This window comes from Ochlerotatus camptorhynchus, unplaced genomic scaffold (assembly GCF_037179485.1).
Source record: "Ochlerotatus camptorhynchus isolate MF236.1 unplaced genomic scaffold, CSIRO-AGI_Acam_v1.1 ptg000370l, whole genome shotgun sequence".
In the NCBI taxonomy this organism is placed as follows: domain Eukaryota; kingdom Metazoa; phylum Arthropoda; class Insecta; order Diptera; family Culicidae; genus Ochlerotatus; species Ochlerotatus camptorhynchus.
In genome coordinates this window covers 6,555,917-6,696,863 of record NW_027040858.1, presented here as the reverse complement: position 1 = coordinate 6,696,863, position 140,947 = coordinate 6,555,917, and the positions used below count along the sequence as shown (strand labels likewise).

At 39.5% G+C, this 140,947-nt stretch overlaps 3 protein-coding genes and 1 pseudogene across 4 annotated transcripts; 1 reads left to right on the top strand and 3 right to left on the bottom strand.

Moving 5' to 3' along the window:
* Positions 1–3,336: 3,336 nt before the first annotated feature.
* On the bottom strand, positions 3,337–4,501 carry mRpL19 (mitochondrial ribosomal protein L19). 2 transcript variants are annotated; one of them, XM_065232474.1, is made up of 2 exons: positions 4,299–4,501; positions 3,337–4,233 (listed from the first exon to the last, which is right to left on the bottom strand). In XM_065232474.1, exons 1-2 carry the CDS (start codon positions 4,363–4,365, stop codon positions 3,350–3,352), a joined length of 951 nt encoding a protein of 316 aa, XP_065088546.1. In that variant the 5' UTR covers positions 4,366–4,501; the 3' UTR covers positions 3,337–3,349. The 2 variants fall into 2 exon arrangements, with proteins under 2 accessions (XP_065088546.1, XP_065088547.1); XM_065232475.1 differs by having other exon boundaries at positions 3,337–4,212.
* Positions 4,502–23,118: 18,617 nt separating this feature from the next.
* On the bottom strand, positions 23,119–24,511 carry LOC135710036 (uncharacterized). The gene is made up of 4 exons (XM_065232488.1): positions 24,484–24,511; positions 24,339–24,419; positions 23,384–23,850; positions 23,119–23,325 (listed from the first exon to the last, which is right to left on the bottom strand). The coding sequence occupies exons 1-4, from the start codon at positions 24,509–24,511 to the stop codon at positions 23,119–23,121; spliced, it is 783 nt and encodes a 260-aa protein (XP_065088560.1).
* A 41,625-nt stretch (positions 24,512–66,136) lies between these two features.
* On the top strand, positions 66,137–131,355 carry LOC135710145 (uncharacterized). The gene is made up of 3 exons (XM_065232655.1): positions 66,137–66,667; positions 123,241–123,690; positions 130,665–131,355. Exons 1-3 carry the CDS (start codon positions 66,473–66,475, stop codon positions 131,178–131,180), a joined length of 1,161 nt encoding a protein of 386 aa, XP_065088727.1. The 5' UTR covers positions 66,137–66,472; the 3' UTR covers positions 131,181–131,355.
* LOC135710035 (uncharacterized) lies at positions 102,135–115,845 on the bottom strand (annotated as a pseudogene).
* Positions 131,356–140,947: the final 9,592 nt, after the last annotated feature.

The window sequence follows — 140,947 nt, the reverse complement described above, 5'->3', positions numbered from 1 at the left end:
ATGGTCAAGTCTTAATAAGATCATTTTTTCTAATAATTTCCTCAGGCATGATAACATAGAGATCGGACGGTAAGAATTGTGATCAGACGCTGGTTTCCCAGGCTTTTGAATAGCTATTACTTTAACCTGTCTCCATGCTGGTGGAACTATATTGAATTCCATAAATGAATTATATAGGTTAAGTAATCGTCTTTTAGCGATATCGGGGAGGTTTTTTAGAAGGTCGAATTTGATCACATCGCTTCCCGGAGCAGAGTTATTCGATGAAAGAAGTGCCATTGAAAATTCCAGTATTGTGAATGGTTCATCCAGAGAACCGTTACTTCGGACTGTATCCCGTAAAGTTGGTTGTGCTGGAACAGAATCTGGACAAACCTTTTTAGCGAAGTCGAATATCCATTGGGAGGAGTATTCTTCACTCTCATTGGAAGATGAGCGGTTTCGCATATAGCGAGCCTTTTTCCAAAGCGTTGTCATCGAGGTTTCTCTAGAAAGTCCCTCGATAAAAGTACGCCAGTAGTTTCGTTTCTTTGCTTTTAGTAAGTTTTTAAGCTTTTTTTCAAGCTTTAGATATTTTTCAAAAAGCTCAGATCTTTCATGTCTACGATAATCTTTAAAGGCATTGGATTTCTCAAGATACAACTTTGTGCATTCGTCATCCCAGCCAGGGGTGGCGGGTCTTCTTTTGAGGGATGCACTTGGAACACGTCGTTTCTGAGCTTCTAATGCGCTTTTGTAGATTAGCTCGGTAAAGAAACGATACTCTTCCAGTGGTGGTAGAGGATCGGTAGAATCAATACCAAGAGTTACCGCCGATACAAATTGTTGCCAATCAATGTTCCTCGTGAGGTCAAAAGGAACTTGAATTGACTGATCTGTTTTTAGAAGACCACTTTTGATTGAAATAATAATTGGCAAGTGATCACTACCATGGGGATCATTGATAACCTTCCACAGACAATCTAATGATAGTGAGTTAGAGCACAAAGAAATGTCAAGACGGCTCTCTCGAGCAGGAGGGTTTGCTATACGTGTTGCTTCACCAGTGTTCAAGATAGTCAAGTTGAAATCGTCGCACAAATCATAGAAAATACCCGCTCTATTGTCATCGTATGATTCGCCCCAACCAGTACCGTGTGAGTTCATATCGCCCAGTATTAGAACTGGAGATGGAAGGATATTAACTGAACTCCAAAGCTGACGGCGGTTTATGGAAGTCCTTGGAGGGACATATACAGAAGCTATGCAAAGATCTTTGTTCTTCACATTTATTTGGCAAGCGACAATTTCAATGCCTGAAATTATTGGGATTGAGATTTTATAGAATCATCAATTGCGGAGCTCTAGGATCAGTTTCATGAATAAATCACTTTTACGGATGTTTCGGATATTCCAGAGGACGGTCTTATGGCCATACAGGTCCTTGTTTATGTCATGATCCCAAATTATTTCTTATATCACAGTTCCTAATGCTTTCGAAAAACCCTCTAGGATCAGTTTCATGGATTGACAATTTTTAAAAAAAGTTCCAGATCTTCCGGAGGACGGTCCCATGACCTTCTAGATACATTTTTATGTCATGACCCCTAATTAATTTATATATGACAGTCCCAAGTGTTTAAAAAAAAACTTGGACCTCTAGGATCAGTTTCATAGATTGAACACTTTTACGGTTGTTCCGGATCTTCCGGAGGACGGTCCGATGACCATCTGAGTCCATGTTTATGTCATGAACCCAAATTCTTTCTTATATCACAGTTCCTAATGTTTTCGAAAAAGCCGCGGAGTTCTAGGACCAGGTTTATGGATAGACCACTTATACGGATATAAGTTATGGATCTTAAACCACTTGCAAAACCCAAAAACACACCTTTAAAAAAACGTGTAACGCCAGGCACGGCAAATCATTTGCATTCATTTCGTGCATTCATTTACATTCATTTGCCCCTAACTTTTTTCATCAACAGAATTCCTTAAAATGATGTATGGAGCTTTTGTAGGTTTTGTTATTAACTACAACTTTTGTTAAAAACTCAAATCCGTATCTCTTATGCATGACGAACCAGAGCAAACAGAATCCACTACTGTTTTTCAGTGATTGTAACGAGTTCTTCCCGCTCTAATTCATTATGCATAAGAGATACAGATTTGAGTTCTTAACAAAAGTTTTAGCTTATAACAAAACCTACAAAAGTTCCATACATCATTTTGCGGAATGCTGTTGAAAAAAAAGTTAGAGGCAAATGAATGTAAATGAATGCATGAAATAACGGTGCCGGTGGTGTAGTGGTAAGCGTGATTACCTCTCACCCCAGCAGGCCTGGGTTCAATCCCAGTCGGCGCCGCCGGGATGTTCTGAGGCATAACATCTCTGATCACGCCTTCCTTCGGATGGGAAGTAAAGCCGTTGGTCCCCGGTTCATGAGTTGATGGGTCGATAGGTAGGGTCCAGGTGTGGGAGCTGCCTTCCTGGCACGTCGGTAGCATTGGTGCTCAGCACGGAAAACAAGATCGACGGAAAAAACAAACCAAAAGGAATGCATGAAATGAATGTAAATGATTTTCCATGCCTGGTAACGACTCTTTTCGCTTTTGAAAAAATAGACGACCCTATTTTCAATCTTTCTGCAATTAAAATAATCTACAGAGCCTAGAAATTCTAGAGGTACCACAATTTTTGAAATTCATCAAGTAATGGCTAAGTAATATCATTGCAAACTTGCTAATTTGAGAAAGCGTCGCTGCGCTGTAGTCGTCGAGAAGGCTAATAGCTCCTGCGTGAAATGTAGAGCTATCAGGATTTGGATACAGGAATCCGCTATGAGATGGACTCCACGAAACGCCTGGCAGATTGAAGTCACCAAAAATGAATATCTCATCAACTGGAGTGGCAACTTCGGTAACTGTGAAAGCTGACTGACAGTGAGTATCGATGAGTACATTGTCCCGGACTCGATCAGGTGGAATGTACAGAGCGCATAGAAATAGTGTGCAATCACCCAGATTGATGGCTGTCCAAACCTGCTCCACATAGTTCCATGAATCATTCTCGATGGTCTCTTTTGACTCAATCACATTTTTTTTTTATACTTTATTGAAGAGATTTTTAGCTACGGGTTCACCATGCTTCCACTATTCGTCCAACCTCGAAATGTAGGTAGATTCAGAGACGTTCTACGGTTACGGTCGTCTTTCAATGTATTGATTATCCTATCGTTGAATGCCTATTCAATCAACTTTTTAAATTCGCGCAGCAAAAAAAAAACATCAATCTTTCGCATACGTAACATGCATTTTTATTCGTTATTCAACTACACAAAAAACTTTTCAAACACCTTTCCCCCCTTGTTCAAGCTAACTTCGTTGGTTTGATGAACGTACGCTTCCTCTTCATCTTCTTGCGGGTGAGCTCCATCTGATGCAGCTGCGAATACACTTCGGCAAAGATTTCCTTCTGTTCTTCCTCCGGAATACTCTTCCTGTACTCCTTCATCAAATCGTACTTTTCCCAGGGGGTGGCCAATCGTTCCGCCTTGCGACGTTTCTTCTCATTCATGTGCTCATCGATATTGGCCACACCTTGCAGTTCGTGACGTTCCCACCGGGCATACCACGGTCTCGGCTTGAGCGTTACCTTGACATCGTTCACCGGAACAGGAGCACCCTCTGGGAGAATTTCCGGCTCCATGTTCAAATCAAAGGTACTATACTCTTCCAGTGCATCTCGCAGATAAAGCAGATGATCATCCAATCGCTTCTCCAGTCGCAACACCTCGACCTTCAACAGAGTTGGATCATACATGTCGTACATGACCTCCATTCCCTGGTTATCCACCACGTTCCGCAGTATGAACCTTGTCCTCAAACCACACTTTTCCTTCAGGATACAAATCCCAACGAAACGAGAAGTTTTCCCCACCGCGTGAACATCCGAACTGGTAACAGCTAGCACTGACCCGACGTAAAATTCCGGAATGTCGATGTTCGCTCGACGGTCCAACATGTCCAGCCGTTCGAGCTTTTCCCGAATCGGATTACGCCATTCTATCTTTGGATCGGGCAGAAATTCCTGATACATGAACCGGTACTCCGGAGGAACGATGCTCTTCCTTTCGCTGCCGGTGGTAGCAGGGTTGGCCTGACGGGATTGTTGCTGCGACGACGGAGCTGCGCTGCCAGTAGGTAAGGGTTCTGCCTTGGTGGACAACGAAGCTGCAACTGGGGATAGTAGTTCTGAAAAATGTTGGTGTGAAAATGTGTAGTTACCGGTTTCGACGATGAAAACAAGACACTCTTACCTAATCGACGGACGATGTTGAGCAGCGGAAAACTCCCCGAAAATAACTTTCTTTGGATGATACTCATTGTGTATTCTTAAATGTTGATTTACTGGATGAGAATCAGTTGAAAAGATCTAGCGAAACGTACTAAACCATCAAAATTTCGCTAAAAATTATTCGTTATTCGCGAAACACATTTTCCGTTGTTTTGATTGCGAAGCGACGATATTGAATTATTTTTGACAGATGCGTAGAATGAGAGAGAGAAAAAGTTCTTCGTTCTCTCACGTGCTCACGTCTCACTTAGCTTTTTCCTCATCGGCCAAATTTGAGCATCTTATACACGCTAACTTCTGCTTACTCACCAGATGAGTCGATCGTACTCACTTTCGTCCGATGTATCGAGTTGTCAAAAATTGAGTAAACGAGAAATGTCAAACTGAGTAAAAGCCACTCAGTCAGCAAAATCTTGGACTTAGAAAAAATGCCAGTCATGTCGGAGGAAAGCTCATAGAAAATGTTACTCAAAACCGGCTGGAATGCCTTCAGGTAAGTACGAATTGCTTAGGGAAACGGTGTTGAACCGTTTTTTGCTCCGGTAGAAGGAATCCGAAGCAGGCAATTTCCATTTCCTTGAATGAAAACCAAAATAAAAACCCTCCCTGCAACTGAAAATACCGGCGAGTGGATTTCACTCAATTTACGTGCGAACGTAGTTTACTCAAAAGTGAGTCAACATAAGGTTACTCAATTTTGAGTAGCCATACTTGCCGCTGAGATGAGTACATTCGACTCAATTTTGAGTTGACCAGAATAAGTGTGTATACCAAATAACACCTACACGGTGTTTCATGAAAACCCATTAATGGGTTAAAAAATACCCATTTTCAAACTACGACACCCAGACAGTAACCGGCCCATTCGTCTTCGAGTTGCTAGAACAATTTTAGAATCACGTCTCCTTTATAGAATCGAAGCTATCTGTCTCGCTCACGAACAACTTATTACGAAACTAGCCTCTACATACCACCAAGCTATCCGTATCTCATCCGGCCTACTACCAACAATCAATACGAAACTAACGATTTCAAATTGGCTCACTACTTGACTAGCCTATTGGTCCCAAGCAAATCGACTAACGTACCCCATTCTAGTCAAAATTCTAGTACTACGCAATGTTTGTTTTGATTTGCTATGAAAGTTTGACAGGAAAAATGAGGGGTTATTGGTTTTTCCTATGTTTCGAGGGGTGAATCGATCAGCTTGGGACCGAAGATAGTACCAGAGCTGAGCCAAAAAGTTGAGCTCGTTTCTTCGGGACCTTCTGGTCTTAGAGTTACCTCTATGCTACTACGATAGAGGTCCCGAAATAACGTGCTCAACTTTTTGGCTCAGCTCTGGTATTCTCTACGGTCCCAAGCTAATCGATTCACCCCTCGAAACATAGGAAAAACCAATAACCCCTTATTTTATCTGTCAAACTTTCATAGCGAATCAAAACAAACAGTGTGTAGTACTAGAATTTCGACTAGAATGGGATACGTTAATCGTTTGCTTGGGACCAATAGGCTAGTCAAGTCGTGAGCCAATTTAAAATCGTTAGTTTCGTATTGATTGTTGCTGGAACCCCTTATCCAGCTCGTCCCAGGAGGTTGATAAGCCCTGCACAAACCCTCGTTGGGCAAAGGCAGGAGTGACACCGGGTTCTTAGAGTGCTTAGCACACGCAGCTGGTAAGCGGTCACATCTGTCCTGTTTGGCCCTGGACAGTTGCCTGGCTATCACGTCTGCTCTAGAACTCAGGCGAACAACTTACAGCGATCAACAAGAGGAAGGCCCTACACAGCTGCTCACTGTGCAGTAGTGAGTGTCACATCTGACACAACACTTAGTGATGCGCCATAGCGCAACCGGCCCCCTCCCATGACGTAATGCCTTCGGGCGGTTCCGGGAGGGCAAGGGCCTAGAGCACAGGGTAAGGTCTAGTGGGTCGGGAGCGCTACATCTCCCATCCCCACACCCTGAGTTATCTTCTCAGGTGTCTGGGAGCAGATTCCCCCTTGTATAAAAAAAAAAGAGATTGGAACCTGCCCGGGCCCATTATCGACTTGGCGATAAAGAAGAAGTTCAAGGCAGGATCCAACTCTACGGCACTTGTGAGATCCGTCGCAGAACTCCAGAGAATCAGATACTGCAACCACACTATCCGTTACTCCGATGGATCGGTTTCCCGTAAAGGGGTTGGCATCGGCATCACGGGCCCCCAAATGTCCGTACTTCATCGACTTCCAGACCAGTACACTATATTCTCGGCAGAAGCGGTCTCTGCTTTTATTGCTGCTACGAGCTACCACTCCCTCAAACAAGCCGATTGCCGTATTTACGGACTCCGCAAGTGTAGTTTTAGCCCTCAACTCAGACTCTATTAAGCACTCATGGATCCAAGCCATTCAGCGATATGCCCCCCGAAACACTACATTTGTATGAATTCCGGGCCACTGCGGCATTCGTGGTAATACGGAGGTGGATCATCTAGCGGCTTCTGTTCACCAAGGAGGTTCCATCGGGGGACCTGAAAAAATGGGTTGCCAACAAAATCTGGGACTTCTGGTCAAATACATGGTCCCAATCAACTAGCATTTTCCTTAGAAAAGTGAAGGCTGACACACGAAGATGGCAAGACCCCCCTGACCACCGAACTCAGGTTGTCCTGGCAAGACTCAGAACAGGCCATACCAGAGTCTCGCATAACTTTTCTGGGAGCGGCTCGTTCCGGAAATGTTGCGAGCTCTGCCGCTCCAACTATTCAGTGGAACACATAATCTGCCACTGTACTCAATACGAAGGCTCACGAGAGCTGTATGGCATACCGGGCAGCATTAAGGACGCACTGAGTAACGACCCGACTAAAATCACAGCATTAATGGGCTTCCTCCGCGAGGCCGGCCTCTTCGACCAAATATGAAACCTGCCAAAATCCCGACCACCGCAATACAAATGGACTTTCTCTTATCACCCAATACGCCTTTTTAATGGACCATCAACGTAGAGTGCGCCCGCGAGTTCGAGAAGAAACGTCATCAAACCGTTTGTTCACATCAGAATAACTATTTTTCACAACGCAAATTAAAGCATTTTTCATTCAACATCTTGCCAATTTCCTTCGGTAATTGTCTTATTGTACGATTTTCCACAAATCTGAACTGATTTGCACCTTAACTATTCACAAGAAATCCGGAAGATCATAACCACTAGGCACTTTTCTAACTTTCCATTTTTCTCAACAAAAATATTCCTGAACACCAGCAGGATCTTTTCAAAAACGTTACAGAATTAAATTTTTCAACTGTAGATTAAGTTTTGCAGCATCTCAGATGAATCAATTTATCAGAAAAAAGTAAAAAAGTGTTCCGGTTCCTATGTCTCAAGGCAAAAATGTATGCTCACAACACTCTTTTTGACGTTCTCCTATTCACCACCTGAAGTTGAATCGATCGTTTAGTTTCTATTAAAAAGCCCTATATCTCAAACCAAAGCAAGATCCTCAGCAACTTAACAACCAAAACCATAGACAATTTTATTAGGGGAACCATTTGAGAACGTTACCACTTTCAATGTGAACTGAAAAACGACTACGGGTGCCATCGTGTTTGATATTCTCATTTCTGATCATTTTAGTATACACTGATCGAATTCCACTTCGATAATCAAACCAACAAACTTAGTATAGTTTTGAAAAATATTAATCGGACCAATGTATAAATTTTGATTAATCATAAAATGCATAAAATTTAATCAATATTGATGAATTTACGTTACGGTCGTCCAGCAGATGGAAATGATGTTAAAATGATAATCACGTTTTGCTACCTGTCAAATCGTATGGAATATTTTTTAGTACATCATCACTTTTGTGGTTTTGGATTTCAAACCTAGGTGTCGCATGTACTGGTGCGGTTTCGCGTAGATTCATCAATTGGTTTTGTAATATTTTTGAGTGCGCAAATGCTTTAACTTCACTTTAATAAATATATAAAGTGTAAGTGTATAGATAGTGTATTCAGGTTTCCACGCTCGTTAATGGCGGCTTGCACGGGTCTTAAAATGCAGTTGTTCGTTGTTGTTTTTGACAGTAACTCTGTTCCTAGAAGGGGGAAAGAGAGGAGGGAAACGTCGAACCTTCAATAAGTGTCAGAAATTACTGTAAACCCGGGACGGCACTTGACAATCCAGCTTCTCACTCTTCTTAATGTTTTTGATGAATGCCCGTCGAAAATTAGTGCATGGTGTTTGACGGAGTTGACCAATGATGCCAGGATTGCAGAATGATTTTTCTAGGGTAGCACTGAAATAACCGATTCATCGCCATCAGTTCACTGAAAACAGACCCATGGTAACCCGTACCACAGACAAACAGATATAACACATTGAATATTTCTCACTGTAAAACATCGTCGCTAAAACATTACCGTCATCTGTTGAGTACACTCTGGTGGGCACTCACTGAACAGATGGCGGCAGTGTGTAAACGACAAACGCAAGGGAATTGACTATGCGCGCCACAGGTGGCGGTACTACCAACTACGACACTTTTAAATTGTCCGTTAAATGCTTGTTCGACGAACAACTTGCAAGTGTTATGTCTGTTTGTCTGTGCCCGTACTATTTCGTAGGTTAAAAATGAAAACAAAATACCACTAAATTTCGGTAGAACGAATATTGTATTTGAAATAAATACTGCTGTTATTGATTTTACCATGCTGCATCGAAAACGTCAACATAGTACGGTGAACAATTTTTTTTTGGTAAAAACAAATACAAAAGCGATTAAACCAACAATATTATAAATTACTTTTGTTTTAAACGAAATTGTAGTTAATTCTACTGTAATTATCGAAAATGGTTTTTTTAACCATATTTATGCGGTAAGTTCTACTGTAGGACTTTCATGGCATGGATGTTGGGCTTTGACTCTTTTTTTGTGGATTCCAATCAAATCAATCATTCATACAAACATATATGAACAATTCTATTCAATTGTAATCCAGCATATAGTTTCTATAGAAACATCATAGAATATCGGTGCGATTTATTCAATACAAATGACTTATAGGTACCGTGCCGATTCAAATTTCGGACACTTAAACTCGAATTTCGGACACTTTTAAAAGTTGATTATCTCGGTCGAATATGATCCACATGTCTTGTAAATTTTAATTTTTTTTGACTAGTGCCCTCCACGATCATCTAACATTATTACTTTGTTTCTAACTGGATGTAATATTTAATTAAAAATGAAAGTGTCCGAAATTTGAATCGTCCGAAATTTGAATCGGAACGGTATACAACACTTGCTATGGTTCTAAGTTACACAAAAAACTTCTTTAATCTTACATAATTATTGTTTGCTGAGTTGTAAAGATGAACAGGGGGTCCATCAAATTGATTGACATTCATTATGACGAACCTAGATTGAGACAATGACACTTCAAATGATGCAAAATGGTTAACATATCCTTTAACATCCCATTGTTGGCATGCTACAAATAAAAGCTCATCTTTTACTAACAGATCCTTGATTTCAAATACCTTTACAGTTCGCATATTTAGTTTGGAAATGGTAAGAAAATAACCAACTTTATAATCAGTTCCTCTATATGAAACAAAATTTGAAGCATAAAAGCTCGATGTTAATAGTTCGCTATTCAGCTCAAGTTCTGAAAAATATGGTAAACTTATTAGCTTCAATTTAACCGCTTTTTTTTAATGCTGAATGCTCTTGAAAGTGAGAACTATTGTTGATGTTGTTTATAAAGATGAGATTCGCTTTTTTGCATAATGTCAAACAAATATTTCGCCTACTTGTTATAGATCTGCAATATTTCTTAAATGTTTGATGGGTGGCTTCAAATCGAAAACTCCACGTATGCCTTGGCGGGCCTATTTTTTCGATTGTTTGAACGTAATGCAGTAATAAATGATGTTTAGGTTTTAAAGTCTGGTCGAATACCTGCATATAGAGAGAATGATGGTATATAATCTGATCTTCTAACACCTTTATCATTTCGTTGTCAAAACTAGGTAGTAGTATCAGATCAGCTAACTCAACTAATGAAAGAACAAAATTCCAAACTTCATTATCTAATGGAATAAGTTCTCCAAATATCAAAGGCAAGTAATGCACAAACATCATCATTTCCCTGGCAGTCATTTTGAAATTCGTGGATTTTATTTGTTCTCTAGTAATCTTTTTAAACATATTTCGTTTTTCCGTCTCTCCATAGTTAAACATTTGTATTTTATAGTTGATGGTTTGTAATGAAATGTGAAGTTTTTGGATCATATAATCTAAGACTAGGGAGATTTCGTAATTGCATATTCCATGCGAGTACAAATTGTGCATTGCATCGACTATTGCAAAATCGGCAACGTGATAATATTTCAGTGTATTGAATTTAGAATTCTCTTTAATCCCTGACTCTTTGAAACTTTTAATTAAATCTTCTTCGTAATTTTCTTTTGCCCGTTTGAGTTTGGGATCTAGAGTTAAAAGATTTTGAGCATCGTACTTGTTCATCTTGCAAAATCTACAATAAAATAGGGCACGATGCTGCAAAGCCCATAAGAGTATTAATTCCCAAATTGTCACCTAATATTCCTAATAAAACAAATTGGACCTCTTTTGCAGTGCCTTCGATCATTAGATTTAGTCCATTACTCTCGAGGTCTACTAATATGTCAATTAAATCTTGTAGCACATTTGACGGTCCGTATTCTGACATGTCACTAGCTTTTATAAATCCAGCAACAAAGATGTTGTCGAGTCTAGGTAACAAATGTGACGGTATGGTGGGGAAGCTATAATATATTGAGCAAACTTTATGTGTCCCTGAGTGTGCACCAATAGCATCATTCATCTCGGCTTCATCTGAGTAAAGGAAATATGGTACTATAATTTTATCGCCAACCTTTGCTTTGATTGATTTCCACAGAGATCCATTGACAACATTTTTTAAAGAATCTTCTTGTTCCAAATGATTAATGTTTTCAAGAGTTTTACTAAGAACATTAGGGCTCTCGAAAAACAATCTTATTTGGTGTTTGATGGGCATTAAACAACCTTTTGATAGTATTTGTCCTTCACTGTTTTCAAAATTAATTGTATGAAGAGAATCTCTCAATCCTAGATTTTGAGTAGCTGAATTGAACTTTTGTTCTGTCGCAATGAAATTGAATGGTTCTCTTAGGTCATTAAGCAAATTTTTAACGGCCTTATTATCGGAAATGGAAGCTATGCTGGTAAATATGTTGTATATTGGTTTGATAATTTCCTCTGTGACATTCTTCTGTATTTCTACTACATCTTTTCTTGTTAAGTTAGGTTTGCTATACAAACTTAGCGTAAATTTATAAACATTTTCTCTTAGCTTGGTTCTTAATTGTAGAATATCATTTTCATTCAAATGCATGTTCTCTATAACTTTTTCTTCACATTTCATAGTTTCAGGTTCCTCGTTTAATAGATCATCCCCGTGGTCAGTCTCGATGGTTGTCGGGTTCATGCTTTCTTCCAGGTTTTCATACACGTTCCGCTGGTTTTTATGGTGTGATGTTTGAGATGAGGAGTCGAAGAGATGCAAATGTTGTCCAGCAACATGTCGTTTGAATCGATGAATATCTTGAAATAACGTAGACGGTATGCAAGCAGTACATGTATACTTGAAAACGGGCGGTGTTCCGTGGTGGATAGTTAAGTGATGCATGTAGCTTGTGAAGGAACTTTGTATCTCGTGGCACAAATAACAATTCATGATTGGTGTTGTTCCAGGAACGAAAGAAGTTGAAGCAACTGTCCGTTCTTGGATTTGCGGGCGTAGTTGATATTATAGAAATACCTGGCTACAAAGCACCAAAATAGTTCACAGCTCTCCGGAAAATTGTATTTGAGGACGAATTTCAATTTCACGACGACATCCAAACAGCGCAAGAATGATGGCAGTTTATATTCCAACGTTTGGGTTACGACATAGAATGCAACCAGTTTATCAGGTTTGTCAATCACGAAAATGCGTGGGGAAAACTCTACATCACTGTTTTCCTTCGCGACTTGTTCACGCAATGAATGTCTCTCTGCTGTATAAAGGGTGATAAGGTAAAAATTTGGTCAAGGGAAAACGCGTGTAAATCGGTGAAATCGTTTATTTAAAAAATCAAATTAAATTTATTTTTCAAGTTCAATTAGTATAAAATTCAGGAAAAAAATTCAGTTAGGCTTCCGCTTTTCCAAATCCGAATTGCCGGGCCTTACGCTTGACCCCTGCCATCAGATTTTGTACAGCCACCTTGTCCACCTTCTTCGCCGCAGAAAGCCAGTTTGCCTTGAACTGCTGCTCGCCCTTAGCAGTTTTTTTGGTCTTCTTTAGGTTCCACTTGACAATAGCCCAGTATTTCTCAATTGGGCGGAGCTCTGGCTTGTTGGGAGGGTTCTTGTCCTTGGGAACCACCTGCACGTTGTTGGCGGCGTACCACTCCATGGCCTTTTTACCGTAATGGCAAGATGCCAAATCCGGCCAAAACAGTACGGAACAACCGTGTTTCTTCAGGAAAGGCAGCAGACGTTTATTCAAACACTCTTTCACGTAAATTTCTTGGTTGACAGTCCCGGAAGCTATGAAAATGCTGCTTTTCAAGCCACAGGTACAGATGGCTTGCCAAACCAGATATTTCTTTGCGAACTTTGACAGTTTCATGTGCTTGAAAACATCTGCTACCTTTCCCCTTCCTTTTGCCGTATAAAACTCCTGTCCCGGAAGCTGCTTGTAGTCGGCTTTGACGTAGGTTTCGTCGTCCATTACCACGCAGTCAAACTTCGTCAGCATCGTCGTGTACAGCCTCCGGGATCGCGCTTTGGCCGTCGTATTTTGTTTATCTTCGCGATTTGGAGTCACTACCTTCTTGTAAGTCGATAGTCCGGCTCGTTTTTGGCTCGATGCACGGTTGTAGACGATACACCCAGCTTATTTGCGGCATCTCGGCGAGAGAGGTTAGGGTTTCGCTTGAAACTACCGGCAACTCTCTTTGTCTTCTCAGCAGCTTCCGGTTTTCGATTTCCCCCCGATCCAGACTTCCTGGCTGTCGACAAACGTTCCCCAAACACTTTAATTACATTTGTAACGGTTGATTTGGCAACTTTTAGCGATTTTGCCAACTTTGCGTGCGAGTAGCTCGGATTTTCGCGATGCGCGAGCAAAATTGGACGGCATTTTGACAACTGAAGAGTGAATTCCAAAATCAAAATAGGAGCAACATTCTACACACACACACCCCTTCAAAATGAGGGGTGTTCATGTTTTTTAAATGCAAAATTGAAAGAAATAAGTCAAGTTGATATTGACCAAATTTTGACCGTATCACCCTTTATTCCTCCTCGGTATCACATACATGACAAGTCTCAACTTGAGCTTGCAGGATAGATGGTAGCTTTCGGGATGATGTTCGTGTCGGCTTTGCCACAGCATGAAATATACTACAGTAGATGAAGTTCCGGGTATCTGAAAAAAGGAGCATAACAATACTCTTAAATAAAGCACATGAAACTGATTTAGGGTGGCCACTTATTTGCTTAGAGTGATATTTTTTTCGACGAACGAAAATAAAATCGATGTATAGGGGAAACCTCGAGGGAAACAGCGTTAGAAGCCTATTGTTGTGTATGGAGACCTTTATACACAACAGTAGGCTTCTAACGCTGCTAACGTACAGCAACAATAGGGCTGTTTCCCCTATATGTATATTGCAAGTTTCTATAGTTGAGCTTCCAAAAAATAGCAACAATGAAATAAAAAAAAAAAAAAAACTGTACATCAGTACGTTTATTTTGGGGTAAATTTTGGGCCGGATATTGAGGAATTGCGCGTTACTCTCTGTCATATGTTTCAAATAACATGAAGTTAATTTTGTTAACAAATAAGATAGAGTCCTCTTACCGTCAGCAAGAGAATCCCTAGCCAGGTACTCCAGCAGCTGAAGAGAATAATGATCTCTTAGATTGCATATGTTAATATACTTTCGAAACACTACAAGAAAGAGATCCCAGGTATCGTAAAGCTTGTTGGAGTTGCTCGTCTTTCCATAAATGTATTCAAAATCAGTATCAATCTGAAAACCAAAATAAAGAAGTTTTAAACATTTTGTTAAACTTTTTGTTATTAAAATTTCCAATTAAATTTGCTTCTAAATTTACTAGTAAATAACCGTTTCGGTCTGCAATCCGTGGCCACTCATTAAGAATATTTGACTTGTTAACGTCCGTTTCATGCAGTATGCTTTTCAAGCGAATCAAAGTAGACTGTTTCCACCGTTGTTGAATTTCGTCAAACGGATCAAGATTATTTCTTACCCAGTTTTTGTCTGATGGTAGTCGCTCAATTTCTGTATAAATAAAACAATGTTTCACTGATTACATTACACTCTGCTTTCAAACGTCAATGTTGATAGTATCTCGATGAACATTTCAAATGGTTCTATCTGCTTTGATCGATTCTCTTCATCAACTTTCTCTTTTCATAACCACTGTTATGCAAACAGATTTTGCGCTAATTCTACCACATAGTTTGATAAAGGAGGTTCTTATCTAGCGTCCAAAACGTCAAATACAACAGGGAAAGGTTTTGCAGCTGAGTTATTGACGAAAGAGAAAGTCGATGAAGAGAATTAATCAATGCAGATAGGACCTTTTGAAATGTTTATCTGTTTGTTTTTAATGAACATCCCAGATATAAAAAATACCCTCAATTAGGGTGCAGCTAGAGTGGACGTCACGCGCGATGCGTGATAATTATAGCAAATTGGAATTAATCAATTTGGGAATTGTTTTAATAAAACGATATTTCAAATCTAGCTTAGCAACTCACCGTCTGATGAAAGATTGGATACCTTTGCCTTAGGCCGATGACATAGTAACGCGTTTAGTGAAGCGTGCGCGTGTGCGTGTGCGTCTGAGCTACTTTGATGAGCGTCCATGCAAAATGCTTGGTGAAACGCTTACACCTGTCATAGTAAACGCGTTGCGATGCGTCTGCAGTAGCGTCAAAGCACTCCTTCACGCAGAGAAATGGATTGCACGTTTAACAAAATGTTGGGTCAAAATCAACAAACATGTTTGTTATCTGAGGGCTAACAAACAATTTTGTTGATTTCAACCCGGTATGTTTATTGATTCTACAATCGTGATAGTTATCACCAGCACTAGATATGATTGTCGTTACAACAATCGTTTTTGGTTGGGTCCACAATCATTTTTGTTAAATCAATTATAATGTTTAGTTGAACTGACAATGGCAGGTTAGTTGTATTAACAAACATTTTGTTAACTTAATAACGTTCGGTAAGGATTTTTTTGCTCACAAAGAAAAGTTCATGTGTGTTGTTTTTTATTGAATTTTTATTGTTATTCTATATTTACATGCAAATTACAATATCTGTAGTACCATTTACCGTTTAATGCATGCAAATTAATCGCATTAAAATTTAATGTATTTATGTTTTCGATTACTTCCGTTATGTTGGTTTTTAACATCTCGAAGGATTGTAAATGTTCGTTATAGCAATTATATTGAATTTTGGAACCAATCAATGTTATTTTATCATCTCTATCAACTATAATATTGTTTATCTCGTACATTTTAATAAAATTGCTATGGCTTACGTACAGTATAGTACCTTTTGTGTACACTTTACCATATTTAGTGAATCTATTGATGCAATGGATTGAATTGTTTTGAATAAATTGTTCCACATTGATGAGAAGTTGCTCGTAGACTATTGTTGATTCAGTTAATACTCTTTTTGATTCAGTCAAATCAACCGTCGGTGGAATGAATGCATTGTTTATGATATTATACGCAAATTTATAGCAAAGCTTAATACTAAGTGATTTGCAAAGATTTAACTTATCATTATTAATTCTACAGTACTGTTTAGCATCTTTGTGCTTAGCTTCACCGCGCATCGCCCATTGGTGACGAGGTGTACCAGAACATACTAAAAATGAGGGATAATGCACCAAATTATGATGCTTGGGCTTAAGGCAATCGTTAAATAGCTTTTGATATTGTGTATGGTGATCGCTGATTAAATTTTTCAATATATCTATCAGACTCGGACAAACTTCACGAAGCATTAGGATGTGGCATATTTTCAGAAGATTGCTGAAATATATCCAAACATCATCGTTTAGTGGGATCTTATCTCCTATGATAAGCGGTAAAAACGTTACAAAAGTTTTGACTTCATTGGCCGTCATTTTTAGTTTGCTTTTTGATAAGTTTGTCAGTTTTATGTCGTTTGGTACATTAGAAGAATTTAGGTTACCAAATATGAACATATTTTTTCTTCTGTTTAGTTCATCTAATCTGAAATACTTTTTAATATGCACGAAATAGTTTAGACAATGCCCTAACCCGTATAAGCAAACGCCCTCCCATAGGTCATGCATCAAATCGAAATACACATTGTGCACAATGTGGTACGATGGAATTTTGTTAAAAATGCTGTTATTTTTAATACCAGTCTGGGAAACGTCTTGTAACTGAATGTCATGTTCATAGTTCTGTATTGTTCTTAAGCTATCGCTGTACTCTAGCGTATCTTTTTCCCGCTGTCCACGGTTTCTTTTACACCTTCGACAATAATAGTGAGCGCGGACGGATTCTGTTAAGTCTAAGATGCCTGATAATCCTAGATTATCGCCTGTTACAAATGCTAACATAAAATGAACGCGGATTTGATGCCTTTCGTGAGCAATTTCAAGTCCTTCAATCTCCAAGTCTATAAATATATCAATCAATGTTGTAAAAAGATCTTCATTACTAAAAAGTTTCCTGTCCTCTGATAAAACATATCCTGCTACAAGGATATTTACTAATTTCGAAAGTACGTAGCCTGGTAAGGACGGGATATAATAATAAATGCCGCAAATAGACGATGTTGATGCATGTGGCGAGACAGTATCGGTGGTGGTGAAATCGTCGAAGAATAGATTTAACGGTATTACAATTTTCGTACCCATTTTAGCAGCTCTCATTTTCCAAATGCTGCCATCTATAACAGTACGAATGCATCCGTCTCTTGATGGCGTTAGAGAATGTAAAACTGTTTTTAAAACGTTTGTGGACTCCAAGTACTTCCGTAATTGGAATTTGATTGGCATTAAAATTCCTGAAAAAAAAATGCATTAAAAAATGTAATAAAATAATTTGTAATTCTTCAAACGCACCAGTTATTGGGTCATTTTCCATTTTCGGTTCGTTATTAACTACAGCACAATGCAGTTGATTGCTGATGACGAATTCTCTCGCATCAACATATAAATCGAGTGCTTCCAATCTTTGCTTAAATTTGTATTCCGTTTCGTTTTTACTAAAAGAATCTATCATATTATCAAGAACTTTCTTCCCTTCGTGAGTGAGAAGTCCTGTGGTCTCTAGCGTGTTAAATATTTGATGAAACGGAGTAAAGATTTTATCTTGCAAATCTTTTTGTAGCTCGAAAACTGTTTTTCTAGGCATAGAGTTTATATTAAGCCATTTCAAATTTAACTCGAGATTTAACTTGCTCATTTTTTCAGTTATATTATTTTGGATGTCGTCAGGTTTTGTCGTGTTGCTATTGATATTTGCATTGCTTACCGCTTCGAAAGATGGAAAGTTGCATTGTGGCATGCCAGAAGGTATTCGATCGTCTGCGTCTGCAATCGAAATAATGCTTCTGTCAGTTGGACCTGAACTACCCGAGTTATCGCTGTTAATGAAATGACTTTTGAAGTGTCTTATAAAAGATGATCGTATGCCGTAGGTCCTCGTACACTTTTCAATATTACACGCGTATCTAGTAAGCTCTCCGTGATAGTTCTTCAAATGGTCAAATAAGCGGTCGTAAGTGGAAGACTTCCACGTGCATTCGGCAATAATACATCGGATCATTTCTTCAAAGACAGTCTTTTTAAGGCGGCGCACAAGGCAGAGATATTCGGTTGTTCGATGTGAAACTCGTATAGATATCCAGCCAAAAGGGTCCAAATATCAGCTGATTGAGGTGGATAGTCTACATCATAGGCTCTGAATAGTTTCAAACAAATGTCCAATGTTTTCAGGAAGCAGGAAAATTTATATGAGAAGGTATTATGCCAAAGTGTGAATCCACTGATGCCAAAAACAATGATAATTGGAGTGAACGGTAAACCTCTCTCGAAGAACCTGTTTGTCAGTCGTGCCAGCTCCCCTTCCAGTTGAGCAAAATCCGAAACACTTAGAACAACGGTTTCCTTCGTCTCGACTATTGATGGTTTCCAGGGTTTTGACTTGGCAGTTTTTGCTACAGGATGTTTACACGATAATAGATGAGCCAAAAGAGAGATAATGGCAATGTTCCGTACATCTGAAACGAAAACATTATAGAAACATATTTCTTTTGATGTTCAATTTATCGAGTTTTACCGTCAGAACATTCTTTATTTTCAATTGTTTCGAGCAGTGATTTTCCTTCGGTATCCAATATTTCTTGGTTGAATATCCTACAAACACCTTGAGCAAAACTATCCCAGCGTTCGAACAGACCTCTTGATTTACCAGGAAATCTTTGTTCGAAATCAATTTGTATTAACTGATAGCCTTGGTGGTTCTTGAGTGTAGGGTAGTGGGCAACAATCGATTCACAGGTTCGGTTCTCTATTTTTGTAAGTTCCAGAAGGCGAATGTGGCTAGTGGATTTCCATTTTGCACGCAGGTCTTCCCATTCATCTTGATTGTGAATGAACCATTGCTTCAATTTCCGGTACTCTTCACCTAAAAAAGAAAACAATTGTAAATAAAACGAATCCAACCAAAAAAGCAAAAAGTCGAATATGTTTAAACCTCAAGTGGCCACAAGGGAATCCGTTAATTTATATTAATTTCTATTTACAATAAGTTTTTAGCGCTACTACAATATGTTTTAGTGAAATGGTTTGAAAACAAAACAAAGCTCTCACTAAAAAAAATATTTAGTAGACAAAAATGTAGACATATCAAGCTGAACATTGCATTAGGTCCTAAGTAACATTGATCGATTCTCTTCGTCGATTTTCTCTTTCGTTAATAACTTGAGCACAGACACGTTTATTTTTGTGTTTTTCTGCTAGATAAAAGCTTCTTTTATCGATCTGTGTGCAGACCTGATGGGAATGTCTTCGCATGGCCGTGGGGATGCCAAGAGAAAGTCGACGAAGAGAATTTGTCAATGTTACTTAGGACCTAACGCAATGCTCAGCTTGAAGTATGTATACATATCACGATTGATTTTAGAATAGGTCCTATCTTCATTTGTCGATCAAATAATCGATCAACTTAATTCGCTTTCTACCATGATCCGGGCGATGGATTTGCAATATTGATACATGCAATCAGCAGTTCAAGGTTTGAGCTTTTGATTGCATGTGTCGATATTGCAAATCTATCGCTCAGGTTGCGGTAGAAACCGAATAAAGTTAATCGATTCTTTGATGTTAAAATGGAGACATGACCTATTCTAAAATCAATCTATATATATATGCAATAGTACACGGCGATCTTATAATTAATGTTTGAAGAACATTGTGTGTTGTTGAATACTTTACCTTCGTTTTCGGTGATTGTTATGATTTGCGTTGAACTTGGTCCAGCCTCGTCAGTCGGTGTCGTAGTAGGTGAATTCTTTCCGATTCTTTTTCCTATATTGATGTTGCGATCGTAGAGACATCCCCGTGCATACCTTCTTTTGATCGTCTCCCCGGAAGTGTTCTTGTAGCTGCTTGGCTCGAACCACGTGTGCTGTAAAAAAAGTATAAATAAAGAATTATATTTTTGTGGGATCAATCCAGCGAAGCATAACCAAAAACATTATTTTCGAGATTTTTTCCATAATAATACCTCTGGTATGGTGGGGAATAGCAGGAAAAGCTCCGATGCTCTGCACTTTAGTTCTGATGGTGTTAGTTTGGAGAACCTGTCATGAAACTCATCCACAACAATCCAAGTAATTGCTGCCTTGTCCTTACGTGACAGAAGCTTGAGGTCAGATGAGTTGTACTTTTCGATGATCGATCTTCCTTTTGCAGAGTGAGTGAGTAGATAGGTTGCCGTACACTCTTCTCGAGATACTGGTTTTTTTTCAACGTGTGTGACAGGAGCTGACGTGTGTGACAGGGTTGGAAGACCCTGAAACATGAGAAATAGTACCTGTTACTACGGTGAATATGAATTGAGGGGGGATAGCAATAACAGTTTTCAAGCGATGTAAATAACGGGCTTAAGTTGATGAGTTGGAGTACATATTTGGTAATACATGTTTAAATTATAATAAGACTTTTGAAGAATTCAGTGCCAACATTTCAAAGGGGCGTAATTGCATTTGTAAACAATGGCTTTAGCCGTCAATTTCTCGCAACTAAAAGATCGCTCATAAAAATTAATTTTACCAACAGGTAGAGGAATGTTTCCTTTACCAGCTAGCATTGTTAATTTGGAGAAGTGAGCCTTTATTTGCGAGAAATCGACGGCTAAAGCCATTGTTTACAAAAGTAATTACGCTCCTTTGAAATGTTGGCACTGAATTCATGATTATTACACATAAATATTGCCAAAATCGGTTGATCCTATTCCATCCACTTTATGTTACGTTATAAGTGGTTAAAAACCTTAAGTCATCTGTTAACACATACCTGATTATATCGCCACTGGTTCAGTCCGTGGATTACCTTAGTGCGTTCAGCTAGGAATGGCGCCTGAACTAACTCTTCGACCTCCTTCCTCTCTATAAGCCGGAGCGTAGGCAACGAGTACTTATTTGCTGATAAAAAAAAGCGTCGCCCATTTTTTTTAATTTGTTTTTGTTTTTTGTGTGTTTTTTTTAATTGATACTTACTGATGAATGCAGTAATAACCTCCAAACACACGTCGAATTGCTTCAACAGCTTAACCACCTCCAGCTCTTCAGGGTCTAGTTGATCAAACTCTACTTCCTCGAGGAATTCCTCGACGAGCGATTCCGCATCCGCTTCCACAATTTCTGGATTCTCGTTCATTTTGCGACAAAATGGCGCCAATATTTACACTCTGCATTTTTTGTACACGCTTCCAAAAACATACTCACTATCAACAAAATAATTTGTAGATTCGAATAACATCATTGTCGGTTCTACAAAATACGTTTGTTGAAACGCTAAAATGGGATTGTTGATTTAACAAACCAGAGGGGTTGAATTCAACAAATAATTTTGTAGATCCAACTTAGCAAAATTTCTGTGCGTGTTGAAGTGTTTTCACGCGCGTGCACGCAAAAGACTGTTGTAGTGCCATTGAAATTAAATGGTGATCGACTCGATAACTGCGATTTCGGTCGAATTCTATAAACTGAATATGAATAATTACGTTAGAAATAGCATCGGTAGTTCGGACGTCCGGAAGTTTAAGTACATTTTAAATTTAGCCGGCATTTTTGTTTTGTTATGATGAATGCCAAATGCTGAATGTTACATGTTACATGTTAAATGTTACATGTTAAATGTTACATGTTAAATGTTACATGTTAAATGTTACATGTTAAATGTTACATGTTAAATGTTACATCTTAAATGATATGTGTTACATTTAAATGTTTATTGTTAAATGTTATATTTTTATTGTTAAATGGTAAATGTTAAATTTTAAATTTTATATGATAAATTTAAGTGTTAAATATTAAATTGATTAATTTCAAATGCAAAATGTTAAATGTTATATGTGAAATGCTGAATGTTAAATGTTAAATGCCAAATGTTGGATGGTAATTGTAAAAATGTTAGATGTTAATTGTTAAATGTTAAATGTGCATGTTAAATGTTAATTGCTAATGTTAAATGTTTAATGCTTGATGTTAAATGCTGAATGTGTATGTCAAATGCTAAATGCTGAATATTAAATGTTAAATATTAAATGATAATAAATGCTAGATTTGAATTGTAAAATATAAAACCCTTAATGTTTAATGCTAAAAGATTTATGCTAAATGTTTAATGTAACATGTTACCTGTAAAATGTTAAATGTTAATTGGTAAATGTTAAATGAGAATGTTATATGAGAATGTTATATGAGAATGTTATATGAGAATGTTATATGAGAATGTTAAATTAGAATGTTAAATGAGAATGTTAAATGAGAATGTTAAATGAGAATTTTAAATGAGAATGTTAAATGAGAATGTTAAATGAGAATTTTAAATGAGAATGTTAAATGAGAATGTTAAATGAGAATTTTAAATGAAAATTTTTAATGTTAGATGTTAAAAGCTGAATGTGAATGTTGAATGCTAAATGCTTAATATTAATTGTTAAATGTAACATGTTAAATGTAAAATGTATCATGCGAAATGTAAAATGTTTATTGTTACAGGTTACCTTTAACATGTAAAATGATAAACGTTAAATGTTAAAAGCTACATGTTAAATGTTAAATTTTATATGTTAAATGTTAAATATTAAATGTAAGATGGTAAATGATAAATGCTAAATGTTAAATGCTAAATAATAAATGTTATATATAAAATGGATTAGCAAATGGACAACATCGACCCTTATCTGACTGATGTTGTTCATTTGTCATCAATTGTCACCAACTGTTAGCACTCAATTTTGAGTAGCCCTAGTTTACACGGAATTTTAGTAGATCCTACTTAAAATTGGGTAATTTAGAATTAGCGTGAAAACCAGCGATTTTTGACTGACAACAATGCGAGCTGCGCTTTCAAAAACGCGTTGAGTATGTCATAGCACGCATCACGCGACGCTTTATTGAAATTCAGCAAACGCGAACAACACGCGCTGCTCGACGCTCCGCGTTACTATGTCATCGGCCTTACACTCTTTCCAGTGATCAATAATTGTTGCTCGCCGGCTTATGAGTGATTTTTTGTTTCTGTTGTGGAATCTGTCGTATAATAGTCCTGAAGGGTGCATCTTATTGGCTGTGAAGTCACGCGGGTTGTAGTAGGTTTCCTGAAATAACCGAAATATTAGAATATGTACAACCGTGCTGTTTATGTTGAAAAATTACAGCTATTTCAGGCGGGAATCGCGCAGCAATCAATTGTGCGAAACGTTCCATGTCAGCAAGGTTGAAGTAATTATCGTTGGCAATATAGTAGTCGACTACAGTATGGGCCAAAAAGCGCTTGTGCTCAACATCTAGCCTGTGATTAGCTATGTAGTGTTGGGTGACTATTTTTCCCTTTTCGTTTCTCTGCAATATGTCGAGAAACAAATTGTTTGTCACAGCTGTAGGGAGCAATTTGCGTTTGAAAGGTCCTGGCTGAGTATTGTATACGTTTTCCTGTTGAGAACTCGACGGAGTTGGTTCGTTCAGCTGGTTGATGGAAGGTGGTCGAAATAAGACGCTTTCATCCCAATGTTCCAGCTTAGAACGTAGCGAATGTTTGTGTCCGGTCCATTTTATTACCAAAAACACATCGTTCAATGCCTTTTCGTCAAGGTCTTTCAAATACGACAAGGTTATTCCGTGGTCTGCAATTGTGCATGTTATAAATAGTCAATCGAATAATTGTTTCAACTAGAGTCGGTGTATAATGAGTCACGCCAAGAGTGAAGCCAAGTCTACCTATTGAACTGTCAAATCGGCTACCTATCGTGCAAAGTAAATAAACATTACGATGCTATGAAAGGTCTACGAAAGGTATTGCATGAAATATAAAATAAAATTGAAGAAATCATCATAAACACGCAGCGAGCATTAAATGGTCATGGGATACGTTTGGTTTTGATCAGTAATGAGAATTTCTACTATTTTTTGATAAGATAATTTGACAAAATCACTGATATTATGATTCACTACAGCCGTTATTTTTGGTTCTCGCTAGAAGTCATTTAAAGTTGATGTAGAAGTCCTCTGTTGCCAAGTGAAAAGAAAGGGAATCCTTCGGAAACCGTGATGCGAGTTCAACTGTTTTTCTCTTGGCGTGACTCATTATACACCGACTCTAGTTTCAACTTACTAATTAGGATGGCATAAACAGTGGGATCCAGATCCCAATCCTCTACCAAAAGATTCCGGAGCTCCGGTATTTCATCTGCCTCTAAGCCCAAAATAAACATCCATTGAATTTATAATACGCTATGTTTATATTTATGTATTCTTACCGTTGATGAGCTCCACATCAGCAATCATATCGTCGGTCCCTTAAAGTTGATATATTGATACAGAGAAGTATGCAGCATACTCCATAAAATCCAATAATCTGGCTTACACAATGAAGATATTATCCTATCTTTAGACATCCCTTCCATTGGTAATTGATTTGTAATAATCCCACTTAATTGAATGAATCGATTTCTAAAGACACGTTTTTTTGTTACCCAATATGAATAGACCAAACCCGTATCCCACATGACGTGGATGTCCCTCATTACAGAGTTGAAGATTTCCTTTTGAATTATATTCGAATGACACAGATAGATGCAAACTGAATCATCAAACAGAAGAACCACAACTAATCCATCACCGACAGCAAAATAGAAGCAAACAACAACCAGCAGCGTCAACGATTTTCTCCGTTCATGGATCCCAAATTCCAAAAATCCAATATGACTTCCAATGCAGGCAGGTAATTGAAACAACTCATACCTCCGAGTTAGTCTCACCGCTACGGTATGTGTCACTTCAAAGTCTCCACTGCATGACGCTGCCGCTCGCAAGCATACACTATTGACGACCCCTACGTTCATTTCCAAGAGGAGAGTTGCCCTATGCAACGCCGGTGGTTTATTTGTCCGTTCATTAGACCGTTCTCTTTCTACGGTTTCAAGTACAATTATATGTATAAAGAGGGTTCTGTCCTGTAAAAAAAAAGAAAAAAAGTTCTCGTTATTCAATCCTAATAAAGTCACAGTAGGAGCTTTTCGAGCTAAATAGACGCAAATTCCTCTCATTTTATCCAGGGATGGATGAGTCTATTCCCCTCAACATCAAACTCAACATAGCGAAGCGAAAGGTCGAAACCATTCGAAGTTTGTATCCAAACAAAGAGAAAGAGATACCCAGTAGGTACCTAGACGCAGCGGGGAGAACAAAGTGTGCCATGCCGAAATAATCTTTCTAATAACAAGCAACCGCACACGGTTTAATCCTTGTTTCAAAACACTCCAAGCCTACGAGGTACATAGAATGTAACAACACGGGTGCGACCGGTAAGTCCTGGCTCGGTGAAGTTACTCGTAAAAGTGAACCGACCGCTTATGGAGAGACAGAAAGTAACTGTGTTTGCCGAAAAAGATAATCGTCGAAGGACCGACAGCTCTCCTTACCATCGCCTGTGACAGTGAAGCGAAGCGATGACATGTGCTCCGGCTTAAGCAGAATTTAAAGCTTAAATTATAGCTTATTTCCACCAGGAAGAAGGTTAGCATAATGCAAATGAAGCAGGTAGGTATATGTGAATAGGTATCTCTCCTCTTCAGAGGTGTTAGCATTTTCGAACCTACCTAGAAGGACGGAAATGAAAACTTTGACACTACGGCGGCGGCCATCCTCACTACCAACGCGCGACGATGATGGTTTTACCCCGGAAGCCTCACATATAACCGCACCGCGATGAGACTCAGAGGGCGGTAAAAGTAGGTGAAATATTTTACCACCCCATTGAGTGCGCGAGCAGATAGGGAGCGAGGGATGGGTGGTTGGTAGTGGCAGCATAAAAACGGAAGCGTGAGCCAACAAAGCAACATGTGATTTTGCAACCGTGGCACGGCACGCGACGTAATCACAGTAGGCCGAATTGCACACAGCGAAGCCAATAATGATGGAGTCGTCGTCGTTCTTGGCTTGCTTCTTTCTCACTATAATAAGGTGAAGGATCCTAAATTCGACTTATTTAACATGTTTCAGCAATTTATTGTTCAATAAAAAAATTTTAATCCACGTTTAGACCACCGCGTAGTTAGGCGATTCCAAGCAAAACCTGGACAAAATTCTGAAATACCTTGAAAATGACGAATAAGTGTTTCCTTCGATCAATTTCAAGACTAAGAACCAATTTTAACCAAATTGGCGAAATTCGGAAATGGTATGGACATTTGTATTGTCATAATTTATTTAAAAACTTTATTACAGATATTCAAAGCCTCCGAATCCTGATGAATGTGGGCGTCTTAGTGGAATACCTGTATAAAGAGAGAGAGAGATAGAAGGATTAGTAATTTCCATTTAATTCCACTACCTTATTTGCTTATCCTTGACAGATACGCGTATGTTGTCTACAATGTGCAGACTTCTTCAGTGTCTTGTACTTCTTATTCAAAGCCTGTTTTGATCATAGCGTTCTTTGATGCCACGCTTGTTTTGGCGTCGAATCGGTTTGTGCTTGATATAAAAAAAAACATAATTTTTCGCTAACTTTCGAAAGTTTCCAAAACACAAGGATGTGATTTTTGAAAAGCTGATAAAATTTCCTTTCAGATAGTGCCTAATTGCTAGAGACTAAATTGGGTACTTTTTTTTGTTATTATCAATAAAACTTTTTCTATTCAATTGTATAGATCGAAAATAAGGGGGAAAATGAAGAAGATCAAAGCAACTCTATGGTTGCAGTATTAATCCTTCTTATGCCCTTTTCTCGTAACCCTTTCTTATTGGAGTAACTTTCCCCTTCCCGATTATGTTGTTGGTTTGCGTGGGAGACGCTGGGTTGGCGAGAAAAGGCCTACAAAGGATTGTTTACAAAAAGCTTGTATGCCCTTTTCACATGTGGCTCTTGATACAACACAAGGGGTAAGACAGCTCCTAATCATGAGTAATTTTAGAGTTGCTTTTGAGGCACCTCGAATAACTCCCATTGCTTAGTGAGCCAGATCACTGTCATTTGCATTCTCACTTTTCACATCACAGCAACATATGAAGATGCGAAGTCGAAAGCTGCTGTCAAGCAAAATAACAACAAAAAACCGGCTTGATGTGGTAGAAGAACTCGATGATCCGCCTGACCAAATACTCCAGATCCGGCCAATTATACCTACCCCGCCGTCCTCCGATATTCGTCGAAGTGATCCCGTTCACATCGCTCAACAACCTATTTGCGCATCAATGAAACTCGCACTTGCGGCCCATATTTTGATCGGTTGTAAACAAACAATGTTTTGCTCACAACAATTTTGACATTTATGTTAAGATGACGTCGGTCATCGACGTCGATGAGCAGCGACACTAGCGCCACCACGATAATGCTAGTTTCAAATGTCTATTCAAAATAGCAGTTAAATTTCTTACACACTATAGGAATTTGACTTGGATGTCTGTTCTCTGTGGTTGAACATAACTTCTTTAAAGAAAATATTTCATCCACAAGGAAAAAAAGTTGTTTTTTTAACTATTATTTATTATATTCGGAGCATGTTTCGTTCTCGTTCTTCGATTTCTCGTCAGCAAAGTCTATAGCGATGACCTTGTACCTGGTTGGATCGGATTTACACTTGAGAATCTTCAGATCGCCAAGAACCCTTTCCTTTCACTCTTTCTGCACCATCTGCAGTAGCTTGGAGCGAACGCAGAACATTTGTTCTTCGTCTTCCTCACCGTTTTTCACTTCGATTTCGTCGGGTAGATCGATGATGGGTTTGAAGTCCGGATGAGGATCGTACTCACCGGAAATATTGAGACCTGTGTCTTCATCGTCCTCCTCCTCTTCGGTTTCAGCAGTGTCGACTGTGTTGATGCTCTGGCTGAACATTCTGGGGTAATGGTTGCAGCGTTTCCTTCGGAGCTGGAATTGGGAATCGGATGTTATTCGGTTTTTATCCAACAGGGAAGATATTTCCAACGCATGCCAGTGATTTCCCACAACGATTTCACGTTCTTCGCGGTGGACATCTGAAAACGATTCCTGTGGCTATTTTACTAGAACAAATAGCATATGTCCACCTACCTACAGTTAATTCACATTCAACGTTTTGAAACGGAGGAATACGATAAAAAAGCACTTCCAAAACAATAACAACAGCAACAACAGGCAATCGGCACAGAGAAGCAGATGAAAATTCACGCCAATGCGCCCCTTTCGAAGCTTTTTCAGCATCGTTCAAGCCATTTTCTGAACAAAATCTGGAATTCACATCGTTTCAATAGCCGAACAATTCAATTTTGTTTACAACTCAGAGTAAAGCTGTCTCACCCCTTGATACAGCATACACAGCACGCAACAACTGCCCTACTGATTTCTCTCTGAAATAACTACGCTGTTCAGTCACGACATTCATGACGAGAGGAGCAACACAATAGTTGAGTAAATAAGAATTGCATTGTAACACACCATCGACTGGAAATGATTTCGGTAACATGGGGCGTTAGGTAGTGATGAAACGTCGCTAGAACTATTCCACAGCTCTGTAGGCAGTATATGAGCAAGTCAAACGCGCACTCTTTCGCCTGTGGATTTGAAGAAATACTTAAAGTCAAGCTGACCATTGCATTAGGTCCTAAGTAACATTGACAGATTATCTTCGTCGACTTTCTCTTTGTATCCCCACGGCCATGTAAAGACATTCCCAAGTCTAGATAAACATTTCATAATGTCCTATCTGCATTGATCGATTCTCTTCATCTATTTTCTCTTTCGTTAATAGCGCTGCAAAACCTTTCTCTGTAGTATTTGACGTTTTAGACGCTAGATAAGAACCTCCTTTATCAAATATGTGGTTGAATTAGCGCGAATCTGTTTGCATAGCAGTGATTATGAAAAGAGAAAGTCGATGAAGAGAATCGATCAAAACAGATAAGAAGCTTTGGAAAGTCGACTAAAAGAATCGATCAATACGTAGGACCTAATGCAATGTTCAGCTTGAAGTCTCATCATCCATTCATGTATGAGTTAGATAAAGGAGTGTGCGTTTGACTAGTACTGTCGCATTAATAACCCTTCGCTCATTTTCCACTTCTATTCAATTTTTATACTGCCGTACTCTAGCGGAACAGTCCTTTCTCTAGCTAATAAATGATCACACTTATGGTGTAATCAGATCTGAGCGTGCATTTGCGGAGCGGAGCAAAATTTGCGTTGGTATGAGAGAGAGAGAGAGAGAATTCCAAAACTCAACGGAGGAAGCTACAGCGTTTGGAAAACCAAGGTAGAGTTCCTCCTAATCCGAGAAGAATTCGACAGTGAGCATTCATAAGGGGCGAATACGCGATGATCGATTCTCTTCATCGATTTTCTCTTTGCATTGCTACAGCTAAGCGAAACAATTTTCTATAATTTGTTCAATGCAGAGTAGTAACAGGTTGTATTGGCTATCAAAAGCAACAGCAAACGCACCGAGAAACTTTATATCTAGCGAGTTATTAACAAAAGAGAAAATCGACGAAGAGAATCGATCATCGCGTATTCGCCCTAATGCATGCTAACTGTCGAATTGTGTCGGTATAGCACGTGGACAAGACCCTTGGCTACCGACGAAAATTCGGTTAGCGAGGCTGCAACGTGGAACAGTGGGGACCAGAAGGCGCGGGCAACGATAGGCCTTTTGCTAGAGGACAACCAGCTGAACCTAATCAAGGAATGAGGAACGGCGAAGAAAACCTGGGAGAAACTGCGGAACCATTATGAGAAGGCCACATTAAGGTATCGATTCTCAAACAAATCTGCGACAAGCGGTATTCCGATGGCGAGGACATCGAGCGGCACATATTCGAAATGGAAGGACTATTCGAGAGGCTGACGGTGGCTGGAGAGGAATTAGGCAAAACACTGCAGGTAGCTTTTCTATTTACTCCGGAGCCTTCCGGGATCATTTTCGACCCTAACCACGGCATTGGAGAGCAGGTCAGACGAAGAGCTAACGCTGAATCTGGTCAAGTCAAAGGTGATCCATGAAGTAGCGAAACGCTGTGTAAGTGGTTCTACGGAATCGATGCTTAAGTCAAACGTGAGGTAGAACAAACTATTGTGCCAAACCGGGGCACAAGCAGAAGGATTGTCCGTTATAGTTTGAAAAGCAAGCCTGCAAACGAGGGCTTTTGGGAGATCATCGTGAAAAGAGAAATCAACCAGGGGTGCGAGCAGCTCGTCAAAAAACCAGGAGAAGCAAAATCCGAAGTATTCGTTCATGGGGTGAAACCGACTACCATGACGTGTGACTCATGGATTGTGGATTCTGGCGGAACATCGCATATGTGTGCGGATCTGGCAAGTTTTGTGGAGCTTGATGAGAACAAAAGGCAAGAAGTGATTTTGGCTGATAGTACTATTGCAGCAAATGTGGAAGGAATCGGTTCGTGTCTGGTTATATCCGGAGGGTGAGCCATCAAGAATGAAGTGCTGTTGGTGCCAAACTTCGAATCGAACCTGGTTTCTTTAAAGAAACTTGCGTCTAAAGGAGCCACGGTCATATTTGACGTCAACGGATGCCGGATTCTGAAGGATGAGACAGTAATTGCAGGAGCAACGGTTTCGGGTGGGATGTACTATCTGAAGGTAGCCCAGGAAGCACTGAGCAAACACGCATCGGGTTGTCAGCACACGTTGCATCGTATCCTGAGGCATTCGAGAGCTCGCGACGAAGGAAATAGTAACTGGTATCAAGATGGAAGTTGGCAAATATTGTCTAGAAGGAAAGCTGACGCACCGTTTCCTAAGAAGTCTGTTCGCAAATCTGCACAACCGTTGGACCTCATTCCACATCGATGTTTGTGGATCAATGACAAATGTGACCCCTGGAGGTCGTCTTTATGTCCTTACCGTGATTGATTACTTCACCGTCGTGTACTTTATGAAGAAGAAGTCAGAAGTTCCTGAGCGTGTTCAAGAAGTGTGTCAGAACGCAGTTTGGCAGACATCCGAAGGCTATACGATCTGATCAAGGCGGCGAATATCACAGTCACATACTAAATTCATTTTGTCGAGCGGAAGGAATTATCCAGCAATTTACCACAGCATACACTCCGCAGCAGAACGGAGTAGCGGAAGAATCGTTTTTTTTTCGTAGAAATGGTGCGCTGCATGATACTGGAATTCCGAATGCCGTTGAAGTACTGGGCTTAAGCGGTTAACACGGCTTCTCTTCCCAGCATAAGGCGTACAGATTCATGGACCCAAGCAACAACAATTTGACCGTCAGCCGTGATTGCAAGTTCCTGTCGATGGACAAGTTTCGGACTACTAAACATGTGCAGGAAAGTATGCTGGACTATCCTTTCAAACTCCTAGAGCCAAAGAAAACTGATGCTTTTGTTATTTAAACAACGTAATAGAGAGCGAGGAAGAATCGGTTGAGTCCGATCTATACGGTTTCGAAACAAGCCACGACGACGCCAATAAAAAAATTCGTGGAAGAAGAAATCCTAGAGGAGCTTGATACATCCCAGAATTTTAAGTCACCGATGTTGATGTGTCGGTAGTTCGACGATCAGAACGTATAACTATAAGCATCCCTCCAGAACGATATCGTGATACCGTACGTATAACAAAGCAGCAGGATATTGTACCACGTACGTTCGAAGAAGCTATGTCCTGTCCCAAGTGCGAGAAGTGGAAGCATCCCATGAAAGAAGAGTAGGAATCACTAAAGGAAAATGCAACATGGGACGTCATCTGTTTACCGCCAAACAGGAAGCCTATTTAAGAACAACATGTGAAAAGGACATACAAGCTTTTTGTAAACAAACTTTCCCCTTCCCTATGATGTTGTTGGTTTGCGTGGGCGACCCTCGGTTGGTGAGAAAAGGGCCTATGAAGGATTGTTTACAAAAAGCTTGTATGCCCTTTTCACATGTTACTCTTGTATTGGTTGCAAATGTATTTATAAGAAGTTTGACGAAATTGGCAACGTCATCCACTATAAAGCTAGACTTGTAGCACAAGGATTTAATCAAAAGTACGGGACCGAATACGATGAGGTGTTTGCACCTGTCGCTAAGCAAACCACCTTTCGCACCCTACTGAGTATCGCCGCCCGACGTAGGCTGCTGATTAAACACGTCGAGTAGTAGTAAAATTTACGTTTATTTTCTGGGTTTTATGTTTCAACATTTGATTTAACATTTCAATTGGTAAGCCTTTGGCTCTTCATCTTTGTTCTAGTTAATTGGTTATTCTAATGTGATGATTGCGTTTAGCGCTAATTTACAGGATACCCTTTGTGGGATTGTTTTGGTTTGAATTTAAAAATTTGATAACCTACCTACTTGAGCACCTAACTACTTAAACTAGGTTGCCAAATCACGAATGATCTGGTGGTTTGATCGCAGACAGGCGACTCTGAACCTTTCCAGCGTGGAAGTCTTTCGCTCCTCGAGTGTTTGAAGACCGGCCAGGTGGTGAATCTCAGAATTACGAGTTCGCGGTGGACTGTTAAGGATCATTCTGAGGATCTTGTTTTGGATCCTCTGAAGCTTTAAGTGGTGGCACTTTGCACAACTCTCCCAGATTGGCATACCATACTCAATAGCCGGCAGTATGATTTGCTTGTGGACAGCAAGCTTGTTTTTGAGGGACAGGGTGGACTTCCTGTTTATCAGAGGGTAGAGCGACCTGATCAAGATGTTACACTTGGTGGATGTCTTGTCCACATGGGATCGGAATAGCAATTTGCTATCGAGGGTGAGACCAAGGTAGACTACTTCACTCGACCATTCAATGGGAGTGCTATCAAGATGGATCTTGACGTTAGCAGGCGGAACAAGCCGAGGTGAATACGAATGTGGAAACAGAATGGTTTGTGTTTTAGCTGCATTGATACAAATCTTCCAGCTCTTAAAATAGTCGGACAAAACATCCAGGCCTGATTGTAGTTTACTCGCCAGAGCACGGATCACTCGACCCTTATAGATGATGGAGGTGACATCTGCGAACATTGACAGGATACCACCACCCGGCAGGGGAGGAACGTCTGACGTGAAAATGTTGAATAGGATAGGCCCAAGCAGGCTACCTTGAGGGACCCCTGCATCAACGTTGAACGTATCAGAGGAGACATTGTTCAAGTAGACCTGGAATGATCTGCCCGACAAGTAGTTTTTGATGATCTTCACGAGGTAGTTCGGAAAGTTGTATCGATGCAGCTTGTACACTAGACCATCATGCCAGACATTGTCGAACGCCTTCTCGACGTCCAACAATGCCATGGCAGATGTATTGGAAACGGACTTGTTCCGCTTGATGATGTTAGTAACCCGTGCGAGTTGGTGGATGGTAGAGTGGCCTTTCCTAAACCCGAATTGCTCTTTGAGAAAGATGTTATTATCATTTGAAAACACCAGCAGACGGCTGAGTATCAATTTTTCGAATAGCTTCGAGATGGAGGACAAGAGGCTGATGGGGCGATAGCTTTTGGCACTGGTAGGGTCTTTGCCAGGTTTGTGAATTGGAATAACTTTGGCTAACTTCCAGCATGCAGGGAAGTAGCCAAGCATTAAACACTTGTTGAAGACCACTGCAAGGTGCTTGAAGAAGTCAACACTCAAGTTTTTCAGCTCGAGGTTGACCACTCCATCGACACCAGCGGCCTTCATGTTCTTTGTTGATTTAATCGCTGCTATCACCTCATCAGCCGATATTCTACTTTCGTCAGGGACAACTACGGGGGTGGCAGCGACACTAGCCATTGCCTGTGATACTGCAGGCTCGTGGGGACTCACCATGGCGTGGCCAAGGTTATGTGAATTTACAAAGTGTTGTCCAAGAGCATTGGCCTCTTCAAATGGGGTTATTAGTAAAGATGGGTCCGAATTTTGGTTAGGAGGGGAAAGGGGAGGAATGGGCCTCGGCTTATTTTTCAAAATCTTTGCCATTTTCCAGAATGGCTTAGCACAATCTGGGAGAGAGCGAATCTTGTTTGCAAAATCGATATTTCTGAGATCCACCATCCTGGCTTGGATGATTTTGTTCAAACGGTTGCAATTGGTCTTCAGGTTAGGCAGCCCAGTACGCTGGTACTGCCTACGAATCGTGTTGCGGAGTCTAATGAGGTCTTTAGTAGTCCTGTCAAGGTTCAGAGTATTACTCACCTGTCTGGATACTGGCACATGTAGCTCCCTGGCCCGGGAAATCGCTTGATCGATGGAGCGCAGACACCGGTCAACATCTTCAGACGATTCCGGTTGGATATCGTAGTCTACAGCGGTGTCGACGCAATGTTGGAACTGACCCCAGTCAACACGATGATAGTTGCGCCGGAAAGCTTCAAATCGATTTACGGAGGATCCAACCTCAGTCACCACCGGGTAGTGGTCCGAGCTGAGTTCCTGATAGGTGATAGGTTGAGCGATGTTGTTGCCCATGTTGCTGATGAAGATATCGATGGTAGCGTGAACACCGGACCGACTCAACCGGGTGGGAGTTTCCGGACTCAAGATGTTGTACTGCGCTTCCTGCAGGTCGTTGTTCAGGATGGTGCCGTTTTGATTGCGCCGATTGTTGCCCCAAGCTTGATGTTTGGCGTTCAGGTCACCAGCGATGATAAAGTTTTCCCGTCGTCGTGTTAGCTTGATAATATCTCGTAGCAGATCTGCTGCCGATCCGTCCCTGATGTTGACTTGTTTGGGGCAGTAAGCCGCGACGATGGTGATGGGGCCGATAGGAGTAGAAACTTCCACCCCTACGGCTTCGATGATCTTCAGCTGAAAGCTGGGCATCAGTCGACAGCAGATGTTTCTCCTTATTGCAATAGCCACTCCTCCTCCTCCAGAGTTGGTTCGATCTAGCCTCACGAGCCGGAAATCGGGAAGGTAGACGTTTGTTTCAGGCTTCAGGTGGGTTTCAGTTATGATGGCAATGTCGATGTTTCGTTCATTGAGAAACTCAACAAACTCGATGTTTTTGCTCTTCAAGGAGCAAGCGTTCCAATTTACGATCTTGATGGCTTCACGGTCCATACTTAGTGACAAGGGACAGGGCAGCATGAAGCTGTTCAGATCGAGTCTTGCAGGTGCGCAAGATGATGATGACCTCGGCCACGAGCGTCACAAGTTCCTCCGAGGAGAACGGAGAATCGTCGACAGGCTCACCTGAGACAACACCAGCGTATGATAAACCAGGGGCGGTGGAGGGACCTGGCATTGGCTGGGCAGCAGCAGCAGCGAGACGATGTTGGACTGTTCGATTGTTAGGAATACTCACATGCTTGACTTGTTGGTTGTTGAGCGGAAGTGGTTCTAAGTTCGGAACATGTCGACGGGGCTGGAGAGCTGGGTACTGGACTTCCGTGCGTGCAGGAGGCGAACGATGATTACGGAGGCGACCGGGCTGATTATTGATCGTAGCCTTCCGACGGATATTGATGAACTCCACTCGCTTGGGACATCCGCGATTGGAGGCTTGGTGGTTACCACCGCAGTTGACACACGTTGGCTCGATGTCATCATCTTGCTCACAGGACGCAGTCGAGTGAGTTCCAGCACACTTGCCGCAGATAGTCTTCATATGGCAGTTTTTGGTGCCATGGCCGTAGGAGAGGCAGTTCATACACTGCGTAACATCACGATGTTGGGATTTGTAATGTTCCCAACTGATGATGACCTGAAACAGGTCCCGGATTTTGGATCTCAGAACCGCTAGACTGGTGGATCCCTTCGTGAAGTGCACCAGGAACAACTGGTCACGGAAGCTGGTGTTGTGGTTGGAACGCCGGTTTATTGGGAACACCGCCTCAGGTTTGAGCCCAAGCCGCTCCAGCTCGGATTTAACCACAGCCGCCTCGAACGACGGTAATCCACGCAATACCAGCTTCAGTGGCTTGCTCGATGGCAGATCGTGAAGAAGTCAACGTTGTTTTCCTTTAGGAAACATCCTGTTTGATTGTACTCCTCCAGGCTGGAGCACATGATTTTGGTGCCGATGCTGCAAAGCTTGAAGCGAGGCAGCAGCTTGTGTTTTGCCAGTTCGGCACGCAGCTTGGCAACATCCTTCTCCGGCGTGAAAAGCGGGGGAATCCGCTCTCTTGCAGCGATGGGAACGACGTCACCATCGCCATTTTCTTCGGGGAGCACCGCAAACTGGTTGGCTTGCAGTACCCGTTTTCCGGCATCATCCTGCGACGCGCTGTGCTGGATTACCACCTTCTTTGAAGGGCCCGCTGCTGAATCATTGGTACGTTTACGCACCATTTGTTTCGTGTTGGCAAGTTGCAGTAAACTTGCCAGAACGCGCGAAGGTGGCGACGCTTCCACGGCGCAACGCGACAGCACAAACCGAATCGAAGCGAGAACTCGAGCGAAAAAGAAAACGAACTGAACAGCTCAACAGTCGAGCAAAGAGTCATTAAACACGTCGATGTGAAAACGGCGTACTTATATGAAGAACTGGAAGAAACCATTTACATGAAACAAGCGATAGGATTCAACAGTGGGGCCAAAGGTGAAGTATGCATTCTTCGAAAAAGCCTCTATGGTCTCAAGCAGGCTGGAAGAGTATGGAACGCCAGAATAAACGAAGTATTGTAGCAAATGGGTTACGTGCCATCCGTTGCAGCTCCATGTCTCAAACCTGCAATAAGAAAAGTCTTTCATTTTGCTGTATGTGGGCGATATTTTGATATTCACCAACACGGAGATCGAATATGAACCAGTACGGAAACATCTAGCTGATCAGTTCATCATCACGTGCCTTGGAGACGTGAAGCATTATCTAGGAATCTAAGTGAAGCGATCTGGTGAACATTTTTCTTGAACCAACAAGCATACATCAAGTAAGTTTCAGAACGGTTTGGGCAAGCGGATGCAAAGCACTCTGTGATACCGATGGATCCTGGGTACCCGAAAGAACAGCAGAAGGAGGAGGAGCCCATGTCTAAAAGCGACGAGTTCCAGGGCCTGTACTAATTGCGGTAAACACGAGGCCGGATATCGCCCTGAGTGCCTCGATACTAGGTCGCAAGGTGAGTCTCGACCAATGGAAGCAGACTGGATTGAAGCAAAACGGACGTAACGGACGTACTTAAGATCAACAGCAAATTTGAACTTGCAACTATGTTCACCGGGATCGCTGGAAGCTTACGTTGATGCAGACTGGACTGGTGATAAAGCAGTGATCGGGAATCCAATACAGGTGTCGTTTTCCGTCTTGGAGGATCGGTTAGCTGGGCAATTCGTAAACAACCATGCGTCACCCTTTCGTCTACCGAAACGGAATATGCAGCACTTTCTGAAGCAAGTCGCGAGCTGAGGTGGTTGCTGAAACTACTGAAGGACGTGGGAGAACAAATGCATGCTCCGGTAATCACCAATGAAGATAACCAAAGCTGTTATAGCGATGCTGAAACTTGCTGGCGGTAGCAAGCGGACGAAGCATATTGACACACGTTACAATTATGTCAAGGAGTCAACGACGGTGTGATGGACGATCACTACTGCCACAGTGAGAAAATCATGGCCGATGGTCTACCAAAGCCGTTGGCACGCATCAAGATGGAAAATGTGCGTCTCGGGATCGGCCTACAACCAACAGAGGTTGAGGAGGAGTAAAGGAGATCAAAGCAACTCTGTGGTTGAAGTATCAATCATAGTAGTCGATAAGCATTTGATTAATGAATAAATTTAGTTTACTTTGCGCTTTGAATCAAATCAGTTGAGTTGTTCCCACCTCTAAGAAAAAAATCCTACAAACATTTTTAATTTTGTTTTTGGATATGATGTATAGGGTAGAGCGCTACTTCGTCGTAATCGCCCCATTTCCGTTCTATCGATCATAAAAGATCAATAATATCAAAGATTTCACCGTACACAAATCAATAATAGGTTTGTTCCGATGCGTTAGTTCATTAGCTACAGCATAAATCTTATTAGAGCGCATTGTATGAATATTTACGCTCATTGTTCTCAAAACAAAAGAAGCGGTGCTAGCGAATTCCGTTTTTCTACGTTTATCCGTAGGACGAAGAAAATCTAATGGCGTTTCAATGCATTAGGACGTTATTGGAACTCGAAGGACGAATTTAGAATCAAGAAGCAGTAATAGATTTTAAACAATATCTCAACAATTCGTGGCTCTTTATCAAATCCAACGGTATGGAAATGTGAATAAATTTAGTAGTCATCTTTGACTTAAATATTCCATTTTTTTGATCAAACCTGTTCAAATAATAGAGGTAAAGCGCGGGTCGTTGTTAGTAGGACGGAAATTAGATAAAACCCTACCAACTTGAAAAAAAAAAACAAAAGTTATAATCAAATGTATTAACATGAGATAAAACACGTCTATGGAAAATATAATTTGACTACTTAGCACTTTTCACATTTTTGTTGAAAATGTATCAACATTCAATAACTTCTGAAGAAATTAGAACAAATTAGTAGTTCCTACAAGAAAAAGTCTGCAATCTAGATAAAACCTGCAGGAGTGCTAGTTGGGTTTTATGTGCATTTCCAAATATTTCGTAAATTTTCTATACGTAGCCTTAGCCCTGAGTCCAGTAATTAAAAGTTGTATCGCCAGTTCAGAGGAAAATTACCATGCCTGGTCGGAAGCTTTGAAAATCTGCAATAATATTAACTCACATTCTACAAACATCCATGACTAATACAATTACTTTAGAAGCATACATAAATTACATTACCTGCTCGGTCTATCAAGCTGACGAAAGTAAACCCATGTCCTGATGCACTCACTGAACAAAACTCGATAATTTAACATAAAAACGATAACCCCACGCTATCCAAAGACCATGTTGCACCATCACCATCCATCACACGCGATCATTCTCACTGGAGCGTCACCAGCCTAATCCGAATTGTACACCTCCCGATCCAACACCCATCCCCATTGTAGATATGGAAAACACGACAACACTCTTTTCGTGTAGCAGCTCATTTGTTGATGGATACAATAGAAATCGAATAAAAGTACTCTCCGTTGGCAGCCCGCACCGGCTCGGTAAAAGCATCCCTCGACGCTCGGCCCATGGGATGTGCTTAGCTTATACCGATACACGTCACGAACAGCGATTACAGCATGAAGTCGGCGAAGCATAAGGTGTAATAAAATTTATCTATCAAACATAAAACACCAAAAAGCAACAACTCTGCTTGGAGAGAACAACGAAAACGAATCAACCGTAATGCGATGCATAGCTGTAGGTACCTTTATTCTGTTTCATAATGCCGTGAAGGACTTGGCCATGTTTGTTGGGTGCAATGGCATTATCAGCACGTGCTTTTGTTTGTAATATCTTCAACCCACATCGTTCCAATTACCAACCAGGTTCGCTTTTAACTCGGTGTCGCATGGGAGTTTTTTATGAGCTCCTTATCACTAGAACATGAACATTAACTGACTCGATATGCCTTTCTTTAAGTTTCGATGTTAGTTTTTTTTTGTAAGAATAAGCATGTCAGAAGTTAGTTGGTTTAAAGTAGATTTTTATTAGGTTGAAGAGGTTGAAGATCAAAATTTGTCACTAGCTATCGAAATCTCTGAAAGTGGTAAAGTAAGTGAAACCTCTTTTTAGAGCCGCTTTGAGGGTTTTATCTTTGCTGGCGAGCATTCATTTTTGCGAATCTTCTTCTTTCGTTTATTTAACGTCGGTCTCTGTTCCGCAATCTAGTGCCAATCACAGACGGACATCGATTGCTATTCATTGACGGCAACCGAATGTGCAAGAAGGCAGCTTCCACACCTGCGTAGGATATCGCACCCATTCACAACACACATGGGCCGAGACCAACGTTTTTTTTTTCCTTTATTAGAGAGATTTTTAGCCATAGGCTAGTTCATCTCTTAAACCGGGACCAACGACTTTACTTCCCTTCCGAAGGAAGACGTGACCAGAAATTTTTATGCCTCAGAAAAATCCCACCGACCTCGGCTGGGATTGAACCCAGACCCATTGGGGTGTTAGAAAGCAGTCACGCATACCACTACACCACCGGCGCCGGCATTTTTTTTTTGCGAATCTTCACAATGAGAAGGTACAGTATAAAACAGGTTTTATCAGTATACTATATCTCTCCCTAACTCAATGATTTTCGGGTCTTGTGTCGTCCATATCTCCGGAACTAGTTATTCGGTTCTTTAAATTATTACTTGACATTCTATACAATCATGGTACATTTCATTTGGTGGTTGTTGCGTTCAATTCGGTAACTATGGTTGCCGAGAAATACGTTCGAGAACATTGTGTTACGCGCTGTTACACACACATACACAAACAGAAATCTTACGATCCCGTCAAGCTAAAAGCGTTAAGCTAAAAGTTAAAAAAAAAACTCAAAAACGTGAAAAAAGGGTTGATCAAGAATAAGACCAATTGTAAATTTACCCCACCATTATTTGATTTGACAGAATCAGAGTACCAGAATTTGCGGGGTACATTGCAATGAGATATGCATTCAGGAGTGGCACATGATAGTGTTTGTTTGTTTTTGAGAGCAATACTACGAAACATTTTCGGAGATGAAAAGTGGTGACGACACAAGAACCAACTCTCCGAACAAAAATCGTGATTGTGACGTCGCAACTTTATTGTCTCCGGTGCCTGAAGCTTCGGGTACACGGGACCACGCTACCATCCATAAAGTTTGCCCCGCTTACTAATACATTCGTAAGAGGCACTGCCCCACCTACACGGAAAAACGAGTTAATGCATTGATGAATATTTTTTAACCACTTTTGGGAGCTTGTTCGAGCTGTCATAGAGTGGTTGAAATTTATAGCAAAAAAGTGTATACAATTTAGACATTTCCAGAGAAAACCATTTTGCAACATAAGTGTCTAAATTATATTCACTAGTGGCTGAAAAAAAACTTGGCAACAATTATTTTCCGAAACCGCAGCGGCCATCATTCATCAACTTTTCGCAGGTAGATAGATTGTTTATAGTATTATTATAATATACATACCTACAATTTAAAAATAACTTATAATTTTGTTTTCATTTCCAGAGTGCGGTGAGAACTCCAAGAAAAAGTCATCATCGTCGAGTGAGAATCAGGAAGTGCGGCTTCCTTCGCAATCAAGTGCCGGAACGAAAATAAAGTTTTCTTCCGATTCTGTTTCCGACTTTGGAAACAGGACATAATGTGCGGGATCAGGCCAAAGAGATGGCCGATGATAATAGTAAGTATATCTAACACGGTACATTGTTTTGTTATTTTAAAACTTTTGATTCCCATTACAGAGGGCTTCAAAGGCAGCACAACGATCCGGATCGAGTTCGCCGGGCAACGGAACGGGAAGGTCGACGAAAGGATCGCGAAAAGAAAGAAACATCCGATTCCGGATTGTGCGAAGGTTTCCGTGATCGGACTACACTGCTTTGTAAACAACACCACCACACCAGAGTATCCTCCTGACCATTGGCGACATGAACAGCCTCGCGAATCACATGATGGATTCTGTGTTGAAACCAAGGGGACCAGCCGGCAGCAGAAGTACGGAGTATTCCCCGGTCCCCGTGTACAAGGTCACTAAGGCGGTGGACCAAACAGCAACACGAACCAGAATCAAGAAATAAACGTTACTTTTTATTGGATTTTATTCGATTGTTATTTACAATAATATATGTTTCAAATAAACGAAATCAGCCATTTAAATTCCTTCCAGGGTATACAATTTAACCACTTTTGAGAAAAACGTCTTTATTCATTAATGATTAAAATTTAATCACTTTCGAGAAAAACGTGTTTATTCATCCGATGAGTAAACAGCGTTTATTCATTTTATGAATATGTGCGGGTTTTCTCGAAACTGGTTAAAGTTTAAACATTAATGCATACTTTTTTCTTAGCGTGTATTGATCAGTTCACGAAGATTTGCCGCACTCTTCTCTCACCCGTAAGTTTTGACAGTTTTGGGTGGTTTGTTTTGGCTCCCATTCGTTGCTATCTCTTTTACTCAGAAGCAAAATGATAGGGAGCAAAAAGTGAGGTTAGGGACCGTGCACTGATCTATAGGTAAAGCACATTAGGGTACATTGGACATTACACTGGAGCTGTCAAATAGCTCCCGCGGGCAGCGTTGCCAGATATACCGATTTATCGGTATTTATACCGATTTGCAAACTTGATACCGATATACAGATAAGGTTTCTCAGAATACCGATTTCTGATTTTTTTTATGCCGATTTATACCGATATTTTTAAATAATCATGTGTATTGCCTTGCCATGCTTAAGGTGATACTCTAAGGAAGCCTTAGCGTGAAACTTCAAAGGCACAAGTGTCAGCTTCCACAAAACATACAAATTTGAAATTGCTACTCTCTGTTTGTAGTAGCACAAGGAATAGCAATTTCAAATTTGTATGTTTTGTGGAAGCTGACATTTGTGCTTTTAAAGTTTCACGCTAAGGCTTCCTTAGAGTATCACCTTAACTGTCAGGAGAAACTATTGTGAGAGATAATTTTTCTTTTGAATATCGCCCGTCTTCTCTGTCAGTTTTTTTTTCAACTTCCCCGGAACATCCGGGATGCTTCCAGAGCTTTATTTCAATTTAGCTTTCGGAAATCTACAGGAACTTTTAATAAGTTCTGAAACTTCAGAAATGTCTAAATTTTTGAGTAAGTTTAAAAATCTGTAAGGGAAAGTTTCTATAAATTAAAGACAGTTACATTAGGTTCTGTTAAAATTCAAGAAATCGGAAATTTAAAAAATGTCTAGAGAGCTCCAGTTAACTTGAGGAAACATCATACATATTTTGGAAACTTCACATGTCCAAAGAACTTCAAGGAAATTGAACGGTTTTCAGGACAGTTCCATTCGTTTCAGGTGAATTGAGATAAATTTAGGAAAGCTCAGAGAACATCAGTACAGATCAATTAAGTTCAAAACTATTACTGAAACTTTAAAGGACTTCCAAGAAACTCAAGGAATTTCCGAAAACTTCAGCAAAGTTCCAAAAGGTTCATGAAAATTTTGGAAACGTAAGGTAAGTAACATTTATAACTCATGTAATGGAGAAAACAATTTAAGGAAGATCCGTGCTTGTAATGGCAGTTTGAAGAACTTTTCTAAATTAAAAATAATCGGGAAGATCAGAGATTTTCAATGCTGTTGTTCCAATAATGTCATGAAAATTGTGAGTGCACTTAAGAACTCAAGCAGCACAAAGCTGTGGCAGAAACTCACATAAAAGTTCCTTGAAGTGTGCTGCTAGGGCAGTTCCGAAATCATCAAGAAAGACCAAAGACCTTCAAAGAAGATTTTATATTTCACCGTAGTTTTATTGAAGCTCCGAATACTTCGAGAATGATTAGAGAACTTCTAAACAACCCCATTAACCCATTAACAAATTGCAAGAACTTTTAAGGAGTTGCAAGGAATTATGGAAGTGCATTTCAGGAATCTTTCGAAAACTTCAGAGACATTGCGAGGTCTTCAGGGATATTTTATGGCTATCAGAAGAACTGCTGGATCATTAGAACATCTAAGATACTTCAGGGAGTGTTGTGCTAGTAGCCCCCAGAAATCTCTATCTTCCGGAATGTTTCCCCAACTTCTCCTTTAAGTTTCTTACGATTGTTCCGTAGGCCCTCTGGCATCCGACTTACTCCACAAGTTTCTTCCAATCTACCGTCCAGCGTCTGCAAAAAGTTTCTTCCGTCTTCTCAATTGAATGCTCCTAGAAATTTCTGTCGTCTTCCTCTGGAAGTTTCTCCATAAGCGATTCGCTGTTGGTTTTTCCAACTCCTATTGGAAGGTTTATCCGAGAGTCTTCTCTCATCCCCTGGAAATAACAACTCCTGGAATTTACTTTGGATTTCCGAAGCATTTCTAGCTTCCTCTAGATTTTTTTTCCGAATGGTTTGTTAAATTTTCACCAAAAGTTCTTCAATAATCGTCTTGGAAGTTCCTTGTATGTGTTTCCGACTTTTCAAAGAACTTTCTTCAAACTTCCTCCAGAAAAGCTACTTTATTTTTTCTTTGGAAGTTTTATTGGCGAATCAAATCAAAGCTAAAACTGGTCATGCGACACCTAGTTTTAAGATACGCAATTACAAAAATGATGATGTACTAAAAAAAATCATGCCATTTGACATAAATCAAAACGTCATTACCATTTTCACCCACTGGCCATCTGTGAGTCAATCGTCACTTTGATTCTTCAATCGACTTCCTTCAGAAGATAATTAAAAAAAATCTCCGGTAATTTGTTTGGACATCTTATGGAGAGTAAATTTTCCGTTATTAGTCCAAAAGTTTGAATTTTTGAAGGCTGAACATAAAATCAATTAAAACAGTATGTAAATACCGATAAATACCGATTTTTTTTAAACATTTGATACCGAGAAGCATGAAAACAATCCGGCAACGCTGCCCGGGGGTGCTTCCAGCTAAAGCCCTACAGTAAAAGCAACAATCAATACGAAACTAACGATTTTAAATTGGCTCACCACTTTAGTAGCCTATTGGTCCCAAGCAAACGATTAACGTACCCTATTCTAGTTGAAATTCTAGTACTACGCAATGTTTGTTTTGATTCGCTATGAAAGTTTGACAGATAAAATGAGGGGTTATTGGTTTTTCCTATGTTTCGAGGGGTGAATCGATTAGCTTGGGACCGAAGAGAGTACCAGAGCTGAGCCAAAAAGTTGAGCACGTTTCTGCGGGACCTTCTAGTCTTAGAGTTACCTCTACACGCTTATTCTGGTCAACTCAAAATTGAGTCGAATGTACTCATCTCAGTGGCAAGTATGGCTACTCAAAATTGAGTAGCCTTATGTTGACTCACTTTTGAGTAAACTACGTTCTCACGTAGACTGAGTCAAATCCACTCGCCGGTATTTTCAGTTGCGGGGAGGGTTTTTGTTTTGATTTTCATTCAAGGAAATGGAAATTGCCTGCTCCGGATTCATTCTACCGGAGCAAAAAACGGTTCAACACCGTTTCCCTAAGCAATTCGTACTTACCTGAAGGCATTTCAGCCGGTTTTGAGTAACATTTTCTATAGGGTTCCCTCCGACATGACTGGCATGACTGGAATTTTTTTCCAAGTTCAGGATTTTTCTGACTGAGTGGCTTTTACTCAGTTTGACATTTCTCGTTTACTCAATTTTTGACAACTCGATACATCGGACGAAAGTGAGTACGATCGACTCACCTGGTGAGTAAGCAGAAGTTAGCGTGTATGGTAAAAGTATGGACGTCTGTCAAAAGTTGTTTCAATCGAACCGTCAAAATGCACCGCTTTGCTCGATTGGAACAGTTTTTTTTTTCAGTTTTGTGGTGACAGTGGACCATACTCTAGAGGGCTTTACTTTCAGCAGATTTCCATCCAACCGCGTAGCACCTATAGACGAGTGCACGGATGGATTTGAGTTCACTCACTCGACAAAAAGTAACACAACAGCGGGGCCCTGTTTACTAAAAATGAACACATGAATAATACTCGCGTAACATTTGAAACGGGCCTATCTACTTTTGTACACAAAACTTGTAAAGCCCTTTTCGCGCGAACCGAATACGCCCACGCAAACTAACAACACCATCCGGTAGGAGAAATTCTCCCCTTCCCGATAGTGCTCTTGGTTTACGTAAGCATACTTCGGTTCTCGTGAAAAGGACCTTGCAATTTGTTTAGAAAAATTGATAATCCATTTTCAAATGTTATGCGAGCATTATTCATGTGTTCATTTTTAGTAAACAGGGCCCCGCTGTTGTGTCACTTTTTGTCGAGTGAGTGAACTCAAATCCATCCGTGCACTCGTCTATAGTCGCTATATTAGCGAATATAGCGACTATAGGTAGCACCGTATTTGCAGCGTAAGATTGTTGGGTATGGTGATGGATCCTTTTTTTTTATTTAACTCAATTAATTTATTGCTGAATATCACCCTAAGAGGCGCTGCGAAAATGACGTGTTTTTGTTTTGCTGCGTCGTTTTTGTTCTAGTGAAAATGTTATAAATTTACAATTTCAATTTTAAAAAGTGATGATTTGAAAGTACAGAAGTGATGTTGAAAAGTGCATTAAGTGAACATTTTCAAATTCCTATCCGTTACATGTGTGTCGTGACGCTTTCCGGCCATTTTCAAAATTGCTGCTTGCAGTGAATGCGTGACCAATCGCGGTAACTATCGCCAACAGAATGACGAACACCCAGGCGAGTAAGAGAGGTGCCACAGTCGGAAGAAGTATTAGTTTGTTTACTTAAATGAACCATGCCCATTTTGTTATGGCAAGTTTGCTATAAGAAATGCTCCTCGTGTTTATTGGCGAAATTCACATCAAAGATTGATTTATTGCGTAGGAAATCAGTTTTGCACGGCATTTGTGACCAGCATACACCTTCCGGTCGTACGAAACAGGTCAAAAACAGTCCAAATCCGCAGATAAAAATTTTAGTTTTGAATTTCTGTATGGCAAAATAGTGAACTTTTCGTGAACATTAACGGCAAAGAACTCACCAACATTGGGAGACCGTGAGTTCCTGCCCACCTGTCTTAAAAACATCTCGGCACGGGTGAACTTTTGTTCATCTACTGAAATAAAATTGACACAACAGCGGGGCCCTGTTTACTAAAAATGAACACATGAATAATGCTCGCGTAACATTTGAAAAGGGCCCACTACTACTTGATTGAAAGTGTCAGTACATTATCAATGGTGTATATTTGCAGCGGGGCTTATCATGTGTGAACATAGCTTCGGAATGCTTGCGTTTTTGAAATGGGCTATTGTAGCTGTGGTAGAGCTGTCACCTTCTAACTCCCGGGTTCAAGCTTCTTTGCATTCATAAGAAATGATTGCAGGCAGATTTTATCCATAATACCACTGCAAGACAGTGGGAGTCAGGCCAAGGGCGAATCTTCATTCTAATCTACGATTCCACATACTATGAATAACCTCTTACACATCAGAATGAATTGTGGATATGTTTAGGATCAACAAACATTTTCAGGTGCAAAGGAGCAACAGGATCGTGCTGATAACGTTTCTTAATTCCAAAATCTAAAGACTGTTTTGAATAATATGATTAGGTAGTGGGCAGCAACAATGGACAGATAAACTACTTACAGCTTATATTTATTAAATGCTTGATATAACGATTGTCAGCAACGCCGGCTGGGCGTATCCTATGGATTACCCTTCCTACTAACAAAAATCCACCCTTCCCGTGACACTTATGAGGGGTCGTAGAGTTCTCTGTATCTCTCTTAAGTAAGTGTCGGACTAACATTCCTCCCCTTTCCCCACCAGATGCATGAACGTGGCCAGCACAGCTCTGGTCTGTTGGAGGGAGACACATCCTTTATCTAAGAGGTAGTAATGAATCACAAATTACTATCTAACAGCAACGGATGAAGGTGGGTCTCCCTCTTAACAACAGTTTGGAGCTCGTACCACCTACGACATTGTGCAACCTGGTTTATGCTATGCTATGCTAACTCAATTAATTTATTGCTCAAGATAAACATTATAATGAAATGAAAATAATTCATAATATTGCTCATAATATTATAATACTTACTGACGGTTTGTTTTGCTACATTCAACTGTGCCTCCACTTATCTATGGAACATATAGTATCTATAATTTCCACGTACATATGATTTTTCATCACTGCACAACAAATACATACATTATTTGCTAATTAAGCGCAACCCATTATTTGTAGCAAGAGCGACATTATCGCACGGCAACGGATTAAACAGAATACAACAATTACTTACAGTATTTAGATGTAAAATTATTTGTCTAATGAAATAATTATACTAAAGACATTTCATTTGTGAAAAGGACGCAATTTCCCACCTCTCTCTGAAGCTTTTGGTTGACTAGTACCAACCCTGCCACCAGCTGAGTACGATACTGATAATAATACATGATACCAAACCTTAAGATTTTGCCTCACTGGACCATACGGCTCAAACCCAGATTTGTTCCGATGCCAATGGGAAAGCGGCTACAATCTTAAAAGAACCAGTTTCTATGTAACAAAATTGGTCGCACTTGTAATTTGTAATTTGTTAAATGAGGGAGATGTGACTAGTATTTATACATGGAATCTAAAATACCTCAGAAAACCGTGATGTCCTAATCCCGGAAAATTAGTTGCCTCTTAGTTTCAGATCGGAAGAAAGTAGAAAGTATTATATACTAACGAGTGGGACCGAAATCCGTACTCCTCATACAAAAAGTAGGCGTTATGTATGAGGTGTGCGGATTTCGATTCATTTCTTAGGGGTAAGGATTTTGGTGCCGCACGGTACCTATAATCAGGAGACTTGGATAGGTTTCACCTGTTTCACCTCACGATGACTGATGCAGCACTGTTATGCTTGGAAGCATTGCTCTGTCGTTAAACACAAAAATGTCCTATTCTGCTACTAAAAATAGAACATTAGATAGAGTAGAAAAAACATCCTGTGTGTAAAGTCTATCTACTAAAAGCAAACCAACAAACAATGGAGCATGAGCCAGTTAGGCAAACTGTAACAATTGGAAAGGAAAACCACAACGGAGGAGGGCAAATGTCGAGGCAAACTTTTTGCCCTTGTTTTCCTCTTTTTACTCTGCACGTAGGACAGGACGAAGGGTTAGAAAAATGTGCATCAATGAAGTAGAAGTTTTCTATGTAGTAATGCAAACACGTGTGTGCGGCTTGGGGTTTGATGGTGAGTGAAGTGAAGGTGAAAAACTTTCCCTTTACATACATACCTACTCTGGTTAACATCGGTCCGAAACATGGTAGGGTAACGAAAGTGAAAAGATCGATGTAGGAACATCGCCCACAAATGCAGACTGATACGTTCGGGGGAGGAAAAAGGGCAAAATCCGGCATGTCCCACCCGGAGCTTACGTAGGCCAGCATGTGTTGCTGGGGGAGAGCTAAAACAAGAAAAATGAATTCAATTCGGGTCGGTATTCCATAAGGTATTCATTACTTTCCTAATTTGAAATTAGTTGTTGTTGCTGTGTAGGGTCGTCCAGGTTTGGGGAAATTTGGCCCATTCGGCTTTGGACGGTACAGTCGGCGTGGGCCGATTCGAATGTTTTGGGATTGCGCCTCGGCGCTCCGGCACTTTCGGTGGTATTCTCTTTCAGTAGATTAATTACCAATTTGTGTGGTTTGGAAATTTGGGTGTGAAGGTTACACACATAATAGCAGTGCCGGGAGGGGAGTTGTAGATTTATAGAGTGTTTACGTGTCTATCAGTTCAGACTTCATCAAAATGTGCTGGGGGAGATAGTTTTTAACGAACACGTGTTTAGCAGCTTTTGGTTGCCCTGATGAGCGTGCTGATAGTTTCAAGCACTTAATTAGGAATAATTCAACATGAAGTCGATAGCAATCCAGGCGATGCGTTAGAGCGCGCTTTTGCTTGACAACGAAGCACATTATTATTTCCATTCCACAGAATTGCGTCAATCATTAAAGATGAAAATGAATGCAAGGGAGAATATATCAAATGTTGGCCAATGCCATGTATTCGAATAAAAGGCCCATCGTCTAGAATCTCTGTTTTTCAATGTTTCTTATAATAGAGCTCGGAGTAGGCTCTGCTCAGGAACGGTTGAGTTCCTTCCACTGCCACTAAATTTCGTTTGCTTTTCTGCAGGTTTTTCGGTTGAGCGAATGTGTAAAAATAAAAGTTTTTCGCGATGGGGCTAATTAAATGATGAAAATTGTGAATAATCTTGAAACTGCTGGTGCGATCAGTTTTCTATTATTTTGTCACGTTTTGCAAACGGGTTTTTTACAAAGTCAATGGCTGAGGGGAATCCGTGAGTAGATCTGTGGAGGCGAACCAGCCCAAGGCTGAAAGCCTCATTAATAAAGTTAAATAATAATAATAATAGTAGGTCTGGCAGTCGTAAATGTGGTGGTCCTACAGATAGAAATTATATGTCCCGGTGGAGTAAAGCTTATGGAAAGCAGACGATCAGAAAAGAACGACAAGTACTTGGAATAGTTTGGATAAATCTTTCCATTCTTCGTAGGATTTGCATAGGATTTGTCGTTTTGACGATGGTTCAGCGTGAAGACGACAAGTTTAGCTATTCACTGCTTACTAGAGATGGGCAACCCAACTAACATTTTCAGCTTTATAAGCCAACTTTTCCTGCGTTGTGCTGTAAGGTAGCTGAAACAAAGCTGCAGATACAGCTACAAGCAGAAGCTAGCCAAATAGTTTTGGAGAGCGTTTACTCAACTTTTTCACAACCATTATTCAATTTGTCAGTCGCACTGAATAACATAACCCAATAAACGCTAATGTCGCTTCCATGCAAATATTAATCAACTTTCAACTATAAGCTTCAAACAAAGCTAATAAAGCGAATATATTACTCATTTGATGGCTTCTACACAACCAACAACTTTTGCTGAATAACATAAACAACAAAAGTGCTTTTTCAACTACTAAACAACCTCTACTCAACTAATAAACTGTGTTAGCGCTACTTTGGAAGCTATTCTACAGTCAACTAGGCTTATTTTTAGACTTGTGCAGTTTTGCAGCTTTAACTCTGCTTCTTTACAAAGCTGAATAAACTAGTCGAGAAAAGTGATTCATGTGCACTATTATAAAGCCGCTACTCAGCGATCTTGTTGTAACAGGGCATGTAAATTTGTTTACGTCAGTTTAAAGTGTTGGCATAGCGAAGTTGGTAGTATCAAGGTTCGCCAATGCGGTCGTCTCGAGTTCGATTCCAGGTTCCGGTACAGTGTAAATCATTTGGTGGTGTTGCTTATAACTAATTTCGATGAATTTAATTCGCAGTAAAATAAACTTGATAAATTAATTCAACAAAAAAAAAAACGTAAATAATATTTAACCTGGCGTTAAGAGAAAGCTGTGTAGTGATTATTGGATAATCGGATATAGGTTGAGTAAGCGCCTTTCAAGTTCACACACAACTAAACAGCAGGATAACAGTTGTATAGAAGCGTTAATGGATATGGAATAAAAGCTAGTCCCAACCGTCACAACAGCCATAAGTAGCTGACTAAGTTCGCCAGATTTGCTTGTATAGAGGTTGAGTAAAGGTTGCCTCATATCGTATAACATTTAAATACAGCTTGAGGCTGTATAAATGAAATGAGTAAAGCGTTTACATTGCGAAAATTGTTAGTTGGGAATCCGCTCCCGAGCTGTTCTATAGACCCGATTCTCTAAAGTGAGCTGATGACCCGCGGTTCATTTTTTAGGAACCGCAGCTCATCAGCTCACTGATATCACAAGTCTAAACCATTCAATCCATCACTCATAGCGGAACTTTTGAAAAAGGACCGCGTAGACCAAGAGCGCGCGCAATACAACATGTGTCTACTGATTGTCAGCACCAACGGTAAAAGCAAACTTCCAAGTGGCTGTTTGGGAGAGAGAGACATATGTACATGTTCTACACGATGTTATTTTTCTACTGGTATTATCCAATCTATTTATGCATCCGGCTCTTGTTGTTGATGTTTTTCCTCCAGCATATGTGCTCTCACCTCTCCTCCCATCATTCTCTGGAGGAACGAAAGATCCGCACAAAAGTAAATAACCGAAAATCGAAATGCAGCTCTCCAGCTTCAGCTCAGCTCCGGATCCGAATCATCAACTTGAATGATTCACTGGGAGCTGTTTAGGATTACAACTCTCGGACCCGTCCAAATCTTCGGATCTTTTTTTCTTTCGATTCTTCACGATTCAGCTTAATGTGAGCTGAAGAGCTGTTCAAAATAATCGACTCCCTTTAGTGAGCTGGATAGGTTTGATCCACTCATTCAGATGAGCCCAACTGACTTCTTGCCTTAGTAAAGGCAAGAAGTCAGTTGGGCTTAACATTAAAACATTCGAAAGAGGGAGCTTTTACACTACACTGGAGTCGCTTTTTACGCGGGTGATACGTCCCGGGTAAACAAAAACCGCGGAAATTCCGGAATAAGCGTAAAAAAACCGCGTAAATTCCGAAATCCGCCTAATAAAAACCGCGTAAAAAAGACCATGTAAAAAAACCGCGTAAAAAGCGACTCTAGTGTATAACGATAAACCGCGTAAATTCTGAAATCCGCGTAAAAAAAATCTGAAATCCGCGTAAAAAGCTGCGTAAATTCCGAAATCCGCGTAAAAAAAACCGTGTAAATTCCGAAATCCGCGTAAAAAAAACCGTGTAAAAAAACCGCGTAAAAAGCGACTCCAGTGTATTACATACATTTTTGGTCGGGGGCACTTTTTCATACAAAATATGGGTCAATTTTAGCTTTTATTTCTATGGGTCATTTTTTTCTGAATCAGATCGAAGTGTGCTCTGCTTCTGTAGGGACGGGAAAAATTTCCGATTGTCAAATTTTTAAATTTATTAATTTTGCAATCGCGTTTTTGCTCGAAACAAAGCCACTCGATAACATAGTTCTAAAATAGAACTTTAGTGCAAATCAATTGTAAGTGATCAAGTGAAATGCATCCTAAAGTGATTGGAGGCGGACTGAGCAAGAGATTTCTTTGAAGATCCGATGGAATGTTGTGAAGTGTTAAACTAGAATTAAGAGATGCAAAAGTCTTTCAAATTTTCCTTCACGGGCACCATAGTTGTCACTGAGTTCGTTCCTATTAATTTATTCACCTTTTTCAGTACCTTTATCAGTTTTTTACGCTGTCTTGCAATGAGCACTTATACATCTAGTTTTCACTGGAAATCCTATGTATGAGTGCTCATTGCAAGACAGCCTTTATTACGTGATATAGGGTGTAATGTGAACAGGGTATTATACCCCGTTCACATTACAGCGTATATCACGTGATATACGCTGTCTTGCAATGAGCACTCATACATCTAGTTTTCACTGGAAATCCTATGTATAAGTGCTCATTGCAAGACAGCCTATATTACGTGATATAGGCTGTAATGTGAACGGGGTATTACAATAGTGTCAAATGGACGTGGATGGCCTTTTATAATATAAGTAGCAGTTCTGGCTTTTCATATTTTGTTAACAGGATAAATTAATTGCAGGGATACTTTTAAAGCAACATTTTCAAAAAATCTGGAAATATTTTTAAAAATCCGGAAATAATCGTGATCTGCATATGTAGCTGGCAAGACGACTGAAAATCTGGAAAATTCAACTTAAATCTGGAATACCGGTAACGCTGTATGGGTGCATGACGTTAGGCATAAAAACGATAGGCATAATATACGATAGGCATACTGGATTGTTGGCATAATGGCCAATAGACATAATTCATTTTGTTTTTATTTTTATTTATTTTTTCAGTAACATTCTAAGTTTCTTGTAAACTCTTATAAATCACTCTTCGATTCCACAATTCTCTCAAGCTGGTAATAGTTTCCAAGAATTATCATAATGTTGTTTTCATATTTCTCCACGAAATTCCCTTATACCCTGGACAGACTATGGCTTATATCATGTAATATAGGCTGTCTTGCAATGAGCACTCATACATCTAGTTTTCACTGGAAATCCTATGTATGAGTGCTCATTACAAGACAGCCTATATTACATGATATAAGCCATAGTCTGTCCAGGGTATTAGAATATTCTTAATAATTTACTTGGTACACTCTTCAGAATGACCGTCACTTTATTCTCAGACTTATCCAATAATTCCCTTTTAGCTGTTTTGTAGGTAAGGTCAGAATTGATTCAGTATTTGCTAAGTACTCAAATACTTTGCCAAAATGGCATTGAAAGTCTCTCAGAAATTGCCAGATGTTCTTTTGCCATAATTCTGATTAAATTTCTTAAATGTTAAAAAAATAGTCTCTTTAAAACATTGGACAGAATTCCATTGAAATTATTCTCACCATTCGTACAGCATACTACTTGATTTCTCTTCCGAATTCCATTTCAATTTTTCACAAAATTTCCAAGCAATTGTCATCCGAGTTTTTAAAAGACAACTGACACTGTCTTCAACCAGAGGTTGCACAGACTGAAAACTTAACACTAGAAAACTGACAACACACCACACCCAGTAGACTAGTAGGGAAATATTCAGGTTACGAAAAGTTCAACTGGCTGGAGTGGAAATCGAACCCTCACTTCGTGGCACTCACAGTACACCTGAACGACGGGTGACACCGCACGACCACGAAGCTTACAAAGATGGATGGAACTCTACTCATAATTAACTTGAAATTCTCCTTTAGTTTCGCAAAGAATTCGCCTCACACTTCACTGTAAACTATTTTCAGAATTACTTTAAACTTCTGAAATTCTAGGACAATTTAGAATTCTAAAAATTTTCAGACTGCTGTAACTCAATATTTACAGGGATTAAAAAAAATGCCTTTAAAATTTTCCTTATGAATTATGCTCAAAAATCGCTCCTGGTGGTTGTCTAGATTCAAAAGCCTTGCTAATTTTCAAAGGCTCAATTTATTGTTTTCAATACTGAATAAATAAAAACTCTAACTACACAAACATTCATGCCCAAATTTTTTAAAAGTTTGATGATTTTTTTCAGCAAATATTCTTTAGAAAATGTGATGATTCTGCAGCCCATTAACATGCAAACATGTTGTAACAATTCCATGTACGATATTGCAATAATTTCCAAAGTTGATGACCTTTAATAATTGAAGTAGCTTGGATTTTAATTTTTTGATTAGAGTGAAAATCAATTGCAATGATATTTTTAAAGCAACATGTTCCAAAAATCCGGGATAAATCTAGATCATATTTTAAAAATCTGGATATATACGTGATCCGTCTGTTGATTTATCTGGCCAGATGACAGAAAATCTGGAAAATCCAGATAAATCTGGAATACTGGCACCGCTGCTTTTCCAACTAATCTGTGAGAAAACGATCCACACACTCCGTGCGGCGCAGGGAGCGAATATAATACAACAAGTGCTAATGTCTGCTTTGAATTCTTTGCAGGCTTTGCTTACCGCGACTGCATGCATAGGAGATGAAGAAGGGCATAACGAAGAAGAATTTTGTCTTTTTGCTGGGTTTCCCATGTGCAACCTTACACTGAGTGGCGCTCTTTGCGTCGGAGCCGTCAGAGCGATGACTACACATTGAGCTTTCGTTATTTATGTGTGTGTGTGTGTGTCTGCTCTCTCTTCTCCGCTGCTTTACACTTGTGCAAGGTGAAAGCAAGCAAACTTTGTGTTTGCTTGATTCTCACTTTGTTTATTTCAGAAAATCAGTACATTGTGCGCATTGAGGGATCAGATGACAGCCCTGCGAACAGCATGAGTTTTTAAGCCTAACGTATATTAAGGTGTATTCAGATCTGAGCGACATTTCACGCGTGGAGATAGATTTTGCGAAGGTACGAGAGGGAGAAAAGTACTAGGTATCTCTCTCATTCCAACGCAAATTTTGCTCCGCTCCGCTAATGTACGCTTAGATCTGAATACACCTTTATACTTATCGTATATTATGCCTAACGTACGTATGCCTATCGTCTGTATGGCTACTTATGCCTAATGGGGTACACTCGCCTGAGACCGACATATGCGAGTGGCTTTTACGATATAAAGCCTGTTCCAGTTAGTATTTGGTCGCTTCTTTTTAATTACTGTAGCGCCTCTAGTTGTCGTAGCAAGAAATTATTGACAGCGTTTTGATCCGGATTGTTTATTTAGTAGTAAAAATTTCATTAGGATTCATATACTTGTTCAAAAGTTACCGAAGATGGAGCGTGACCGACGTGAAAAAATCTGCACACTCACGTGCAAAATCCAACGTGGTCAGGAAAAATAATTGCAAAAGCTCCCAAATATCCAAAATCGACTGTAAATTCCGTGCTTAAACGTTTCCGGGAAACACTATAGTCGCCATATTCATAGTCTGGCGGATAGAATCTCGGGAACCAATTGAGCTGTCAAATAGTGGTACCAATCGAGCAAATCATGACCAACATCAGAAAAGAGCACATCAGCTATTGTGAACAAAACTTCGGAAACCCTTTTTTCGTGACTCAAGGCTCGCCTACGCAAACTAACACCATTTTTGGGTAATGATAATGATAGTAATTTGCGTTCGATTGGCAAGGAAAGAATAATCAACGTTTTGTTTATAAAAGTTGATAGCACCTTTTCAATTGTTGGTCTACAGTATATTGAATTGGTTCCGCTTTTTGATAGATCGAAATTCTATCCGCCAGACTATAAATATAGCGACTATAGGAAACACTAACGTTGGATCGTGCAAAACAAAACAAACGTAGAAGTGGAAAATATGACCGAAAACTACGAGCGAAGGTCATGAGGGCAGTCCAAAAGAATCCTGGGATCTCCGGTCGTGGTTTGGCGAAAAGGTTCAGTGCGGCACAGCTGTGTTCGGCGAATCTGTATGCAAGAAAATTTCCGGTCGTACCATGCCAGCAAACATCCCAACAAAACCTGGTTGCCAAAAACCGTGCAAGGAAGCTGTACGAGCAACTTCTGACCAAGTATAACGGATGTATTTTGATGGACGATGAAACTTACGTAAAAATGGACTTTGGAAAAATCCCGGGCCAAACATTTTACTTTGCTAAACGTAAGGGGGATGCTCCGGATAGATTCAAATTTGTCTTTGCAGATAAATTCGCTCGCAAGTTGATGATTTGGCAAGGCATCTGCAGTTGCGGAAAGAAAACAAAGGTTTTCATCACTGAAGCGACTACAAGGAGGAGTATCTCCAGAACATAATTTTGCCGTTCATTCAATCACACGAAGGTCCCGTAAAGTTCTGGCCTGACTAAGCCAGCTGCCATTATAGCCGCGATGTCATAGAATGGTATAAGCAGAATAATGTCGATTTTATTGAGAAAAGTATCAATTCACCAAATTGTCCAGATTTTCGTCCCATTGCAAAATTTTGGGCAATTATCAAGCGAAAATTGAAGAAATGTGGCAAAACAATCAAAACACCATCTGATTTGGAGAAGTGGTGGAAAAGGATGGTAGATGAGGTTGGCAGTACTACCATAGAGGTAAATCTAAGACTAGAAGGTCCCGAAATAACGTGCTCAACTTTTTGGCTCAGCTCTGGTACTCTCTTCGGTCCCAAGCTAATCGATTCACCCCTCGAAACATAGGAAAGATCACTAACCCCTCATTTTATCTGTCAAACTTTCATAGCGAATCAAAACAAACATTGCGTAGTATTAGAATTTCGACTAGAATGGGGTACGTTAATCGTTTGCTTGGGACCAATAGGCTAGTCAAGTAGTGAACCAATTTAAAATCGTTAGTTTCTTATTGATTGTTGGTACTACCATAGAGGTAACTCTAAGACCACTGGGTCCCGAAGAAAATCATTATTATTTTTGGCTCACTCAGTACCAGAACAACGGTCCCAAGCAGTCCCAAGCTATTTCACTCACCCCTGCATGTTCTGCATGAATCCACACACCCCTGATGTTATCTGTCAAACTTTCATAGCGAATCAAAACAAACATAGTATAGTAATAGAATTTCAACTAGAATGGGGTACGCCATAGAAGTACTTGGGACCAATAGGCTACTCAAGCAGTGAATCAATTTAAAATCGTTAGTTTCGTATTGATTGTTGGTACTACTGTGCAAGACATGATGAGAAGTATTCCGCGAAAAGTTCGAAAATTCTTCCGAAAAGCTGACGAATAACTTAGCGTTTTTGTACTTTATTTCCCCTTGGAGAAATGAGCTATTTTGTGTGGCCAAATTCTAAATGGAACAGACTTTAAGAATTAGTTGAATGAAACGAGAAATTTGTTAAACCCTACTCGCGCACCCTGCGCATTCGATATAATTGACGTAGAACGTCAACCAAATGTCAATCTTCGAGAACACTCGGCACGACGATGGTTGTGAGTGATCGGCAACATGAAATATAAATTATTCAGTTTTGTGACTCGAAACCATCAAGTTGTGTTTCTTTATTTTCCCCGCTTAACCTATCACCAACAATCAATACGAAACTAACGATTTTAAATTGGCTCACTACTTGACTAGCCTATTGGTCCCAAGCAAATCGATTAACGTACCCCATTCTAGTCAAAATTCTAGTACTACACAATGTTTGTTTTGATTCGCTATGAAAGTTTGACAGATAAAATGAGGGGTTATTCGATTTTCCTATGTTTCGAGGGGTGAATCGATTAGCTTGGGACCGAAGATAGTACCAGAGCTGAGCCAAAAAGTTGAGCACATTTCTTCGGGACCTACTAGTCTTAGAGTTACCTCTATGCTATCACTGTAACTTAAATCTAGTACTTAAAAGTGGCGAACGAGGTAAAAAAGTGTTTTCGCGTAGCAGAAAAAGTGGTTACATCCGTTTGTAGCGGTGCGCCATCGCAGGAGCTGACATAATTATTTTCGAAGCTTAAGCGTCGCTGAAATAAAAGTGCAGTGATTCTATCACAGCCTGGCCGAAAAACTGGAGTAGTGCTGATAAATCCTGACTGCTTAAGTCGGTAGTGCTGGTCGACGTTACTGGAACGTTACAGCACGGCTCGGAAGTGAGCCTGTTTCAATATTCTACCAGCAACAGTGCGTTTTTGGAGGCAAACTACGTGTTTCATCCGGTAGGATTTCAGCAGACTTACTGTGCGGCAAAGGTCGTTGTTTGACAAAGGTCAAAAGGACATTTTCGCGCAATTTTGTTCTTGTTTTTTTAAACTGAAATTTTAAAAGTGAGCCGTCATGAGTTCTTCAAGCGTTGCATGCACCATTGTAGGGGCGCTAGCTTCAACGATTGGTACGCAAGACTGAAATTTTTCTTTAAGGTGAATAAAATTAGCGAAGACGACAAAATGGCGTACTTTATCACACTCAGTGGGCCAGTCATATTTGACGAAATCAAACTACTGTACCCTGCTGGTAATTTCGAAGAGGCAGCTTTCGATGATTTGATCTCGAAGCTTAAGAACCGTTTGGACAAAATAGACCCAGACTTAGTCCAACGTTATAAGTTTAGTACCAGGGTACAAAATCCTGATGAATCTACTGAGGACTTTGTCTTGGCTTTGAAATTACAAGCAGAATTCTGCGGATTTGCAACGTTCAAAGATACTGCCATTCTTGACCGCATTATAGCGGTAATAAAGGATAAAAATTTGAGACAGCGACTTTTGGGAGAAGAAAAACAGTATAGCAAATGCAGAGAAAATTATTGTTACGTGGGAAGTTGCAAAAGCAAACGCAGGTGCAGCTGAAGAACGACGAAATACGGTTCCTGGACAAATAGCTGCTATACAAAGCAATTCAAGGGGGCAATACAGAATAGCCTACGGGAAGTTGAAACAAACTTTGGATTGGGCAAAAAAAAACCAGGATGGTGACTTCAATAGAGGGGCTGGAAACAGTAGAGGTCCAGTCAAGAACCGTCTGGGAGCACGACCATACGATTACGGACAACAAGGGCGAAGCCTACGGCATTACGGATCAAAACCGACGAATTACAGACAAGAAGGAGGAGAAATGGCGAGGTCTAAGCCAGATTATTCACAAATGATCTGCAACTTTTGTGGAATAAAGGGCCACATAAAAAGAAAATGTTTCAAATTGAAGAATCTTTATAGGGATACAGTTAACCTGGTAGACTCCTACAGACCGGGGCCATCTGCGGATCGACACATAGTTGAACTACTGGAGGGGATGCGAACAAATGACTCGGATGGAGAAGAGAGCGATTCAGGTGAATTGGAATGCATGTTGGTGTCGTCTATTAATAAGATAAGTGATCCGTGTTTAGTTGTCGTTGACATAGAAGGAAATGCTATCCAAATGGAAGTTGATTGCGGTTCGTCCGTTTCAGTTATTAGTAAAGGTAGATATTTGTCCAAATTTTCCAGCCCTTTGCGGCAATACAGCGAAAAATTAATAGTGGTCAATGGATCGAAACTCAAAATTGAGGGAGAGGCAAGGGTCATGGTTAAATTCAATAATAAGGAAGAGTTGATGCAATTACTGGTGCTTGATTGCGAAAATGACTTTTTTCCTTTAATGGGCCGAACTTGGCTAGATGTTTTCTACTCCAATTGGAGATCATTTTTCGCAAATGCAATGATAATTAATAACGTGGCTACAGAATCGGGTGAAACTGAGGTTGATGAGATAAAAATGAGGTATAACCATGTGTTTGAGAAAAACTTTTCGGCACCCATTAAGGGATTCAAAGCACAATTAGTTATGAAGGACGAGTCTCCTATTTTCAAGAAAGCTTATGATGTTCCATATAGATTAAAAGAAAAAGTTGCAGAGTATCTGGACAAATTAGAAAAAGAAAAAGTTATCACGCCAATAGATACAAGCGAATGGGCTTCGCCGATAATTATAGTTATGAAGAAGAATAACGATATTCGGTTAGTAATTGATTGTAAAGTGTCTATCAACAAGTCAATAATACCAAATACTTATCCATTACCTACAGCGCAAGATATTTTTGCAAATTTATCTGGATGTAAGGTTTTTTGTGCCCTTGATTTGGAAGGAGCTTACACACAACTTGAGTTATCGGAAAGATCGAAGAAATTTGTGGTTATTAACACTATGAAAGGATTGTACATTTACAACAGGCTTCCTCAAGGAGCATCTTCAAGTGCTTTTATTTTTCAGCAAGTAATGGACAAGGTTTTAGAAGGTTTAAAATTTGTATCATGCTATTTGGACGATGTGCTGATCGCTGGGAGAAACATGCAGGAATCCAGGAAAAATATTTTAATGGTTTTAGAGAGGTTAGCCAATGCTAACATTAAAGTAAATTTCGAAAAGTGTAACTTTTTTGTATCAGAGCTGACCTATTTAGGGCACATTATTAGTGAGAAAGGTTTAATGCCTTGCCCAGATAAAATTTCAACTATTGAAAAAGCAAAGCCTCCAAAAAATGAATCTGAGTTGAAAGCATATCTCGGTTTGTTGAATTACTATCATAAGTTCATACCACATTTATCCAGTGAACTATATCATTTGTATAATTTACTCAGGAATAACGTGAAGTACATTTGGGATGACAATTGTCAGAAAGCTTTTGAAGATAGCAAGCATCTTTTACTGAAAACAAATTTTCTTGAATTTTATGATCCTAAGAAGCCGATTGTGGTTATATCAGATGCATCTAGTTATGGCCTCGGCGGCCTAATAGCACATGTAGTAGATAACGAAGAAAAACCGATTAGCTTTACCTCATTTTCATTGAATCAAGCCCAGAAAAAGTATCCAATTCTACACTTGGAAGCGTTAGCACTAGTTTGTACGATAAAAAAATTTCACAAGTATTTATATGGTCAACATTTTACAGTTTACACAGATCATAAGCCACTCGTAGGAATTTTTGGGAAAACGGGTAACAATTCGATTTATGTAACTAGACTCCAAAGATTTATCTTGGACTTATCGATTTACGACTTTGATATAATTTATAGACCTTCACACAAGTTGGGAAATGCGGACTTTTGTTCCAGATTCCCTTTGACGCAGGATGTTCCTGAAGAACTAGACGCTAATGTTATTAAAAGTATAAATTTTAGTAAACATATCCCAATTGATTACAAAATGATTGCTGAAGGGACCAATAAGGATGAGTTTTTGCAGGAAATAAAAGGATTTATGCACAATGGTTGGCCAGAAAAAGTGAGCAAACGTTTCAGTGAAGTTTTCGCAAACCAACAAGATTTGGAGTCAGTCGACGATTGTCTACTTTACAAAGACAGAGTAATTGTACCAAAAACATATCAAAGAGAAGTTTTGAAGCTGTTACATAATAATCATGCAGGTGAAGTAAAAATGAAGCAATTGGCAAGAAGCATGGTTTATTGGTTCGGAATAAATGCTGACATTGAGAGATTTGTAACACTTTGTGATGCCTGTAATAGCATGGCAATTCCTCATAAGCCAGAGAATTCATCCAAATGGATACCGACAATTGAGCCCTTCAGCAGAATACACGTGGATTTCTTCTATTTTGAACATCGTACTTATTTACTTATCGTTGATAGTTTCTCCAAATGGATTGAAGTAGAATGGATGAGACAAGGCACTGATTGTAATAAGGTTTTAAACAAGTTGGTAGCGTTTTTTGCACGTTTTGGCCTGCCAGACGTTTTAGTTTCAGACAATGGTCCTCCTTTTAACTCCCATGATTTTAATGCCTTTCTTGAGAGGCAAGGTATTAATGTGATGAAGAGCCCTCCTTACAACCCTTCAAGTAACGGGCAAGCCGAGAGATTAGTTAGAACAGTGAAAGAGGTTTTGAAGCGATTCTTACTGGAACCAGAGATCATGGAGTTAGATTTGGAAGACCAAATAAACCTGTTTCTCTTTAACTTTAGAAACAACAACATGACGAGAGACGGACATTTTCCGTCTGAGAGGATATTTTCCTATACACCAAAAACTATTTTAGATCTTATTAACCCAAAGAAACAATATAAACACCAATTAGAAGTACCACAACCAAATGATGAGATCATCGCAGAATCCTTAGTCGGGAAAATCCCTAAGCAATCAAATGATGCAATTGATGATCTGATGGCGGGGGATGAACTGTGGTACAAAAATCACAGTCTCCACCATCATGCTAGATGGATAAAAGCAATATTTATTAAAAAAGTACTCTCCCAACACTTTCCAGATACGTATTGGAAACGTAGAGGCAATGGCGCACAGAAATCAAATCAGGATTCGTAAGAAAGAGTTAGCATGGCGAAGGCCAAACGTTCTCATCACACGGAACGGCCTAGACGAAACAACGAACGATGCACAAATGGAATCGAAGGAGATACCAGAGGTTTGCGAAGGCAAAGCCGATGAGCTTCCGAAGGAGAGTGCTCGGAGCAGAAAACGAAAACGCACATTCACCCAAGTTGAACTACAAGAACCTAGGAAATCGAAACGAAACAAAAAGTCAAACCGAAGTGATGATTACCGTTACGATTAAGTTGTGATTCCCCGTCATATCGAATAAGTTTTTTATTGAATTTGTATGTATAATGAAATGAAACTATGTTGACAAATGTCAATTCTGAATGATCTATAATCTATTCTAAAAGGGGGTTAATTGTTATACCCTACTCGCGCACCCTGCGCATTCGATATAATTGACGTAGAACGTCAACCAAATGTCAATCTTCGAGAACACTCGGCACGACGATGGTTGTGAGTGATCGGCAACATGAAATATAAATTATTCAGTTTTGTGACTCGAAACCATCAAGTTGTGTTTCTTTATTTTCCCCGCTTAACTTATCACTGTAACTTAAATCTAGTACTTAAAAAAAATCAATTCAATCAAACGCACTATTAAATTTACATGCCATGTTTGTTTACGTTCCGTGATTTACGTCTTAGATGGAATACGTCTCGGGTAAAAATAGTTGTTTGTAAGTGTGTGTTATTAGCATTAATCATCCAGATCTGCTCCACTGTGCGCAGCATACACTTATCTCTGCCAATATAAAGTCCATCACATCGAGGCTGTATTCTATTTCAAGAGCCACATGTGAAAAGGACATACAAACTTTTTGTAAACAAACCTTTGTAGGCCCTCTTCTCGCCAACCGAGGGTCGCCCACGCAAACTAACAACATCATTGGGAAAGGGAAACCTTCCCCTATCCGGCGATGTTCATGGTTTGCGTTGATGTTATATGGGTGGCGAGAAAAGGGCATAAGAATGTTTGTTTACCAAAAGCTTGTATGCCCTTTTCACATGTTGTTCTTGATTTGGTGAATTTGCATTTACATTTCTTCCATCAGGTAGGGGAAAATTTCTCCTATCTGATGGTGGTGTTGGCATGCGTGGGCGGGATGCTGGTTGCGCCGGATTGACGATGGGATGCATTGTTTGCGGGAGTGGATGCGTCCCTTCGGGGGAGTATTCGAGATTTATGTATGTTCATCGTTCATCGTTTCATTTGTCAGAGTGATGACCACGGTCGCATGATGCATGTTCCTCGGCTTTTTACGGTTAGGTGTATACGAATAATTCACTATGATTTTATTTCCATCTTGATATAGTTTGAGTTTGAATACATCCTAGGTCCTATTATATTATTATTAAATATTCATTGATAAATATTTATAACAGGGTCAAAACACAACTGGAAGAAGCAACGTAACATCATTTGATTTTCTCTAATGTATGTTTAACGTTTATATGACAGTGAAATTAACCATTTAAGTTTTCCTTTCCAGGATAGAAAGTTACATAACTTATTGATATATTTATTTGTATATTTGTAAATACTTATTTAATCAAATTATGAATATGAGTGATGAGGAAGCTTATTGTGTTCGCGAGCCCTCCGTTTAGGCTGGACGCATTGATTTAAATCTTTAAGTTTATTTTCAGCTCTTCGAGATTTTTAGATTAATATTATAATGATTCACTATTTTCAGCCTTCGTTCAGGAAAATACAAAAAAAAAACATTGGAATGCATGATTACAATTGCATAAAAACTGTTAACTGTCCAAATAACCTCGATTTTTCTGACTAATGATGCATTATGAAAGTTTACCAATATTAAAAAAAGCATTCCATATTGCGTTAAGAAATTCCATGGTGCATAATAAAGTGTTTGTTTCAATTCCAATAAAATATCAGAAGTTGAAATCAGTTGAATGTATTGAGGTTAACTGAAATCGAGCTTATTTGTATTTTGTAATACTTGTTTATTTAACATTATTTTATATATTGCATGACTAGTAAATTAGTTTTATTTCACATTTTTAAAATCTCATTATATCACTATATAACTATCATTATATAACTATAATTTTCATTTCTAGAAAAAAGTTGTCCTGTAGATCCTGAAGGACCAGAAGGTGTATCAAATAGCTTATCATTGTTATTTACTTTTTATTTTATTATAATATAATATGAATTTGGTCGGTTGCTTTTGGTGCAGCTCCACTTGGTTATTTGGCTGAGATCATTCCTTTTTATTTATTTATACAGTAACCCCTCCCTATCGTTTAAACATCAATTCAGCTTATCGTTTACCAAAACGAACCTTGCTGCAAACCCTACCCTCTTACCCAACATTCCAGTGACTCCTCGTGGAAGTGCAGAGGATTTCTCGGCTTCCATCAAAGCGAGTGTCACGTCAACACATTCCTACCCATTCCTTTCTTGACCTGCGTTCAGGCGCGGCTGGCGCTGGTATTGCCTAATTTGAGATCACCAGTTTTTACACATTGAGGATGATTGCTAGTCCCAAGCATCGTCTATTGGTTCTCTGTGTAATTACAGCTGATCTGGCAATAACAGAGTAGCAACCGTGGGCGGTCAATCATGCTCATGCTCATGCTCATGAATTTGCATTTACATTTTAATCACCCTTCCAAAGTTCAGTTCTGCTATTTCCGATTTAAATATAATAGGTTTCCACACTTCAACCATGTTTTCTTCGCGGTGCATTCTGCTCATCATAAACATTCACCCATACAAACATAGGCCAGTCACCGACGAGAGAGCCAAACATACCGAGAACCAGAGAGAGCATAGAGCATAAGTAGCATTATTTTCCTTGTCATATTTCACCTTCTTCGCATCATCCTGTTGCATCAACCCTCTTCAGTGTGTTGTGTGTACCTGGCTGGTGGGCGGGCGGTCGGCTGTGTGACGGCAATAACAAGCAAGCAGTCAGTGTATCAACAAAACAACAGTCGAGCGAACGTGAAAATCAGTCTTTCACAGTCTTTCGCCGTGAGCGGTCGTCTTAGTCTGGCAAACATACCGCATCGCCCTACTGGCCACACTTGGTTTGTCACGTGCAGGATCTCTTGCTGGGGTGAAAAGCGCGCGCTCGCATAAGTGGAAACCAACCAAAGTTTACCGAGTTATAATTGCGAAACTTATCCTGAACCACGTTGTGCGTGTAATTCGGTGCGAATTTATGATGTTAATTAAGATCGCGCATATTCAGCGTCGGCAAAGTTGATGATAACGACCGTTGTTGGGGGGAGAGTGAGACAAGTGCAAAACAAAAAAGAAAAACCAAGAAGGCGGAAAATCTCGTTAAAATTATCCCAAAACGAACATAAAGCGTGGAGATTGAGGAAAGTACGTGGAAAAACGAAGAACCGAAAGTTGTGAATCACAAGGGTAGCAAGTATCAAACTGAGATTTTTATCGCCCGGTATTACCTGTGCCGTGTTTTCTGTCGAGCCTCGTTTCCGTTTGAACCGGGCCGTGGTAGTTCTGGGAGCTCGCGCAAATTTATTGAAATCGTGCTCCCATCGAGCAAGTAAAAGAAAACCATCAATTATTAACCTTCATCCCGGTGGTTAAAGACCGGTGAGGCACGTGTCACGCCTTCACATCCCCCCTGTCAGGATGCTTCGTTTTGGATTATTAAAGTACAAGAAATTGAACAGCAGCAGCAGCAGTGGCCTCGGTGTGATGCCCTGCGAGGGAGCTACTTTGGGTCCTTGTGCCGATAATGGCAATCAGCAGCAGCAGACGTCGACACCTGTGCGGCAGCATCACCAGCAGATACACAATCAGCTGAATGGGAGCCCGATGAAAAATGTAAGCATTTTGTGCCTTTTTTTATCCTTGTCCTTGGTGCCCGGATTGTTCGCGGGGTTTCTTGAATTCGCGCAAACTGTTGCAGAGGCAGCCAGCACATGTGGGGTAAGGTTGGGATGGGGATAAGATATACGTATAGTAAGAAGCAAGAATAGGCCAATGTCGCGACGGTGAGATGTGATTGGGGAATGGAAGGCAATGGGACAGCGTTTGTAAAAGGGCCTACCAAAGCAGTTAGGAAGATTTATGAAGGGATTTTAAGAAACTGCAGGGTTCTTGTGTTAAATTTTAAATGTGTCCTAATGGAATTTTGGGATTCATTAATGGCGAAATTTATTCTGATGGGGGACGATTTCTATGGGCCAGCAGGGAGAATGCCCAAGTAGCCAATTATCCTTTGTGTACGGAGATACAGTCATCATTCGCTCATTAGGAGTTTTCTTAGTTGTGAGTTGGCGCTTTTTAGTTGTGAGTTCTCTAATTGGATGAAGTCCCAATTAGAAAGTAGTTATCCGTCAGAAAATTAAGTCAAACTAATATTGACAATTTCATTGATGATATTGGAAATGATCTAACGCAGCGTTTCTCAATCTGTGAGTCGTGACTCGTCCTTAGATGGGTCGCATAAATTCAGGCAATTTGGTCAACCGTTTTAAAGTTTGGGTAAACATTTTATGAATTCAAACTGAAACAAAACAAAACAACTTAGAAACATTTTCAAAAACATTGAAATCGTCGACATTTTTGGTACGTATGCGTACTGCCGTTCTAGTCATATCTGTCCTATGTTACTTTAAGACGGTTTTCCCCTTTGGTAATAAAACAGTACTTTTTGAGGTAAACTTTCGAATGAAAATAGAAAGTCATGTACTTTGTATTGGGCTTATTTAAAAACAACATCCAAGTCTAATTGTCCCATGTTGAAATTCTACGCATAACTGTCCCACAAAATGTTGTTACTAATTCTATCATTAACGAATCGATTTGAGCACACGAATTATTGAAACCGGATTAATATGATCAAAAGAAACGGTATGACCCATTTCAGGAAGTAGACACTTTATTTATGATGGAAATATTAGGAGAAACGGGAATTCATATTGAAACACCACATTACAGTTCAAATGTCAAACAGTGCATTATTAGAGTAATAATAATCCAATAATAAGAATCAATGTATTGATCTTGAAATAAGCCAAAGTCAAAATAACATGATTTTTAATTCAAAAGTATGTAGCAACGATGCACAAACATCTTCCAATAATTCAGGGCTGGTAGCAGGTCACTTTTTAGTGACTTGGTCACTTTTTTGAAGCCAGTCACTAAAAAGTCACTTTTTACACCTAAAAGTCACTAAAGTTACTACTTCCCTAAAAATAGTCACTAAAGTCACTTTTTCGCAAAATGTTTAAATTAAGTACTTGGCACTAAGAAAGTCTACAGTAGTTTTAACAAAATATGCATATCTATTAAAAAATTGAAAATTTTAACCAGGGTGACCAGTGAACCGCAAAACGTTAGAACACCAGAAAAACTATTGGGAAATGCCTTAAATTTCGATTTAAAAGAAAATTTTAATGGATTCCAGAGCATACACCAAGATATATAAGAGAAGAACACCAAAGTACAGACTACGAAAGTCTCATGTAAAATAAACTGTTCTGAGGACCGATTTCTTTATATCCGCTTAAATCTTAAGCCAGGTTTACCTATACAGTAAAATTTGGCTTAACACATACGGGCGTCGCTTTGATGATGATGATGATGATGATGATGATGATGATGATGGTCCCACCTCTTACCCCTACAAAGGTTTGAGCTGGACGATTTATCTTTAAGATAATTGAATATGACATTTTAACCAGGTTGGCAAACAAAATCGAACTGGTTTCAGTTACAGATATAGATTCCCTCTAAAGTTTACAGTTGCTTCACAGCGATGTAAATGTGGAAAAGCTCAGGCGTCCACCTCTTAGTTCGCCTTTTTGTCCACCTAAAATATTCATAAGTATTACAAGCAATCAAGAGTTAATGAACAATCAACAAAGCATCCTATTACACTAGTAACCCCGCAATCTGATGCTATCATAATTTTCAGCAATGTCAGGAATGCTCACGAACCCCCAACATTTGCCAGAAAACTTACTACTAACTCAAAGTATCTTCCAAATAAGCTTCAAAATTGCATTTTTTTTTTATCAAATGTTTAATTCAGTCCTCTATATCCGTAATACGCGCGCGAGGCTCAAACCTTTGTAGACTACTTTTTTTTTTAATTAATCTACTACAAAATCATATATTAAAAATCCATCATCACCCTCGTGGCGAACAGAAATAGTGTTTGCAGTGCTACAATAATTATTAAAAAGTCGTTATGACAGCTATCCATATAAAATAATCCGTTAGAGATAACTTCGTCAAGATAAATAATTTGTCAATTCATAAAAAAATCACTGGATAACTATTCAAAAGACAGTTTTAACGTGTGAAATGCAGTGTCTTTTAAATTCTGTAAGTGTTGCTGAACGTTTGATATGTCTAGGCATCGAATTGAAAACATTTATTCCTTTATAATATAATGAATTTTGTGAAGCACAAGTCAAGAAATGTGGTGTTCTTATTTCAACCGCGTTTCTAGTATTATATCTATGAAAGTCACTTCCTCTTTCAATTCGATCACACAGATATCGAGGCAGCAAACCGTTAACTACTTTAAAAATGAACACCATAGTCAAATATACAATTCTTTGCTTCACCGACAACCATTGTAAGGCGTCTAACATCAAAGTTGAGGAAGTGAATCTATTACATCTAAAAATCAAACGCATTATTTTATTCTGCCAGCGCTGTAATCTCGATATTTGTGTTGCATTGGCCAGAAATAAAATGGAAGGGCAAAAGTCAAGATGAGGAGAGATGATTGATTTGTATAGCTGTATTTTACTGGCAATAGTTAAATCGTTTTTCAGTCGACATAGAATTCCATACTTCTTGGCAATTTTCTTGATGACATTGTCAATGTGAGAGTTGAACTTAAGTGTGTCATCAATAATCACGCCAAGATATTTAATCTCCCGAACGCGATCAATAGTCTCATCATCAATTACAACAGAGACGTTCTAATTTACTCGATTCCGCGAAATTACCATAAATTTAGTTTTACTTGCATTCAATTTTAACTGCTTATACTTCAACCATCTACTTATAGAACGCAAATCTTCATTCAAGTGTAAAACGGCATCATCTAAATCCTTAGCTGCAATGAATAACACAGTATTATCTGCAAAAAGATTAATGTCGCAAAATCGTAAAACACGTCGCAAGTCATTAATATACATAATAAATAACAGGGGCCCTAATACACTTCCCTGGGGCACTCCAAGGGTATTCTCCACGGGACTGGAAACAGAATCATTAAAAACAGTCCGTTGAGTTCTGTCAGACAAATAGCTTTCAAACCATTTATATGCAGTACTCGTAATTCCAAAGCGCTTGATTGATCTTAACAATAAGGGCCTAGAAATTGTTTCAAAAGCGCGTTTAAGATCCAAAAAACAGCAACAATCGTATCTTTACACTCCAAGTTATTTTTCCACTTCGCTAATACCAAATTCAACGCGGTTTCACCAGAATGACCTTCCCGATATCCCGATTGTTCTGGTATCAACAAACTATTACTATTTAAATACTCCAACAGCTGGCCTTTAACAACAAGTTCTAAAATTTTCTCGCCGAAACTCTTCGGCTTGAATCGTTCCAGCAACTTTTTGAATAGGAACCACTAAGGATTCCTTCCAAATTTGTGGCACATGTCCAGTTTGTAATGATTCATTAATAAGGTCCAGCAAGATGTGACCAATGACATGAAAGCAATCTTGAATAACTCTAGCATTAACATTATCTACTCCAGCCGATTTTCCTAATGAAAAACAAATAACTCTAAGTTCATCTAATGTGATTGGGTGAAAAACTTCAAATCTACAACTACTATTAACTGGCTGTTTTATTTCGTCAGGTTCATCGACCAATTCAATAGATTGATTAATCAATGAAACACTGTCTACGAAATAATCATTAAACTTAGCTGCAATTACTTGTTCTGACTGTTCTAATGTGCCATTAAAAGTTATGGACAGCGGTTTGCAATTACTAGGTTTTAATAAAGATTTCAAAATTTTCCATAACTCTTTGCTGTTGTTTTGATGCTGATCAATCTTCCTTTGAACATATTCACAACGAGTTTTCTTTATCGATTGTGAATACTTATTGCGCGCGATTGTGTACCTAGTCCAATGATTGTCATTATTAGATCTACAAAACTTTTTGTACAATTTGTCCCTTTTCCGTTTAAGACGCAAAAGATCCAAATTGTACCAGCTGTTCGAGTTTTTCAAAGAAACAAACTTTTGCTCAACTAGTTGATTGGTACACGTTTTCAAAGCGTTATTAAGAACAGCTGTAGATTCATCTAAGTTACCGGCCGCGAATGGAAAATCCAGGCTTCTCTCAACAAGATTCGAAACAGCTTGCTTCGAATATTTCCTCCAGCACTTCAATTTTACAAAATTATCGTTATCGTTAACATGGTCTAAGACATTAATCACTAAAGTCTCATGATCGGTTATTTTCAAATCAGTATCCGTAACTGAACAAATGGAATCAAAATTGGAATAAACGTGGTCAATTAAAGTTCTACTGTGCCTGGAAACACGCGTATACTCATTTACCGTTTGCTTTAAATTAAAAAACTCAGCTAAACGCTTCAAATGATTCGAATTATGGTTATGACGCCAATTAATATTAAAATCACCAGCCAATATATTTAATTTACTAGAATCAAGGAATGTCTCAAACCAGTTCTCTAAAACTTCAACAAAACGCTGGTCACTAGAACTGGGAGAATGATACAAAACACCATAATTACCCATCTTCATGCCACGTACAACTGTAATGCCCAAGAACCAGTTGCCATCAATAACTTCGTTGGTACGAAGGTTGAATTGAACTGATTCTTTGACATAAATAGCAACACCGCCAGTGTGTCAAGAATGTGATAAACAAGCAGCAACAATATATCCCGGAATACTATACTGATCAAAAGCTTCAGTTTCTACAATATGAGTTTCAGATAAGAAAACTAAAAGAGGACGTTTTTCCTCAACAATCTGACGTAATGCTACGTAGTTTGTTGACAACCCCGCAATATTCAAGTATAAAAAATCGAATTGATTCACATTCCTGGAACTTGCCTGCTATTTATTGAAACGCAAGCTGCTTTCTTTCTGCTGTCTTTTATAAAGCAAACATTCCGAGCTAAATGCGGCATGGTTGACGTCCAAGTTCATTTTTCGTTCTTTATTCGTTTTCAAACAATTAATACATTTCAATACAGTTGACGTACACTCCGACGTTTTGTGTTGTTGGCTGCACCTAGAGCATCTATCACAATTTTTGCAATCCATGCTCTTGTGCCCAAATTCTCCACATTTGAAGCATCTCAACACATTAATCGCGGGAACTATCGAGCACCGATCAAACCCTACATTTACTTTTTTCGCACATAACAAACATTTATAAGTATCGACATCGACTTCAATTACAACACTAAACTTGTTATAAGTGAAGCGTGGATTTTCAAACATGTTCACTACTTTAACATCATTTATAGCGATGTCTTCATTTTGACTTTTTAAGTAGTCAATGAAGACATCGGAGGAAAACTGATCGCTCATGCCCACTATTTTCAATCTTGGCACCGAAGTGGGAACAACAGCACTATATTGTTCACCCAGATTGCTTTCAATACCAGTTTTTACATCATTTAGATTAGCTCCTGTTGCACACTCAACAATAATAGAGCCATCTTTACCATTCCTAAAATTACTGATTTTGTGTGTTTTTGGATCCAACTGAGTTTTCAAAAACTTACGAGTATCTTCGCAAGCTTGTTTGGACTCTTTTGGTTTGATCACAATGACCGGACGAGTCTTACGATTACTCTGTTTGTTACTGTTACTGTTAATGTTACTGTTACTGTTACTGTTAATGTTACTATTACTGTTACTAATATCTTTACTTTTACTTGCATGACTAGATCTTTTTACAACATCCGCAAAACTCGCATTTTCTTGAAAAACATCATCAGTCGAATCGTTGTCACTATTTTGAAATTTACGTTTTTTGCGTCTGGGATTTCGGTCCGATTCAGAATGAACCGTCCTAGATGCACCATTCGTTGCAGCTAAATTTTTTTCCGTACTAATTTCAAAACATGAACTAGTCATCGTATTCCATTTCTCACTAATTAATTTTTCAAAGCAACTTAAAGAATCGTTCATATTTTGTTGCATTTTTTCCATGCCAATTCTCGACGCGTTGTCTATCTGAGCAGCAACGTTGTTTCGTATACCAGTGATAGAGTCAGCAACAGAAGACAATTGCTTCATTGTTTCCCCCAGCATTTTGGTATCCGAAACCGATACATTCTGCTCGTCACAACTCTGATCTGACAGACAATTACTACACTTGAATAGAACATTTGCATTATCTGTGATAAGCTTTGCCTGAGTCCGCGTGAGTGTAGTGCACTTGCAATGAAATACACGAGCACACTTACCCACACAGATAACCGGCAAATCACTTACCAAAATCCCCAAATTACATATTGCACACTCAGCCATATATATCACCTATACACATAAACTTTACATGCAACACTACAGAGACACAAGTAAAAACGAACGAAAGCAAAAATTTACAATGCCGTAGCTTACTAAAAGCAACCGGTGAACACTCGTGTTTATTTCAGTTACCGTGGGGACGTTATGTGTGATTAGCCCCGGTCCCTTTCAAATTGTATCATTATTTATGTACGGTCCTTATATTTGCACTGACGTTTCACATTCATCTAGTGATGGCCGATTTTCATTCGAATAATTGATTAATCGATTATCGAACCGAAAAGTAAAATATTTGTAATCGGTTATATCGTGCCGATATAAGCATTAACATCTCCAGAGCATCATCACCGATCGTTTCAAACATGTGCTGTGCTCTCATTGGTGGAAAAATGACAGCACAGCGAACAAAATATAATCGATTAGTTGTTAATCAAGTAATTACAAAATGGGACATCTCTGATTTTGGTGTGTTTGTTTTGATAAAAATCTGGGACGGGACTTGACAATCGGGTAGCGATTTCGAGCCAATTTACTGTCAAATCCGAGCCAGTTTCTGATTGGTCGATTTGACAGTAGCAATCGTGGAATAAAAATAACAGAGGGATCGCATCAATCTGGCTGGCAGTGATGCCGGAATCAATGTTGACGTCGATGGCGTTGTTAATTGTTTATATTTGCGAAAGGAAAGTTGTAAAGTTGAGTGCACTGCGTGTTTTAAGCGATGGATATTTTTGTTTGTGTATCGTTGTTTTTATTGTGTTGAACAAACATTATGTACAAGCTGTTAAACTGCGGTAGTAACTCTAAATAAAATCCAAATTAAAATAGAAAAATAAAATTACATTCCTGGCATCATTGGTCAACTCCGTCAAACACCACGCGCAACTATCCGAAGGGCATTCTTCAAAAACACTAAGAATAGGGAGAAGCTCGATTGTCAAGTCCCGTCCCAGATAAAAATGAGCGCAAAATTTCATCTCTACCGAGGGGGCAGCAAAACCACAAAATTACCTTGAATACGGGGGGTATTCATTGGATGAAAGGGACCGTGAAAGAGGACACTAAAATAGAAAGTTTTTCTTCCGACAGTTTCATCTTAGTATTCCCGCATAAGCGCGAACCATAAATTGACCTTACCAAAAATGGTTATAAATTGTTTATAATCCCTGCTAAACTTCAACTGAAATGGTTATGGAACTTTACATGAACGTTTAATGATAAAGTTTTAACCTTAAGTATTATAGTTTTTATGAAGTGGACCTTACAAATAATGGGTTGTTAAGAACCATTACCATTCAAAATTCTTGTTTTCTCCATACATTTTCGGAAAGAAAACTATACTAAAACCTTTTAACTTATGGTTTGAGAACATTAATGGTAATGGTTATGGTAACCAGTAAGGTCCATGAATGGTTTTGTAACATCGATCAACTTTATGTGGAATATATCGCGAATTGGTTGCCGGTAACCCTAATAAAAAATAACCATAAACAAACGATAACCCTAATCATTGAACTATTCCACAAATGGTTTGGATGATACCCAGAACACGTCGTTAAGCAAATTAACCATACAATTTTTATTAGGGAAATTACTGATTACCAATTCACGATATATTTCACGTAAAGTTGAGCGATAATACAAAACCATTAATGGACCTTACTGACTACCATAACCATAACCATTAATGTTCTTAAACCATAAGTAAAAACGTTCTAATATAGTTCTCTTTCCGATAATGTATGGAGAAAACAAGAATTTGGAATGGTAATGGTTCTTAACAACCCATTATTTGTAAGGTCCGCTTCCAAAAAACCATAATACATAAGGTTAAAACTTTATCATTAAACGTTCATGTAAAGTTCCATAACCATTTCAGTTGAAGTTTAGCAGGGATTATAAACAATTTATAACCATTATCGGTAAGGTGATGTGATGGTTCGCGTTTATGCGGGTTCATCTTTGCTAAAAGGGTACCAATTAGCTTGCCGGGCGAAGGAAAATACAAAAAATGAACGAGAACCAGCGGCAACAGCAACCGTTCTCCTACTTATCCAATAAATTATCACTACGGGGCACGCGTAGGATCAATTCTACCGCGGCACAAGCACAATTTCACACTTAATTAATTGAATATTTATCACAGCACTGCGAAATAAACTATAACGTTCGCCATTACCAATACTATATGTTTAAATTAATAGAGACTCAAAATTCAGCTCCGAAACAATTTTGGAAATAATTCTAATGTAATTAAGAGTGCATTTTAACGAGAGTTCTGAAATGGCTCTGATGAAAATTCCATGAAAATACCGTGAACTCCAAATATGGTCTCTGCGGATAGTTCTAAAAGAATTCTGGGGTGATTTCTGCCGATACTTTCAAGAGAATTCTAAAGAGTTCGAAATAAATTCCGAGAAGAATTCAAACGGAATCGAATTTTGAGGAAGGAATTCTGAGAAGAGTTTCAAAGTTTGTGGTGAATTTTTGTTTTGAGAATTCTGAGGAAATACTATGGGGATTCTAAGGAGAATACAAATGAATGCAAGGTAGAATTCCAAGATTATTCTAAGCAGAAATTTATGAAACTTCTGAGTTTAATTGTATGGAAATTCTAAGGATGGATTTATGGAAGGAGCCTTCAGGGAGTTTCTAAAAGAATCTATAAAAAATCGAAAATAATCTGCTTTAACTAATCATGTGTTATTACTTCATGCGTGAATTTAACGATTTACATAGTCGGAGATGCTTAACGTCAAATATCAGACTTCAAATGGAGATTTTATACGACCGAGGAGGAGATTCAATTATAGAGTTGATAGTTCCGTTATAGTACAGCAGTGTGAATATTGTTTATCAAAGTAGAAAGCGAGCAAAGGACAATTTTGGGGAAGGTACGAGTCGGGTAGTTGTTTACGTCAGATGGCGACTTGAGTGTGAAACAATCAATAGAACTGTTTCCGCACATCAGAGGTACATGAGCAAATCGGTGATCATCCCTTTTGCCAGTGGTGGCAGGGGGAAACACCCCTCACGATCCCTCATTAACGGATGAGCTTGGTAAAGGAGATGCTCTACCCTATTCGTACCTTCCTCAAAATTATCCTTTGTTCACTTTCTACTTTCTTTATACAAATTTTACACTGCCACACTATAACGGAACTATCAACTCTTTACTTTCATCTCCTCATCTATCGTATAAAATGTCCACTTTAGTTCTGATATTTGATGTTAAGCGTTTCTAACTACGAGAATGATCTATTTCCAAGAATTTTGTTGATTGTTCTGCAAAGAATTTCAAGAATGCAATATTATGTTTGTAAAAGCTTATTTGCTTCTAAGTTTAAGAGAAGGGGAATTATTCTAAAAAAGTTCTTGAGATCATTCTGAAGAAATTCTGTGAAAATTTCATAGCAAATTATCAAAGTTATCTACCTAGATATATCAAATATTTAGATATTTTTAGATAATCACTATTTGCTAGTCATTATGTATAACGTAAGCAAAAGTAAATTATTCAAATCACTTTAAATGCTCTTCACAGGGGTTTCCGTTGTGAGATTCGATTAAGTTAGAGGAATTTATGAAATTTGATACTGAGTTCCATGACATAACAAGTTTATTTCGATATCAAACCGTATTTGAATTTCTATGTTACCATATAAATGGTTACTTATTTAGTATTTACAAGTCACTATTTGGTCACTATTTCCGTAATTTTAGTCACTAAAGTCACTACTATTATATCGCATCAGCGCTACCAGCCCTGCAATATTGGCATTTTTAAACAAGTACGACTTATTTTCTAAAAACTTCGAAGCAATGCAGATAACAATGATGGCACTTTCTGTCACTTCAGGAGTTCATTCATCAAGGATAAGGATCCTGTTGACTGAATTAGAATATCCGTTGTCACATCGTCCTTTCGTAAATGTAATCGTTAGAATTCATTACTTTGATTCTAATCAATTTCGTTGATATTTTGCATTGCATTCTTTGAAACGTAGTGTTTTGAGCATTTTTACTACCGTCACATATAAACGCAAAAATACTCCAACATAAATGATTTCCGAAACTATTTTCCATGCTAGATTAACATGAAAGGACATCTAAAAGCGTTTGTAAATTACTTACATTTTTAAGAATTATTTAACCCTCCGTTACTCGCGCTGTTGTACTTTGTACAACACACATGAGTTTTCCATTTTGTTGCTGAGTTACCAATCGATCTGAAACCAACGATTGTTCCTCAAAAAACTTGTTTTGATCTAAACAAGCCATACTTTGATTATAGTAAACACCTGAAAATGCGGATAATAGGGAAAATGTGAATGGAAACCGCGTAAACTGTGACCATAGTACGTGGGATTTGACTTAATTGGTTACATGGAATATATCGAGATCCTGACCAGATAGAAAGTTACTGCCTCCGACAAAGTTGTTCAGGAGATTATAGCCTTGTCGCTGGTGGACAGTAGTTCAGAATTTTCTCACTACGTAGCGCTAGTATAGTAAAGTTTTTCAGGAGGTCAAAGTCTATTGCTTGGTGCTCACTAGTTCAGAATTTGCTCACTACGCGGCGCTAGTATACACGTGAAATTCTCATATAAAATATTTCGAGTTTTCGACCAGATAGAAAGGTACTGTCTTCAGCATAGTTGTTCAGGAGGTCAAGGCCTTTTCGTAGGTGGACAGTAGTTCAGAGTTTTCTCACTACGCGGTGCTACTAGACATGTGAAATTCTTGCATATAAAATATCTCTAGATCCTGACCAGATAGAAAGTAAATGTATTCGGCAAAGTTTTTCAGGAAGTTAAGCTCTTTTTGTTGGGTGGCAATAATTCAGAATTTTCTCACTATGCGGTGCTAGTATATTCGTGCCTTTTTCGCATATTCAATAGCTCGCGATCTTGATCAGCTAGAAAGTTGCTGTCTTCGGCAAAGTTGTTTAGGGGGTCAAGACTTTTTGGCTGGTAGACATTAGTTAAGAATTTTCTCACCATGTGGCGTTATTATACATGTACACTTCTCGCATATGCTATATCTCGAGATCCTGACCAGATAGAAAGTTACTGTCTAGGACAAAGTTGTTCAGGAGGGCAAGGTCTTTTGGCTGGAGGACAGTAGTTCAGAATTGTCTCACTTCATGGTGCTAGTATACATGTGAAATTCTCGCATATAAAATATCTCAAGTTCTTGACCAGATAGAAAATTACTGTCGTCGGCAAAGTTGTTCAGGATATCACAAAATTTTTGCTCGTGGACAGTGAAATTGACGCTATCACGCTAGTGACATGTGAAATTCTCGCCTGTGATATATCTCGAGATCCTGACCAGATAGAAAGTTACTGTCTTGAACAAAGTTGTTCAGGAGGCTAAAGTCTAGAATTTGTGAGAAAATTCTGAACTACTGTTCACCAGCCAAAATACCATGACCTCCTGAACAACTTTCTCGTAGACAGTAACTTTCATCAGGATCTCAAGATGTAGCATATGCGAGAAGTGCACATGTATACTAACGCCACGTGGTGAGAAAATTCTTAACTACTGTTTACCAGCCAAAAGGCTTTGGCCTCCTGAACAACTTTGTCGCAGACAGTAACTTTCTATCTGGTCAGGATCTCGAAACAAGCCACATGCGAGAATTTTACTTGTATTCCTGCGCTACGTAGTGAGCCAAATCATATGTAGTACGGATACCGTTTACGCGGTTTCTTTTCAAATTTTCTCTATTATCCGCATTTTTTGGGGGTTAACTGTGATAAAAGTTTAACTTGTTTAGTTAAAAACAAGTTTATTCAGGAGTACCCGTTGGTTTCATATCGTTTGGTAGCTCGGCTGAAAAATGGCAATAGAAAACTCACACTGTTGTACAAAGTATCTGTGTGTGTGTGTGTGTGTGTGTGTGTGTGTGTGTGTGTGTGTGTGTGTGTGTGTGTGTGTGTGTGTGTGTGTGTGTGTGTGTGTGTGTGTGTGTGTGTGTGTGTGTGTGTGTGTGTGTGTGTGTGTGTGTGTGTGTGTGTGTGTGTGTGTGTGTGTGTGTGTGTGTGTGTGTGTGTGTGTGTGTGTGTGTGTGTGTGTGTGTGTGTGTGTGTGTGTGTGTGTGTGTGTGTGTGTGTGTGTGTGTGTGTGTGTGTGTGTGTGTGTGTGTGTGTGTGTGTGTGTGTGTGTGTGTGTGTTTGTGTGTGGAAACAATCCATCAGCCACCGACCGGCGGTTCTTTTATGGAAGAAACCTGCCTGCACCAATTTGTTGATAAAACATTTTTAACCGATAGATGCAAACATGTTTAGCCCTGGAGATAAAAAGGTGATAGCTCTACTGTAAATCCAATGACCCATTTCAACGTACATTCTGAGGTCATCTTCATATACAATAAGCCCCGCAGGAACACATTCACACATCAAATGGATATCTGAAGTGTAGTCACATATAATAAATAAAAAATCAAATTTGATACTGGCACGTACTAAGTTATTAAGTTATATAAGAGATGAACCAGCCTCTGACTGAAAGTCTCGCTAATAAAGATAACCTAACCTATAAAGTTATAGTTGGATAAACAGAAATAATTATATGGATGGTAAATAAACTTAGCTGAGCGTTCCAAAGCGTTAGTTGGAACAAACGGCACTTCATACCACGGAACAAGAAGGATTTGATTCTACATTCAGCTCATATCACTCATCACTGCGACAAACACTAGGGACATGTGGGACTTGATAATTATCACTTGAAATATTTTTTAATGCCACTTGTGTGCATTAAATTTACATTTTCCAGATGAACATTTTAATTATTTTAATTATTGCAAGAGCGAAAACGACGCAGCAAAACAAAAACACGTCATTTTCGCAGCACGGCTTACTTCGTTGAATCTGTTGCATTACTGATAAAACTGTGAGAGAATCTTGAATTTCCCGGAGGGTGCGCGGATGAATTTTTTGTTCGTGTTTTGGAAAACAGTGCCTACTGCTATTCGAAATCAAGTTCAGATGTACACGCCTACTGCTGCTGATAATCTCTTGTGACCTATTGTTTTTCTCACGAATAACATCAATGTGCACAGTACCAACTAGAAAAGTAAATCCATTTCAAGTTCTGTTCAAGAAAATTTTATTGTGGTGCTACACCCATCGTAATCTAGATATTGACACAGAATGTATCACTCCACTCAACCGTTGATAATAAACTCATAACAACTCAACAAGCTAAACCAAATTAACTTACGCCATTTACAAATAAAACTCATTCCAATACCTTGTACTCAGCAAACTCCCCGTACAACATTGGGCGTCGTTTCCACTTTACCCGTGTTCTACCAAACAATTCCTTTCATATTTTATGCATGGAAATGAGCTACGGTGGTGATGGAACCGTTAAGAAAGTGCACCCCGGGACCACGACGGCGATTACCTGTCGTAACGGGCTCCCTCGCCGTCTGCGATGCCGCCAAGATGCTATCGTATGGGTCACAGCGACAACGCTCAAGCCGAAAAAACCACCGAAGCAATGGCATCATCAAAAATTCATAATTCCATGGCATATATCGGCGTCGCCATGTATGTACCGAAACCAAAATATTGCTTTGCTTGTACTTGCGGACGTCCATATGGAGGAAAAAGTTTCGTCCTTTGGTGAAGCTGCTGCACGCACTTTTTTATCATGAAGTCAACCTTACCGACATACCTCCTCCCTCCCTCACACCAATCGCTTAATCACCCGAGTTTGAAAAGAAGGACAAAAACCGACTTGAAAACGAAAAAGTAGAAGGGTCTGTGCCTAGGGGCACGAACGGAGGCTTGACGTAGGACCGCTAGAGCATTAAGTTCTTTTAATTGATCAAATATCTATTATCTCAACTCTTTCCGTTTTTGAATTGTAGGCGTACCAAATTTGTAGTGATCTTTTTCAAAAAGAAAGTTGATTACGAGAATCAATCAAAATCTCTTGCACCCCTGCTTCCAAGTTTGTGTGGTCGTTGGGGGCTTGCGGTTCTGAATATGGACAAACAAGCACAGATAAATTCTATGCCAACTCTTTACTGATGTAAGCTTGATGGCTTATTGAAGATGACATCCATTGCCACTTACGCTTGGCGTGTTTAGTGTAGGTGACAGCATCACGGACCTTATTTTCCACGAACACCTTCAGCACACCTCGTAGATCAGACCGGAGATACGTCAGACACTGCCACGGCGAGCCAGACGATGGATGGTGGTTATCACGAAGAATTTGCGTTAGGTTCTGAATATGGCGATGAGTGTGCAAAATATTACGCAATTCCATCCTCCCTATTCGCACGCGCCTGAGGATCGAAGGCGAATGCCACTTCGACTTGTTTCGTCTACTTACTACTCTCTGACGACTGTGCTGGGGAAGCAGCATATGCATGTAGGTAATTGGTGGATTTGTTAGTTAATTCGACGCTTTTGGACAATGCGGGACATTTACCAGTTTTTCAATAGTTTCTTGTTGAAAATCAACATTCAAGAGCATTGTTATCGATACGTAGCCATATTTCTGATCGATTGGTGATAAAATTATTGAAATTGGACCAGAGGCAGCTAAGTTATTAACGTTCAAAATCTTTCTTAGTTTGTTACATGTTCCATTTTCGGTTTTCACAAAGTGTACCCCCATATAGAAATCAAAGACGTAGTCCTACGTCAAAACACCCGCACATTTTAGCGAGTCCATTTTTTTTTCGCGGTGGGAAGTGCTTCCTTCGTCATACTTATAGGCTATACCTACTCATCGGAAAATTATCTCGCAGCAGTGGTGCAAATCGAGGCAATTGGCATGGGCGTTTGCAGAGCTATGCAAAGGGGGCAAGGATGGAAATGTCAAGCATTTAAATTTGATAAACATTTTCTTTAGATGAACGATGAGAGGTAATGTCTGCTGATTATCAACTTATCAATTTTGAGTAGTATTTAAACATTTTTTTTTAATTCACTTAGAAAAATTGATATAAATTTAGGTGCTCTGAGACTGGCATATACGAGCGTAAATTTTGACATAAAATTGAGTAATAATAGACGCAAATTTCAGCTCAATCAAACGTACTTTCGAACTTTTCAGTCTCGGAGCACTTTATTTTACATGACATGTTTGTTTACGTCTCATCTTTTATGTCAAAGATGGATTCCGTCACTTGTAAAATTAGTTATTTCCAAGTGTGCGGTTTTCAGCATTTTATTGAAAATATTTTAAATAACATTTTCCCAAATTTTGGTATTTGAAATGTGCAGCGAGGTGGCGCTGCAGTCGTCTAAGTGATAGCATTCCCGGTGTGAAGCAGTTTGCAGGTGGAAACGATTTGCAGCCGGAGGTGTCCTAGAACAAAATCGATAAAATCGACAATCCTTTGACATAAAGGATGAGACGTAGACAAACATGCCATGTAAAATTAAGTGCTCCGAGACTGAAAAGTGCGTTACTCGACGAAAAGTACGTTTGATTGAGCTGGATTTCTTGTCTATTATGACTCAATTTTTTGTCAAAATTGACGCTCGTATATGTCAGTCTCAGAGCACCTAAATTTACATGAATTTTTCTAAGTGTGTAGTGAAGTTTCTAACCGAATGTAAAAATATTTATTTTTATCAAAATGGCGCGGGTTTTGAAAAAAAGTGGTCTGATTTTCAGGTAAAAATATGAATTATAATCGTTAATTACAAAAAAAAACTTTTAAAGGAAAAGATAAAAACTCAGGTGCTTCACTAGAAAAAAAAGTATGTAGAACAAGCTACAAAAAAATCAAGTCGATTAATTAGTTCGAAAGCGGTGCCGGTGGTGTAGTGGTAAGCGTGATTGCTTCTCACCCTCTACCCAAGTAACATTTTACGTTTTATGAAATACTACAAGGCTACTATAAAACAACATTCATAAAACCCTGGTCAAGACAGCTTTGCCTTTATTACATCCACCATAGCCTCATTAAGACTAGAATCTGTCTAGTTGGCCCACCGCAAAGAAGGTTTTGAAGGGCATATTTTCGAGGCACTTCAAGATTGATTTGCTGCAAAAAGGTTATACGGCGAAAGCATTGAAAACCATTTGAAATCCTTATTATAACTACAATAAAAACCATTTGGCAGCAATACCAAGTAATCAAAAGTTCTGATAAAAGACTATTTGTGGCTTAAGCAGCTTGGTTCAAGGGGGTCTATAGAATTCTAAGCAGCCTCATTTTTAAGTCGTTTTAAGAACTTGAAAGTTCCGGTATCATAATTGAAGAGCATTCTAAGCAGCTTCTGGCGGAACTTGAACCGAACTTTTAGAAAATAAATTGAAAAAGGTTTTTGTCCTCTGCACCAATTCTATATTAAAGTTCGCACTTTTATGAAAAGTTATTTCTAAAGACAGGTATTAATGTGTATTGATTTATCAGCATTAGGTAGTAGAATTGGAGCTGTTTGAAGAATTAAACCCAGTTCTTCTGCGTGAGAACTTCAGCACGAACCGCTGCGTCATCTGAGATATAATAAAGTGAGCTGTTGTCCCGCCTACTGTTGGAGTTTTCAGTGCCAGCTGACTGACTTGAATACGAAACACAACACCTTGATGAATTTTAAATTGGTGTTTGCCCGCAGGGTATTCAAACACATTTTTGGCGCAGTGGTTAGCGTTCGTAAATCGCATGCCGAATACACGGGTTCGAATTCAGGAATTACTTTTTAATTATTTTTTTTATGTTTGTTTTAATAAAGACTTGTGCGGATTGCTTCATGTGGCTTGAACTTTATGGTACTTCGAAGTGATTTTAATCGTTGAATGCGGAACTTTTGGCTACTTGGGAATACCTGTGCCATTTTCTTTTGACGCTTGCTAACCGCACTGAAAATAAAGCATGAATCAAGATAAAAAGGGATACATAAATATCATCAGATCTTGCCAAATTCATTGTTCAAAAATTAATCTTTCAAAAATCATCTTAAATTTCCTCATCTAATGTGAATGAATTACTAAAATTATCAAAGCAGTCCTCATTTTGTGGTCTATTTTTAGGTGACCGATTAAATTTAATGTAAAATATGCTTCGAAAGATCAAAAAAAAAAATAGGTCCGCCTTCGGAAATCGTTGATTTTACTTATCATTTTTAATTAAGGAAACAACGTATAGTTATGTGTTATATTAACCATTGCGTCCAGCCGAGATAATTTAATGATTTTCGGAATCTCTATTACTGCTCATTGATGAATTTATGAGATTAAAGTTAATTTCATGGAAAAACATCTTGAAAAACGAAGAAAGTAAAAAAAAGCAAATGTAATAATAGCAATATGTCGATGACATAAAAATTGATTTTCCATAGGCTAGTTGTGAAAAAGCTTTTCTGCTTTCATGAAATCCCTAACAAATACAAAACGTTTTAATTTGGCTTTAATGAAGAAAATTTGCAGACTGAATTGTATTTATCTAAGACCATTTTGCTTGATCCTATTGCGTTTAGTTTTATGACGGCTTTAATGGTGCCTGGAAAAAGGAAAACGATAGTTTTGTTGCGCGATCATTGCACCGCGCTTCTACTCCTGCGTTGGATCAACAAGTTGCGTGGCATCCTCGAAAAGGGTGATTATCATCCATTGGAAGCAGTTAACCAGGAAGTGTATCTGCATAACTTGGAACAGGTGGAAGCTCCATCTTTCCCAAAAAGTTTCCCATCTCCCTGATGATGCGAGGAAGTTAATGTGCGCTTGCTTGGCTTTTTTGTAACAGTTGACCCTTTTGCCGAATAAAACCGCTGCTATGGTTCGGAAGGCAGTCAATTTACAGCTGACTTACAGCTTCTGAAGTTACCTGTCGGCAGTTTTCCGCAGTCCCAGTTTGGCACTGATGCATGTTATTCGAATCATCATCGAAACGATATTTCTGGACAAGGTTGGTCTTTGCCTATCCAGATCGTGACGCAAACGCCATTGACAATATTTTGCGTATTTCCATCAATTTTAAGCGTCTAATTTAATGGCTTCCAGTGCTTCGTGAACCACATTCACTCACTCTTCTCAGTTGGCTGTTTTGTTATTGTTGACCGGTTCAGTCGGAGCTGCTGGGCCTTCAAGGAAGTTCTGGAATTGGATTCATTTTCCTTTCAGTCGACAGTATCGGGGGACATACCCCTCACCATCCCTCTCCAAGGGGGAAGTTTTGTAAAGAGAGATGATCAACCCGATTTGTACCTTCATAAAAGTTGTCCTTGCTCACTTTCTACTTTCTATATACAATTTTCACACTGCCGTACTCTAACGGAGCTATCCACTCTATACTTTCCTCTCCTCATCTATCGTATATAAATTACCACTTTAGTCTGTTATTTTAAATTAGCATTTTCTACTATGTAAAACTTCAGAATTTGTTGAATTTGTCGAATTTTGAGTAACCTTTACACATTTAGGAATTTAGGATTGAACTTTTCTTTTGCCATGAATTTTATTAGTGTTGTAAATTACAAATTTCTGAATTTTTCTCCTGTTCTTCCGCTATATTCAACGTTGACAAGGTTAAATCTTTTGACGTAGGATTTCTATATGAGGGTACACTTTGTGAAAACCGAAAATGGAACATGTAACAAAATTATGAAAGATTTTGAACGTTAATAACTCAGCTACTCCTGGACCAAATTCAATAATTTTATCACCAATCGATCAGAAATATTCCTACGCATATGTCTAATTTAAGACTTTATCATTTTAAAAAATTTCACTATTGAAAAATTCTAGGATGTGCAACCCCGCTCAAATTCCTATTCCTACACAAAACACAAGCTCCTGCTGCAGATTTATTATATAAGACCACGTAGTCCTACATCACCAATGCGTACAACCCCATAGGGCTATCCCTTGTAGTTTTTTTATAACGAATATCTAGCTATTTATCAAAATTAAACTAACTGTTTATAATATATATTTGATATCTATATGTGATGTGAATGTATAATACTTATGACTTGACCAATAAGTTGCAACTCCGTTCATAGTAACTATGTGACTACTACTAGGTGTCAGAAAGGAAGCTCTAGGCTTATGTGGAAATATTATAAGTAGAGTTTTGAAAGCCTTGGGAGAAATCTTCCATTGATGATTTGTTTGAGCTTGAGCTTGAGCTTGATTGACCGCCCACGGTTGCTACTCTGTTATTGCCAGATCAGCTGTAATTACACAGAGAACCAATAGACGATGCTTGGGACTAAAGGGTGATACGGTCAAAATTTGGTCAAGGGAAAACGCGTGTAAATCGGTGAAATCGTTTATTTAAAAAATCAAATTAAATTTCTTTTTCAAGTTCAATTAGTATAAAATTCAGGAAAAATATTCAGTTAGGCTTCCGCTTTTCCAAATCCGAATTGCCGGGCCTTACGCTTGACCCCTGCCATCAGATTGTGTACAGCCACCTTGTCCACCTTCTTCGCCGCAGAAAGCCAGTTTGCCTTGAACTGCTGCTCGCCCTTAGCAGTTTTTTTGGTCTTCTTTAGGTTCCGCTTGACAATAGCCCAGTATTTCTCAATTGGGCGGAGCTCTGGCGTGTTGGGAGGGTTCTTGTCCTTGGGAACCACCTGCACGTTGTTGGCGGCGTACCACTCCATGGCCTTTTTACCGTAATGGCAAGATGCCAAATCCGGCCAAAACAGTACGGAACAACCGTGTTTCTTCAGGAAAGGCAGCAGACGTTTATTCAAACACTCTTTCACGTAAATTTCTTGGTTGACAGTCCCGGAAGCTATGAAAATGCTGCTTTTCAAGCCACAGGCACAGATGGCTTGCCAAACCAGATATTTCTTTGCGAACTTTGACAGTTTCATGTGCTTGAAAACATCTGCTACCTTTCCCCTTCCTTTTGCCGTATAAAACTCCTGTCCCGGAAGCTGCTTGTAGTCGGCTTTGACGTAGGTTTCGTCGTCCATTACCACGCAGTCAAACTTCGTCAGCATCGTCGTGTACAGCCTCCGGGATCGCGCTTTGGCCGTCGTATTTTGTTTATCATCGCGATTTGGAGTCACTACCTTCTTGTAAGTCGATAGTCCGGCTCGTTTTTTGGCTCGATGCACGGTTGTAGACGATACACCCAGCTTATTTGCGGCATCTCGGAGAGAGAGGTTAGGGTTTCGCTTGAAACTACCGGCAACTCTCTTTGTCGTCTCAGCGGCTTCCGGTTTTCGATTTCCCCCCGATCCAGACTTCCTGGCTGTCGACAAACGTTCCCCAAACACTTTAATTACATTTGTAACGGTTGATTTGGCAACTTTTAGCGATTTTGCCAACTTTGCGTGCGAGTAGCTCGGATTTTCGCGATGCGCGAGCAAAATTTTGATACGCTGCTCTTCTTGCTTGGACGGCATTTTGACAACTGAAGAGTGAATTCCAAAATCCAAATAGGAGCAACATTCTACACACACACACCTTCAAAATAAGGGGTGTTCAGGTTTTTTAAAAGCAAAATTGAAAGAAATACGTCAAGTTGATATTGACCAAATTTTGACCGTATCACCCTTTAGCAATCATCCTCAATGTGTAAAAACTGGTGATCTTAAATTAGGCAATACCAGCGCCGGCCGCGCCCGAACACAGGTCAAGAAAGGAATGGGAAGGATTGTGTTGACATGACAATCGCTTTGATGGTAGCCGAGAACACCTCTGCACTTCCACGAGGAATCACTGGGATGTTGGATAAGAGGGTAGGGTTTGCAGCAGGGTTCGTTTTGGTAAACGATAAGCTGAATTGATGTCCTAACGATCATATAACGCGAAGGAGCTTGGGACTAAACCCACGGTCTTTTGCTCAGTAAGCAAAAACGTTTGCCACTAGGCAGACGAGCACCTTTTTAATCACCGAGTTGCTGTTATTACCATGTAGTCATATTAACAAATAAAACGATTGACGAATCTTGAATGTGGATGGGCCTGAGATTAGACTCATGATGTTCTGCTCAGTAAGCAAAAACGGTTGCTCTAAGGCCACCGAGCCCCTCATATCACATAATACCGTTGCTCAAATTTTTGTATCCATTCAAACCCGGAACCAACGACAACAACGAGTTTCGCTAAATCTCTTTGATATGTAAGGATCTGGGGCCGCGTTTTTCTGCTCAGTAAGCAGGCCACTGTAACCGACGATCTTTCATATCCGAAAACTAAAAACTACGAAAAAATACTTAGGCCTTCATTAAGTTCCACTTTCACGCGACGTTCAATGTTTCAATTTGCTCTTTACGTATTGTTCAGGCTATAAATAAGCCCTTTTAAAAAGTTACGTGAGAAATACGCACAATCGTCGCCTACCTCGCAAAACTGGTTCCAAACGACAACAAAGGCATAAGTAACGATGGATTGTTGAACTTTGCTGGCTGGTGTAGTGCACAGCAAAAAAAAATGTAATATCGAACGTAATTCAAGCTGATGTATGAAATAATGATGTAATTGTAATTTTGTAATTTATCAGCACACACCCTGGTCGACCACTGAAAACCAATCTGCCGTTAAGCGAGTGTGTACCTACTGAAACCTGGCCGTAGACCTATGCTAGACCGTATAGCATAACGACCTTCTTCCACTAGCAGGCCTGTTTCTGTTTGCACAGACAGTCCCACTAGTTTCCAATACATTTATAGGGGATAGTAGGAGATTAAAAGAATGGAGAAGAGTTATAGAGGTTTTTTTGTAGTTGTTTTGCTGAAAAGAGAGAAACAGAACTAAACGAAATTACACCTGCTGAAAAAAGATAAGTCTATTATTTTGGTTAGTGATCGTTTGGATTTGGGTCACCCCACGTTGTGTTTAGGTTAGTATAAATAAATAATACTATATAGTCATATAAATCACCACAGCTCATTATCTTCAGCGTTATCGGTTTTCGTTTCTGGATCTTTAGTTGCCTCTGTGATATACTTACTTGCGGCATACTATTTTGGGAGTGTATATGAGCGTGTACCATGTACGGTAGCTCATCTCTCATCGTGATGGTGGAACATAGTAGACAAATTAGAGAGAAAACAAGGAGGTATTAGTATTAGTTATATGTAAACAAACAAAACAAAAGAAGAGAAGAGGAAAGAAGAGCAGACAAATAAAAAAGGGATGAAGTAGATAACAAATAAAAGAAACGTAGGCAGATTATTAGAAAAGGCATTATCCGAGACTCGGCAATCAAATGTCTCTCCCGCCGAGATCTCAGCGAAACCCCCTCCCCGCCGAGACCCGCACAGCCGAGCTCGGTAGAAAAAACTAAGTATGTAGATAGATTAGTAGGAAAATAAATAAAACTACTTTATGACTCAAAGTGCAATGAATGAGCGTTAGTTTCGGGATCATTTCAGTGTTAGAGTTATGTTAGTTTTGATCCGTAATCAGCCCTGCCGACCCCTCCAACATTAGTTGCAGGCAGTGGTTGTTAGATAATGCGGCACTGTAACTACTACTATTTTAGAGGTATGATTCGTCAATTTTATAAAACTCAATGTTTCAATTGAGGCAAACTATCTATCGTACAAACCTAAACTTACAATTATATGCAAATGCAAAATGAAACTTGACAAATCATCGTCAATCCCCTTATTCCAGGCAGGGCCTGACGATTTGAATCTAATTTTGATCAGTGAACGGGCACCATATGGTACATTTTCTCACCATGAACCTATCATTTCCAGCCTATCTGAACTATTTAATAAATGGAAGCCATAACATGGGTTACGCTCCCCCTAAGTGGGCCTTCCGCATCCTGTCTCTGTCTTATCTTAAATACAAAATGCCAATGGTATGAATGTATCTAGGGGAATTTACGTATTCTCGGCAACCTAAGCAGCGACCTTCTTTCTATAGCCTTTTTCTCTATGGAACGCACACATATGCAGTATTGGTTTGTTTACAATCTTTTGCTGCCAGCTGCTCTAACAATTTCAGTCGAAAGAATTGTCTAAAACTGTTTTGAAACGCTTTTACAAAGCTCCAATCTTCTCTAGTGAGAGCGAGTATTGTCGGCAACCCGTTTTTCTTCGGCAACCGTTCCATTTGAACTGCATGTAAATCTGCTGTTCTATTATCGGCAACTCGAAATCAGCTACAATTTGTAGTGCGTGTGTTTCATTTCAAGAAAACCCTGCTAGATTGCTTTTTCTCAGTGGTAAAAATATAGTCAAATTGAAGCTGAAAGCATAAAGAATCGTTTGCATGCATTCAGCGAAGTGTTTTCGTAAGAAAATCCAGTGAAAATAGTGTTTCAATTTGGGTTGCCGAAAATAGTCTGTCATGCCGAAGCCGTCATTTCCCCTATATATAACTTGGAAATGACGTACAATCAAATAAACCCGTAACCCACTCACTTGGTCAGGCTTCAGAATCGTCCAGTGGGCAGTGCGCTCTACACTCCAAGTTACCTTTTTTTCAAATTTACCGCAAATTTGATATTTTACCCATTGAGTGTTGATTAGTCACAATGAAACATTGTGACAGAAGTTGAGGTTACTAGTGTTATTTAATATCTAGGTCCTATTTAGGATTATATCTGAAAAATCCAAAGCTGGCCAACGCCCACCCTAAACCTAAACTTGTTCTAATCCACCTGAAATGACTAACGAATGGAAGACTTTGACTACCCAGCCATGCAATAGTATCATTCCGTGTTTATGGCAACTTGATGATTCTATTGCGCTCATCTTCTGGCATCACCCAGGGGAGACTTGGTCCTGTACCCAATGCTTAACTTATCTCCATTCCACTCAGCTACTCGCAATTTCTTGTGATATAGTGGGCGGAATATTATTATATGAGACAATTCAATGCAGACGTCTTTCCAAATTTGGCAGATCGACAGGTAATCGGTGAGTTACCACGATAGTTGCTATTCAACAGCTCGACAACGTCCCATCGTCAACGCCTGCTATGAGAATTTCCCATTGCAGACGCCAATGAAATGACGTCATCGAGCTATCGATCAACTACCCTGGTTATCGCCTGGTACCTTATAGCACGATGCTAAGGAGGCGAACCGGAATAATCGATGAGCTACCTCCCCCATAAAAGGGTTGAGGCTGGGACTGAACTCGCGACCTTCTACTTGGAAAGCGGAAACGGTAACCACTATGCTACCAATTTTGTTTTTTTACTTCCATTGATGATTTGTTTGTACGAATTAACTCTTAAGAGTTGATGAGTAGTTGAATGCCCATGGCGAAATACATCTCATCTGCAAAAATTGAGTTCCTATTGATGTGAAGCATCATTCTATTCAAAATTATCGTTGCAAAAGTTTACTTATTGATGAAATCAAACGTTTTGGACGGTAGCCAGAAGCTTCAACTGGATTTTTATCCGGCATTTTTCCATTTATCAGGAAAGTATGCTAAATGATACATCTGTTAAATAGTTTTACCAACAAAGACAAGGTACTCTCTGGGAGTTTTTTTAAGGGGGTTTAGAAAAATCCATCATCACCTGGAGCTTTCATATTATGTAGCTTTTTAGTTATAGATCTTACTTCGTCCAAATCAGTCCCCCAGGAATCATCAAACATATTTTCCCGAGAGAAAATATGCAGATAAACCCGAGCAACCTGATTCTCAATAGGACTAGTAAGACCCAAACTGAAATTGTGGGAACTCTCGAATTGCTTTGCAAGTTTCTGAGTTTTTTTTTCGAATTTTTGATCAAAATTTTACCATCTTCTTTTAGCGCTGGAGTAGGCTTTAGGACTCGGGTCTATTTTCGAAACATTATTTACAAAAGTTTCAGGGCAGAGAATCTATTTTAAATTTGTTTTTGCAAATCCCGCCAGGTAATTTTCACGGCATGATTTTAGATATTGCCTCCTACGGACATTTTTCAGACGGATCAAGAGCCGTATATTATAATTTTCCACAGTCATTAATTGAGAGCTTTCGATGCCTGTACCATTTTTTATATAATAGTGTGGCAACTACAATCATACACTATGCCCAGGGAAGTCGAGAAATTTTCCAACCCGCAAAATTTCTAGACCGGACTGGGAATCGAATTCAGCCACCTTCAGCATGGTCTTGATTTGTAGCTGTGCCTTTACCGACTGAGCAAACGGAGGACAAATGCAGCATAACTAGCGTTATGTAATTTGAAATGCTTAGTTTTCTGTTAACTTCCATCGCTCCTCCGTCACGTAACCGTTTGAAACGCAACATTTAACCGTTTTTTGACTGATTTTCAGGTCGACACACGCAAAATTCGCGAATGTTCGAACATCATCAGAGCTGTATTAATTCAAGGCATATTTTTACCCATTTTAATTGCAGAGAATATTTTTAAAAATTGAAAAAAAGTACCCGATTTCCGTTTTTTGAAAATACCCATTATTTAACAGTATTGAATAACTTCAAAAAATGAGTTCTCTTATACTAGACCCTCTCTAGTCCGGACATGATTTGGCCGGATGAGTTAGGGGATACTAATTTACTCAATTTTTAAATGAAATGAACCGCACGAGATTCCTTCAATCCATTTGGTTTCGCGGAGACGCCTGGTGTGAGGTGTGACTTCAAACCGAAAACCTTTTAGTGATTGGTTCAAATAAGACATCCATAATAAAAAAAATTCCATAAACGAATGATAACCCAAATGATAGAACTATTTCACAAATGGTTTGGATGATACCCGGAACACGTCGTTAAGCTAAATAACAACTTTATTAGGTAGTGTCTCTGTTCGCCCTGTACCTGTGCACGCGAGTGACAAATCGCGAACAAGCCGAGGATTTGCGGCGAGTTGGCACAAAGTGGGTAGTCGAGTGAAGTTTATCTTTGTTTACTCGAATCTAATTTAGCCTGTACCTAATGCGTTTTAAATTATGTAATCCAATTTGAAATGCCTGGCGAGGGTAGTCGTTTGGACCGGAAACCACGTCGCGAAATATGTCACTTCAGGTGGCGCTTTTTCGAGCCAGTAACAGTAGATTGCTGTAAAAGTGCTTATTGAGGCTAGATTATTCAGTGTGCAAACCATAAATTATGAACGATTCCGCTATGCAGATGCGCTGTCATAAATGTCAGGCTTGAATCGTTAAATTAATTAAAAAAAAACAGTGCCATAAACCACAACCAATCTGTTTGCTCGGTCTTTCAGCTTTAATGACCCCGTCGGGAGTCATCTTCATTAGTCGCGCGCATTAATTCTACCTCATTTAACCAGCCGCTTACCGACATAGCATCGCGCTGAATAATTTCCAGTTCATTGACCAATCGACCCATCAAGCGATCACGAAAAACCCAACTCAATCGGTTCGAAGTAGATCACAAACGCATCAATCATTATAGACACAATTGTCCAAGAGGCAAAAACAGTGCCAACAAAACGTCGAGTTTAATTACACCTTGTTTCCTGCTTCCAATGCACCCGTACGACCCCAAAATAGGTGTCGGCGGCATGTTTTATGTGTCCCATCAGCGCATAATTAGTGGCTGGAGCGAAACGGAGACACATGGTGATGTGTATGTGTGTGCCGGTGTGTAAACCTAGTGGGTTGTTGTCACTTGGTTCAATTACGAAACGATACGGCGCGGCATGGAGGTTCGTCACGGCTAAAATGGAAAAGAGTGACAAAAGCCGCTCACCGTCGTCATGGCATATTTAGGTAAAGCACACAAACGTACACACTTCCGCACAGGTATCCCATTACTCAACGGTAGACTAAGAGGGCTCTGACATGTACCGCCGCTGCCACATGGGATCACATTTCAATTACGATTAATTCTTGCCGCGCCAACTTTGATGCGGTGCCGTGTGTTTGCCAGGCCCCACTTGGAACATGTCAATCCATGATTGCTCCTATCATCAGCATCACCCATCTCTCGGATTGCTATCCCGTTTGATTTATTCTCATGTTTCTGGCGGAGAATCCGATTCCGTTGAGGCGATAGAATCTAGTTTGGTTGTTTGTTTTCCTATGCAAATTACGAGCACGATAGGAACCGTATAATTTATGGGATTTATATGCAACAACTTCGTTAACATTGGCTTCTACCTTTGTACAGCCAAGTCATCGTAAATAAATCATATTTTCAAATCAACCCCCACCCCTCGTTATGTCACTCGGTCTTCGCCTCGATCCGATCGATGATTATTTTTTTCCGATTTCAACCCACATTTGTGTTGTGAGCGCATCACGCTATGTCTGAAAAGTTCCTATCGCTTCATAAGGAATCTCCAAGCTTAAAAATACTGTGGCCTTTCAATGATGCTGGTTGACTATGGATGGTGGAAAATTGTATACTCATCGCGGGGATCTAGAACAGTCACGGTATGATGGTGGTTAATTTGAAAATCATTATAGGTATAGAATACATACCCTTTCAAAAGCGAGGAAACCGAAGGACCTCCTCTGGCGCGCACGCTAAACAGCTGCACTTTGGGATGATCGAAGCTTGAAGTGGGGTTTGAAATCTATTCCATCAACAACCACACCGACCGGTGTAGCGGTGGAGGTCTCGAGATTCATTGGGAAGTGGTTTTTCGGTTCATTATTATTTAGAGCGCTGGACGGGTTGCTTCCGTGGAGAATGGCAAAATAGAACTTAAGTGGAACGAAATCAATCCTTTCATACAATGTAATTGATAGAATGAGGTAAAGCTGCAATGTTGGCGTTAAATCGCTTTAGTTTGAGCAAAGTTTGTAGCTCAGAGATTTAACAGTATCGTAGCGATAGTACCTAACTGATACGAGTTTAAATCGAAACTTGCCATTCATTACGCTATAGCTTATAAGCGAGCTGCGTGAGGAAAATTTTAATGAAAACTCAAAACACAATCCTTTTAAATGTTATATTTGATTTGTATGAAAAAAAAAATATTTAAAAAATACAGACTCTATTTGTTTTTTTTTTTACCAATTCTAATTGATGTTGCTCAAGCCTTTATAGAACGTTGTTGTTTTACGCATAATAAACAATTTTTATAACTGAACAGATTCAATGCAATGCAATGAATCACCCCTTTCTGACACATGACGATTATCATTATGGCAAAGACCAAGATGGCTATGACTGAAGAACATTTTCTGCACTTTGACAGGCGCAACCAAAATAAATCTGTTTCCAATTTTGGTTGAGTCGATGATTTCAATTTAATGATTAATTCTTAGATACAGAAAATGTCTGTAAAGTGATGCATGAATGGGTGCCAAGCAAAATATGACCTACAAAAAGTGAGATTTTTGCAAGGGGTTAGTCACTCAGCACAGTGTGCCGGAAGTATATTCGGCTCAGCTTGGGCACATCATCGGCACACCTTTGTCACAATCTCGTAGGCATTGGATTGTTCATTAGATCAAATGGAAGCACTGCTAGACAACTGTCATTGAAGTTGTTCACAACATTACGTGCTGTTTGACTGTATATTTCAGGAACATCTTCTAATTGAATATACCAGAGGAACGTAGACCAGCAGTTTATTGCTCGGTTCCCTTATAGATTAAAATCCGAAATTTAGGTTCTATCTAGGGCTCGAGAGTAAGAGCACAAACGAAGTGACAGACGACTAACTGGCGAAGAACTCCATTAAAATAATGTGGTTCACTGTAATAGAATTTTCTTGGAAGCTTGTGCCATCATCCACCAGATGGGTTAGTTTTTTTGTTTTGATTTGAACAAAGTTGATTTTGTGTACAATGATTCTTTGTCAGTGTGCAAAGAGCGCGTATCATTTTGTCATTTTTTATGCATTTCAGTTTTGAGTAGATTGAAAGAGATAGAACCAAAACATTCTAATACATTTGGTGAAAATGCTAGTACAATCCAATAGTAGTATCATAGAGGTAACTCTAAGACCACTGGGTCCCGAAGAAAATCATTATTATTTTTGGCTCACTCAGTACCAGAACAACGGTCCCAAGCAGTCCCAAGCTATTTCACTCACCCCTGCATGTTCTGCATGAATCCACACACCCCTGATGTTATCTGTCAAACTTTCATAGCGAATCAAAACAAACATAGTGTAGTAATAGAATTTCAACTAGAATAGGGTACGTTAATCGTTTGCTTGGGACCAATAGGCTACTAAAGTGGTGAGCCAATTTAAAATCGTTAGTTTCGTATTGATTGTTGGTAGTATTGCCATGTGGTACAATCAACAATCAATACGAAACTAACGATTTTAAATTGGCTCACCACTTTAGTAGCCTATTGGTCCCAAGCAAACGATTAACGTACCCTATTCTAGTTGAAATTCTATTACTACACTATGTTTGTTTTGATTCGCTATGAAAGTTTGACAGATAACATCAGGGGTGTGTGGATTCATGCAGAACATGCAGGGGTGAGTGAAATAGCTTGGGACTGCTTGGGACTGTTGTTCTGGTACTGAGTGAGACAAAAATAATAATGATTTTCTTCGGGACCCAGTGGTCTTAGAGTTACCTCTATGGTAGTGGTGTTGCCATGTGGTACACTGAAAAATTGAAATAGCAGGTTAGTCACCAAAGTTTTCGAGCCGCTCCGTCTGTCACTTTGTTTGTGGTAAGAGCATAGAGGTAACTCTAAGACCAGAAGGTCCAGAAGAAACGTGCTCAACTTTTTGGCTTAGCTCTGGTACTCTTTTCGGTTCCAAGCTAATCGATGCACCCCTCGAAACATAGGAAAATCCACGAACCCCTAATTTTATCTGTCAAACTTCGATAGCGAATCAAAACAAACATAGTGAAGTACTAGAATTTCGACTAAAATTGATCAATAGGCTAGTCAAGTAGTGAGCCAAATTAAAATCGTTAGTTTCCACCGGTTGGGAGTACGCTTATAGATGTACTTGGGACCAATAGGCTAATCAAGTAGTGAGCTAAATTAAAATCGCTAATTTCCACCGGTTGGTAAGAGGCAGTTGATCAGACCCAAATAGTACCGTTAATTTAAATAACGCTGCAACTCGCACAAAACAAACTACAGAAGTCATACTCATCATCCTCTATATTCAGTCTCCAACAATGCTCCCCACAGGTTCCAACTCTTTCCGGCCGCTGATGACCGTTGCGTTTCACATCACAAAAGTCTAGGTATCAAAGGTCAGCCTTTGAGAGCAGGCTTGCTTCCACTCACTTGCTATAAAAAAATGTTTTTCGGAATTATGAAATCATTAGATTATATAATGATAGTTAGTAGTTGTAAGTCACAAGATAAGGTTGTAAACTAGGTGTTTGACACATAAAACTTGTCATTATTGCTTTCAGTGCGTCACAATCAGCGATTTTACAATTCGTGAGCGCTCACTCTGAGTGAACGCCCACGAGTCATAAATTCGCTGCTTGTGACGCACTGAAAGCGAAATTGACAGGTTTTATGAGTCAAATACATACCTTCCAACCTCTTCTTGTTTCTGACAAGTACAAACTTTCATAATAGCATCCAATGATTCCATAATTCCGAAAAACATTTTTTATAGCGAAGTGAGTGGAAGTAACCCTGTTTGAGAGCATTACCTAAGTGGAAGAGGAGACAATAGGGGGCCTTTTTTTAACTAATTTTCTGTCAAACGCGAACCAGCGTCTGATTGGTCGGGTGAACGTATAGAAACGTGTGAATTTTTACAACAGGAAATCTATTTTCTTGTATTTTGACAGCCAACTGCGTCGCCTATAATGAAGTAAGTTTCCACGAGGTAGGCATTTTTTCTGCTCATACGTCAGACGGCGGTGTCTCCTTCCTACTTAGGCTGTGAACCATTTCGTGGATGTTTTAACTTTTGGTTAAATTTTGACAGATGGAAAATTATCCATTAACCCTGCTATCCGAGCGTGGTTATTTCTGACAGACAAGAAGTTAAATTTTGACAACCGTGGCTAAGTTCTTCTCGAAATCCGGTCGATCGACAGCATAGGGATTTTCGAACATAAGAAATAACTTTCGAAATGTCACTTTTAACCACGAGTTAAATTTAACTCGGCAAATGGTTCACAGCCTTAGTATTCTTCGATGTTAAATTTCTCCTTGGTTGCCGCTAGACCGATGTTATCCTTGCGATTTCAAACTATAACATTCAAGATGTCAGAAATACCGGGTTGCCAAATTTACCAAAATTTTACCAACAATCGTAGCTTGCACGCTATTTCAAAACTACCCAAATTTGGGTAGAATCCACCTAGATCGGTCAAAACAGAACCTACCCAAAAATGGGTAAACTGTGTTCGGAGTGATAAGTTGACAAATGAACAACGTCGATCGGATTCATGCCAATGTTGTTCTTTTGCCAACTTGTCACTTCGAACACAGTTTACCCATTTTGGGTAGGTTCTGTTTTGACCGATATGGGAGGATTCTACCCAAATTTAGGTAGTTTTGAAAGAGCGTGTGCTCTATGACCGGCACTGTCGGCACTGAGAAAAAATTGAACCCTAGATTGGTGTGCGGAGTGACCTACCCCTTGACTTTTTTTCATGTCCGTAAGTTTAAACGGTGCGTGATAATATTCGAAGAGAACTGAGGATTGATTGAATAAGCGTGAAATCACCTCATCCAGCTTCGTGTTGAGTATCCGCAGCTGTTCGTAAGTCGCCGAGGGGGACGACTCTATCTACACACTTAGATTTTTTTGCCGAGATGGGCACCACCGAGCAGCTCGGCATTTTATTTTACTGGAAATTCAGCAAAAAATATGTTTGTTAGCTGAGATCTCGGCAAAATTCCCGTTTGTTAGCTGAATCTCGGCAAGTTTTTTACTGAGATCCAACAAAATAAAATGCCGAGCTGCTCGGTGGTGCCCATTTCGGCGAAAAAATCTAAGTGTGTACGATGCGGAAACGATTTTGTTTTAGTGTGGTTAGCTGCGCGCACGCTGAGTAGATAGAAAGAAGATTTATGACGATTTTGAAAAAAAGATGATGCGCGATGCAAGTAGATGCGAGAAGTGTAAGAAGATTTTTAGTAGATTGGTTTGCTAGTGTGAGATTTTTCGAGCATCTATAATTGAGATTTAGATGTGACGCCCCCCTCGGTCTCAACTCCCGTTGCGTTGTAATCTTCGAACCAATTCTCCAAATCGTCCTTCTGCAACTCGAGACCCGCATAAACGCGAATCATAAATTGACCTTACCTAAAATGGTTAAAAATTGTTTATAATCCCTGCTAAACTTTAACTGAAATGGTTATAGAACTTTACATGAACGTTTAATGATAAAGTTTCAACCTTATGTATTATGGTTTTTTGGAACTGGACCTTACAAATAATGGGTTGTTAAGAACCATTACCATTCCAAATTCTTGTTTTCTCCATACATTTTCAGAAAGAGAACTATATAAGAGCGTTTTTACTTATGATTTGAGAACATTAATGGTTATGGTTATGGTAGTCAGTAAGGTCCATTAATGGTTTTGTATTATCGCTCAACTTTACGTGGAATATATCGTGAATTGGTAATCAGTAAATTACAGGCAACCAATTCGCGATATATTCCACATAAAGTTGATCGATGTTACAAAACCATTCGTGGACCTTACTGACTACCATAACCATTACCATTAAAGTTCTCAAACCATAAGTTAAAAGTTTCTAATATAGTTCTCTTTCCGAAAATGTATGGAGAAAACAAGAATTTGGAACGGTAATGGTTCTTAACAACCCATTATTTGTAAGGTCCAGTTCCAAAAAACCATAATACATAAGGTTGAAACTTTATCATTAAACGTTCATGTAAAGTTCCATAACCATTTCAGTTTAAGTTTAGCAGGGATTATAAACAATTTTTAACCATTTTAGGTAAGGTCAATTTATGGTTCGCGTTTATGCGGGGATGTTCCTTTTGGTACTCTTCACGCAGAAAAAATTACCGTCGAAACAAAAATATTTGAGGTAAATTTAAACGTAAATTCAGTTTGTTCTGGCCACAAACATAAACTAGGTTGATTTCAAACGTATTCTACGTTTGAATCCATTGATAATAATGTTTAAAACAAAAATAATGTTACGTTTATTTTAAAAATATTCGTGTTGAAAATAAACGTGAATATTTTTGATTTATTTGAAAACTATATGCAATCAAAAATTAATATGTTTATTTTAAACATGCTTTTCATGTTTAAAATAAACAAACATATTTTGAAATTATTTTAGCATTTGAATGCTGAATAAATCAAAATAAAATGGATAGCAAATTAATGGAAATTCCTGCGATTATGGTAAGTCTGTGGATGTTTGGATCCGGGGGGCCGTCGGGGTGGGTGTCCGATCCGATCCAGTTCAGTAAAACTGGTGAAACTTTGTGATATTAGCGTCATTTTGTCGTTTATGACGCTGGTCCTCATACCGGCCTCTTTCTACGTTTAGTGTTCGGGGATGATCTGTTTTTCTTTCGACGTCGGGTGGGGGGTGAGGATGATATGGGGATCGGTATCAGAAACGACGGATTGCCGTTAATATTGTGATGTTCCACCGGTTTTGTCGAGCTTGGAACATTGCGTGGGTTTCCGGACCCTCTACTTCGGTTTCGCCGCTTGCAGGCCGTTTTCGGTTAAGTTTGCCGAATGTAAAAAAGGACACGCTAAAAATTGATTACCCAGGTTATGTATTGTTGAAATAAACATGCTTTTGAATTTATTCTAAACATACATATTTTTGTTGAGAACATGTTTGTAATTTACTTTGAACTATTCATATTTTTATTTAATAAACATATATATTTTTAACTTAAATGAACAAAATTTGGTTCCGTGTTCCTTTTGCAGTTTGAGCTTCTTCTGTTAGTCCTGATATTCCTGGCACAGCTTAACCTGGTCTCCTGGACTTCCTCCTCAGTCTAACCGCTGATATGCAGCCATGTGGTAGGAATGTTGAATGGTTAATCTTTCACCAGTCACTTTTTAAATCAATTCAATAAATCATAGCCTTCTTTAACTGTGCCACAAGCGGTAGGTCACTCGGCACAGCGTGTCAAAAACACAGTAGGGCACACCATAGCACACTCATGGGCACTGTTTGGCACCCATGGTACATAATTTTTATGATCTCTAAAGTAACTGGCATCACTGCACTATTTCAGCGCCGCCTGCGCAGTGCGGATGTGTCATAATTTGATTGTTGACACAAACAATTTTTGGTAGGCCGATAATTTTGCCGGAGCTTCCAACTCACCATTACCATAGAGGTAACTCTAAGACCAGCGGTCCCGATGAAACGTGCTCAACTTTTTGGCTCAGCTCTGGTACTCTCTTCGGTCCCAAGCTAATCGATGCACCCCTCGCAATATAGGAAAATCCACGAGCCCCCCATTTTATCTGTCAAACTTTCATAGCAAATCAAAACAAACATAATGTAGTACTAGAATTTCGTCTAGAATGGGGTACGTTAAACGATTTGCTTGGGACCAACAGGTTAGTCAAGTAGTGAGCCAATTTAAAATCGTTAGTTTCCACCGGTTGCTAATAGGCTAGTCAAGTAGTGAGACAATTTTAAATCGTTAGTTTCCACCGGTTGCCATTACTGCCGCAACCAGGGCAACAGAAGATGCCGACATCACGACGACGACTTATTCGTCTTGACACCAGTCCCGAAGTGACGTTTCTTCACACACATTCTGACAGTTCCTTATGGGGTTTTGCGTTGGAGTGAGAGAATAAGAAAAAGTCCGCCATGTTTCACACATAGTCTGACAGTTACATATGAGATTTCTCCATAGAAGTAAAGAGTTACAGAGCTCTCGTCAATGCCAATTGGTACGTTTCCCAAGCAGACTTTTGTCGCTGTTGTTGCTGCTGTCACCTGACAGTTACTTTTGCTCGGCCACCAACGGAACTGCTGCTACTGGACAGATCGTCCGAAATGTTCCTTCCGTTCGTTCCATACCTCGGTCGTCAACAGCTATCTTCAGAATCGCCATCCAACACAACCAGCAGTATTTGACTATCTTCTGTATCACAATTGTCTTCTAGTAGTAAAAAAGCTCCTGTTGTTGATTGTTGGCCAATCCGATCGCCATCGATTAGACTGATGCACGTTCCGATCGATTTCCTCAGATACAGACTGGTGAGACCGGTGAAAAGAATATTCATCTCTCTGCCGGAAATATCGTCAGACTAATCTCATCATCAAGCGACAGAGGACAAATAGCATTGTTCAGCATCTCGTCGGGATCCATGAACGAATCATCCATGATCGTCATCTTCACCATCGAAATCATCAACCATCAAAAGGCAGTGCGGTGGCGTGGACAGCCACGTCTGGCTTCCGCATCTACGTAGCACTTCTACGGATTGGTTTCGTTCGGTTAACAGGGGACGATTTTGGCAAAATTGAACTGTAACGAATTGATGTCCTGCGTCATCCATTCCATTTCCAGTAGCTCCTGGATGATGATCCGAGTTTTAAGATTCTTGTCCAACAGCGAAAGCAACACGTACTCCAATTCTTCAAAGAATTTCTTCAGGGTTCCACGAATGGGTTCTCAACGTTCCCGAGAGCCACATTTCCATTTTCAGGCTGGAGTAGCGGTTGCCTGCCAACACTTCCGGACTGCAGTACTCGGTCATGCCGTATAAGGTAGAAAAAAGTTGCCTTCCTGTACGAATGTCGCCGATCCTAAATCAATCAGCTTGATATGTAACTTGTGATCGATTATAACATTCTCGTTTTTGACGTCCCGGTGCAGAATGTCCAACGAGTGCGTCTCGGAGCCGTGGATTTCCATCACAACCTGGAAGAATTTATCGTTCCCAAACCAATCGAACATGTTGACAATGTTCGGATGCTTCACAGGTCAACAGGTACACTTCCATCGGAATTTCCCGCACTGCGACATCCGGGAGATGTAACTAGGACGATCCGAGTATTCTTGATGGCCTGCCCAAGCGAATTGTCATCCGTACTGCTCACGCTGTTGAACGTCAACGTCAGATTCTGATGCTTATCCTCATCCTCCAGGCTGTTGTACGATAAATCCGGATACTGGCTTACCCAGATGCATTACCGAAATGGTGTACAGTATGTCGATCACGTTGCCATCACAGGGAATCACTTCCCCGAGGTACTTCCCATCCGAATAGATCGACCTGTGCGTGGTCCACACGGAATCGGAAGCGTTCCAACGGCCGAATGTCTTCGACAGCTCGTTCGGTTTGACATACCAAAACAAAACATTTGAACTGTCGAAATACCGGGTTGCCAAACATACAATTCTAGATAGAGCTGGAATTAGGGCCTAACAGGTTTTGTAAACAATGACTTCTATCGATGATTTCTAGAAATTCAAGGCTCGCCCACGGAAAACAACATCCTCATCGGGTAGGGAAAGACTTTCCCTATCCGATACTTATGCTGGTCTGCGTCAAGGCACCTTGAGTTCCTAGAAATCATCGATAGAAGTCATTGTTTACAAAAACTGTTACGCCCTAATTCCAGCTCTATCTAGAATTATTCACAAACAAAGTCAATCCGAATACTGGCACTCTGGCACTCTTGAGGCACACTGAGAAAAATGCTGGCGCAAAATAAGTGTGTAGAGTGACCACCCCTTGATCTGTGCAGTATAATCCAATATTTGACGAAGTTGAACTTGTTATTTTAACTACAAATAAGCAAAATTACAAAGAATTCGATACATTGCACTTTAGGGAGTATTGTTTTGAAAGCCTTTTATCAGTCGTGGCCATTTGAAAGTTGCCATAATGATGCAGATTTCAAAATTTAGCATGCGGAGATATGGAAGTGAAATCTAAAACTGCTTCTATTTCACAAACAAAGTTTTAATTGTTTTTTACTTTGATTCTAAGCGCAAGAAATACTCATGCGGTATGGAAATACATTCTGTATTAAATTTCATAAATTTATCTTTTTAGAAATAGGTATTCACTGAAAGTGTATGATAGGTAGATTTTGACATCATATCACCCATGTTCAGTAACTATCAAATTCATTTAAAATATTTTTTTCTTTATTCGAAAAACAGAAGCGTTTTAAAACAAGCTACCCACTAAGATTATTTTACCGAAATCTGTGAAATTTTACCGAAATCTCAACAGTTCAACGTTCGGTAAACAGTTCGGTGATTTTTCACAGATATTCGTTGAAAAATTACAGGAAACCTGTGAAAAATCACCGAACTGTTTACCGAACGTTCAGCTGTTGAGATTTCAGTCAAATTTCGGGATTTCGGTAAAATAATCTTAGTGTGTAAACTGCCATAATAAACGTATCAGAAAATGTCTCCATGAATGTCATTGGTTATGTCAATCACCCAATTCCCTTTCGATCTTTTGAGAAATCCAGACAAATGCCAACAGTTGATCAGAGTCACATGACTTCCGGCTAAGGCAAACTGTGTTTATAATTAGTTGTACAAATTGAAAAACTTTTCGAGCTACAATTGGAACAACTAATAGTTCCAATCTTATTACCCGTCTGATCAACAAACAGACACCCGAAAAGGCATCGAACCATAAATGAAATACAAACACGATTATCATCGGCAGCCACTTCCAGCATCCGCTGCTGCATCGCAATCGACCTGGTCGTGTTCTCTAATCATCATCCCAACACGAACATCAACAACACCAACAGCAACAAATCGAATCTTGGGATTGTCTGCTTCCCCGTATCCTCGGTACAAACTGTCAAAATAAACTCAACCCAAAGCCAATCAAATCAAGCTGAAAAGTTTTTCTCCCCCTTTTTTTCCCGATCGTAGTAGACCTACATAGACGTATGTATTTTCGTGTTGATTTTTTTGTTCGGTGTGGAAATTTCGGTGGTAAACGAATTTGCCCTAGCCAATGCCAAGTGATGTTCAACGGGCTTACTGACACAGAGTAGTGCGCGACGAGAAGTAGCAAACCAAGAAAAGAATCGTGCATTTTTCGCTTCCCTGGCAAGACGTTTTTAGCAGAGGGATAAACAGGGAAAGTTGATTGACTTCCAGAACAATGCCGCCGAAGAAAGCGAAGGGAACGGCAGAAGTGTAAAGGAATTTCTCCCGAAGGGAATCATCATTGGCACCACGTGCATCTTTTGGGATGTTCTTGTTTTCTCTATACCTGCATATACCTACTTTGTTCCAAGAATGAAAAAAAAAAATCAGTCTTATAATCGCAGCATCCCGGGAATAGGGGAAATTGGTCTAATGTTGGGCCCATCGTTAAAAATGTCCTGTTATTATTTTTATTTTATTTTTTCTTAGTACAATGCATCATCTGGACAAAAGAAATTGACAGTTTTGATTGCTAGTATTTCTTAGGCCGACATTAGGGACATTAACCCTATTCGAAGTGCGCCTCGGTGCAAGAAGCGCCGGGTATTTCTGTAGCGGGCAAAGGTAAAGAGAACGGCATTATACGAAGATGTTAGAATTCAAATAATGTTGCGGTCTTCGTATTTACATCAGCCTTACTACCAGACCAATAAACGAGACGCGTACGTGGTGGCGGCAAGTTCAATTCCCCCGTGTAACTTGTCCCATAGACTAACAAAACACATCAGCAGTAGGCATAGGTATTTCAGGAGAAAATTGACAGAATCGAACTCGAAAAGCATAGCCGTAGCGACGAAAACGTGCACTGCATGCATGGTGAGCAAAAATGTTCAAGGAGGTGCTTCCTTGCACGGGTGGATTTTGTCGGTACTTTCCTCGTCAAACCCACCGTTTGTGGTTAGCAAATAAAAACGTCCCATCGGCCTACTAGGCTGCTTGACGATGCTTGTGTTGTGACACGATCGGTGGCTTTGCTCTCTATTTGGATATCTCGTTTCGATGGGAAGTGCAGCAGCTGAGTTTGTTCCCGTCCCGCGAGGTTCCTTCAAGAAGACGAAGAAGGAGGCAGTCAAAATAAATTGTTGAAATTTGAATCGATTCGATTCGAATCGAATCTATTTATCTACAACAATTGGCAATTCAATAGAGAGGTCTCGGCTAGGCGGCAGCTGTGGTGGTCCTTGGTATCCCATATCACACCGAAAGGAAAGGCAATGCTCAAAATTGCAGCAAAAGAAAACAAAGCAAGCCCCGGGAGAGGGTAAAAACGTTTCAAGTGGGTCAGGCCGCCTGGCCCGAGAGTGAAGAGGGTTCGTTCAAAAAGGGAGCAGAGCAGGGAAGGAATCGATTGTTATTGGAACAATTTTTCTGCACTTAAATTTTGTATAGTAAATGAACGGTATGGGACGAGGGTCCTTGTTGCGAAAAAAAAAGCAGTCCATTAGGTTCAAGTGGCTGTCGGAGTGAGCGACGAGAAGCAAATAAATAAATAATGATAGGATCAGATGTTATTTTTAAATTAAATGGTTTTTACGTCTCGGCTCGGTTCGAAAGAGAAAACGCCAAACAGATTCCGGCTGGTGTTGCGTTGCAGTGGCTTGCCGCAAAAATACAAAGGGCCTCGTTGTGTCTCGCTTCGGAGCAAAATATTTGCATTCAACAGGGCCCAATGAAAGAGCTTGTGGTGGAACATGATTAATTAATTGATAACTTGATTACACTTCAGCAGAGCACAACTGTTTGCAATCAGCAGCAGTCGTGCTGTGGCACGTGCATGTGCGCTCGTCGGTTCAATACCAGTAGGCCGCGGTCTGCAGATCTGCACTTGACAGTTTCTTCCATCAGTGCTGTGCTGGCTGCCTACTGTGATTTTCATGTGAAATAAGTCACGCCCAGTATGCTTGCTTGAATAGATCCTAAAATTGCTCATCTCCCACCAACAGCACCTTTCTGGACGGGAAATGCCAGTTCAGCGAACTTCTCATGTTATATGAAATGCGATGGTTGTGACATACCATGGGGATATGTGATATATATTAGGGTACGCTCCGGTGGACTCCTCTATTGAATGTTGCAACTTTCTACACAGAGAGCAGCAGATCGTGGGGTTATAAATACTGTCAGTATTTTCATTTTTTTTTCAGGAAGAGGCGTTCCCAGGAGGAAAAGGATTGAAAATTAGTTTCCATGCTACGGACGGCTGTCCTTCGATGGGCGCTCTAGAAGCCGCTTCACTGGAATAACACAGTTTGATTTGAGTAGAACAAAATTGAAAGGTTACGAATTGGGATTTTCACATTTATAATTAAAATTCATAAAAGGGCAAGTTATGATCAGAGTCAATGTTATTAAAGAGCCTGAATTTATAAAGAGACGACATCTTATCCATTTGACAGGTCTTTTGCTCGATTGGAATGACTTTTCCTATGACTTTGACAGACAATCGATTGTTCCAATTTTGACATATCGCCTCTTTATAAATTTAGGCTCTTTAGATGTTATAATAAGAGTCCCGCCAAATGAAAATGTTGCGAACAAGCAGCACTGTTTGTGATTTATTTTTCGTCAGAGTAAACGGCAACCAGATTTTTTGCGTTAGCATCGGATGACTTTCATTCAGAAGTGAAAAATTTCATGTCGATAACGAAGCTTCTGGGAGAAAAAAATAATAATAGAATCTGAAAAATGTTCAAACAAGTGCTTGGTATAATCTAAAATTACAACAATATTGTCGGTAATGAATGCAATACTGGCTGTGAGAGCAATAATGTTTATTTACTTTGCTTGTTTGGTACCCCGGGCAACAGTTTGATTGGTACTTCTGGTTATGATATGTTCAGGCCAGCGAGTTGTAAACATGTTACAAGACTATCTTGATGACATTTTCTTGAAGTTAATTATTATCACATGTTACAAGGGCCGAAGCATTGACAAAGTGTGGTTGGACATGCCATCTTTTTTCACCAATGTTTGTACGTCCTTTTGTATGTATGTATGTATGTAAAGGATACCACTCATTGTTGCAAGGCACAGCCATTAGACAGTGGATCATCCTCCAAGTATGACTTGATCAAGTACGATACCTGGTTGTATTCAATTTACCATTGTAAGAAGGGCCAAAAACGGAGGGGCGGACCCGTAAGCAGATACACTTACGCGTAATCCGCGGGATCAGGAGAGTCGCCTTCCAATGATAAAATCCTACAACCCGATGTAGAACAAGCCATCATACGAGGGAACGTCCCAATGAGTGGGGAGAAGAGCCCGCCGTCAATTCACGGAATGTTAATGACAAGGAGTTGGCAATTCCACTCTCCCCATCCAAATCGTTTCAATCCGGTGCCCTGGTGGTCCCATCCCTCCCCTTTGCATTTAATGTGTTTATATTTATATATATATATATATATATATATTTATATCGGCATTACCCGTTAGATTTTGTCAACACCATTTTGACTTCTTAGCTTTTCAAAATCTTTAATAAATGCAAATCTTTCTATCTAACCTATTCCGCGAGTCGTGCGAATCTCCACCACCAATGAGTCAACAAAAGTCACGCACTAGTGGGGTGACTCTCCGTGCAATCAATGAAGAGTCACCTCACCCGAGGCGACCACCGTCACCCTACTAGCGACAGAGAGTCATACTACTCGCAGAACAGGCCTGCACCACAATTTTACTGAAAATCTAAGAAAATTATTAAACAGAATTTAATAATATAACTGCAGAGCACAAGCAGTTTAAATATACTGAGGATGTGTTGCCAAAATCGAACGGATACTTTATATGTTTATTAATTTATCTTACCTTTGATGGACCAAATACTTACCTGTCCTTAATGGTCATAAGCTCCAATCGGTATTTCCCGGTAAATCCAATCACGATCCTTTACAACCAATGTTTGTACGTCCTTCTTTTGCCCCAAAATGTCTTCCTTTTTAATCCATGCATATTATTCATAAAATTGTCTTCAGTGTAATTGTTTGCTGTCAGCCCAAGTGACAAATGCCCTTCGATATAGAGATATCCAAGCGCAATCTCACAAACACTAAAATCCGACATCGATATATAAAAAATTAAGAAGAAAAAGAACCAAAAAGTATTCGCGATATCACAACTATTTAAAAAGGTAGCGCTCGGTCTCACGCACACTTTTGTGTATCTGGAGAACTCTATTGCAGCGCCAACATTTCAATTTCAAGCGAATAAAAGCTCACTCATGAAAAATAATGACACCAACAGGTAGATGAATGTTTTCTCTACCAGCTAGCATTGTTATTTTGGCAGGGTGAGCTTTTATTTGCAAGAAATTGACGGCTAAAGCCATTGTTTACAAAAGTAATTACGCCCCTTTGAAATGTTGGCACTGATTGGAGCAAACGGTGTACTATAGCAGTCTAACCCCCCACATTTAGATTGAATCTAACATGTCTTCTATTTTGACAGTCTGGTTCTATAGGATTTGACGTTTTGGTTTAAAGTTAATCAATGGGAACATTTACAGGTTGCTTAGATATTACATTTTCATGTTGGTTTTAATCGCGTGTCCAGTAATGTCCCCCTGATTGAGACGGGTTTTAAGCTGTCAAACTGTAGTTTTCATGTAACACAGTTCACTAGATTACACACTTAAAAATAACTATTTTTACACGACACGTCATCCAACTTTGACGTAAACCATGGAACTAAAACAAACATGTTATGTGAAATTAAGTGTTTCGAAACCAGATCATTCGAAACGAAAATAGCGTTTTATGGAATTTAATTTCTTGTATCTTTAAACTGATTCCTATACAATAAGGGCCGCTTGTGCTCTCAGGCAGTGCTGAAATTTGTCTTTGTCATTGACAGACTTTCGCTCGATATTGATCAACTCGAGGGGGAAGACGGCTTTCATTTGAGTAACTCTTTGACTCAGAGTTGCTCAGAGCTACTCTGATTTGCTCGAGGGGGGCGACTCTATCTAAGATGCAGGAAATTTTTTGCTTTGCTGTTGTGAGATGCACTCGCGCTTAATAGATAGAAACACGATTGATTATGATTTTGAAGATTTCCTGCAAAAAGGTGGAGAGCGATGCAAGTAGATGGGTTTAGATGCAAGAGATGAAAAAAGATTTTTCGTAGATTGATTCGCTAGTGTGAGATTTTTCGATCATTCAAAATCGAGATTTAGATGTGTCGCACCCTCGGGTTTGCTCTGGGATCTGATCTAATTTGTGACAAAAACAGAATTAGTAGGGCATATAGTTTTGGAATCTGACCATGCAAATGTCAGTTCGAAAACATCATGAATGAAGAAAATAAATGGATGCAATATTTAAATAAGGAAATGATCTCGTTTTCTACCAGTTCATTGAAGTTTTGGCTATTTTCTTAAATCACTCTAATGATGGCTTTCTGCAGGGCACTTTTGTCTTTGCAATTGTAATGAAATTTACCAGGAACCTGCTACCGTAGGACTGGGTATCCAGATGCTTAGAGCAAGTGAATGGATATTCCCTTCTGGCTACCAGCTCCGGTGTGGACATGTAGTTGAGGATGAATCTTGTAAGGGTCTCGGTTGCTAGAATAGGAAAGACGCCCCCTAGCCCCTTTAATTTTGTATCAAAAAGCAACGTTATTGCGTGATGTTTGTTTTGCTAGCTGGTTCTCCGATGAATTGACTGTATTTTACGGCATAGATCACCGGCTGAAAATAAAAACTAACGTTCCTTTAAAGCTTGCGTACAATGCATAAGTTTCCGGGTTTTTGGACAGATAATGCATGGGCTAACTGTCAAATAACCAGAAAACTTATCCATTGTGGGCCGGCCTTTACACCGAAAACATTAATTGATTGTGCTGCGCTGTCAAAACAATCGAGATAATAAAATCGTTCATCAGAGAGCAAAAGAGTTCCTCAGAGCTACTCAGGATTGTTCTTAATTCCTCACTGTCTTTCCCCTCGGATCAAATTGTTATTCACATAGTCACTGATAGATTTGCTCCTGAAAAAAAAACTTGTGTCAAAATCTCATTAATTTTTTAGTCAGTGACAAAAATTCACCTGGTAATAAAAAGTTAATTTAATTTCGTTTAAAATTTAGCTATTGTCAATTCAGAGCAACATTAGCATTTGGCGTCAGATTATGAGCTACAATAGCATGCTGCAGCTCCCACTTGCGTCGTAATGTTTTCCCTGAAATGACATTAATAAAAAAAAATCTGCACACGTTCGTCACTGACAGCATTGTCACTGACAATTGACATGGTTTGCCTTGACGATGACTGTTAGCTGAAATGAGTGACCAAAACCGAATATTGTTCGAAATTTTGCAGCACTGGTCTCAGGGGACCGAAAATTAGATTACTTTTTCGTTGTGAGCTTTTTAATTGAAATAAACCCAACAGGCGACCTTCCAATTCAAAGGCATCTTGTTAGGAGCGAATTATGACTGTATTCGAACTGATGACGAATACACGTTATGAGCAATCTCAATTAAGGTGAATGGGGACTTCATTAATTAAAAAAAAGGGGGACAGCTCTATTGGGTTTGTACGCAATGGTGACTTATATAATAAATTTTATTTGTTAACTGCAGCAGGAGCTTGTGTTTTGTGTACGAATAGGAATTTGAGCCTTTATACTCTTTAGTATGATGCGCATGACATAGATGGCCCACAGGGACTCACGAAGAGCTACTGATTCCGATCAATAGCGGTGCAGCTTCTTCCTCCTTCTATGGATGCTCATGTGGGCTGCAACTCGCTGCTTGTAGACACCTTTTGTTACGTACTGGAGAACACCTCCACTAACCACGCGGTGATAGAATAAACACAGTTTGGTGAGACCGGATGAAATTCAACTTTGAAATCTGTGCTAGGGAAATCGCTTTTCGCAGGCAATCGGTGATAGTTTTAATTATCATAACAACAGTCGCAAATTCGTGCAATTTTCAATAGTGACATTTTAAAAAATGATTAAGTCTTACATTTGTTTCTAAAGCGTAGAAATATTTCTGATCGATTGTTGATAAAATTATTGAAATTGGTCCAGGGGCAGCTGAGTTATTAACGTTCAAAATCTTTCATAATTTTGTTACATGTTCCATTTCCGGTTTTCACAACGTGTACCCTTATATAGAAATCACAGACGTAGTCCTACGTCAACATCAAAATCTGTTTTTGTTCAAAACCAAAATTACGTTCATGAAAATGTGTTCATTGCATTCTACTTGCCAACCGGAACACAGTGAATACATTGTCTTTGGCAGAATTTTGGTTTGAAACGTAAAAACTGCTTTTGAAATTCCAAAAATTAATGACGTGTACTTTGACTTGCCCCTTAAACCTATTTTTTAATGCTGAATTTTGTGATAGCACCATATTTTCAAAACGTTTGATAAAAATTCATTGCAGGGATGTAATAAGGGGCAGGTGATAAGTCAAAGTGCGAAATCAATGAACAAATTACTCAACGTAGTTATTTTTCTGGAAATAGAAAACTTTTGTAAGTTCAATGAACTTGGAAAAAAAATATGTGCCGGGAAATCTCCTACCGAAATAATTAAAGGGTGTCCACAGTTAAATTGCACTACCTAGAAGTACTCGCCAAAAATAAGTCTCTCAATCGATTGTCATGACATTTTCATGGAATGTAACGTATCTTTCACTCTATTTCTTCACCAAATAAAAATTCCCGAACTTTCTTAATTCCACCTATAAGGTTTTGTACTACGGTTGAATCGCCATTTTTTTCTGCTTTCAATCGTGGTTTCAACAATTTTCTGCTACGTACTGACAACTTTAGGATGCTTACGGGGTTCGTACTTCATTATAGCCCAGTATCTTTCGATCGGCCGCAACTCTGGTGAGATCCTTCGGCACGAAATTGACCCCATTCATTCGTCTTGTACCACTCCAGAACGTCCTTGGAGTAGTGACAATTGGCTAGATCCGGCCAAAACATTGTAGGAACGTTGTGTGATTTGAGAAACGGAAGCAGTCGTTTCTTCAGGCACTCATTCATGTAGGATTGGTCATTGCCTTCGGATTGGCGACGTTCGTACAGGAAGGGCAACTTTTTTCTACGTTCTACGGCACGACCGAGCACTGCAGTCTGGAAGTGTTGGCAGGCAACCGCTACTCCGGCCCGGAACCGGAAATGTCTCGGTGTGCCACTGTACGTGTTGATGTTCTTCGAGAACCCATTCGTGGACGTTGAGGAAATCCTGCGAAGAATTGGAGTACGTGTTGCTTTCGCTGTTGGACAAGAATCCCAAAATTGGGATCATCATCCAGGAGCTACTGGAGACGGAATGGATGGCGCAGGAAATCAATTCAATGTTGCCAAAATCGTCCCCTGTTAACCGTACAAGTCCAATCCGTAGAAGTGCTACATAGATGCGAATATCTGCTCCAGTCAGACGGGACTGTCAACGTCGTCGCACAGCCTTTCGATGGTGAAGATGATGTCGATGGTGAAGATGATAATGAGCATGTCCACATGGGTGATTTGTTCTTGGATCCCGACGAGATGCTGGACGATGATATTTGTCCTGACGATATCTCCGACAGAGAGATGAATATTCTTTCCACCGGTCTCACCAGTCTGTATCTGAGGGTACCGGACGGAACGTGCATTAGTCTGGTCGATGGCGATCGGATTGGCCAACAATCAACAACAAGAGGATTCCCAAGTAACATTGCAAGCTTTATGGAGGTTATATAGCATTCTACAAGTCTAAATCGTGATCAACAAGAGCGACCACCCGGTCCTCGTCGTGATGTCGGTATCTTCCGTTGCTCCGGTTGTGGCAGTAAGGGTGTGTTGGAGGCTCCGGCGAAATGATCTGTTGCGGATAGCAAAAATTGTTTGTGCCAACAATCAAATTTTGACACATCCGCACTGCGCATGCGCAGAAATAGTGCAGTGGTGCCAGTTACTTTAGAGATCATGAAAATTATGTACCATGGATGCCAAACTGTGCCAATGAGTGTGTCATGGTGTGCCCTACTGTGTTTTTGGCACACTGTGGTGAGTGATCTACCCCTTGATAACTTCGTAACGTAGATCACCTTTTCGTGGTACGTTACGGGATGTAAGATCTACCACCGATTCCTAGTCCTGACTACTTCAAACTAGGGGAACAGGATTTTTCAGTAATCCAAGGAACACATCTTAGTCCTTGTTACTTTTTATGCCTTGTTGATAGTGACAAGACTCGGCTTTGTCTACCGATGATGATCTTGAAACAAGGAAAAAAAATTGAGTTAGTTGTCTTCATCTATGTGATTCCTAATCTTCTATTCGTTGTTCCCTAGTTTGAAGTGGTTAAGACTAGGGTTCTGATGCATGGTCATTATCGATGTCATACCTTAATTTTTTTGCTAAGGAATCCAGTTTTGACTGACAAAGGGGCGCGCCTTTGGAGGGTGTTTCAACACTCCGAAGGGTATAAATAGCGGGACCTTTCAATTAGAGTCGGATCCTTGCGATAAATGCAAGAGTGGCAACTGTAAAAAAAATCGAATGCTTCATCATTTCTCAATAGTGATGGAGTAATACCAACAATCAATACGAAACTAACGATTTTAAATTGGCTCACCACTTTAGTAGCCTATTGGTCCCAAGCAAACGATTAACGTACCCTATTCTAGTCGAAATTCTAGTACTACGCAATGTTTGTTTTGATTCGCTATGAAAGTTTGACAGATAAAATGAGGGGTTATTGGTTTTTCCTATGTTTCGAGGGGTGAATCGATTAGCTTGGGACCGAAGAGAGTACCAGAGCTGAGCCAAAAAGTTCAGCACGTTATTTCGGGACCTTCTAGTCTTAGAGTTACCTCTATGGTAATACCAACAATCAATACGAAACTAACGATTTTAAATTGGCTCACCATTTTAGTAGCCTATTGGTCCCAAGCAAACGATTAACGTACCCTATTCTAGTTGAAATGCTATTACTACACTATGTTTGTTTTGATTCGCTATGAAAGTTTGACAGATAACATCAGGGTTGTGTGGATTCATGCAGAACATGCAGGGGTGAGTGAAATAGCTTGGAACTGCTTGGGACCGTTGTTCTGGTACTGAGTGAGCCAAAAATAATAATGATTTTCTTCGGGACCCAGTGGTCTTAGAGTTACCTCTATGGTAATACGACATGCACTAAACTAAGGACACGGGATATACTACAATAGATCAATTTACTGGTCCCGAACAGAGGAAAAAAAAAACCTCGATTCTTCTTAACATGTCACTGTAGGAAGGGCCAAACATGGGTTGGGTGAATCGATAGGCAAAGTCACCTATACGCCTACGGGAAGTAAAGAATCTCCTGCCAATATCATGACCATACAATTGGTTAAAACACCCTATCAAACAGAAGGATGCCCCAATGAGTGTGGAGAAGAGCCCGTCCTTTATCCACAAAATGTTAACTTCAGGGAGTTGAAAATTTCACTCTCCCCATCCAAATCACTTCAATTGGATGCCCTGATGATCCCTCCCCATCCCCAACACAGGTATAGAAGTTATTTCTTTAGGCCTTCGGGGGGCGTTTTAATAAAATTAAAATTACGGACTTACTCGACTGAAGGTCTGAGAATGATTTATTATTCGAATGCTAGAATTTACAAACGTGAAATCTACTAGAAGGTTTTATGAAAGACGCTCAGTAAAGGCCCAAACGCAATGTGGGCGGAAGCGGGACGGAAACGGAAAGTTTGACAGTTGCCTCAAATCACATCAAGATGCCTAGCCAAAGTCAATTTGATTCTAACTAATTTTCAATCCGACAAGTAGGCTTACTCAGACCGGGCTTTTCCGCTGCCGCTGACATTGCGCTTGGGCCTTAAGCGAATTATTACTTGTTGTCCATGTGTTGTCGTCTGCTGCTACCCGTCTCGTTATCGCTGATGGATGGTTGTTTCGGGGTTGGATGGGGGATGCTTATATACAGAAACATGATTAGGCTATTGGGATGCAGAGAGGCAACTCTAAGACCAAAGGTCCCGAAGAAACATGCACAACTTTTTGGCTCAGCTCTGGTACTCTCTTCGGTCCCAAGCTAATCGATGCACCCCTCGAAGAAACATAGGACCCCTCATTTTATCTGTCAAACTTTCATAGCGAATCGAAGCAAACATAGCGTAGTACTAGAATTTCGACAAGAATGGGGTATGATTATAGATGTACTTGGGACCAATAAGCTAGTCAAGTAGTGATCCAATTTAAAATCGTTAGTTTCCACCGGTTGGTTCTGCTGTTTTTGTTGTTGTTGTTGGTGTTTCTCGTGAATCTACCAACGGATGTGCTGAATTGACAATGATTTTAAGTTCTATGGTTGAAAGATATGATTCCAAGAAAGTGCTGCACTTAACTTATATAATACATTGCTATTTGTACTGCAAATAACAATAAGTAGAACTTTGTAGAACGTTGATAGAAATAATCAAAATGTGTAGGGATTTTCTGTAAAAAAAAACCAGTTTAATCTCCACACTTGAGTTGCACTTTATTGCCAGTCGTATTAATACGCAATAGATTATTCCGTCTGATGTTACATCGAAAAAAAGCAACATATTTCTCGAAGCCAATCACTCGGAAAAACGACAACGTTTTCGGTTTGAGTTGGGTCAAATCGAACACTACTCAGACCTTGTAAACCATATATTCCGTAGAATATAACCTATCTTCCTTCGACAAATCAGAGAGCATCCCATCGAAGCATTCCGAGAAGCTGTGTCAACCACTGCTCTTCCCTCCAGCTCCCTCGCACGAGTCAGCATTTTCAGTTTTCACTTCCCATTTAATACCTTAAAGCTTGTTTACCTCCATCCTAAGCTTCTAGTGCAGATGCTTCAACAGCGTTCAAATTAAATTTAGTTAAAATCCCGATTCAATATACAAAATTTCGGAGCAAATGAAATGGAATAAACTTGACGCTATTCCCCACGACTCGTAATCACACAGCTTAAGCGGAGGGAGAGTCATGCGATTCTTGTACTACGAATGCCTGCTGCCCGCAGCAACCCTCCGTCGTCGTCAGATGTTGAGCATTTTCCAATAATTTAATTTTCCCAGGAACAATCTTACGCCTCACCGACGACACTCGGAAAGAACGGTGATGAAAACATCATTAGCAAATCGACAGGATGCGGCTTGTTGCGATACGCACTCGATTTCCATGCGGAAATCAAGCAAGCCATGCTGATCGGAATCCTGAGATACTCAAAAGAATAATTTTATCACCCGGATCGGGTGGTTTCCAACAACTCTTTCCACGACCAAAAGAGCCAATCAATTTTCCTAAATCATCAAAAGCCGTAAATGTTACAACAGAAATAAAATGCCCAGCCTGCTTGATTTCTAACGGGCATGTGCTTTTCGTGGAAGAGCTCCGCTCTGACACGCAATGAATCGGAAAGTACACCACAGCAAGCTATATCGAATGACGATTAGCGTAACGAATTGAAGCATAATTTATTGGGTAACATTAAAGTAGGCACCTTCTATGTCTTTCAGGGATAGGAAAAAGGGTGTGTTGAGCTACGCACGATTTTTCAAGAAATGTGTTTGCAACCAGTATGATGAGTACCCCCCAACGGACAGGCCACTTACAGGCTAATATGTGTACGGAATGATAGAGACCGAAAAAGCGAACCATCAAAAATAACGATCATCCTTCGACCGTTTCGTTATCCTTTTTCCCATTCGGGTTTGTTTTTTTTTTCTGAGGAGATTTCAATCGTTTTAACACGCACTGTTGGGAATATTCGTTTCCTACAACCTCAAGCAGACCTTTGTTATCACCGAATTCAATCTTGAAATTTATTTCTCCCTCTGGTTGATAGGTCGGTTTAGAACATTCCTTGCCGCAGCAGACCACAATTTCAGTTACGTCACGATGAATCATCCCGAATAACGAACCCAACCAAAGATTTTTTTTCTGAAGAAAGGCAACCACCACCCGGTTGGTAATAAAGACGCGTCTCGGTCTAGTAGGCGTTGCAGCCAGGGTCGCCCGGCGCGGTTTGCTACGAAGAGACTCCTAGATGCTAGATAACAGATTCTCCGGTATCTTTGATTTTTATGGCTTTTGACACTTTACCATCGACCCAAAATTGTCGTGACACACTGCGCTTGGTCACCTTTGCTTTTGTTTTTGTTTAGAAGGTGATAATATCCCATGGCAGCAGTTAATTTATATGCCCGTTGTTGGTTAAATTAGTCAGGAATTTCCAGCGAAGAAGAAAGCCCTCTAACGAATTAACTTTATCTCGACAAATGCAGCCATAAATTCTTCAATTCGACTGAAACCAGTCAAAACAGAGTCCGTTCAAATGCATCGCGCCTAATGGGCTGCATTTATCAACACCCGGCCGCGCCCAGCAATGTGAAGATAGACTGGCCCACGTGCTTCGGCGTCGTTCCTAATTGGATTCGGAGAGGCACGAGCGATGTTTTAACGCCCTGCAAGTGGTTTCCGTGTTCGATTGGAATGCCCAGCAAGTAGTTCGAAATGGCAGCTCTCATGTCCAGCGGAGCACCACCCGAGCGACTGCAATCGTCTAGTCTAGAATAAGCCCCTCGGTCCATTTGCTCATATCGTCTCTAACCCTACCGCCTAGCTTACGTACGGCGCAGCTGGAAAAGTAAATATTATAAATTTCAATCCAACTTGTTTTTTTTTTCTGAGTTGATGCTTTCTAGAGTATGCACATCTCATTTCCCAAGGCGTGAGGAAATTCCATTAGCAACCGAGTATGGTCGGCTGTTGCTGTACTATGTGTACAGGGTGCCAACGGAAAATTGATACTCTCACAGCCTTCGTTTTCAAATATTGTAGAAATGTCAAATGCGTATTTGATACAATCTTCTGACGGGAAACTACTCATTCGTTTGAACGTCACCTAACCAGCGAACACCGAACTAAAACAGACTCTAGATCCCGTAGCCGGAATCTCATTAAAATGGAAACCAAATTAATCGAAACAATGACAGGCTTGCTCGGAACCAACTGAAATGTCACATTTTTTGGCTTTGGCAGACAGTTAGAGAAAGTTACGCACAAACTTCCAACCGTGTTTCACAGTTAAACCTTTTTTGATGGCAGTGTGGCAAGCAAAAATAATCTAAAAAGCAATATGGACAACTTTCCACAACACGATATTTACTGTAGTCGATATCGTGGTATATTATTGGCTATTTTATAACTACACACTTAAGGCCCAAACGCAATGTGGACGGAAGCGGAACGGAAACGGAAAGTTTGACAGTTGTCACAAATTACGCCAAGAAGCCTAATCGATGTCGATTAGTTAGATGAACTAGTTTTCAATCCGACAAGTAGGCTTACTCAGATCGGGCTTTTCCGTTGCCGCTGCCGTTCCGCTTCCACTGTCATTGCGCTTGGGCCTTTAGAAATAACTAATTTTCAATGTGACGGAATCCATTTTTGACATAAAGAATGACACGTAAACAAACATATCATGTAAAATTAAGTGCTGTGAGACTGAAAAGTTCGATATTCGACGAAAAGTACGTTTGATTGAGCTGAATGTGACGTCTGTTATTACTCAATTTTAGATATCAAGATATGTCTACAAGGTGATTACTACAAGCAGGGCCCAACAAAGTAACTTTCAATTGAAAATCGTCAACTGACGACGAAGCTGTCAGCCATCACTTTCAATTGAAAGTCATTCTGTGTTCTCTTTGAGCATATCCCCTTCAACATCAACAGAACCACTTTAGATCAGTTTTCATGCTGTTTGTTTTGGCTTGACTCTTGTTCATTTCGTCTTCCATTGTCAAATGAGCTTACTTTCGCATTGAAGCGAAGCTATTCGATTAAAATTTGCTCTGTTTCCTGTTGATTGTTCACTCGGTTCATTTAAGTGCATGCGCAAAAGATCTGTGCACGTGGATGTCGAATTTATCACTGTAGGGTGGTTTGTTTACCCATCAATATGTTTTTTTTAATCGGGGTGACGTCTAGAGTCCGGAAAACGATATGTGACGCCATTTTAAAATTCAATATGGCTTCCAGTTTAAAAAAATGGGAAATACTGATGCCGACCCATCAATATGGTTATTTGTGGAATCGGGGTGAAGTGAGGACCAAAGTTGATTTGCGATGCCATTTTGAAATTCATAATGGAGGCTTCCAGTTTAAGAAAAAGTGGGAAATACTGTCAAATACCCATCTATATTGGTATTTTTGGAACTAAGATGCTGTCTAGAGAATGAAAATTTAATTCCGACGCCATTTTGAAATCCAAGATGGTGGCTTCCTATTTCAGAAAAAAGTGGGAAATAGTGTCAAATACCTATCAATATAGGTACTTTTGCAATCGGCATGTCATCTAGGGATTGGAAATAGATATGCGACAAATCCAAGATGGGGGCTTCCGGTTCGCGAAAATGCGGAAAATACTGTCAAATACCTATCTATGTATATGGATATTTCTGGATTCGGGATGACGTCTAGAGAATAAAAATCGATATCCATCGGCATTTTGAAACCCATGATGGCGGTATCTAATTCGAAAAGTGGGAAATACTGTCAAATACCCATCAATATGGGTATTTTTTTTAATCAAAATTACGTCTGGAGGCTGAAAATCGATATCTTACGTCATTTTGAAATCCAAGCTGACGGCTTCCGGCTAATGTTCAGCTAATTCTGATGCCGACCCATCAATATGGATATTGACGTCTAGATGCTGAAAATTGATATTCGATGTCATTTTGAAATCCAATATGGCTGCTTCCAGTTTAAGAAAAAGTGGGAAACACTGTCAAATACCCATCAATGTGGGTATTTTCGATATCCCAGTGCCGTCTAGAGGCCAGAAACCAACGTTTGACGCCATTTCAAAATCTTACATGGAGGGTTTGAGTCAGAAAAAGTGTGAAATACTGTCAAATACCGATCAATGTGATTATTTTTGGAATCGGGGTGACGGTGGCTTCCAATTTCAGAAGAAGCCCTACAAATGGCGTTAAATATTGATTTCAGCTTCTACGCGACGTCTCCGTTCCAAAAATACCCAGAACTTACGGTGTTAAATACTTTTCTGAAACCCAATGGCCGCCATCTTGGATTACAAAATGGCGTTGAATATCGATTTTCGGCATCTACATGTCGTCCTTGTTCTGAAAATACCCAAATCTTAGGGTATTTGATACTTTTTTTTCTGAAACCCGATGACTACCATCTGGATTCCAAAATTGCATCGAATATTTATTTTTGGCATCTACACGTCGTCCCCGTTCCGAAAATACCCGTATCTTAGGGTATTTAACACTTTTTTCTGAGCCGGACATCGATTTTCTGCACCTTCGCGTCGTCCCCGTTCCGAAAATACCGATATTGTAGTGTATTTGAGACTTTTCCTGAGCCCGATGGCAGCCATCTTGGACTCCAGAACATCCGGACTACATATAATCCGGATGCCATCCCTATCGGCACCCGATATTATGCGTATACTATATTTTGATGCCCGAAGACGCGACGCGTGACAAATCGAATGAGCCCCGAATTGAAGTGAAAGTGGATAAAACGAAGGAAGCAGGTTTCGAGTCATTAATTGCGTCAATTGAAACAAGTCTTTGCTTCAAATGAAATGAGCTGATGCACTTGACGAACGAAACAAGCCATAGTCAAGTCATTTTTGACAGGAAGAATGTTCATAGTGACTCGATAACAAGAAACACTATGACTTCAATTGTTTCGAAAATGCAGAACCCTGGCTACAAGTACTGCTCGATCCCGATGACAATCAATGTGGCTAATTCAACAAGCACTGTAAACAATGAATAAATCCTGTTAATTTTGTGTTGCCACCCTGTATATGCCATTGACGCGCGAAGCAGAGATTCCTTCGTCAAGCGGGATGCGCTTTTGAAAATCATAATTTATGGATACGAAACGTAGAACAGAAGGAAAACTGCTCTCGGAACTGCTTCATTGGATCACAGTTCTGATTCGAGCGCGAACGAAGGGACGGGAAATTTCAGCTGGAGTTTTTCACTCAACTTTTTTTTTTTTTTGGTTGTTCGTTCTCAAACAAATAGGTTACATCGTAAATAAGGTTTAATCGAGAAAAGTCGTAAAATTGCACTCTGATCTAATTGGGGGCTGTGTGATTCATATATGAAAGAATGGGAGACACACACATCGCGTGCGTGTTTTCAACACACTTGAATCACGCAATTTGCCATGTGTTGCAGTCGTCCAATGTGTAATCTCAACTGTAAACAATCAAAGGAGGCGGCCGGTGCACTAACTTTGACAGTTTGCAAAGCATGCCATGCGATTTGTTTACACTTGGGATTATCTCTAGATATGTAGGTACGTGGTATGGCGCATCTGTAGGTTCTTTCGGCATCAAAGAAGCTGTACGATCCGAGGAGGAAGATGATGTAAAGGCTGACTTGGGGAGATAAAATAAACATCTCGTACCGTTTTGTTGCGTTGGTTACGGTAGCAGCGCGAGATTCTTAATCGCATGCGATGTGGGGAAAGTCGCCATAAAACGAAGCCAATTAGTCACACGGTTAGGTAAATAAATAGACCAGACACATTTTGTAAACATTAGGGGAATATAGGGTGGGAAACGGGATTTTATAATCGGTTTCGTAATGTTATAGTTGACAGCCGATCACTACAGCTTATGGGGTAAATCAAAATTGTATGTTTGTATTGTTAACTGCGATCTGTAGTTTGAGAAACGAAGACGGGTTGTGCATATTATAATAGTTGAACGATGTGATTTTTTATAATCTCATCGTATAAAAAATAAAGCTAATCTATCCTTGATTTATCAGGAGTAATTTGACTAATTTTCAAACTGGAATGTCACCAAATACCATTTGATACTTGAGACGGTTCTGAAACTGTCAAATTTACAGGCAAAGCAGCCCACTAGATCATTTCTAAGCATCAACAATGAAATGTCAAGGCTGGTTTGATTGATTGATTGATTTATCTTTATTAAGGTGGCTTTCAGCCTGAGGCTGGTTCGCCTCCAAGACTAGTTTGATGCAATTGTATAACGGGTAGCTGATAGATAGTTGGAACGCTACCTAACTAGCGAACACTCATCTAAAAAGCACCCCACCGAGAGAACGATGACTGTATTTATTATCAGATTATAGAATAACTGAATATATCACTAATACAACAACAACAACTCAAATACGATTTTCACCCATTGTATCTTTCCAGACCAATACGCTCACCGCAGATTTTCCAATCAACCAATGTGCCAAAAACTCAACCCCGGACCGAGTCCGACACCATGACCACCAGCAGCATACCCCAAGCAAATCGCGATCCATCCTAGTGCTAGCCACTACGTCACCGAGCCGCAATTACAAACCTCTCAACTCAGCGGAACGTCCATCCGTGCCGAAAAAACGCACATCCACAGCCACCGCCCTCAACTGCAAGGCTCGCATCTACAAGTGTATCAAGCGAATCCTGAAAAGGAACAACTTTTCCAAGGAGCAGAAAATTTATCCACAGCAGCAGCAGCATCAGCAGCAGCAGCATCACCAGGTGCAAGATAAATCAAAAGCTGTCGACTACCGAGAGATTAAAAGTTTACTGGAGAAGGAAAAGCCCCCGCTGGATTACGACGTTAACCTGGCCAAGTTTGTGGACAAACCAGCGCTGGTGAGTGTTTGTTTCAGGGTATAGTTACTACTGTAGACCGGTTAAAATTATCCATTTTGGTTCAATTCGATGATCCTTCCAGCTAATTTGGTGGCAACCTTGCTTAGGCGATCCCAGTAGGGAAGTGCACAATATGCTATCCTCACTTTATTTTCCCTAGAAAGGTGACAAATTAGGGTGGCTTGTTTATGAAAAATTGTCAACAAACCACCCCAATCTGCCAAATTTCTAACGATAAACCTGAAGGTATCCACCTATGGTGAGATCTGACTCATCTTACCTATTCAAATTTCAACAGAATTGCTCATGTTTGCATTTAGGGAAGACAAGTAAGATAATTCAAGCTGAACATTGCATTAGGTCCTAAGTAACATTGACAGATTCTCTTCGTCGACTTTCTCTTTGAATCCCTACGACCATGTTAAGACATTCCCAGGTATTTTCAGCGCACAGATCGAAAAAAGAGGTTTTTATCTAGCATGTAACGGGTGTTCAATAAAAAATGAGATTTTTTTCAGTCATATAGCTAGTAAATGAAAAAATTTCAACGGATTCAGTATTTTTATTAAAAACAAAATGTTTATTCTTCAAAAAAAACCTTAAATGCTAGATAAACATTTCAAAAGGTCCTATCAGCTTTGATGCATTCTCTTCGTCGACTTTCTCTTTTGATAACCATGGCTATGCATACTGATTTCGTGCTATTATTGCCAGTTAGTTTGATAAAGAATGTTCTTATTGAGCATCCAAAACGTCAAATACAACAGGGAATGTTTTTGCAGCTATGTTATTAACAAAAGAGAAAGTCGGTGAAGAAAATTGGTCAATGCAGATATGACCTCTTGAAATGTTCATCTAGAATGAATATTGGAGAAGGGGCCCTGGTCAGTCGTACGACGGAACTTAGTCACGATGATGGACGGCACTGAAATCATTCTAATTTTTTATTGAACACCCGTTAATACGACAAACACAACAAGAAACGGTTATGTGCTCAAGTTATTAACGAAAGAGAAGGTCGACGAAGAGAATCGATCAATGTTACTTAGGACCTAATGCAATGTTTAGCATGAATTTCTGAATTAAATGAGGGTAGAGGAAAAAAGGGCATAGTGAACAGGTGGGGCATAGTGAGCATCCTGCAGTTTGGTTCTGGATCTCTAGATGCATGAAACAAATCAACTGGTAGTAGGTTCAATATCATTATGATATTGATCCTACCACCAACCAATTTGTCCCGAAAGTCCAAGCTGGTGCACGGGATGCTCACTATGTCCATCTTACCCCTATGTGTCTGAACCTCTGAATCAGTGTCTGTTTTTCGAATTTACCCTCACACGCACTGACTGCCGCTTCTACCCAGTGTAGATGAATTGCGTTTGTTTTGAAAATCTTCGCTGTTAACGTACGAGTGAAATGAACAAATGAGTTCATTGTCCATCGATGAATACACGTTTGTTTATATTCATCAACGGTTTAGTTTCCAACCGAGAGGGACGACACATCTAAATCTCAATTCTAGGTACTCAACAAATCTCACACTAGCTAATCAATCTTCGAAAAATCATCTTTCATTTCTCGCATCTACTTGCATCGTGCATCATCTTTTTGCAGGAAATCTTCAAAATCGACATAAATCTTCTTTCTATCTACTCAGCGTGCGCGCAGCTAACCACAACAAAAAACAATTTTTCCTTCATCGTAGATAGAGTCGTCCCCCTCGTTTCCAACCCAAAATTTCCAAAATCGGAAATGATCGAGGGGGACGACTCTATCTACGATGCAGAAAAGATTGTGTTTTGCTGTGGCTAGCTGCACGCACGCTGAGTAGATAGAAAGAAGATTTATGTCGATTTTGAAGATTTCCTGCAAAAAGATGAAGCACGATGCAAGTAGATGCGAGAAATGAAAGATGATTTTTCGAAGATTGATTCGCTAGTATGAGATTTTTTGAGCATCTAGAATTGAGATTTAGATGTGTCGCCCCCTCGGAAATGATCCTCAAAAGCAAAAATATCAAATTCATTTTGCCATAAATTATTATTTTGAATATTATCCATCGCAGAGATTGAAACCTCGATGTTATCATCAATTCTGCAAAAGACAATAATTTTCCAATTTTAATCCGATCTGAAGGCCTGTATCCAGCTTTCCATGCTCGGTAATGGCGGCCTGTTTGTATGAATAAATGTATCCTTCACTGTGCTTTTTGACACTATCTGGATGTTCGAATTTCAACCCCTTCCCTTTCCCTCTCCCAGGAACAGAAGAAAATGGAACAACATACGCCCTCCAGTCAGAGATGCCAGATTTTTTTCTTTGCAATTCCGTAGACTTATTCAAATCTACGGATTTCTACGGTTTTTTTTTGTCGAACTTCGGATAGGTGATATTTACGTTAAATGATAAATCAATGAAAGAACTTTTGAAAAAATGGTTTCAAATTTCGATTTTTTGGAACCACTCTTACTAACACGTGCACACTCACATACGCATATGTAGATCTCGTTGAGCTTAGTCGATTGGCATAAGATACTCTGCCCTCCGGGTCTAACATCAAAAGTTGAAATGAAATTAGAATCTTCAACTATCAAAAGTTGGTTTTACAAGTGCTATTTATACTTTTTTTAAGAAATATTAAACAGCAAAAAGGAATATCATCCAAATTCCACTTAATTAATTTTGGTATCCATGACAGATACGTATTTCGACTACAATGTGCAGTCTTCATCAGTGTCAATTCCATTAAAAAACTTATCAAAACCTAACCCTCTGAAGTTCTCATCCTCTAGGTGAAAATTTCAAGATCACAGGTATTAAAATCTTATGGATACCAAAATTAATTGACTGGAATTAAATGAAAGATAACCTTTCTTCCTGTTTTATTTAAATCATTCCGATAACAACCCAATCTCATTGCTTCATTTAAGAAATATAAAAATACTTGGTGAATCAGACAGTTTGTTTGAGATATATTTGTGTATTTTATCGTTTTTGTTACATTTAGGTGTATTAAAATGATTTTAGGATAACTTATCATATCAAACAATAACAAATTAAACTTTGTTTAAAATTTGTAGAACATAACTGACATCTTCTTCGTTTGTCTGTGATTTAGTGACATACATTGCAGAGTTGAACTTGCTTCGCATGTTCACTGGGATTGAAACTGAGCTAGAAGTTTCAAGTGTTTTCAGCCAATCCTTTGTTCTTAATATTCCAACCAGCGTTTCGTTTGATAATCTGTCTGAAGAAAGTCTTGTTGAGGTTTTGGGCTGAAAATATTCGTTCAGCCGCCACGGAATAATGCGGTAATGCAAGAATCGCCTTCAGTATCCGCCAAAGAAATGGAAAGAAGAAATTTTCATCGTTTTTCCGCAGCTCAAGAATCTTTGTCTAAAAATCGTCAGCATTCCCAAGTAACATTACAAGTTTTATCGATGTTTCAAAGCATGCTACAAGTCTAAATCATGGTCTTCAGAATTCTCATAAAACCAAAATTGTTACTTGGGTTGTCTTCATCCGTAGCACCGATGTCTTTAAAGTCGAAAACTTGCAGCTCACTGAACTCATTATCGACTTGCTGCCAGTCTTCATTGTCAATTACGTTGTTGAAATGACCGAGTAGATGACCCAAACTAGTGGATTACTTAAGTTTTTTCGGCTCCAAGAGGGTTAGATTCCTGAATACCACGTTATCCAATTACAATCTTTTAAGCATTTGCTTAACCAGCTCCACATTTAAGCATAAACACCGGTTTTGAAATTCTGTAATGCTTTTCCTGTCGTATTTTACGGAGCTGATGAGGACTGATACTTTAACGCCAAAGTATATTTCACCCAATGGTTTGAAATCGTTGTTTTAAAATCTAAGCTCTTTCGGATTAGAAGCAGCGAGTAAAACTTGAGGTTTTACGAAATAGCCCAAGATTTGGTTTACTTTTCGTGTCAAAGTAGAGTGCATGGATATTATTTCTGGCTTTTCTGCTTGAAAAAGCTTGTTAATTTTATCGATAATCGGCAGAATTAAATTAAGCAACTCCAGGTACAGCTCGGTAATTGGGTCTTGTAGCACGTTTCTATTTTCGTTGCGTTGGAAAGCGAGCAAGAAAACGGATTACAAGTTGCAGGGGTGTATTTTACTTTATGCTTCTTTCCCTTCAGAATCATATTATACTCTAGATTGTAAAATTGGATTCTGAAGGGAGGAAACTAGTAAACTGACGTACACTGAATAAAAAAATCCGTAGAAACTGTACCAAATTCCGTAGATTTTGCCTACGGATCCGTATTTCCGCAAAAAATTGTCAAATCCGTAGATCTACGGAGATTTCCGTAGATCTGGCATCTCTGCCTCCAGTTAGTGTCAAAAAGCACAGTGAAGGATACATTTATTCATACAACAGGCCGCCATTACCGAGCATGGAAAGCTGGATAGAGTTCGAAGCGAAGCGAAAACCTCATACAAAATACTAAATTTTTCACCTGCGTGAAAAACGCAATTGGCAAATTTTTCACTTCGCTTTGAACTGTAAATAAATACGATCCAGCGAAATCGAATTTTGTGGATCGCATCTTTTTCGCTCACGTTAACTTTTTTCACGCATGCAGTGCTCGCGAAAAGAGCAGCAGCCAAGCGAAAAGTTGACGTTTCGAGAAAGAGCGTATCTATCAGATTTTCACTTCACCGGAGGTGTAAACTGCTCAATTTCGTTTCACATGAACTGTAAACTGCGAAAAAAGGAAACTGGAAAACGTTCCACAAACATTTTTTCACAACATGATTTTTCACGTGCTTCAAATTTCGTTTCGCCTCGATCTGTATACTAGGCTTGACTGAGAAAAGCAACATAACACGTTCCACAACGGTATATTTGTGTAAAACGAAAATTATCATTCCGCAGCAGTGGCGTCCCATAACCTCACTTTTTACCTGTGCACCAACTTTCAAAACCAGATTTAATGCCAAATTCATACTCGAATCGGTTGAAAAATACACTTAATCTTCTAGTTTACTCGATATCTATCCACTGCAAGCAATATTTTGATATTTTTTTTATGTTTTAAGAGTTGGTGCCAGGGGTTGAAACAGTTGACGTTTTTTACTACACTCGCTTCGTTGTCGTGCGCGACAGTCTGTTTGTATTCGAACACTTATGCTCTACCGTCGTCTCTCTCACACAACACGAGCGGTAGAATAACATTTGAGCTAAAATAAAATTATCAAAATAGCTATCATATGACATGTGTGATTTCGTTGTAATTCCTCAATTTGATGTAAATCAAACCATTTCTGATCAGAAATATTATTACTAGGACATCATTGCTTGCTATTTTCAGAATTCACACAAGCACATCATCAGCAGCTCCTATTATGAGAAAAACTAAAATACATACATTCGTGACGGTCTTCAGCGACAGTGTCGTATGACAGAGCCTGTCATACGACATTTTAGTTTGGTACTGTACTATGATAGCTTGCTTTGCAAGTGTCGGAGGCAAAGGCAGTCAATTGACGAGTGCACGGATGGATTTGAGTTCACTCACTCGACAAAAAGTGACACAACAGCGGGGCCCTGTTTACTAAAAATGAACACATATGTGTTCATTTTTAGTAAACAGGGCCCCGCTGTTGTGTCACTTTTTGTCGAGTGAGTGAACTCAAATCCATCCGTGCACTCGTCAATTATTACAGAAAATGTGTCGACTACCGTGACCGCTTACAAGACTGGTTGGTGCACAGGTAGATTGAGGTTAAGGAAACGCCACTGTTCCGCAGGATGAATATGAATATTGACATGACAACAGAACAGGCGATAATATCCATCTTTGAATGAACAAAAACAAATGTTGACTTCCAAACTCAGCGGTTGCCTTGATCAAGAGCATAGACAAGTGCACGGATGGATTTGAGTTCACTCACTCGACAAAAAGTGACACAACAGCGAGGCCCTGTTTACTAAAATTGAACACATATGTGTTCATTTTTAGTAAACAGGGCCCCTCTGTTGTGTTACTTTTTGTCGAGTGAGTGAACTCAAATCCACCCGTGCACTCGTCTATGTTATCATGTCAAAATTCAAATTCATGCAGGTAGTTGGTTTATCTTTCAAGGTTGCCATCATTTTCAGCTTATTTGAATGTAGAAGAAATTGCGGCTTTTAATTGCCGAGATTTGCACAACTCGACAAATAAGAGATTACTGAAAATCTCGGTTTAGAGTAAAATGGTGAGAAATTAACGCCCCTCTCCCCTTCCATCACGTTTTTCCTATACAGTACTTGTTTGCTAACTGGGCTAAAAGCGCAGCCCAGTTAGCGAATTCTACTCACTAACTGGGCTGCCCTGTTAAATGTCATAAAACACGGAGGGGAATTTCAATGGATTGTTAAATCGACGATAAACAATTTCATGTGCATTGAATTGAAACAGTGTAAAGTTTGTTACTGTAATTTTCACAGCATTCAAACTCGCGAGTTTAGAAAAGCTTAACGCTTTCGCTAATACCAGTTTGCAGTCTAGATTTCAGTGTAAAATTAAAATAATTTAAAAGTTATTTTAAAAGCCCCCCACAAATTATGACAACGAAATGTCAACTGGACTACAGCTCAGTTTACGAACGCCCAGCTAGCGAGCAAGTACTGTACCTAAAGCAGTACTTGTGACAGAATTAAGCACCCCTCTCCCTCCCCCTTAGAGCGGGACATGATATGTGCATCTCTCTCAGGAGAATTTCAAGGCATTTATGAGTAGAATTCAAAGATAATGCTGTGGATACCTCCATAGAGATTGTGAGGAAACTCAAAGAGGAATTCTGAAGGGTATATTGAAAGTTCTCTGAGGAATATTTCAGAAAAGACAATAAGCTGGTTATCTGAAAGTGAAATAAAAAAGATAATTTGAACCACTTTACACTTTTATCTCCATACATATAAATAATTAACATAACATTCCACTACTCCTTTTCCCGGCAGATCAAGAAAATTGCCCTGAATTTACTGAAATCAGCAGAAGATGAAGATCGCTCCCTGGTGATTGCCCCCGAGCGCCTCTCGGAGACCACCTCCATCCAGAGCGATCTCGAGCAGGAAGCCGAGTACCAGCGGCTGTGCGCCGAGTCGTGGTTCCACGAAAACCTCCCCCGGGACCTCTCGCTGGACCTGCTCATCAACCAGACACCCGGCAGCTTTATCGTCCGCCGAAGTTCTACCAAACAAGACTGCTACGCCCTCTCGCTGCGGGTACCCCCACCTGGACCAAAGATCGCACACTACCTCATCGTCCGGACGGCCACCGAAGGCTACCAGATCAAGGGTTTCCACAAAGAATTCACCTCCCTGCGGGCACTGATCGTGCACCATTCGGTCATGCCGGAAGCACTTCCCATTCCGCTCGCCGTACCGAGACCCGCCAATCTGGCTGTGAAAACCAAATGCGAGGACGACTACGACACCGTGTTCGATCTGTCACCGGAAACGACCCTCGCCTGAATTAGACTAGAATTAGCCGCATGTGCTCAAAACCTCTCCCGCCCCCCTACTGATCCCTTCTCAATATAATCTAGTATTTGGGCGTTGAGGAACTTTTACCAAATCCTTATTGTTACCTATATCGTGTAAGCTATTATTAACTTTACATAGAGCAATATAAATTATTTAACAGAAATTTTACCAGAAAGCCTGCGCTTCGCTTTTATTTGTGATCACCTTCCGACAAATTACTCCCATCGAGAACAAATTATACGCCCACTTGTGCGTGTTTTAAGCCACAATTACACCGACCAACAGACCAGAATCAACTCTGGCCCTTCATTAGCCAAAAAGACAACCCCATAATTATAGGTTTGTGCCATCACCGCCGCCGCCGCCGCCGCCACTGGCACCACCTTGATGACCACATATTTCCATTATTACAATCTAGGCACACGAAAAAAGGAAACAAACATGATCGAAAGCGGAAACCTTCAAACTAGCTAGGTAGGTTAGGTAGTTATTTTTTTTAATTTTTGGGAGAAATGAGATAATCCTCGAGAATGCAACCGCCAAAAAAAAAACCACCGAAGGCCTATTTAACCTCGGCTAACCTTTGCAAGTAGGTACAGAACACAGTCTTCCGGAGTGAGCGACTTTTCGGAACGAAGCAAATTTAATTAGTAACTGCAGACTTCGACTGGGCCGAGCACCAGTCATAAGCTTATGAATGGAGGTGCCAAGGTTTTCACCGGTATTACTTTTTCCTTGCATATTTGGATCCAATTGGTGGGACGTATGTATAGTAGGGTGAGTCAACTTAACAACCCCCTGTTACCCACTGCTTTCTCGATTTGTGTTGAGGTCCCCAGCAAATGTGCCAAATTGGAACAAATTCGGTTACGATACGATCAAATTACATTCCAAATTACATTCCAAATTCGTTCAAACTCAGCAGTCGTTGAGAGCCTCAATACAAATCGAAAGAGCAGTGGGGAACAGGACGTTGTAATACGGCATACAAACTTGACCAACCCCAATGTTTGCGTATCCGTTTATTAATAAATGCGGGTAAGGTTGAATCCACGTAGAAATTAGAAAGTATTGAATAATCCTTCATTTAATTAAGGTTTTATTAGTTAGCTGTCCATGGTAGGGTAATTGATTCTGGTTGGACCTATCCAAAAACTGATGATGGTTGGACCTATTTTTTCAATCGCTAGTTTAGTCAATCCTCGCTAATTTTTTATTTTCAAAGATCACTTTACTATCATAAAAAACTCTTTTTCTTCAATTTGCATGGGAATTGGGAACATTGAAAAAACTTCAAAACAGTTGAGTTTCAATGTGTTATCAAAACAGTTCACTTTCCACGCATTAGCTCGTCATCATGCCTTACTTTCAAACATACAAAAAAGAAATATTTTTAACATTTATTTTTATTTTCATGCAGTAAAATACTGCTTTAAGGTGTAAACAACACGTTAGTACGCCATTTACCAATTGGTTTCACTAAAATGTTTGAATAATTGACGAAATTCGAATAGCTAAATATGATCATGGTTGGACCTACGCATGATGATGGTTGGACCTATGTGTTTCCTAAGACGGCCGCTAGGTGCGCTTCGGTTTGTTTACATCCTTCATGCGCAGCTGATTTGAAACTCGATTTCGTTTGGCCGAGTGATCAGTTTCTTCGATTGAAAAAATGGCTAAAGAAAAGAGTTATACTATCGAAAATCTTCAAAAGGCTGTTTTTTTTAGTAAGAAATAAATCACTTACCGCGTATCAGGCACAGAAAAGGTACAATATTCCGAAAACGACACTTCACGCAATAATTAAGGGAAGCCACGACAAGAAATGTGGAAGGGAAATAGTGTTGAGTGTTGATTTGGAGAACCAGCTAGGGGATTGGTTTTGTATGTGCGCTGCTTCTGGCAGTCCCAAGACGACCGAAAAGATCTTGGAAGCTGCTAAAGACCTTGCGTCACTAGTTGGGCGTAAATTTAAAGGAGGAATTCCATCGTCAGGTTGGCTGAAAGGGTAGCCCGATTTCCGAACTACCACGAAAGCGCCGAAAGAATCTGTTACTATGAATTAACATTAAGCACTTCTCATACACCTTCTGTGTGTGAATTAACTTGAAATAAAATGTTAACAAACTAAAAATTGCTAACTGAAACTTATTTCCGAAAAAAAAAACTCCTAGCAGAAAAAAAATATAAATCCGGAATTAAGTTCTGATATTCTGTCATTTTAAGCCCCTAAATTCCCCGGGGACACCCAGAACATGCCCGGAAGTGGCCAATGTCATCCAAGGCACTCAATTTTGTTATTGATCTTGTTATCGAATTTGGAAGTAATGTGAAGTGTCGCATGATAGGTTTTATTCCTTCCATGTCAAAATTAGGTTCATGTTCCATATACCCTGGAACTTGTTCCGGCCATATCTCCGGAACCAGTTGACCGATTCCAAAAATATTCAATAGCTTTCAATGGGACCACAACACCTATAGTTTGACGTTAAAAAATTTCCAAATCGGGTCAATGATTTCCGAGAAAATGAGCCATGATGAATAGCTAATGCGTGGAAAGTGAGCTATTTTAAAAACGAAGCTAAACTCAAATTTATTGAATTTTTTTAAATAGCAAATTCTTAAAAAACTGTATGAAAAGGGTTTTTTCATGATACCAATAAGCTCTAAACAAAGTTTTTGAACATATATGGGCTAAATTAGCATTTGCAAAAATAGGTCCAACCATCATCATATTTTAGGTTCAACCAAGATCATAATTCTTTGCTGAATAAAAACTTTTTATAAAATCATTTGTTCATAATATTTAACTTTTTATGTTATTATTAGAAACAAGAAAGGTAGATCTTTCCCCTAATCACGCATTTTTCATAATTATATGTTGAATTCATAAAAAAAATACGACATGAATATTGACGTCGTGTGAAACCGGCCTAAAAGGTCCAACCATCATCAGTTACCCTATACTGAAGAAATAATTCACAACATGTAGCTAAAGGGATCGTAGGGCCCCATTTCTTTATATGCGCCTTAATCGCCTTAACACTCCGAACACGATGCCTCCGGTAAAATGTGTAACGGCAAATTGACGATGTTTGAAAAATCATTGCTCAGCAATTTATCAATTGATTGTAAACCTATTGATATCTAATAAATTTTAGAAGTCTGGTCAATAGATTTGAAATTCGTCAATAAATGGCTGCGCTATGATTTTTCAAATATTGCAAGTTTTTCGTTACACATTTTACCGGAGGCATCGTGTTCGAAGTGTTAATCACAAAACAAATGCACTATCCAAAAGCCGCATTTAGGTGGAATAAATTATTCATTTTCAAGCACAGTCGATACTGTTGTATACCTGCACATTTCACGAGATACCAAACGTCAATTGACGAAACTATGTTTATAAACCTTAAACTGGCAGCACGGCCAGCTGCATAAAAACACATTAGTGGACCCTACACGATTGCTTTTATTGACAATAATCGTATTGTCAATACATTCTATATTGACGTCAATGTATCGAGATTGACAATATTTCTGAATTCACATCATCAATATTATTGTCAATAATTCCCCTTCGCGTCAATATATTGATGCGTGTGGGGTTTGCTATTGAATACATAGAGCTGGGCTCAGTTTACTCTGGAAGTACAACAAAAACGGTGACCTTTTATTTCGGTTCCGCAGTCCGCCTAACTTGCCCTTTACTTAGTTTAGACGTACATAAAAGATACTGCACCACACAAAGGAAAAAAATGAGTTTTAACTGTCACGTAAAATCTCCTCGTTTAATTTTGAGCTATAGACCTTTTTGACGTTTAATCGTCTTTCTCTATCTAGCACACATGGATGAATGAACGGTTTGTTTTCCCACTAATCTGCTTCCCTCTTGCTCGCACTCGTTCGATTTAAATGGTGCAGTAGTGTGCGCCGATTAAACGTCAAAAAGCTCTACAGAGATTAGTGACGTTAAATGCACGCACACTAACGGGGGTCTATCAAGGGCGTAGCCAGGTTTCGAGCTAGGGAGGGGCGAAAAAAAATTACCATGGAAAATTTGGCCGAATGCCATTTCACCGAACGCCATTTCCTCGAAAGCCTTTGTGTTGCCGAGTTTAGGGGGGGGGCAGTCGCCCCCCCCTGCCCCTATCTGGCTACGCCTATGGGGTCTATCAACAATCAATAAGAAACTAACGGTTTTAAATTGGCTCAATACTTGACTAGCCTATTGGTCCCAAGCAAATCGATCAACGTACCCCCTTCTAGTATAAATTCCAGTACTACGCTATGTTTGTTTTGATTCGCTATAAAAGTTTGACAGCTAAAATGAGGGGTTAGTGGATTTTCCTATGTTTCGAGGGGTGAATCGATTAGCTTGGGACCGAAGATAGTACCAGAGCTGAACCAAAAAGTTGAGCTCGTTTCTTCGGGACCTTCTGGTCTTAGAGTTACCTCTATGGGTCTATTGCCGTGTAAAGTTTATTATTTTCCTCGGGCTAACCTCAAAATGTATGTAATTCGATCTGACAAAATGAGTTTGACAGCGGTTTGTTATATATTTTCCTCAACCGCGAGTAATCGGTTCAATTCCTTTAACTCTAGATTTAAGACATTAATCGTGTATAATGCAAATGATAACTCGGCTCTGTAAAGTTTATTTGATTGAGCCTGTACAAATAAATTAATATAAAAAAAATATATTTTCCTCGGAATTTCACTACCACAAAATCACACAGTGCACCAATACAACCAGGCGTGAAAATGTCTATAGTTCGCATAAGCATCGAAATTGTTTACAACCTTGCATACAATATGACTGATTTATACAATATTGCGCTTAAATTTACATGAAATATGGTGTGCACTATATATCGCAGATATTTTATACGGTGCAAGGTAGAATATAGATTTGACATCACAGAATAATAACCACAGGGGTCAAATAAATCGTGCTGTAAAATACCGATAGTAAGGAAAGTTGTTCAATATAGGGGATAGTCAAAGCACAGACATAACTCTCACAATCACATTCATCGCAAATGTGTTGGGAATGTGTTCGCATTTGTCATGGTGGCGCCACTAAAGCATTAAGCAAGTTATTACATTTCGAACTTATCAGTGATCCAAGTCCTTTTTTAGATAAATTTAGTAGATGTTAGCTCTTGAAAATGATAAGTGGCCAAGGCATCCCACTGGACACACACCAAATCTGTCGAATATAGAATAAAAAGTTGTTAAATATTGAATCCAAACTACTGCACATTGGTCATTGCGCTTGTGTTAATTTACCATATATTACGCTGTACGATGTACACAGAATTTGAGAACAAATCGTTTTGATGCCTATAATTTTGCTATCAACGTCATTGATGTTCAAAACATCACCATGTAACCTCTTGCTACTCAGAAGGGAAAATGTGTCAGGGTTTTAGCTGAGCAATGGGTCGCTTATATTCACTGAGCACTTTCACAAAAACCTCAACACAAGTCACTCACCCTAGCAGGAGCGAAAGTCATCGTCCATTGTTAGTTCCTGATGCACGAAACGGTTACCAACCATAACTTTAGACCAAAGTGAAAAAGCTCCAAGGTAAAGTTCATAGATTTCAGTGGGCTTCACAGATCGAAGCCTGGAAGCCTTTGGGGCAAGATAATTGGACAAAACACAAAGATGGCGTATATAAATATCTTAGGGAGTGCTGGCTTGGAAATTAAGTTGACACCTATTCTAGTTTAACATGCTTGCTTTGCTTTTATTAGCACCACCTGGGGCTTCTTTTGTGTATGGAAAAACAAGAGAGAGACATCACTATAGGTGTACTTGCGGTTTGATGGCAGGCGGCAGGCGGTGCTTCTCTGTCCGGTCACCGTCGGGTTTGACCGAATTCCGGGAATTTTCGGGATGCCCAACGGGTAATAATTGACGCCTTGTCGACGCTTAAAATTGGTTGATTCTAGTTGATGTGGTTGCACTGCTTCGAGGGTAAACACGTGCCGTATTGTCGCTACTTCTGGCGACGGGAAAATGGCGGCCAGGATGTTTCTTCCTGTTCGTATGAAATCAATCCCAAGATGGCGTTGGAGAATAGCTTGGCCTTGGCAATATCGACGCGCTTTTATTGACAATCGAGTTCCGGTGTATCTGCGGACGAGATAAGATTTTCTGGGGTTTATCCCTAGAAAGGAGAATAGAAAAGGCCCAAATACGGACCTTTTCTTGCAACTTGAATTGGAGAACGCTGTTGGCTTTTGTTTCCTACGACTCTACTAGTTTAACTGGTTTTACTCTTAACTGGTTTAACAAAAACAAAGAACACAATTTAACTATAAATATTTCTCTTCACCTTTCTTAATTTTCACTAACCGTACTATCATAGAGGTAACTCTAAGACTAAGACTCCAGAAATATCATGCTCAACTTTTTGGCTCAGCTCTGGTACTCTTTTCGGTCCCAAGCTAATCGATTCACCCCTCGAAACATAGGAAAAACCAATAACCCCTCATTTTATCTGTCAAAATTTCAAAGCGAATCAAAACAAACATTGCATAGTACTAGAATTTCGACTAGAATGGGATACGTTAATTGATTTGCTTGGGACCAATAGGCTAGTCAACTAGTGAGCCAATTTAAAATCATTAGTTTCGTCTTGATTGTTGGTACTATCAAACATTCCCAAAATTAGTATATACACTTCTATTTCACGACTGGCGTACTTCTGCTATCTACGATAGTTACAAACGGAAAAGCCCGACCTATGCCTTGAACCTCTTTTTTAAGATCTCAAAACCCGAAGTTTGACCATTTCCTATTCGTAATGGTTGGCAACCTTATCGACAGGAACTCATTGTCGATTACACCGATGGGTTCGGATGTCGGCTCAAACCGCTATCAACAAACGGCGTGTGTGAGATAGGGGAATTTACGTATTTTCGGCAACCTAAGCAGCGACCTTCGTTCTATAGCCTTTTTGTATATTGAACGCACACATATGCAGTATTGGTTTGTTTACAATCTTTTGCTGCCAGCTGCTCTAACAATTTCAGTCGAAAGAATTGTCAAAAACTGTTTTGAAACGCTTTTACAAAGCTCCAATCTTCTCTAGTGAGAGCGAGTATTGTCGGCAACCAGTTTTTCTTCGGCAACCGTTCCATTTGAACTGCATGTAAATCTGCTGTTCTATTATCGGCAACTCGAAATCAGCTACAATTTGTAGTGCGTGTGTTTCATTTCAAGAAAACCTTGCTAGATTGCTTTTTCTCAGTGGTAAAAATATAGTCAAATTGAAGCTGACAGCATAAAGAATCGTTTGCATGCATTCAGCGAAGTGTTTTCGTAAGAAAATCCAGTGAAAATAGTGTTTCAATTTGGGTTGCCGAAAATAGTCTGTCATGCCGAAGCCGTCATTTCCCCTATGTAACGCGTGCTCAATAAATAAATCGATGGCTCTGTTTTTTTTTCTGACAGCTAAGGATTCAGCCACCAGTAAGGCTGTCCGATTTAATAGGTTGGATTAAGGTGTTAGGATCTTACTGGCAGGTGGGCTAATCGACATTGGGATGCTTGTGGAGTAGCCAACAAGCTACAAATTTGTGACCAACGGTTACAACCATGAATATCATTGATTGATACATATTATATTTGATTGCTGTGTACACATTAAAGTGATGAGCGGTGGTATAAATGGCACTTATTTATTAGTGCATTACCGCATTTTAAAATTTGTTTCCAGAAAAAAACAAAACAAAATGGCACTAAAGAAACAAAACAAGCTTGTGTGAATATCTCCTACGGATCCGACGTACGGATTCAGCAAGTTCCATTATATAAAATCAAAGCACAAATTTACCAAAATCCAACCTGGCTTGAAACGTATGAACTCACAAAGGTCTATTCTATAAAATCCAAGCCTATTTTTCAAAAGACGGAGCCAAAATCCAACTTAGCTAATGAAGAATCCCAAATTTTTATAAAAATACGTACGTTTGTGGATGTTAACCCAGTTTTCTTAACAATTGTGCTCACTTAAAAAAAAATCTACCATCAGGTATGAACACACGAAGATCCATTCTTTAAAATCTCAGCCTAATTTTTGAAGGATATGAATCTCACAAGAGCGAGGAAGGGGTCTAGAGGAGAGGAATCTATGTTAAAAGTTAATTAAATCACTGCAGGAAAGCTCAAACTAACATTAAATATAATTCAATCACTCAACAGACAAGTTTGAACTCCCTAAGGAAGGTATTGAACCACTTCAGAAAAGGTTGGACTACGTTTGAAAAATTTAAGCTAAAAAAGTGTCAGTTCACTTCGGAAAACTTTCTACACTTTTAGGACAGCTAGATGACCTATACAAGATTGTGTCCTAGCCAAATGCCAAAGCAGTTAACAAAAATTTGGGGCTCACTTAGGAAAATGTCAAACCCGTTTGGTCAAAGTTTGGATTCAGTTCGAAAAAAGTTGAATCAATGCAGGAAACCTTGGATTCATTTAGGAAAGAGATTAAATCAGCTAATGTGGCCTCACTCCAGAAAATGCGAAACCAATTCTTTAAAGCTTCGGGATATGTTGGATCGCTTCAGGAAAGCTTTGATAACTTTAAAAAGGATTGAATAACATAACAGAAAGGTTTAGACTCAGTTAAAACAATTTTGATGACTTATTCGATTCAGTTTTGAATCTGTTTTAAACAATGTCACCTCGATTAGGAATTTCCTGAATCATTTCTGATTTGGTCTCACTTCTAAAAATGTTAAACCAATTTTGAAAAGATTGGATTTAGCTCGGAAATTGTTGAATCACTGTAGAAATGAATTGAATCATTAAATAGAATTGCAGCAGGTTTGTAAGTTGAAATTTTTTAGATCGAATGCGAAAATCGGGCAACTACAGTTGGCTGGGCACATTGTAACAATGTCGGATAACGACCCAATGAAAAGGGTTCTTGGTAGCGATCCGACTGGAACAAGACGAAGATTTGCTCAGTGAACCCCCTTGGTCAATCAAATTGAAGACGACTTACCTAGTGAAACAACTGAAACCAGCTGATCCGATTTCAAGGACCTGTTATGCCGTACCGGTCTAAGACGAATTTAAGTAAACAAATCTGTAAAAAAGCAAAGCGATATTCTACACAGCAAAAAATCTGAATTATAATTGTGATGTAAACATTCATTCATGTAAACTTATATTTCATTTCATGCAAACGATGAACTTGTATGCAATGTTGTTTACAAACATTGGCTTTTGTATACAATATTTGCAACATTTCATGAAATGTCTCAGAACTTTACACGATTTATAATGTAAACTTAGATGAGATGTGACGCTTCTTTTATGTGCATCATATTGAACAGAAATTTACACTACTTTTACGAACTGTGTACAACATAATAAAATCTAGCAAAGCGAGTATCCATACACAAATGAAATAGCGATACTCGAAAAATACATCCTACACTGAAAGTTTTCTTTTCCCTATTTGTGATATTCCAAACTTTTCGGGGGCTGACAAAAGAAAAACTTGAGATTTGTTCCGGCCCAATAAAAAAAAACATGTAAGTTCAATTCCAAACTAAAATAATTGCGGAATTTCTTATCTTATCCATTTGGTGAAATGCCGTTTGACTTTGCTTTAGGTGGGCTACAGCCCAGACAACGTTGTTAACTGCTTTCGGGGACGTCATTTCATTTGAATAGCTTCTTGTCCCCGGGCTTGAACGATCGTCGGTCGTAGTGGTTTGCTGTGGTT

Excerpts from the sequence above, each read along its gene's own strand:
- mRpL19 (XM_065232474.1), bottom strand. The coding sequence starts at position 4,365 with ATGAGTATCATCCAAAGAAAGTTATTTTCGGGGAGTTTTCCGCTGCTC. Across the intron at positions 4,234-4,298 it reads CAACATCGTCCGTCGATTAG|AACTACTATCCCCAGTTGCA; the intron begins GTAAGAGTGTCT and ends AACATTTTTCAG.
- LOC135710036 (XM_065232488.1), bottom strand. The coding sequence starts at position 24,511 with ATGATTGCTGATGTGGAGCTCATCAACG. Across the intron at positions 23,851-24,338 it reads TGTTTATGCCATCCTAATTA|ACCACGGAATAACCTTGTCG; the intron begins GTAAGTTGAAAC and ends GCACAATTGCAG. Across the intron at positions 23,326-23,383 it reads GATTCCCGCCTGAAATAGCT|GAAACCTACTACAACCCGCG; the intron begins GTAATTTTTCAA and ends CGGTTATTTCAG.
- LOC135710145 (XM_065232655.1), top strand. The coding sequence starts at position 66,473 with ATGCTTCGTTTTGGATTATTAAAGTACAAGAAATTGAACAGCAGCAGC. Across the intron at positions 66,668-123,240 it reads ATGGGAGCCCGATGAAAAAT|ACCAATACGCTCACCGCAGA; the intron begins GTAAGCATTTTG and ends GTATCTTTCCAG. Across the intron at positions 123,691-130,664 it reads TTGTGGACAAACCAGCGCTG|ATCAAGAAAATTGCCCTGAA; the intron begins GTGAGTGTTTGT and ends TTTTCCCGGCAG.